At 38.5% G+C, this 121,896-nt stretch overlaps 1 protein-coding gene across 4 annotated transcripts; it reads right to left on the minus strand.

The window, feature by feature from the left end:
* Positions 1–58,156: 58,156 nt before the first annotated feature.
* On the minus strand, positions 58,157–113,672 carry LOC119711000 (tubulin polymerization promoting protein). Of its 4 annotated transcripts, XM_038160638.1 has the most exons (5): positions 112,968–113,058; positions 112,037–112,141; positions 99,484–99,735; positions 71,187–71,340; positions 58,157–59,445 (listed from the first exon to the last, which is right to left on the minus strand). In XM_038160638.1, the coding sequence occupies exons 3-5, from the start codon at positions 99,729–99,731 to the stop codon at positions 59,251–59,253; spliced, it is 597 nt and encodes a 198-aa protein (XP_038016566.1). In that variant the 5' UTR covers positions 99,732–99,735; positions 112,037–112,141; positions 112,968–113,058; the 3' UTR covers positions 58,157–59,250. The 4 variants fall into 4 exon arrangements, with proteins under 4 accessions (XP_038016566.1, XP_038016576.1, XP_038016556.1 ...); XM_038160648.1 differs by lacking the exons at positions 112,037–112,141; positions 112,968–113,058 and adding an exon at positions 113,539–113,672; XM_038160628.1 differs by lacking the exon at positions 112,037–112,141 and having other exon boundaries at positions 112,968–113,137.
* Between the last annotated feature and the right edge of the window lie 8,224 nt (positions 113,673–121,896).

The following is a 121,896-nucleotide window of genomic DNA, read 5'->3' on the forward strand; positions in this document are numbered from 1 at the left end:
TGACCTTTCTCATATTCTTATATTCTTATATTTTTATATTCTTATATTTTTATATTCTTATTCGTATCTCATTTAGCTCTAGCAGTGGTGCTTATCAGTAACATTTAACATGAAGCTTCATGACCTAGAAAATAATCTAGCAAAGGAAAAAGAAGCTAAACACTGTCAGTTTCTCATTACAGCAGAGGTTTCTAAAAGGTCAGAAAGTTTCTGAAATAGAAAGCAGTAGTGTATGAGCAATACAGTTTAAAAACATTTAAATCATCAGTAGGGGTTGAGTCTAGACAATATTTTGAATGATTAAACTTTACATAAGCAAGAGGAATTTTTAATAAAATTAGGAGACATTAAAGCCTGAAGAGTTGTAAAAAAATTTAAAAGACAGGATTTATATTTACAGACCAGAGCATTCAGTGATTTTATTATTTACTTGAAATAATGTGACTCATGCCTACAAGAACTGACTAACCTCTTTGCTGTTCCTACCTCTAATTATTAGGATTGTAGCTACAGACTGAGTATTTTCTTCCTGTTCATGAGTTTTGAGTTTATTATTCTATAATTTCACAGAATATTTCCTTGTTCCTGTTATTGATGGGAAGAACAAAAGATTCCGCTGTCTTGTTTCCTGTGTTATTCTACCTAGTGTCTTTAGCATATACACTTTTACTCACTTTTCTCTTAAACCATATAATGCTCTGAACCTCTTCTTTAGATGCAAGTATTTTTGCCATGCTTCCCAGTTTCCTCAGTGTGGTTCCATTCTGAATTACTACATCAGTATTTTGGAGTGGGATACAATTTAATTTAACCTTATGTTACATGCCTCAGTAAAGTTAGGACCATACTTACTTCAGCATTCCCTAATCAATGGAAAGACACAGGCAGTCCATAGGGAAACTCAGGATATTCCAAAATAAAAATTAACTTCTTTCTGGAGATGCCTCTTAATGTTAAAAGTAGGGTTAAGTGGTCTATTTTCATAATTCAGCTACCTCAATGATACTCTAAATAGGTGAGAAGAACGTGGACTGAAGTGAAAGATAGCAAAAAAAATATTTCAAATAAGACTGTAATTTCTCTTTTTCTTCTCCTTTTCCCATGTTTTAAAAATAATTCTAATTTCTGTTACATGCTTGCCAGGGTTGTTTCATTTGTTGGTTTGGGGGGTGGTTTTTGAGTTGCCAAGAAATGATTACAGAAAACCTGTCCAGAAGATGACAAGATTTACTTCAGAATTTTCTGAGTGGTTCCTCACAGTTATGTCTTTCCTTGACTAGCTTCTGTAACATAATGTCACTTGGATATTTTAAAGTGTATTAAATTGGAATTTACTACAATTTAAGTATATTTGAACCTAAAGCATGTTTAACCAAGGAGTGATTGATTTCAATAGGCTTAATTTCTACTGTTATAAAAGTTCTTAATCAATTGTACAAAGAAAGACATATCAGTTGAAAACTTGAAATAGAAAGCACTATTTGCAAGCTAAAATCTCTTCGCATTTTCATATTTATATAAAAATTACTTGTATTTTCTTTTGAGCTGATGAGAGTATGATCCTATTTTAGATCAAATAAGACATTGCTTTAGTTTGCAAACTAAACTGTAGTCCTCAGTAAACTCAAATTTTGGCAATGTAACAAGTGCAACAACAACAAAGCCTCTTCTACTTCTTGCTCTTCCTTGCAGCTTTGAGTAACTTCCCATATATCAAACACAAAGCCTAATATAATCTTGGTCATTCTTCTCCCTCTTGGGACTCTTTGTAAATAGTATTGCTTTAGGAAATTGGATACAGTAACTACCCCACCAAAGATATCACAGAGGAGTGGGAAATACACACTAAGCAAAAAGATCTGTTTACCTGTAGGACTTCTTTTTCCTCCTAAATGTTATCCCTTTGAAGCTATATTGTTACCCAGCATATTTGAAATGTTTTAGCAGAAACAGAAAGCTCCCAATCAAAAGAAAATTCAGACTTCACTGTTATGACATTTCCTCAGAAAAAGTCTTTTATTGCACCTAATTTTATATTTTAAATTTACACACACACATATATTCCATCATGACCGTTGAAATACTTTTAATAGAAAATACATTTGAAAACAGATAGTTCATGTCAAGAAAGCAAATTCTGCACTTGGGACTCTGTGAAGGCAGATAGCAGTACTTTTGCCTGTAGCCTTTGGCAATCTTACTTGGGATCATAAATGTGTCTAGAAATTAGGGCTTTTCTCTAGTGGTTACCTTTGAATTTCCCTTAAAAATTTATATTTAACTATAAATAACAAAGATGGAAATGGTCAGCATATATAAAGTAATCATTCTACTGAATTGCCCTAAATTTTTTTTTTAAAACAGAATTAAATGTTTTTTATTCTTTTCCTGCCACGAGTGTTAGCTTTTTAGTATCTATCTATTAATAAGATAGATTCTGATTACAAACTTATACCTGAGTAGGACCCAGATTCCATTTTCATTTTCACCTGCTGTTTGTAAACATTGCGGGATAACTTGATCAGAAGCTGATTGCTGTGTATTGACTTCATTTTTGGCAATTAAAATTGATTAAGAACCAAAGTGTTCCAGTATTATTCCACTGGATATAGTAGAAACTTAAGTTTTCCTGTTCCTGATTGTAATACACAGGAAAATAAATGAAATTTCACTGATCAATAGGAACAGTAATATTTGGAAAACAAACTTCTGTTATATTACTTCCAAATGTTGATCCCCCAACACATATCACATAATTCTTACAATTTACGATAGGCCTCTAATTAAGTACAACTTGTTATTCTGGTACAGTACTATGTGAAGAAATAAGTGAGCTAAGATTTAGCGTAATACAGAATAAGTTAATTTCAAAATGTTGCTACCCAGAATATTAAAACAGTCCATTCTGAAGCATGTATGAAGTACAAGGAGTTGTCAAGATCCTTGGAAAGCAGAGTTTGCTTACTCTTGTTTATTTGGCTGGAGAAGGTCTGAAGTTCTCTTCAGTTACATGTATTCCCAGGACCTGAAGGTGTAAGGAAAGTGACCCTCGTGCCTTGCAGCCACTCAAAGAATTTAAAGTTTGGTAGCTATCTGTTTTCTTCTAACAAATTAATAATCAGAATTGACAGGAACAACAATTTCTCTGGGCAACTTGTGTGGGTATCAAAACCTGTCCTCAGGGCAGACCCCACCTGCGGGCTGCCCAGAAGCCTCAGACCCATGAAACCTACACGAACACTTCATGATCCCCAGAGTGCAGAGGAAGATTAGACTCCCAGAACCTTCAGTGCCTAAGGAAAAAAAGCCAATTCATGTTCTTCATTAAGAAATCAATATTTTCTGACAAATTTTTGTTTCACTCTAAGGTTTATTACTAACTGTAGTAGAAAGAGGATTTACCAGTGAGTGAGAAGTGTCTATGAAACTTCCACAAGAGATCCCAGGAAAAGAGAACACTGCATGTTCCTCTCTACTAAGGAAAGTTGCAGTGTAAGCTTTTTCTTTTGCACCTCCTCACACACTGAAAAACCACAGCACATCACCTATGAATAGTGAGATATCTCTTTGAGATAGGGATGAAGAAATGATCACAGTGTTATTATTTAGCAATTCAATAACTACAGTACAGCAAGAGCTTTGCTGTTGTTTCAGGTTTTGTCAGCCTGGATACACTGGATATATGGGACTAACTGAATAGAATTATCCTCACTTTCACACATCCCAGGTTTTAGGGTAGTTCTTAGCATGAATGACCCCAGCTTTTGCTGTCAAGCTGTAGCCACACAATGCTCATTTACAAAACTTCTAAGAGTGAGAGGAGGTACAAGTGAGAGAAAGCCAGAAACCTGGTTTTCAGGTATTAAGGGAAAGTACAGTATAAGCAGTGTGAGTAGTGAAGAAAATTGGAAAAACCTGAGATGAAAAACAGGAACATGATGAACACAGAGCAAAAGAAAATCACTTGCTTGGGACAGCAGGAAAATGGCCTGAAATAGGAAGAGGTGTGTGTGGTGGCCTAAGGGACCATGCTTCTAGCACACACTTCATGTCTTTATGACTGTCCATAATTTGATTTCACTAGCAAGCAGCTTTATACCAATTCTTGTACCTGGAATGGCTCTCTAGCCTCTCAGTAGGTCGATGATGGTAAATTTTGCAATGCTAGAGACTGAAGCTGAGAACACAGGCAGACACAACAGGAGGAAATGGTTTTTGCCATTCCCTTCCTTTTGCTGTAAGGTTGTCCATTTATTACAGCTGAAGGAGCATATCACATTATCAGACTTCGATGGGGGAGAGAACAAAAAAAAAATATTTTTTTTGGTTGATTTTTACTTTCTTTACTTGTTTTCTTTTAGTTTATTTGTCATAAATGTAAATGAGGAGGTGAATATCTTGGCAGATTTGATGAATCCTGCTATCCATGCAAACTTTCTTTAAATCCAAGAAATAATACTTTTAAAGGTGCAAGCAGGATTCAGTAATCCAAAACTAGTCTTCTACTAGGAAAAGTTGTATACTACTTCTGATACTCTACAGGAAGAAAAATCTTCTTCAAAAGTCAATACATACATACTTGATTCTTTCTTTTTTATATTAATTTGAGTTTACTGTAACTTCATTATTTTCAATAGAGTGGATCAACATGCTGTTTTATGTTTCTGTTTGTACTACCCAAGTAGCTTTGCTGACTGTTTCTTCTACAGCTGTGGTTCTTATCTAAAGTAGCTCAGCAGCCCATTAAGAGCAGCCATTAACAAAAGCAAAATAGTTCAGCCATCCCATTCACACACATTGTATTTTGTGAATGGTTTACTTGCATTTGGGATTTCTCAGCTGGTTTACTCATAGCCATGAGAACACATGTTTAGCAAGCATTGTTTAAACTCCTTTTAGCTACCACTCCCAGAACAGTTCAAACTGCATATCTGAGTACCATAGATATCCAACAATCAGGTCTTGTGAGGTAGACATTTTTTGGACAGAAAAAATTACCTGAGTAAACGATTTCTAGACAAGAACAAAACAAAATAAAAACAGGACAGCATCAATTATAAAGGGATCAAGATAATGAAAGGATTAATTTTGTATTATTATTATTATTAAAAATTGTAAAACTGAAAAATGAAGTTACAAGAATAACATTAGAAAATTCAAATTATCCTTTCTTCTACTATTCACTGATCAAATAAAAAGGGGTCTTATAGCATAAACAATACCAAATACAGATATTTGCTGGTCACTGTTCACCCATCCATTTCAGTCTAATGGTTTTTCCTTTTAAAACCAGCTTAAATTTCCTTAGCCAAAACCTGCACTATGTTTTCACTTTTCCAGAGGCAAACCTTTTTGCTCCTGAGACTCCTCCTATTCATCTGACATCTCCTATTCGTCATAGTCAAGTCAGAATTTTGAAAAATAGCAATAAATAAAGAAATTACTGTAACTGAAGAAAGAGAGGTGTGTACATGGTCTGCTACAAGAGAAATGAAATAGCACTAAGAACCATTCACTTGAACCTTTTTCAGTGGTAATGTTTCCCACCTGTTGCTGTAACAGATTAAGAGCTCAAATAACCACAATCTAACTCAATCTATCTTTTAAAACAACTTTAGATGTAAATTATGGAAATATTCTAATTGGACTGAGATTTTGAGTGATTTACTTCAAATCAAGTCTTTTGGCTCCAATAAGCCTAGACAAATAAAAGCATTTTGATGTTGGTGTTCATGCACACTCAAACCTTCACTTAAAAATAATGTGTAAAAATGTCTTGACGTATTGCAGGTGTGCTTGGAGAATCTGCAACTGAGGAGGAGAAACTTTCCCAAACTACAGAACAGAGAAATACTGACAAGTGCTTTTACATTTGCGAAAAGAATAAGGAAAAACATGGTTACTGTCAGAGAGACAAGCCACACAGCTGCTTGCTTTAGAACACCAATTAACACCAGCACAGTTTCAGGCTGTAGTTTCTGCATCTGTTTGTCGAATATGAAAGCAACTGCCAGTGTTCTGCATCTCACTGGGATTGGCTTCCTGAAGTGAGCTTTCACCTTGCGCTGCTCCAGGGCTGCTGCTGTCATTTTCTGACTTCCAAGGCCGAACAAACCGGATGAGCTAATGCTGCTCAGAACTCTCACTCTATCCCTCCACTGAGCTGCTCAACACGTCTGCTTCCAGCAATGTTGGATGCAGACAGAACTGTACTCTGACACAAGCAGAGTTCATTTATTTGGGTTCTGTGCTGTATTTCATCTTTAGTGCCCGTGTATCCTACTCCTGAGAACCGCTCATTAACAAACAAGTGGGAATTACTTGTGAACATCTATGGTTGTCTTTATACTGTGCCCAGGAGGAGAACACTTCAGCGCATTATTTCTACAGGAACAGAAGTGCACATAAACCAGACAAAACACATTACTGCATTTCTTAAAGTTAGTGCCCAGACCCTTGAATAAAGATCGGCAGATGCAATGTGTTCTTTCAGTACCCATTAGTAACTGGTCAGTAACTTGCCAAAGGAGGACATTAAACCATAGTGTCTTTGTTGTTAAACCACTTTCATCTGTTATTAAGGCTCTTGTAGAGTGAATCACTTTTAAAAATTACTCCCATTTTGTAGACACATTCACATTCTTCCTTGTGACAGGGTTAACAGGCAATTTACAGTTTATTTTTGTGTGGTCTTCTGCCAGTGTTTCAGCAAATTTGCACAAACTGGGACATAAGATATACATATTTGTCATTTACTCTCACCCTTTTATATTGGCGGGCAGACTTGCTATAAAGACCATTGGCCAAATGGGGGTACTTACTTGTTTAATAATTATTCTGACATCAAAGTGAGACAAAAGAAAAAGAAATTGCTCTCCAGCTGCTGTAAAGGACCAATGCATGGATATCCTCATTAGGGAGTGTCTCTGTGTATTATCACCTACCACCGTGCAGAGTTTTTCACCACATCATTATCTTCTGTATTTCAGGACACTGGAATATTAATGTTGTCAATCAATCAGGGAGTCCTATTGGCCATAGCCTATCATTAACCAGGGGGAACAAAGGGCCATTTTATGACCTTTGGCTCCTACCTGAGAATCTCTCTCTGAACAAACTAACTGAACATGTGGAGGCTTAATAACAACTTTCAGGAAGTTGTAGGATGCTAATTTTTATATTGATTATATCTATTTATAGCATGTAAGTTCCTTAATTGCATAGGAGATTGTCATGTCAGAAGACATGACATTATGTGAAATCCTCTCCAGTCTACTTCTCAAGAAAAATGCTTACAATGTACCTCAAAGCTTAAAGACTACGCCTGGTAGAGATGTGCAAACTGAAAAATACAGAGTATTAACTCCACTACTTTCAGTGACCATCAGCTTAAGACATCCAAATTGCCAGTGACACTGCAGATATTAAGACATAGGACTTCCTAATACCTGCCCCAAGCTATGCAGTAGCTTTGAAATACAGAATAAACAGGACAAAATGAGTCCTGAAGCAAGTCAGATGCCCATACGTGCTTCCTAGGTTCAGGCAGACATATTTTTACACAGTTAAATTCCTGTAATGTAGAAATGCCCTACAGAAACCTTGTAAAAAAAATATGGCAAAGAGGTAATTATTACTGAATACTCTAAGTAACAAATAGCATGGGAAGAATGCATTCACATTATTTTTGAGCTCTATTTGGCCAGATATAGAGTCAATCAAAAACACCTAGAAGGATTTCCCCCGTATGTGATGTGTTAATTAACAGCACTATACAATGGCACTAAGATGTACTACAACATCCACATTAGCAGCCAAATTAAAGTCTGAGAAAATATTGGAAAAGTCAAGATACTAAATCATATTTAGCCTCCACAACCACATACATACAGGAAGGAGAGCAGAATCGAAAGCCTATCAGCCAAACCATGCATGCTTTATGCTTTTATTAATGAATCCTGTAGAGAATATGTCTTAGAAAGGGAAAGTTTTCTGCAGCCCAGGTTACCACCATCATTATTCAAAACTCAGCCCACCTCTGAGGAGGCCAAAGCAGACAAAAAAAAAAAAAAAAAAAAAAAAAAAAAAAAAAAAAAAAAAAAAAAAAAGCAGTGAAACAAAACTAGAGCTCCAAAAGCCACAGCATTTCACCTACAACTAAGTGCAATGATGCAAAATTGATTTGGGAATTACTGAATGCTGGTCAGGCTTTGCTTTGCACCCTTACAGCAGAATTCAGGGCCACCACTCCATTTCTTGGCTGACTGCATACAGGTAAGAGCAGGAATAAAAGCCTGAATTTGCTTCCAAAAGATACCCTTGGGCACAGCCCTAAGCAAAGGTTGGTGCTTAACCTTCCAGTGGGAGTCACAGGAGGTAATGTGTCCCAGAGCCACACCTCAGGGGCCAAACTTAAACACATTGTTTCCTCATTGCTGCAGGGGGCTAATAATTTACTACTCAATCAGTAGCATTGCCCATCATCTTGTAGCATGCCTGATGTGAGGCTTAGAACATGCTTCTCTTCCACGTTTTCTGTCTGTCCCTATGCTCTGAGAAGGTTGTGAATGTTGCCAGGAAAGTTGCCTGCACACAGAAAGGAATGCAAGGGTGTAGGAGACAGACTTTCTTCCACAATTACTTTTGCAAGTGCCTAGTCCAGATAAGTCACCAGAGAAATTAATCTCCACCTGAATTTATATATTTATATAGACATTTTCCACAAGATCTGGCATTTCTGTATGGTACTTATTCATCTTTTCTTAGATTTACTTCTTCTTTGTAATTCCTTATTTTACCTAGCTGTAGGCAAAGGAATAGAAGGCAGTATTTACACTCTGGAAAATGGTGATTAAATAAGGCTTGGAGGGAAGAAAAGCATACTTGCTCTGATCCTTTTATTTGCTTCATATAAATAACCTCAAAAGAATTTATATGTTGGACTTTATTTTATTATGTGTAAAAATAGTCAAAAAATAGTTTGCAGTCTCTTAGGAAGAAATAATTATTGAAAAATAAAAGAGAAAGCTTATAAAAGGTTGTATACTCCACTAGAACTCATGAAACAGTTGAAATCCTAGAAGTATTGATTGTATTGATTTAACTATGGCTTTTTCCAAACTTAGCTAGATACCTTAGCATCTAGAAATTTGCCTTAATTTTTGTTTTGTTGGTTCCTTGCTTGGTGTTCACTTTGAAACTCATCAACTCATAAAAATTCTCAGGCCATGAAGAAAAACTTGCTTCTATTTTACCAAAAGACAGAGAAGGTACTTCAATTCTTTCTATTAACCTGAATTACTTAATTACTTTCCCTTTTTTTTTATTTTTTTATTTGCTGTAGTCCACTTGCATTATCATCTTTAAGGTTTAAACTAATTAGAAGAAGGGAAAGCAAAACTATTCAATTAAGTTTTAGGGCAAAAAAGTCTTACAGATAGACATCAATTTCCCTTTTCCTTTAAGAAAAAGCTGACTTTAGACTCCCTTTCTAAATGTTTTACTGATTGACAGGGTCAAACTCAGCTAAAGAACTGGTTTCTCTGACTTGTTTCTACTACAATAAGTTTTGATAGAACTCAACACCTGCCACTAGTTTTAGAGTTTCTCATTCTCCTGAATTGCACTTCCTTTACAGACTTGCAGAATGTGTTCCTGGGCAAAATTTGGCCCAAATACAATGGGATTCAAACCTATCATTTCTTCTAGTCTCTTGTGATTGCCCACTCGGAGTACTGCCTTCAGCTCTGGGGCCCTCAGAAGAGAAAAGACATGGATATATTGGAGTGGGTCCAGAGGAGGGCCACAAAGATGAAGGGCCACAAATCACAGGGACAGAACACCTCTCCAAGGAGAAAAGGCTGAGAAAATTTGAGCTCTTCAGCCTGTAGAAGAGAAGGCTTTGGGGAGAGCTTGTGGCAGCCTCCCAGTGCCTAACTGGGGCCTACAAGAAATCTGGAAAGGGGCTTTTTACAAGGGGATAATGATAGGACATGAGGTGATCTCTTTGAACTGAAGAAACATAGATTTGGATTGGATATTAGGAAGAAATTCTTTGCGGTGAAGGGTGGTAAAGAACTGGAGTAGATTGTACAGAGAAATTGCAAATACCTTATCCCTGGAAGTATTCAAGGCAACCTGGTTAGTGGAAGGTGTCCCTGTTCATAGCAGGTAGATGGAACTAGATTATTCTCAAGGTCATTTCCAACCCAAATTATTCTATGATTCTTTTAAAGCCCAAGTAATTTCTGAAATTTTGGAATACTGCTCTTGTCTCACCTAGGAGTGGCTCCCTTCAAGATGCACTGTGTTCACTCACAATCATATAGAAGGTTTTAGGCCTTCTTTGTTCTTTCTATTGATCCTTTTCCTTCTCTTCCTTATCTTGTTCTTATCCTTTGAAATTTGAAAATAGCTGATGAGCGAAATAATGCAGAGGGGGCATGAAATCTCAAGTACGATATGGCAGGATGTGTTAAAGTTTTAACCAAACAATAGATGGAAAAATATATGGTCTGATATTACAATTTAATTTCCTTCTAAATCTGTAAAAGTAATAGAATTGTTATGAATAAACCTGGCTTCATTTAGTCATATATATGTTCATATTTGTACCAGAACAAAATATTCTTCAGACTGATTGAAATTGCTGTTTTACCTGTCATACAGATGCCTTCATGGCAACTGGATAACCAGTACAATTATGGTAATGCAATAGGTATGGAAAGTTATATATATGTATAATAGTTATGAAAGGGATTTGTAACCAATAGGTGAGGACAAGCTTTATAATTAGGTAATTTAGGATCTTGGTTTTTTAAAAAATATTTCTGTAGACTGCTGACCTCCATTAACAACAATTGAGGAAGGACACCTTTTATTTATTTTCAAGAGCTTACCAACTTAGGTGAAGTGGGAGAACTTACAAGCCTGTGCATTGCTGGAGTAGGACCATTCTTAAATACTCCTTTAATTGTTCCAGTTCTGAAACTTTTTAATTTCTCAAGTAAAACATTGATCTCTTTCTGAATGTAAAATGTATACAGTACATTATTATTGTAATTCATGTGCAATATAGAATCATAGAACAGTTTGGGTTGGAAGGGACCTTAAAGACCACCTCATTCCAACCCCCTGCCACAGCCAGGGACACCTTTCCTTAGAACAGGATGTTCAGAGCCCCATAGACCCCGATCTTGAACACTGCCAGAGATGAATCAACCACAGCTTCTCTGGGCAACATATTCCAGTGCCTCATCATCCTCACAGGAAGTAATTCTTTTTAATATGGGGAGAAAGTCCCTCTCCAACTTTCCTGTAGCCCCCTTCACATAATGAAAGGCTGATCGAAGCTTGCTATGGAGTTTTCTCTCCTCAGGGCTGAACAACCCCACTTCTCTCAGCCTGTCTTTTTAGAAGAGCTGCTCCAGCCCTCTGATCATTTTCACGGCCCTCATCTAGACTCACTAGCACTAGTTTTATTGTGCTCATATCAGTGACCAGAAAAAAAGTCTTTATTTTGGTGTCTAATTCACTCCAGGTATAAATCTAGATACCCAAAGTACAGTTGGATAAGTGGAATGTTTTTTCCATTTATTTGTCTTTCTACAAGCACCTAAATTCTTTCCCCATACCAGACTTGGTGCATGACAGGAAGTAGTAGATTAAACTTTGCCTGATCTGATAGCACACAATGGACTGGTAACCTTGAAACCAAGATTCTTCCATTAGAGAGAATCATATCCTTGTTCAAATTCCAGTAAGACAGAATTTTCTTTATTCATTTGCCATCTTGAGATGCGCAGATGTCAAACTCCAACAATTACTGTTCTGCTTTAAAGCTTCTCTCTTATAGAGGTGTAAAAGGGAAAACATATTGTTAGGCTAGAATCACTCTACTATTTGGTTTTTGTTTGTTTGGTTTTTTTTTCGGGGGGGGTGGGGTTGTTAAGTTTAACTACCTGAAGTACATGAGTTTGGATAAGAAGAAGTAAAATTCAACGCAGAGTGTATTGAATTTACAGAATATAGTGCTCTGGGGAAGCACCTACAGCTACACTTATACTATAAAAAATGGCTTGGAGTACAAGAGGTTAGGCCAGAGGGAGAAAAAACGGAATAAAATTATAAATATAATTTTGTATTTTATGCTGAATGTATGCATTAGGTTGTCTGCAACAATTAACATGTTGTATTGCTGGCAATTGTCACACTCCAGGGAAGCTGGATGTCTCCATGAAGGACTATGCTTGAGAAGCAGTGGCATGGCAAATTAAAGTGGTGATAAAGGAAGTAAAGTCTTGCTGGCAAGAGATCTTTTTCTGATCTAAGATACTAAGAATCTGGGCTCACACAGAAAGTGAAATCAGACTAGGATGAGGTGCATCTTCATATTTTAAAGATAAGATGACTTAAAAAAATTAATTGCTAAACTTTTATTTCTGAATACCCAGACATGCTGTCCCTAAAGGGATTTACTTACAAGTATTGGAATTTGACCTGTAAGTCCACCAATGGTAACGACAGTGTTCCATATATTCTTACCTGGCTATCTGCCCTACAGGATGCAAGATCACACCAGTATACAGTGGGACTTGGTCAGGCTCAAACAGATCTGTCCAGCACATTTCAACATAAATTTACATCCCTTTGTTAAATCTGCCTGCTTTTCCTCATTTACTGGTGATTTTTCTGAAGTAAGGTCAAATGTCCTAGAGTTCTACTTAGATCATCTGTTACTGTCTGTTCAAATGTCTCACATGTAAGGGGAAAACATAGTATGTAAAACAAACCTTATCTTATAAGCTCATTGTGAAAGAAAACTAATAAACATGACCAACAAGGGCTCAATCTCATTTGTATAGAATGAAGTTTCTTACTCAGATGTTCTATAAATCATAACTTGTAACTCATGCACCTATGAACAAAGTAGTTACCTAGCTGATGCTGAGAATGCTTATCCTTCCTCTTTCCCCATGATGCAGACACTCCCTATATTCCACCAGAAAGCACAAAAACTTTGGAAGCCCAGTTGCTGCTGGATCCACCTCAAATTTTTGTTGGGTAAGCTGATGTATTTATATCTTCCAGTTTGGAAATCTGGTCTATTTCCATGCATTTTTACTCAATTCTGAGGAAACGTCCAGAAAAGTGCTAATGCAAGGATTCTGCAGGAGATCATTAGCTGTGGGTGATAGTGGCTGCAAAATTACCTTTATCCATTTCTGCCTAATCATACCCTGCCTACGTGTTGCCCTCATTCTGAGCTAATGGCACTGCTCCCAGCATGGCCTTAGCATGAGCTGTGTGACAGCCAAAATTTAAGCAAGATTTGAGTGAACAGTCACACTCTATTTAGACACATTTTTCTGATCATTATTTTGCTGTCAGTGGTTGGGCTACCCAAAGAAAGGTCTACATATTTCTCTACTTCAGACATAAAAATGATTTGTGAAAAAAAAATTAAAAACAAAAGTTCTGGAGATCATTTTTAGAAATGGAACTCCAGCAAACAGTCTTCCTTTTTCCTAGCAAAATGTATTTACTTTTTAGAAACAGAGTCTAGCAATATGCAGCCTAATGGCATTTAATTCATGCCTATTTTCATTACCAATTGGTGTTGGTGAGTGCAATACTTGCAATGCTATATATAGTAGATGTAGATGAAAATGCAGGATTTTAACCATAATAACTGCATGTGTAACTTTCCTCCAGAATAAAAACTGCATTCAAACTGGCCTGTTCTTAATAACGATTGTGCCATTCTGCAAATTTGTTTTATAAATTCTCAAGCATGCAAGTTAAAAAAAATGAGAAATGTGCATTAGAGCATGCTCTCTTGTCTCTGCAGAATCATTATTGTACTTGCAGTCTACTTGTATAGCTAAATATGGGGTTTTATTACAGGGAGCCAAAATAATTTTTTTTCCAGCACTTGAGAGATCTCACTTCCTTTTTCCTCGTCTAATCACACACTGTTTTCATCTTCAGTTAATGCTGGCACTTGTCTGCTTACACTGTGAACTTATTCAAGCTAAACACACATATTTTTGCTCAGTTAGTGAATTGAGTCATCTTAGTATGTGATCAAACAAGTAGTGCCAAAAGCTGGGAAGAGGCAACTATACACAACTGAGAGCACAGAGACAGGGATATCAGCTGCAAGGTGACACCAGTTTAGACACACACATAAACACACACAATCTCCATGAAAACTTACTATCACTGAACTTCTTATTGTAGGCAAAGTTATTACTGGAGTAAAGCACTATGTTGTTGTTGATTTTACTATCAGACATGGTGGCTACATAGTTTTTGCATTAAAAAATCTTGTCTAGATTTGGAGAGAATTTGTTTTGTTTTCTTTACAACAACTGCCAACAGTATGCAAGTCAATCCTTGCCAGTTTATTTTGGAATACACTTCATGTAATCCAGTACTGTGTTGGTAATTTTTTCCTAAAAAATGGGAAAAAACTTGTAGTCATTTGTGCTGATTATAAAGAGCTTAGGGGGAGGGGGGGGGAAGCAGAGGGAAAGAGTTTTTATTGTTAATGGGACAAACTGTCAAAATAAATATTCAACATAGAGAAGCAGAGTTACACAGAACCACCAAAGCACCCAGCAGATCCCCTGGCTTATTAAATAAATGCACATAAAATACAACAGTTAATAAGGTAGGTATTCAGTAAGTGTGTCTCCTGAAATATTGATGACAAAATTTTCAAAAATAAGACAATGGGCTAAAACTCTTCTTTTACCTTCCCACAGGTGACTTCTTAAAGCTCAATCCTCTCTAAGGGCTTGAGGTCAAGGTCAACCTTTTTATATCTTTTAAGTGCTATATATGTCAGAGTATAGCACAACTACTGTACTATTTTCAGGGCAAAGAGCAGAGAACAGATCTGTGCTGAGCAGTGAGGAGATAGCAGGTTGCAACCTTAATAAAATTAAGATAGGCTCTGCCCTTCCAGGATTGTGATAGCTAAGTCCATGCTGTTCCTGGGGAAGAAGAATAATTACTTATTTACCAGCACTGACATGAAGAAGCATGTTCCTTAAGAGATGCATTCCAGGAAATATTTGAAGTCTGAAATTACAAGCAGATTTAGATTAGTTAGGGAAGGTTTACACTTTTATCCCATATCCTTCTGATACATATGCTCAAAAAACCAAGATGACACAAAATATAAGCATTGCAGTATAGAATACCTCTCTGCACAGGGAAGAAACTTTCCAAGATATTTATTCTAACTGAAAACTAGTTGGCCAAGGGGTCAGCATTACGGCTACCTCAGTGTAAAGCTCTGTTGTTGTGCAATTATTGTTGTGCGAAGCAGGGAGAGAGAGTGGAGTGTGAGCTGATGTCAGTCAAGGCTCATATTTTTATATGGCACTGAGCTGCCCTCTGTAGACACACCAGCTTACTCAGAACTAGCTCCAGCTTCATGTGTAAAGCTGCCCTCTGTGATGGAGACATACCCAAAGTTTCAGGTTTTGGACAGAAGAGTCTGCTTTACCATCCAAATAAGGTTCCATTGCACAGCACTGTTATCTGGGGGAGCCTATTGCCCAAGTAACAAGCCATTTATTAGGTACACCATGGAAAGCACCATGTTGCAAGTTCATCTCAGCTTGCTGTTTGAAGCAGTACAACCCAAGCACTTAAAATAGTCCTAAAGGAGTCAGGGACTCACTAGACGTGAGAGAAGTCATGTTGCACATATTTACTGGTAATAACCAATTATTCAGGCAGCATTAACTTACTCATAGTTGAGATAAAGCAGATAAGTGGATGGGCACAGCATTTCAAAGGAGTTCTCATAGTCCTCTAGCTCAGCACATTACTTGTTTTGGTAAAATACATGAACCATCAATCCAGTGGAAATATGAGTGATATTAACAGCTGAGGTCTGAAAGCCTACTGGGGAGAGAGCAGCAGCAATCTCCTGGAGAGATCACCTTAATTTCTGGGCATTCCTCACAGCTCAGGGAGAGGAAGGAACCTTCCTCCATGGCGCTCTGCAGCACTATGTTAATTTGTCCCAGTTCTGTTCTCTCCATTGGCCCATTGGCCTTCCCTATGCCTTTCATACCCTTATATGTTCATGTTCGAGTAAGTTCTCCACTCCCTGTAATCCCATTGGTGCGTAACCCTGCCCATTCACCCTGACATTCCCTATTAGTCCCTTCCCTGTGTACTGCCCCTGAGCCCTCAGACCATTGGATCCCTGATGCTCTTCTCTGCCCCTTCTTTTCCTGTAGTTATACCCCTTTCTTTTCCTGTATTTATACTCTGGATCCTCCTTTGTTCCCTGTCTTTGGTCCCTGGACCCCTTCAGCGTTGGACTGTAATAAGCCCCTGCTGGAACTCTGTGCCTGGACCCTCCCATGTCTTCACTGTTGAGTTGCTGCCTCTGTGTGTGTGTGTGTGCTGGTGCTCTCATGGCTCCTACCCCACAAGATGCTCTTGGAGAAGGTTGCACCCACCACAACAATAGACTATTATCAAGAAACTGATAAACAGAGGAGCAAAAAGAGAAAGGTGATGTTAAAACAGCCATCCTACTATTAAAGCTGACAGAACTGTTGAGTAAAATCTGAAAAAGGGGCCCACTGATCACTGAAAAAAGAACTTGGAAGCTTTGATAGAATAGCAAAGAATATTTCACTGTCTCCAACTGGAGAGAAATCTTGATAGTCCTTGTTGCACAAAAGAATAATGTACAGGATACAAAGCTCACAACAAGCTGAAAACAGAGATACTGTTGTTGTTTTTACTGCATATTAAACATGCCATTTATTAGCAGGAATTCACACTAAGAACATTCAAAGAATAGGCAGCTAACCTCAACACCTATTTTTTTTTTTTTCAGAAGGCATTATCCTGTGAAGTCCTATAGCATGGACTTTCAGGTCTATGGAATTCAGTCCATCAATCATCATATTCAGATGTGTAAAGTGACTTGTACGGTTTTAACCACCTGATAACAGAATATTTCCATGGGAAATCGCCAAGTTAATGCAGGTTTACATCTCTTCACTACTGTTTAACATTGTTGCAAACTTTATCATGAAGAATTGAAAAGACAACAGAAATGCCAGGAAAACCACACCAGACCCAGGTTTTGTATCTATCAAGCACACTTAGGAGATGCTACATAAAAGAAAAAATAACATGTTAGAAATAACAGACCAGATTCAAAACCAGCAAGACATACTCAAACCCCCATAATATCATGTCTAAAAGGAAATCCATCAACAACAATAACAAAAAAAAAGTTTGCCAGGCACTAACACACAAGCAAAGATATAGCTCAGGTGGCACATTAGGTTTAAAAAATTCAGTAGCAGCATTTACTAAGTTATTGTTTTATGCAGGAGAAATAATGTATATTATGTGCAATATATTTTAAATACCATCTCTCAAAATAATGCTTTTCTCTCATAACTAACCTGAAGTACAAGTAAAAGACATGGGTCACCTTAACACACTTGCTGGCCAGTTATTTTTTTACTTTTCTAGAAAGTACATGTATTACTACTAGTTTAGAAAGTTTTAAGATCATTTTCCATTTTCCTAGATGAATTGCACAATACTGCTCACCAACACATGAATGAACAAGATTTTGAAGTTCTGTTTCATGATCTAGGTTTTAGCACTATACATACAATTACTGACAATAATTTTTTTTTTAAGCTTGAGCAATAAATTATTTTTTAAACTTGACCAAATTATTTCTTGCAAGGTTATAGGTATGCCATGGATCATAAATGTTCTTGTATAAATGACAGCCTGGCCCTTCTGTCCAGGCTCTTCTGAACACAGGCATTTTCCCATTCATCATCTGTACACATCACATCATGTTTTAGCCAAATTCACATTACAATCCAATTAAAAATCAAAGTCTGTGATTGCCATGATGAGCATACTTAGACCCTGGGGTTTTACAAAAAGAGAAACTGAACAATACTCTTACTTAGATCTTGTATGGAATTTGTTAATACATTGTGGAAAGAGGTCTAAATCATTATCATTTGCAAATCAAGACACAATGACATAAAGAAGATTGCCTAAATTCACTGGCTACCTCAAAAACTGAGCTGAGAGCAGACCAGCCCTGCTCCCTGTCCTGGTCATTGCTTATGAAACTACAGGTCCTAAGGAGGGATGGCTGCATGCAGGATGTGTCTGTGGTCTTAAGCAATGCAGAAGCATATCCCTGTCATTTAACTTAATGCAGGACACGTGACAGGAATCCCTGTCACCAAATGCAAGTGAAACTGCATCCCTCTGCCATTGCTATGCACCTTAGGAGACCAAGCCAAGGTATCCTGGAAAAGTTATATCAGCTGAAAAACTCTGTCAAGAACAGGAAATTGTTTTATTACTTTTTCTATAAAAATGCAGTGCTTCAGCCAGCTTTCAGATGTGGATGAATCCTTTGAAGTCTGACCTTAAGTATGGAAGCAGAGGTGCTCTGTCACAGTACACACAATGGGGAAAAGCTAAACTGTCTAAGTGACCTAGTGACAGCAGAGCTGTGGGACCTCTAACAATTCCAAGAGATAAAACAATTTACAAAAAAGCCACCATTGTTCTTGGTTTGCTGATGATGTAAACACAAAAACCCCATCGGTAAACACAGAGAAAGGATTTCCCGAAAGTTAGGTGGGGTATTCAAAGCTTGCATCTGAAAGAAATTGAGCCAAAAATGGAAGAATTCTTGGGACTTTTAGACTCTTATACAAGGGCATGTGCCTGTGTCTCTATGTGCACATGTAAGTAAAATCCTAAGTGCTTCCTACCTCTTAATTGTTGCAGAGGTTATAACAGTGTTTGCACAACAGCAGTTTCCTGTTTCTAATATTTATGTATTTTCTTTTTGAAAGTATTAAGCTCTGGAGCAGATTTTACAATCTTGGTTTTACTGTCTGAATAACTGAATGTGCTGTTGATTGTCTTACTAGACATTAGTTAATTATATTTCTGGTACTAGCATGTAAGAACATATTCATGTTGATATTTTACACTGTGGTCTCAAGAGAGTACCCTGTGACAATTCATACAGCTTGCAATTGTTATAGATATGTCAAAATTCATAGGTGGATAAAATAGTATTATGCAATTAACGTACTGAATGTAATGTCATTATAAGTCTAGTATTATGAATGTACTAAAATATGGTTCTGTTATGAAAACTTAGATCTGTTATAAGAATATTAAAAGTTTACAGCTACATTGACCATATGAAAACTGCTAAAGGAAACATGTCCAGGCTAGTTACCAAAGCTAAGGGATGGGGTTTGCATAGAAGCTCTCAGGGGTTGGGAAACCAGTTGTCTTACACATACCACCCGTAGTCTTGCTACATTTACATGTAAAGAAGAGGAAAATAGCACAGGAACTGTGGAATCTTAACCAAGTCAAGAATAAGATATCAGTGGCACACCTGGCCACAGATAGCTAGAGATAGCATATTTTATGATAATTCACTTAGCCTATAGTCTGTTTCCAGAAATCCGGAAATCCGCTAACATGTAAAGGACTACCGGTAAAAGACTGTTTAACTTGTATATCTTCCCTGGGTTTGTGTATTGCAAATGCGATCCTTAAGGACTCATCTAGCAGAAAACAAGAGACCGATGAATTATTCCCAAGACGTCAGAGACTGGACTGTTTACACATCTGATAGCATTATCCATGGATGAGGACTATAGAGGAACCATCAGATCAAGAAAAGAACAAAGTCATAGCCCTGAGCAAGAATAAGAGTATAAGAACTGGACTCAAACTGGAGCAAATCATGAACTCACCACTCTGATGCAAGAAAGGGGGTCAGAGCTGTGTGTTTTCACCCAGAGCCAAATTCCTGGGCTTGACTCTATTATTTTAATTCATGACTGGCTTAAATTGTGAATTTGAATGCAAAATAAATTTTATACTGTGTTATTTTTAAATAATTTGACTCTCACAAATTATTGATCCGGCTTAATTGGCAATTATGTTTATAACACAATGAAACCCTCAGATCAGCAGGAGGTGGTCTGTGCAGACTTGGCAATGATTTAATGCAGTTAATGTGGAAGTTTAAAGTGCATTATTTTTCAAGATAGCTAAACACATATTAAATTAAACTGAATTGTGTATTTTAGGAGGCCTTTTAGTAAATGGTGTTATGGATGAATGTCAAAATTCATATTTTATTTAGGTAAAAAGCAAATGTAAGGTAGTATAAAGTATATTAAAAGTAGTTTTAGATATTAAAGGATTGGGATTAATGTGGGGATCGCGTCTGGACATGTTTCAGAAAAGCCAGGAAAAACGGCCAGCAGGATTGAGAAACTGACACACACACATACCTCACCAATAGGCTACATTTACATGTGAAGCACAGCAGTAACTCAGAGTTTCGAGGTTTTAGTTAAGCAAAGAATTACAGCACACCTGACTACTCATGACCGGAGGGAAGGAGCTCACACTATTCAGATTTGTAATCTGCTTCTGGGAAATCTCTTAGTTTGTAAAAGGGACTTCCAGTAAGGAATGAATATCTGGTATTCAGAATGTTAACAAGGATATCTCTCTCGGTATGGGACGGTGTGGATTGTTAAGCGTGATTGTTTGAGTCCTGTCTAGCACAAGACCAGAAGTCGATGAATTATTCCCGAAGACATCGAGGACTGGACCATCTTCCATCAGATAGCATTCTACTAGACCGGAGAAACCTTTGGGACTTGTTTGATTAAGAAAAGGACAATGGACTTCCTAGCCCGCAGCAAGAAAAAGAGGATAAAACCTAGGTTCGAGAAGGCAATGGTGTGCCGCTGCACTCTGAAGCTGCCAGTGCTTGGAGCTGCATAGTGCATCACCCAGGGTCTATTCCCGGGCTAGACTCTGTCCGATTCGTGGCTGACCGAAATTCTGTCATTTTTACGCGAAATAAATTTTATACTTTGTTATTATATCATAATTTCGCTCTCGCAAATTATTAAAAAATTAGATTGGCAATTTCATTCATAACAATGGGAATGAGAACTTCCTCGAATACATGATTTTATGAGATGACACCATAGTAGGGAAGAATGGCTTATCAGTTCCCCCTTTCTCAAATCTCATGCCTTCTGGCTGCAGATGACCAACAAATTTCCAGCACCATGAGTCATCAAATCTCATTGTGGGTGGAATGTTTCCATTAGGATCCCAAGTTTCTACTAGGAGAGGTGTCTGGACCGCTGGACCTCTTCTGCTCAGAATACCAAATCAAGAAGTTCTGATTCAAAACCAGACATATGACACAGAGAAATGCTCATAAGACTGCCTCTTGTTGAAGGATAAAAAAATAACAGTCAAAATCTCAAGTTCTCATGAAAGACTCCAATACCATGTTTGTTCATTATTTCTGTAATTATGATCTTGCTAAAATATATATATTGTTAAACAAAGATTTTTTGTTAAACAAAACTAAAAATGGTACATTTCACATCCATATAGAGATGGAGAGAGACTGTCTTTAAACCCTAATGTAGTTCAAATCAGTGTTGCAGCATTGTGAACATGTGAGTCTCACAAATAAAGAAAAGCCCTAATTTATGGCTCAAGCAGAAGGCCTTGGCTGCTTTTGGATTTAACGAACTAAGTGAATTACTTAACTAGTTGAGTTGAACATCAATTCAACTTTTTTTTTTCTTTTAAATAAAATAACATTTTGCTCTACTGGGAAAAAAAAAACCAAAAGCAGGAATTTTCCTTAACTCCTGAAAGGATACAAGTTAATGACATGTCTACATACCTGACAAATCTATTTTTTCAGGAGTCAGCATTTGCCTGAAACTTGTCTCAGTAGTTTCTTTGCTGACAAAATACCATGCCCTCACAGTTATATTAACTGATTAATGAAACATATTTTTTAACTGAGGGAAATACTCCTTTTCCCCAGCCGTTATTTCATTAAGTCTGCAACTGCTGTCAGCTGAGCTATTTTCACTTGTTTAACACCTGCTGAATCTGTACTCAAACAGAACAATGCTCATCTCTGAACTATCCCAACTGAATTCTCTGTGGTCAAGGAAAAAATGGGATTAGAGAAGGCTCCAGATCCATTTGCAAGGACTGTAGGAACAAAACAGCTGCTCCGTCTCAGGAATTATCAGTGTCCTGGGCCAACCTCAAGCACCTCCAGAGTTCATAACAATGAAAGAGGAACAATACAATCTTAATTACTCTTCACGCTGGTCCCAATGTGTCTGAATAGGTTTTTAAAGAACTATGTGACAGCAAATAGCACAATTAACACATACATAGTGTTCAATACCAAGTGCTTCCATCTACTGAGACATGCTCTAGCAGAGAGCAGCAGATTAGATCTAGATTCATCACAGGACCCTTGTCTGCCTTACAATCACTCACAGATCACAATTATTTTCAAGTTATGCCCCATAGAACTCTGGTATGTTAATGCCCTTTACTCACCTTAAAATACATGAGCTGTTCATTATGTTTCCACACCTTGGGGCTAAGTGGATAAACAGAATGGCAGAAAAACTAAGAATCATAGAATCACAGAATATGCCAAGTTGGAAGGGAACCATCAGGGTGATTGAGTCCAGCTCCTGGCCCCTGTTGAAGACAGAGGCAAAGAATGCATTAAACACTTCTGTTTGTCCCTGTTTGTGAGATGACCATCCTTAACTGTCTTTTGCCTTTAAAATATTTGAAAAAAACTCCTTTTATTGCCCCTCCAGAGTTCATTTCTAACATCATCACAGCTTCATCTCTAACTGAGCCTTGGCTGCATAAATTTTCTCTCTACGCTGGCAAATAACATCCTGTATTCTTCCCAAGTCACCTGACCTTGCTTCCACTGGACACAACCTTCCTTTTCCATCTTATTTTCAAGAGGAGATACTTTTTCAGCCAAGCTGTCCTTCTGCATTGTCTGCTTGACTTGTGACATTTAGGAATAAACCATCTTTTTATAGCATAAGACTACTCAGAGCTGCCATAAAATGATTTGGGTTTTTTTGAGGGCAAAGAAAAAGGACCAGAATGAATTTTTCAAATTACTATAATGAAACACTTCTGTGGCATTTTTGCACTCATACCATTCCAGCTCTAAGGCAGAATTTTTAGTTCCGATTCAAACTAAGCAATGTTTATCACACAGCCAATCTTTGGAAAATAAGAAATTCCGTCTTCCCTGGAACAGTATGTTTGTTCACATATCCCACAGTGAGTGTAAAGCTCATGGTAAAACAAGCTCAGTTAGGATCAGGATATGAATGAATGAATGAATGAATGAATGAATGAATGAATGAATGAATGAATGAATGAATGAATGAATGAATGAAAAGGATAGGGAGCCTTCATACAAACAGCTCTGTAAACAGATTTTAGAGGTTTTAAATAGCAACAGGAGCTAGCTGACCACTAGAAGCCAACTACTCCAGCTTTGGAAGTAGTAACCTACCTGCTTATCGCAGCAGCAAAGTGATTTACACATAAAGCATGGATTTATACACCTAGAGAAATTTATTTCTGGAGAAATTAATTTCTCCAGAAAAACAGTGCATTCCAATAAAGTTTACCTGTATTCTAAATATTCCTTCCAGGAAATAAAGACTTCTATGCACATGATAGAAATACTTACCTAGGGTGGGAAAGGTATGTCTGTTGTGGCAGTGGATAACTTCCTGGTGTCTGGCAAAGCTTAAGTTCTCTTTGTGTTTCAGGAACTTGACATTACCAGTGTCAGGAAGGTCAGACAGCCAACTATGTAGAATGTGTATGAAAGGACTAGTCTAGAAGCCAATGACCTGTCTTATTTTTAGTCCAACAACAACTTCAAAGACACAGTGTTCACTAGAAATATGTCATTGACGCCAAAATATTCATCCAGACTGGCAAGTTGCACAGGACCTAGAATTGATGAAGTTGTAATGGAGCAGGGTCACAGCAAATAATTTTGACATCTTGGGCAGCTTGCCAGGTCTTGCCTGGGAGAACTTTTGCTTTCTACAAAAAAAGTTTTGAGCAGGTGCAAGGAGAGTTCAAGGCAAGGCCAGCACAATTTTTCTACCTCCTCTCTATCTCTCCACTCAGAGAAGCAAATCTTCAGCACTGTGCCTGAAATAGTGGGAGCAAACAAATCCATGTTTGCTGGGGATGTGGAAGATACCTATGAGAGTGGGACAGCTGGTCACTGTTCAGGAGTCAACCGGTCCAAGGCCAGACTTTGTCTTTACAATTGCAGTGTCCATATGAGAGTGACATATAACAGGATGCTGCTCACCAGTGACCCACCTTGTCTCTGTCATGCTTACCACAGCAGATGGAGCAGGACACCGTGTGATATGTCTGTGACCATTGTGCTGGATTTTACTCATTTTTCGTTGTCTGCCTTGGTTTGTACAAAGCTTGTTGTGAACACTCCCACTGCCCAGTGGGACAAATTCATTCAACCTTGAAGCTCCTCTGTCATTAGCAAAGTTTCCCTTCTATTGGTCTTACTGCCCACTTGGTTCTATTACCCTATTTCTTTTTCATAGTGAAGAAAGGCAGTCAGGAGCAAATAATGATGAACACAGGTAGTTGTTGCCAACATATACAAAGTGGAGAGTAACTTGCGGATCAGGATGACCTGCAAAGGAAAGCAGTGGCTTCAGGCTCAGTCAAAAACAAATCATTTTACAGAGCTGGCATTCTCTAAATCAAAGAAGACTGATTGTCAAAATGATTGAGTTTTTTTTTTAATTCTATACCCCAATGTTCATAAACAGAGAAAAATATTCCTCTGTGGTATACCAGTGTTTGGTCTCCATATGGAAAATTCACCTACAGTAATGAGATCTATAGGAAAGACCAAGATGTAATACAGTGCCACATCCACAAGACTGAAAGACCAAGATTCCAGAAGTGAAAAAAACCCCATGTTCCCTTTGGTTGCTCCTGGATGTGTTTTGCAGCAGCTCAGGAGAGCAAGTAAGAAAGAACTTGCAAAAAGAGTAGAAGAAAAGCAAGCCTGGTAAGTCAGAAAGGAGAACTCAGTAAAATGAGACAAAATCAAAAAAAGAGCAATGTATTGTACTCACATACTGATACTAATCTCAGCTTTTCATCAGTATACCTTTTTTCATAGAAAACACATCTTAGGAATGCTGTATGTCTTTTTGGCTCAGTGTACTGTTTATTATAGTTTAATCAGATTTGATAAGTGTTATCATATTTAATGTTCTTTTTCTGCACATTCATGCAAGTTCGTAATACAGACCTTGTAACAAGGTTGACATTTCCATGTTATTTCAGAGTCTTTGAATATGTTATGATGATGAAATAAAAGGAGGATCAATGATCCAAAACAGTCATCAAGTCTTTTATTCATCAGATAGCAATACCAAAAAAATAACTTACAAAAATCTTGTAGTAGGCTTTCACAGCACTATGTAGATTCAAGTGACTACTTCGGTATGTATGTGAAGAAGTTGTTGGCCTTTGCATCATCATTCATTACCCCTTCCTGCTCCCCACCCTTTCTTTTCCATGGTATCAGTGTTATAAGGAAAAAAGGAGAAAAAGTTCTTCACATGCATAGCTACTCCCCAGGTGTGATATGAAGCTTCACACTGAAAACTGGTAGCCTCGCCAAGCCACAGAAATTAATGACCACTGATAAGCTGGAGGCTTCTGTGAATATTGTAAAGATATATATTGACAGTGTATTAGTGGAAAGCTGAGAGTTACGTGTGCTCTTTGATCCTCTCAAAGATATCACTCACCCTTCTCTGTAAGTCTGTCTTTAAAACTGTCACCTGAACAACACTCTTTTCAGAGATTCAGAGTGAACTTGGCAGAAAGGAAGAGATGAAGCACCATGATCTGGGACAGAGTGGGACACTGTTTCTTCTAGTGTGTACTTAGAGAAATGGGGAAGTGCCAACAGGTCATGTGCAGAACAGCTGAACAGAAGCCAGGTTGCAGGCAAGGTAGTAGGCAAGGCACTTAATCCATGAAACAAAAAAAGGCTGGAAAAATGTGTTAGTGCCATTAACTTATTTAAACCTCCCTACCCTCCTACACTAAAGCTGAGTATCACTGTATTAATTTCTATTTACTGGATTTGACCCTATGCATTTATTTTGTCCTCTGCTTGTGATTCAGGCTGATTCTTCAGTGTTTTCCAGGGTCTTCTAGTTCCCCATATCTCTTTAGGGGTTTCTGAGATGCAGTGTGTTTGACAGTCTCATGTTTGTGTTACTGAGACTGCTAATGCCCAGTTACTAAAATATCATCAAACTTTCCATAAAAACACCAGATTGCTGTAATTCTTATCCAAAATCTACTTCTGAGATATTTGGCAAAACCAGACTTAATCCCATGTATTCCTTCATCTGTATAATGGTGTCTGTTTATACAACTGCAGATCAGTTAAAATAATGCAGGTTCTCTCCAAGCTTCTCAGAATATGACTCCATCCAACATCATATATGGCTGATGAAGCACCAAGAGCTTTGGTTTGTGAACTTATGAATTCAGCACAATCACATAAAAGTCTTCAGATCAGTGCTTAAACAGCACAAAAACAATTTCCATAATGTCTCCAGGACAGAAAAGGTGACATGGATGGACAGAAAGCCTAGAAGCAGCAAAACAAAATAGAAGAACAATGGTAGGTTTTGACAGTCTTGCAACATGGCATGTTTTGCAATGCAGAATCATCCATACTGATTTTGGCACAATATTATTTGGCACATAATATTATTTTAGTAAAATTCCAATAATAAAAGCACAATTTAATGTCAGATAATTTACAGTAAAGCATTTTAATCTGAATGTAAGACATTGTAAAATTAATCAACTCAGAGTAACCCACAACACTTTTCAAATGTAGGCATAATCCAATGACCTCAGAACCAAGCACACTTTGAGATTTATTTGTCCCTAACCCTTTGTAGCCCTGTAACAGCTTTATTAATTTTATACTATCCCACATTTCTAAGCAAACCAACAGACTCAAAAGGAAAATATTAAAAAAATATTTCATGCTCAGATACATCAAAGAGGTGACACACTTGTAACAGATACAATTACAGATCAGTTGTGTGTTGAGTACCTGCATAGGAACATATTTGGGTTTTAATACTGTATGTTCATATAGTGCACTATGATGGTGTTAATTCATCAGCCAATAAGCGGCTACTGCCATCTACTGGAAATATTATTAAAATACAAAAATTATATTATACTGCCAGCAAGGGATCTGGAGTACAATATCCTTTCAGGAAATAAATTCTCAAATTATTGCATATGAAAACTGATACAAGAATATTATCAGGGACTGTTAGCTTAGATCCAGATACACTACAGGTATGAAAGTATAAATGAAAGAATTTTAGCTTAGTTCAATTTCAGAACTGTTGTTAAAGTTTGCTTCTAAAATACCAAACCTTTGTAACTGCTTTCATGCCCATGCTCTGCCCCATGAAGCTGTGCTGACTGCTACTTTGTTGCCCATCATCCCTGTGCTTCCACTTGACTTGTGACACTCAGAATCTAAATTTATACACTGAAATGCTGCAGGATCTTAAGTATTTCATGTTACAGTATTCCCAAGGAAATCAAGTTATTAATTTACTAGTTGCATGACACTCATAAATTGGTTTCTTTCTAGCTATAAGTGGAAATTTTCCAGATGTCAGTCTTATACATAAGGATCTGATTTTTAATTTTTTAAATTATTATTATTTTTCAAGATACACTTTCCATTCTTGGATCAGGTTTTTAACCAGGACTTTAGTTTTGCTTGAGAAAAACAAACGAAAAAAACAAACCAACAACCAAGTGTCCTGTCATGGCACTGTCTGATAACTAACTGGAACAAAAGAGCAGCATCTGCTGAGTAATCACCACTGTTTGCTACAGCATTTAAGGATATTTACAGATTTCCTCACAAAGGTCCAATCCTGCCCAATCTTTATTCATTATCCCAATAAACACCAGAAACACCATAAGGTTAAATGCAGTGGTATGAAATTATTTCATTTGCAAACAAAAGACACTGAACTCAGCACGCCACTCTGAGTTCAGATTCCAGATTAATGCTGCACAGCTTCAGTTAAGGCAGTGCTGACAGGCACAATACACAAAGTGCATTAACACTCCGGGTAATGATGTCAACACTGAGCTAAACATGGTGTCCTGTTGGCTTGGATGGGAGCATTCAGCTGGAGCAGACATCAGAAAAACATGGAAGATGAGACTGTCACTAGTCACAAGTTCTGCAGAGTAGAATGGTGAAACTTGCATGAAGAAACAGAAATGACAAACATTTATTTGAACCTACTGTGGATTTCTTGATTGTTGCACAACACAGGATACCTGTAAAACCTTATTACTAAGATTTAAATTAATTGAAGTGACTTTACTTTTCAAATGTCACAATTTTTCAAGATAAAAATAGTCCAAGTCATCAAGTCCATATTTCTACATTTACAACAGAAAATCCTTGCCACAAGCACCACATGATCCAAGCATTTTTAGCGTAACTGATTCTAGGGTGACATTTGTTTCTAACCACCTATTTCACAATTCTAGTAAGAAATATTTTCCCTTCCCATTCTATCTTGAAGCAATATGGCACACAATGTCTTATGACCTGCTTTAGTTTCTTATAAATAGCCTTAATTAGCCTACAGCTTCTGTCAAATTACTTCAAAAAGGGAGTAAAAACTGTGTTATGCTTCTGATTTGGATAACCACCTCCTTTGGATTTTATCTAGTAGACATTTACAAAAAATATTCCAGTTATACCACTCCTTTCTGTTTTTTTACACTTCACTCTTCAAAATTTATTCAGTCCTTTAAGCAATTTAATCAATTCTGACTTCATATTCACCAAAGTTTATAGAACTTTATTAGTGGTTAACAAAGTATTATCTCTGGCAGGCAACTAAAATTGCCAAAGAACTCAAGAGAGAAAATAACAATGAAAAGATATAAGGATTTTATTGATTTATATTTACATAGATCTACACATACATTTACATATAAAATATATATGTACATACTAGAACTGAAGTCAGAATTTAATGGAAATCAGTGAATTCTAATTTCCTGTATTATTTCAGTCAGATTTTTAAGATAATTTTAGATGAATTAGGCATACTAAACTTACAGAAATTAAAAAAAATAAAGAAAAAGAAAGGAAAAAAAACACCCCACTTTGATTTTTAACTAATTCTTTACCGCAGTGGAGAATACAGATCTGAACTGAAAATTAGTCCCCAACATTCCAGATTTCTTTCTGTCTAGACACTTAACACGACACAGTAAGCTATACACTTAGCTTTGCAACTGGAAGAAGATTTTAGAATTCTAAAATTACTTCTCAAGTCTCTAAATTGGTTTTTGCACTGTATCATTGACCTGCAAAAACACCCCTTTTTATTGAAATGAAGACTTGTATCAGTTGAGTCAGGCTCAAGGGAGACCTTGTCAAGTGTTTATGTATATCTGAATGGTGTATAGAATCACAGAATGGTTTGGGTTGGCTGGGACCTTAAAGATCACCTGGTTCCAAGCCCACTGCCTTGGGCAGTGTTATGAATAGAGTCAAAATTCATAAAATAATAAATATTATAGTGAATATAATATAGTTATAAATGTGAGGAATAATAAAAATAAGTTAGAAGTAGTTATAAGAATTAGGAGGTTATGTTTTAGCATGAGAAACTTGACCAGGCAAGTTTCCAGGGGCTAAGAAAAATGGCTTGCAGGATTGGGAAACCGGTAGACATACAGATACCACAGAACATGGCCACATTTACATGTGAAGGGGAATAAGTGACATAGAGTTTCCGAGGTTTTAGCTAAGTAAAGAATTACGCCATCAGCAGCACACCTGGCTGCTGATGGCCGGAGGGGGGAACAACACAGCCAATGCAATACCATTCAGACTTGTAATCTGTTTCTGGGAAATCCCTCAGTATAAAAAGGGATTTCCAGTAAGGACTGTTTATCATGTATCAGGACTGTTAACTGGGGTATCTCTTTAGACATGGGATTTTGTGTATTATAAACGTGAGTATTTGAGTTCTGTCTAGCACAAGACAAGAAGTTGATGAATTATTCCCAAGGCATCGAGAGCTGGACCATCTTTCATCTGATAGCATTATCCTGGAGCGGAGAAGCTTTTTGGACTTACTTGATTAAGAAAAGGACAAAGGACATCCTGGCCCACGGCAAGAAAAAGAGTATAAGAACTGAACTCAAAATCGCAGTGGTGTGCCACTACCACTCTGATGCATGCAGGGGCTCAGAGCTGTGTAAGTGCGTCGTCACCCAGGGTCTAGTCCCGGGCTAGACTCTGTCCGATTTGTGGCTGACCTAAATTTTGTCATTCAATCGCGAAATAAATTTTATACTTTGTTATTATATCATAATTTGTCTCTTGCAAATTATTGATTTGATTAGATTGGCAATTTCATTCATAACAGCAGGGATACCACCCACGAGATCAGGTTTCTCAGGGCCCCACCCAGTCCGGCCTCCAACACTTCCAGCAATGGGGCATTCACAATTTCTGTGAGCAACCTCCTCTAGTGCTTTACCACCCATTGAGTAAATAATTTCTTCTTAACATTTAGTCTAAACTTGTCTTCTTTTAGCCTAAAGCCATTGCCCTTTGTCCTGTTACTGGCTGCCTGTATAGAATCACAGAACCATAGAATGATTTGGGTTGAACGGAACCTTCAGAGATCCAATACCACTCTGCCAATGGAAGGGTGTCTTTTACCAGATCTGCTAGCTCAAAGTCTTGTCTTTCTCTATCTTTCTTATTATCCCCTTTATATATTGAAAGGTTTCCCTGGAACTTTTTCTTCTCCAGGCTGAACAACTTCTTTCAGCTCTTTTTTTTCCCACCAGAGAGGTGTTCCATCCTCCCTCTAGTAATTTTCATACGCTCTTCTGGACCTGCTCCAATAGATCCATGTCTTTTCTGTATTGAGGACTCCAGAAGTGGGCACAGTACTCAAGTGGGGTCTTATGAGACCAGATCAGAGGGGCAGAACCACCCCCTCAACCTGCTGGCCATGCTGCTTTTGATGCAGACAAAGACATGGTTTGCTTTCTGGCCTGCAAGTGCACATTGCAGGGTCTCATCATATTTTTCATCTACAACTTTCTATCCTCAAATCCTGCTTCACAGGCCTGGTCTCAATGCCTTCATTCTCCAGTCTGTGTTGATATTGGGGAATGCCCACACAAAGTTGTAGGACTAGGCCTTATTGAACTTCATGAGGTTCACAGAGGCCCACTGCTCAAGCCTGTCAGGGTACCTCTGGATGGGATCCCTTCCCTCCTGCATCAACTGCAGCACTCAGCTTGGTGTCATCTGCAAAACTGGTAAGAATCCCACTGTGTATAAAACCAGACTCTTCTCAGTGATATCCAGTGGAAGGACAACAGGCAATGGGCATAAACTGAAATTCAGGAAACACCATTTAAACATAGGAAAAAAACCCCATTGTTATGGTGAGGTCAAACACTGGATAAGGTTGCACAGAGAGGCTATGGAGTTTCCATCCTTGGAGATGTTCAGAAATGAATGACCAGACAAGGTATTAAGGAACTTGCTTTAGCCAACCATGCCTTGAACCAGGGGGGATGGGGATTGGGCACATGGCCTCAAGAGATCCCTTCCATGACATCTAAGAAACAGCCTCACACAAAGCAAGAACTGGCTCCTAGTCTGGTATAGCAAAGCTCAGAAACAGACACAAGAGTGAATTCCATTCACTTACACAATCCTCAAAGCTGCTACACTTTGTAGCATGGTTTTATGATTATGTAGTGTCAGATAGTTTCAGATGCCCTTAATCTTCCCGTCTTTCTTCTTCCAACACATATTGGTAATTGTTTCCTGGAACATGAGATGTCTGATCAAAAACATTTGAATGAGTTTGAAACTGAGGTAACACATTTGTAGCTGTTTTAACGCTAATATTTTCAATCAACAGATTTTTTTCAAAAACATTTTGTAGACTTTTTTAACCTTACCCATTATCTTCCAATTCTCTCTTTTTCATCTGGTCAATAAATCTGGGGTTAGGATCTTCTTAATTTTTGCCCTAAATTAGACTCTTAAGAGAAAAATGTAGTCTTTTATCTTGAATACAGTGTATTTTCTAGGTTTACTATAACTCCATTCTGAAATTGTTTTCCTGTAGGCCTTCCACAGGAAGAAATTTTTTGGGGCACATTTTTCAAAGGCAAAAACAGCAGGTAATAAATCAATCATCAAGGAAAAATATTATCCATTGAGCCCCACTTTCCAGCAATGCCTTTGGAAATTTCCTTGCCTACACATGCATGAGACCTGCAAACGAATGTTAGAATAACAGACAGAGATTAATTTCTAATGGCTATGCATCATTCTTGATGGCTGAACAAAAAATTAAGCACATAGGAAATCAGCACTTCATGAACAGCAGCTGTCCTGAGCAGAGGGAACATGAGCACAACCAACAGCCAGTATTTTGGGGCTAAGATAACTGACATTAGAGTGAGATGTTCAGGGGGTGAAAATTCTGGTACTAAGTACTGTGTTTGAGTCTCTTCATTGGCAGTATAATGAATCTGTTCCTTTTTTTTTTTTGCCATAATTTATTTAAAGTAGATAATATGTTGCCTGCAATAAACAAAAAATCTGACTGTTATAGACAAACTATCTATACTGCTCTGAAAAATCTAGCATTTAGCACTTGGTTCAGAACAGTGTATGCTTGCAAAAACACATTTCCACTATGAAAAAAAAATCTTCCCAATGTATGGAAATACATTACAATGTCTGTTTTAACATAATGAGTTCTCCTATGTATTTGTTGGAGAATCCTACTAAAAAAATGTAAACAATCCCAGACATTATAATATTAAAACTATATTTAAAGATAAACTTTTGAACACTTGCAGAACATCAAAATACTTTCTCCTGTGCTTCCTTCACAGAACAATAAGCATTAATTTCTTTTAAAATCTGCATTATTTGTACAATTATGATTAATGAAAAAAAATCCCACTGAACAGAACATGGATTAGACACATTAACCCTTCAGTGTATGAGCAGAATGCAATTTCTACACATATACAGGAGACTTATTTTTCTGAGTCAATCTAGGAAAAAAAAAAGAGAACTCTGCATAAAACCACTTTCTTTTCTTGTGAATCCTGTTTTTCCTTTTGGCAACTTTCAACAGCTACTCAAAATACTATTTTGACTGTTTTATTGCAGGGACTTCTAGGCAGCTTTATATGGAGTGGTTTTAATATGAATGTAAAGGATTTGGATGTCAAAAAAATTTTGGGAAAGTAACATTTCATTTCCTTCTGGTTAATGTCTAGTTGAAGGTACTCTGGAAACTAACTATACTATTTTAAACTTGTGAGAGTAGCTTTTGTTTTAACAAACTTGTATTGCAAAATTCTGTAGTGGTAGATTTAAGTTACTGTTCTCTCTATGTCTAAACAATATTAGTTTTAAAAATATTTATGATCTGCAAATTTCTTAGTTTTCATATCCATTACTATGATGAACCATGGAAACATTGAACATAAAAAAAAATATTGGATTAGCATTTCCACTGATGAAAAATCAGATGGGCTACATTACATGATCAAGTATTGCTGAAAATCAGGAGACCTGTAGAGGAAAATGCTGCTGACTACCATACCCAGTATACTTGGTATATTCACTTATAGCCATTACTTTATAGAATCTTTTCCTCTCATTCTTGGCAAAATTTGTATGGTTAGAATAAAATGGGGGGAAAAAATACACCTAAATTTAGGGTGAATGGGCAATGTGCATAGTAAATACACTCTCTCTTTTTAATCTACTTTAATACTTACAGAATTTGAATGGAGAATAGCATTAGACTAAAATCTGGACAAAACTTTGACAGATCTATGCCAAAAGCCTCCTGTCTGACTTAGTTAGGATAGACAGTGGTCTAAAACTGTCATCCAATCTCTGAAAGTTTTTCTTGACCATAAGAAAAGAGAAGAAATCCTTCCCAGACCTACTAGCAAAAAATTGTCAGATTGACACTTTTGAAGATGGTAACATAAAAAAACCTCGACTCTACCTTTAGAAGTTATTTTAAAGGCAATTATATTTTTTTGACCCTGCTGCTTTTCAAGTTCCACCTTTGAGCTTTTGTCCAGCACACTAATCTCAAAGCAACTAATAATGGCTTTAATAGATTGATGAGTATATTCTGCTAGCAATAAAATACTATCCAATTTTCAAAAACTGAACAAGAACTGAAAAAAGCCTCCATGCATAGTCAGCCATATATTATAATGGTGACAAAATTAGGCCCTAAACAGCTAACATAAAGAATGGCAGGTAGCCTAAAGTAGATAAAATAAAAAGGTAAGATGTTTGAGCTACAAAAAATCTTATATTATAGGGAACAATTATGTTTATTATGAAAAAAGAAATTAAGGAAAAAAATCTTTAAATAAACATCTCCTACTAAGCAGAAAGAATGCTAGGACACAGGATGCGAGAAAATGGCATAAAGCTGTGTCAGGGGAAGTTCAGATTGGGTACTAGTAAAGAGATTGTCACTGTGAGAGTGACCGAGCACTGGCACAGGCTCCCCTAGGAGGTGGTCATGGCCCCAAGATGTCAGTAATCAGCAAGTGTTTGGACAGCGCTCTGACATGCTGTTCAGCTTTTAGGCTGCTTTGTGTGGAGTCAGAAGCTGGACTTGACAATCCTTATGGGTTCCTTCCAAATCAAGATATCCAATGATTCTGAGGGTTTGGATTTGCTAGACATGTATTTCGAGTGACATGAGTATAATTCAAATAAACGTGCTATTTAATGTATAGGAATTAAGAGAAAAAAAGCACACAAGTCCGATGTTTAACACCATGATGGATATTAATGTTGCAACTACTTTGTTCTTTTGAGTTTGTTTTCTTTCTTCTTCCAAACATCCCTTGAAAACCATAAACAGCCAAAGATACACTATTTAACCTGCGCTTCAAGTTATGGAGGAATATACTAACAACCCATCTGCACATTAACATAACTACATATGTTCTGGCCCCCTGTCCCAATTCACAGTACCTCTACAGATTTTGCACTTAGCAGTTCTTAAGGCAGAAGATAATGTGAGAAGATCAGATCTTGTGAGGAGATTTGGTTTCTTTTCTATTTAAGAAATTCACCACTACTCAGGCTTTTTATCTGTTCTTTATCATTAATCCAACAAAAAGACTCCCTATTTATACTGAAAGAAAATATATCAGATTCATAATCAACATGATGAAAATATTTTGGGAGGATCAACAGAGCTAAAATCATTTAGAAAATCAGTGCTCAAGAGAGTTTGTCCCTATATCATTTTTTTAGAAGGCTGGCAGTATGGGCACGTAAAAAGACAAGACACTTTCAAGACTGAAGATAGTAATGCAACATGGTGACAGTTTAGGGGACATTATGGACTTCATCACAAACACTGGGTGTAAGTTTGCTGTTTTAAACTGAAACTTTGTAAAAAACTGATCGGCTGCATTCACAGACCATACACATATTACAGCTCAAAATGTCCTCACAGCAGTTAAAAAAATTCAGGAAGGCCATCAAGTTAAAACATACTTTATTTTCTGTCATAATGCAACTGTACACCAGAACGTAATTACCTTCTCATCACCAATAAACAAAAAATCTAAAGCGAACAGTTTACCAGGGGTAGCAGTGCAGCACGCACGTGTGCCGAACGGAGGACAAGCGCAGGGATGCCGCACTGGCTGGCGCCGGCCGCGGTTTGCCGCCGACGGGGCTGGGAGCGCCGCCCCAGGCCCGACGACCTCCAAGGGCGCACACCGGGCCGCTCGCGTCTCCCGCCCGGAACCAGGGCCGCGCTCCCTGCCCGTTCCCGCCCATCCCGGCCCCGGCGCCGGCGCCGAGCTCCTGCCGAGCCCACACGCTTCCCCCGGCCCGCACGGAGCCCGCCCAGCGCCGCGGTGCCGCTGCCCGCGCCGGGCCGGGCGGGCGGCGGCTCCGGCCGGGAGCGCCCGGGAGGGCCGTGAGGGGAAGGAGGCGGCGGCCGTGGCCACGCGGCGTGCCCGCACACAGCCCCTCGCAGCGCGGGGAGGCAGGGACGAGCGAGTACGTGCTACCCCGGTGCTGCCTCGGCTCCCGCTCGCTGCAAACCTGAGCGACCGCAGCTACTATAATATGGTAAAATGTAACTGGCGTCGCTTTCCCCTGGCCAACAATTCATGCATTGATAAAATGACGCCGCAGTGGTTCATGGCAGCAGACCATTAAACCCAGGTTTGGGGTTTTGGCACCACAGATAACTGTCGTCTCTTAATATTTAATCGTAAGCACTGTTCTGTGTTTTGCCTACAAATGCAGCAAGTAAAACGTGTTCCCAAACAGAAGAAAATACAGATAGTGTTTTGTTGGTCAAGAGTCAGCAGGAAAAAAACCCCAACCACACCACAAGAATACACTGATTTTTAGCTGCTGTGTACACTATATGCCAGAATAGTTACAGTTTGCTAATTCATCTAAGTCCCTTGTCACCTTGCATTTTAGGTGGTAGTTTGTTTTGTGTGCTCAAGGGATATAAATCTCTACAAAATCAGAATGTGTAAATTCTTAGTCATATGTACATTTATCACATAAAAGTACTGGAAGAGAGAATTATGCTCTTAAATTTGACTTCTTAATATGGCAGATTAAAAGGTAGCTGATATATGGGGGTGTTTTGTTTTGTTGTCTTTCCTGATTGCTCTTCTTTCTCTTTTCCTCATTTCTAGTGCTGTATCTTTCTACTTTGCGCCATCTCTGGTGCAGTATTACAATTAATTTGGTAATCCAGCAAAAGGTTCTTGCATGATTCTGATTTCATTGTCTGTTATTCCATGAAAATTTATTAAATTACTACCAGAGACAATGCTGAATAAAGAAACAGGAGAACATACCTGGAAGAAAGGTTGATATGGGAGGAGCAAGATTTAAAACAGTAGGATTTCCAACTGTAGGCTGCAGGTAAAAACCCTTCAGATTGCCTTATCTTTCTCCTTTAAATATGCCAGAAGGCTTGGAATTCCTGCATACGAATTTCCATTGGTTCCCAAACTCCTTTCATCTCTTTGCAGGTATTGGCAGCAGCTGTTATTTGTTTCGGCTGAGCTGACATTATTTTTACCTCTATTAGTAGATTATGGATCATAGAGCCACAGAATGGTGATGGTTGGGATTTTAAAGGATGACCTTTAACACTCATCTACTCCACTACCCCACAAGGACTAGAGACATCTTCAGCTTGGCCAGAGCCCTGCCCAAACGTGGCCTTGAATGGGCTAGGGGTGGGACACCTACCACCTTTCTGGACAACCTATTCCAGTGTTTCACCACCCTCATCATAAAAAATGTCATGCTTATATGTAGTCTGAATTCCTCTTTTAGTTTAAAACTGTTCCCCCTTTCCTATCACAGAACACCCTGGTAAAAAGTCTGTCCCCATATTTCTTATAAGCCCCCTTTAAGTACAGAAAGGCTGCAAAAAACTTTCCCTGGAGCCTTCTCTTCTCCAGCTGAACAACCTCAACTCTGTCTTTCTTCAGAGGAGAGAGGTTCCACCTCTCTAATAATTTTTGTAGTCTCTCTCTGGAATCACTCCAACAGGTCCATGTCTTTTGAGTGCTGAGGACCCCATAGCAGCACTCCAGCTGGGATCTTGCCAGAACAAAGCATCATCTCCCTTTACCTGCTGGCTACACCACTTTTGATGCAACCCAGGATGCAGCTGACTTTAAGAACTAACTTAATTTAGATGCGCCACTAACATGCTTCAGTAAATTTTGAATTATTTCTTGAACTTTGAGTAATGTGAAATACGAAGTGTTTTTCATAATTCAATGCTTGAAAACGGAGTTTTCGAAAATCATGTAATGCTCTAACATACCACAGTACTTGGAAACAGCAAGATATGGAAACTAAGCTCATTAAGGCTTATAAATTCTTCAGAAAAGAAAATGCTACATGTGGAGTTAAATCAGGGGAGCCATAAAGGTAATGCCTGATATACAGACTGAGAGTAGGAGTTCCCAGTTTAGAAGTACATTCTTTGTTTCTTGTATCCTGGCTAGATTTTACTCTGGATTCCTGCACTGTATTAATACCTTTTCTTTACAGTTGTTCCTACAGAAATACTGTCCTAGAGTTCAGCAGAGATAGGCCCAAGACCACTGCAAAACCCAGGGAATGCACAGTCCACTTTCTCTCTCATAAATTACCTCTACATTAAAAAAAAATTAAAAAGTTATATTTATAACTCATGTGACACATCTAAAATGTTCTTTGTGGGCAAAACCCTAATACATTTAGAAACTGAGTTCTTATTGTTCCATAGCTTCTTTCCTAAAGAAGATCAAACTCAGATCTGTGTACCTAATGTGTGTTCTCCCTGTATATGCGAGTAATTTAATTTGCATAATACGCACCTGCTATAAATACTTGTTTTCAATGAAAAGTTGGAAGCATAGCGGTTATTTTGTCCTGGAGAGTAGATATGCAGTGTATTGAGCAAGGGCTAGTTTCATATTAAGTGGCATTTGAAAGACATAATAGTTCTTTCTAGCATCCTTTTACAATGGTTACTATATAATTAATATTACTAGTTCTACCACTTAAGAAACCACCAAAAAAGCCCCTCAAACAGCAACAGGAAATTAAAGTTTCCTATTTTTGTTTAATACTGAATTCTTGATATACTGCAGAATAGCTTCATCATGCATTTTGTATTAACCCAATTAAGTATTAAAATGTGTAGAAGATATTACCTGCCTTTCTTATAAATATGCTGAGGCTATGGATGTTCCCAGTCATGCCCCCACCTGGCCTGCCCTTTTGCTCTGAAGTCGGTGATGCACCATCCTTGCTCCTTTCTCACAGGAGAAAATTACTCCTTTTTGAAATTGTCTGAAAAAAATCAGTCACCTGAAATCCCTGGATTTCTTTCATAACGCATTGGTTAGTTTGGAGGTAGGGATGTTGGTTGGTCGGTTGGTGGGTTGGTTGGTTGGTTGGAGTTTTCTTAACAGCTAGGATTAGGAAAGATGTAACCAATACACATCAAGTCTTGAAAGCCTATGGAACACAAGGTTAGAACAGTGTCAGCTGTGAAGAACAACATTGCAATAGTTACATTTTTTGAATGAGGGACTTTCAGTGCCTAATTCAGTTACAACATATCACTGTAAATAAGGTGGTGATTCCTGAGATATGTATCCTAAGAAGTGGGTAGGTTTCATGCTGAGGTGGTAACTGTACTTCTGCACTTGATCCATCAGCATCTAAAACTTATTTTCCTTTAGCTATTCAAAAGGCACTTCAGAATACATGCATGGATTTAGTCTATTTCAAAATGAGCACTCAAAACAAACCAACATTTGGCAGTAGTCTGAGTGAAGCAGACTTAGAGCTTGGATAAATATTTCAAACATTTTTTCTTTCACAAAGATGATATTGCACCAGTGGGTGAGTATGCAGAAGAACGTATTGCCTCTGTATGTTGAACTGACAACACTTGAAGGAACTTCTCTTTAATAGCAGATGTGACAGGAAGTCAAACACAGCAAATCACAGAACTCTTAGTAGCATCATGGGAATCCCAGGTGCTTCACATGGGGATCCTGAATAGTTGTTTTGATGCCATGATGATTTTTTGCCTTTTTTAAAATAAATATTTTATATACCTTTTTTTTATCTTCAGCGCTCTTAGCATGCATACTTGTAATGCTTTAAGTCTCTTAACTTAGCATAATCCTGGTATTCTGTTAGACCAAATATCCCAGAGGTCTCGCAGTTGGAGGCTGGAAGGCCCTATGCTGTCTTGAGAAACCAAGCAGTAAAATATATCCTGTTAATTAGGATTAGGCCCCTCCAGGGGGGAATTCTTCAGGATAGGGAGATATCATGCTATTTATTCAAGCCTCTTATTGAGGTATCTTTATTAAATATGCTAATTTGCAAGGTCTATAAAACTGTATGCATGTTTTATGGGGGTGTACATTTCAACGCGTTCCACCTTGGTGAGTGCACCATAAAGATCATCATTAAATACTGAAGTAAAAGCCCTTTACCCCTTAACTGTGTCTGACTCTTAAGCTTTAGGACCAAGGAAAAGGCACCAGTTTCTGTTCTAGAGTTATTTTAGCTACTTAAGTCTTTTTTATTGAAAAAAAAGGCATCACTATATTACTACTTTTGAAGTTTTTCTGACTCAGGTGGGATAGCAATTAAGTGAATGTGAATGTGAATGGAAGCTGAGCAGTAGTGTTGACAAAACAAATGTATCTGCTGCTTCCTATCACAAACACTGAGACGTTTGTATGGCTGAAGGTTGAAATAAATCTAAAAGAATTTATATATACATTTGAACACCAAACAATACCCCAGTTAGTTATCTTTCAACTGGATCAGCTTTCCAGTAAACTGTAGTGATATGACACCTGACATATTCAAAAGATAAAATGTAAAAAATGGTGTGAGAACTTGAACAATTGACTGGAAGTGGCAAAGGAGAAATAGCACTTAGATTTCACACACTGCTTTAAAACCTGGTTGTCATGCATTACACTAAGATTTTTTTTTTGTAATTAAAATGAAACTTGCTAGTTTTACTTCTACTTTTTATAGCTTTTTGCAATGGTAATACAAAAATAAAACCATTCTTTTTTCCAGGTTTGTAACAATGAGAGTATTTTCATGGAAAAAAAATGAATGAAATGAATGCCTTGCTGATACAGCAAAGAATAGCTTTTATTCCTGTATCCTCCTTGTCATGGCAGAGATCCTACCTCACTCCCTGATCCATGGCTCCTGGCCACATAATCTTGCATATTCCTTTGCTGCCCCTCTGGCACTCATCAGATGATTCTTCAAGTCAGATCAATTCATTACTCTAGCAGAGAAGAGAGTCTTCTTTTTCCTGATCCACTTGTTTTCTGGCAAGTTGACATATGACATGAGCTCACAGAGAAATCCAGAGAACACAGGAGTTTGTTCAAGGTAAAAAATATGTGCATTGGCAACCTCTGATTGGAAGCATGAAAAACAGTATGAAAAAACAGGGGGAAAGGATTGTCATCTCCCTCTCTTTCAGGGTATGTGAGCTTTTAGATCAGGTCATCTTGACACATCACAGTCTCGGGTTGATGAGTGCCAATATTAAAGGAGAACAGAATTTGTTTCTCTTCTAACTTTATGCTCATCTAAATTAAAAGGCTCTTGCTTTGGGCTACTCTGGCTTCTGTAAAATACCAAATTTCTATTACTCCAGACTCTACTCTGGAAATATAAAATTAGTTCAGACTACAGTTGTTTTGAAGTAGGCATCAAAGTAAAACTCAGGAAATACAAAACAGTACTATATTTGGCACTTAAGCTTTTATATTACTGTCCTATGAGGACATGACTTGATTAATTCACAGGTATTCACAGGAATACACAATCTCACAAATTGATGGTATACACAAATATTTTTGAGGTGACAGCTTTATTTCTTTTTTCTTGGAAATGTTGTCTTATCTTGTGCTCACAGTAGCATCAGGGAAGAAAACTAGATTCTGTTTCCCCTGGGAAGCTGGACTGTTTTTAATTGTCTGTGGAGCTGCAAAACAAATTGCCATATTATTGCTTTGTAAACTTCCATCTGTCATCCATATTGTAGTTTATTGTTTTATCACTGATATCAAAGGCCACAGTGAAGATAGCTACTTCTATTAATAGTTACTAGTATAACTAACACTATTAACTGACTAAACAATATAGCAAGAGGTATATTTGAAGTGGAAATCAACTGTGAAACCTTCTTATGTTTTCTGTGACTTTTGTAAAGTTATTTCTGTACTATTTTTTGCAAGTAAACTTTGTTGTTCAACCTTCCCTGTTACCAAACTTCAAAGCAGACAGTTTGCATGCTTACCTTTGTATGAAAGAAATCACATAACTTCATGTGTAAGACTAAGTTAAAGGACAGTCATCATATTCAAACAGTATTCAGAAGCTTTCCTAGTTGTACATGAAGTACCAATGCTACTGACATTACTCATCAATTTTGGCCACAAAGCCTATTGCCAAAAATTCTTATTGTTCAATACCAACCTAAATTTTCTACATGCCTTGCTGTTGCATGTTGCTGCTCTAAATTTGTAATGCTTTCTTTATATTCCTAGATATTCTAAAAGTATCATTAACATAAAGTCAGCAAGTTTGTTCCTAATGCTTCCTTTATAGCTCTAACATATGCTGTCAATGGGAGATGAATTTCAGCAACTTATGTAACATAATGGATTTTTTCAAAATGGCCATCACAAAGTAACCTTTTCCTGACACATGAGCTTAAAAAAAATTAAAATCTACTTTCCTCTGAAAAATGGCTAGATTTACATGATATGTCAAGGTTTTGTGTACAGTTTCTATGTCAGCATCAATTTCATGCCCTAAAATGCTATCTTGAATGCAGTTACTTTTTTCATTAACATTTATTACCCACCTCAGTATTGATTCATGACATTACTGAATTAAAAGACAGTCTATCAATCAAATCTGAAAGATTTTGTGGCGTTGCTCAAACTTCCTGACTTGAACACTTGTACAAGTCCTAATTTTATAATTTCCTTTTGTAGATGATAGTCCAGTGAGTGATAATTGAGTGAAATGCATCTTTGGTGCAATTTAGTACAGATAATCCATTAAAATTAGGTTTTCCTGAGCAACAGAATCAAACAATTGAAGGTACAAATGCATTCATTGAAACAGTGATATTGCAATGCTGCCACAGAAGTTTGAGCTTCATTGAAAAGTGAATAGTACAGTTAGGTGAGTTCAGGAAAAACCTGTAGTGAAACACTTAAAAAACCTACAAGACTTCACTCAACATTTGAATTTTGCCTAAATATTTTAGAAAGATAATTACACATATAGTACTGCAGCCTTACAGTGTGGTGAACTGCTTACATACAGCTTCATGCTTCCAGCTTCGGCTGGAATGTTTCTGGTACATCACATGTCTCATTTAAAAATAGCTGTCTTGCAGCATGCTCAGCAGAACAGATAGAGTAGAGACATCTAACAAGTCTTGTCAGTTCCTTGTGCATTAATTCACTTTTGGAGGTGCCTTTTCAGTTGGCATCCCATTGTCATCAGTTAGTCTCTTGACATTCATACATCATTGGTGGACTCGTTAAGACATTAATTTTCAATACTAGCATCCTATGTTCCTGCTAGCTTGTTTGGAAACCTGGAATGGGTTTGCAACCATTTTGGGAACTGAATATCTCTAGTTAGCATTGAGGAGAAAGGATTTCTGATGTATTCAGAAAGGGTCTGCTGTTCTGAAGTACCTGGTTTGTGTGTTCTTTGGTTGCATTTAAATTTCCATTCTGTTGGTTCTTTGTGTTTATGTAACTGCATATTGTGCCTTTGAGCACCACTTTGTCAATAAAAAACAAATTTATTTTATGCTTTGAATGTTCACTTTGGTATTATCATTTTGTTATGCCAAGATACAGTATTAGAATATAGTAATTAGAGTAATTTTAGTATTTTGTTTTTAATGTATTTCTGTGAATTTTTAAAATTACTTTATCTTTTTTTTATATGTATGCTCACATAAATACAGGCACAATATAATTTTTAGCTGGCCCAGTGTTTTCCAGTTCAGCAGTGCTCTGTTGTCTCCCTCTTACCTAGCAGATTGCAGCTTTCTGAGGTGTTCTCAGGCAAACCATGCCGCCATTAACTGGTCTAAATTAGCAGGCTTATTTTAGCCATCTGATTTTCATTGTGGAGATGGCTAACTCATCAGGCTTTCAGTCTTACATTTTAAAAGCTCTCACAATGATTTACTTGTAAATAAAATAAAGGCTTTACATAATTTTTACCAGACCTGTCACCATCTGAAATACTTTTATCAGCCTCCTTTCTGTAAAGCTGTGGGTAGCATATAGAAAGTTAAGCAATATAAACCTTCTAAAAAGAACTTGTGTTGTCTAGTTTTTATTCAGCTGGAATGTCTCTCCAGCATGTGTTGTATGTAGAACTTGCTCACATGGAGAATCCACAGACCCTAATATCTCTATTCTTACTCATCTTAGGAACTTGTTTTTCTGGACATGCAGCCAGAAAATTGTGGAACAAGGGAAAAACACTGTCATTTACTAAAATTACATTCCTCAGCATGCTTAAACTTAGGTGTTTAAAGTGGACTCATCAACTTACATTCAGGGCCATCACCTTCAGTTATAAATGGTTTTTTTATAAGATCATGTGATTCTACAGATATCTTTAAAAAGGTGAGTCAATAGAGCAAGTTATTCTGACTAAACGTATTCTGGGTAAACTTACATTATTTCTCCTATTCCAATCCTAAAGCAACAAGATAATTTCTAAATTGCAAGGAGTTTTGTGTTTACAAATGTATAGCAAAGAACAAACTGGACATGGCTCACTGTTAGTAAGGAACTTAACCAAGCTTGAGAAGTTGGCAGACATAATTGAGTTCAGCAAAGACAAATGCAAAGTGATACCTTGGGTAGAATAAACCTCTGCAGCAGGTGCAGGATCTGACAGGTTATGTACCAGCTCTGCAGAAAATTTTGGCTTTTCCTGAGTAATGAGCTGAACATGACTACAGCACAAGTTGGGCGTAATTAACGAGAGCAGATTGAGAGAAGAAATTATTTCCCTCTTCTCAACACTTATGAGGCAGTACTGTATTCCACTTTGGGGTTCCCCATGTAAAAGAGAGGTCATAAAACGTAAGAGTCTAGAGAGGATGGTATAGGCTAGAACATACATTAGGAACAGGCTGAGAGATATGGTTTTGTTTACTCTGGAGAAGAATTAGGGAAAAGTGAGCAGGAGAAGAATCTAATTATTGTCTTCCAAACAGGGGCATATGGAAAGATGAAACAGATTTTCACCAAAACACAGTAAAATGACAAGAGGCAGCTAACATTTCCATGGCAACAAAGACAATTCCAGCTGGACATAAAAGAAGGATTTTTTTCCACTGGTCAAGCACCTAGAGACGACTTTGAAATATGACTCAACAGAACACTGTGCAGCAGCTTTGTTGACATTGAAGTTAGAGAGCTCATTTAAGCATAGGTTGGACAATTGAGGACATGCAGAGGTCCCTTACAGCCTGAGTTATTTTATTATTTTAATGAAGATACAAGCAAGTTACATACAGTGTAGTATTTTAAATTTGATTTCTTCTCTGAAGACGGTGTTGGAAAATTATCTAATACATAACTGTATTTAATTTAAATCCTATTCTGAAGTTGTAATATGGATTAGTGGAGTCACATGCAGAACTGTGGTGAAAAATGACACAGACTGTAAGTCAGAAAAAATGATGATAATGTCTCCAATTTATAAAATGGAAGTTGCAACACAGAGATGGCCAACACAAGAACAGTCATAGAAATTTTTGATAGTGTCTTTACTGAAGATAAAAAGGCTGCAGTCTTTAGTCATTTAATCATTTGTGTATACCTGTGGTGGGTGGCTGGCTAAGTTTTCTGCATGCTGGCCAAAAATTGCCTCTTGCTTAGCAAGCAGTGTGTGTGAGAGTGCTTCCGGGACACAGGGAAGTAACGGCTTAGGTAAACATAAGGGAATTTAATAACTGGAGGTGCTGTTGTGGAGGAAGACATTCACATGGACTGTACAGAAGAGTATCTCGAGCTAATATGGGACATAAAGGACACATATCCTGCGGTGGAAATGACAGGGAACTGATCCACAAGCCTTTTCCTTCCTCCTGTGTGATAGGAGAAATGGATGTGACCTTTGGGTTTCAGCTCAATGTCATGCATTAGGTATTTGGTAGTTCACACTTGCCCTGCTCTACTCTGGCAATGTCATATTGTGCAGGCTTTAGGACAAAAGGTTTTGTCTTTTTAGCAGTAAGGTCTGGTTTTCTTCCAGATGTATTCATTGAATCTGCATAGAAATGCAAGAAGACATTCATTGGCAAAGTTAAATTTGCTTGTATCCTGGACTTCTCATTGAGGCTTTTAATCAAAGATTTAAAACTTTGATTTTGGGGTTACTTTCGATTCTTTGTGATGACTTCTTTTTTTAATTGAAAACACTTTCTGGGTGGCAGTTAGGTCTCCTATGCCTTGTGCACCACCTACTGGATTCTTTTTAATATCCTGCCAAAGACTTATCTTTTCACAGGTCTATGAAATACAGGATTTACTTGTTTCCAAAAAGAAAAGTCACAACCCCATTATTGGGTGAAAAAATATATCTTAACTTATCACAAATAAGGCTTAATTAATGTCTTCTGTTCAACATCCAGTTGTATTTAGCAACATCATAAAGTGTTCTTACTTTAACATTTGGCATCAATATTAATAATTAATGGCATTCTGGTTGGTGTAAAATATCAGAGGAAAACAGCTACTTATTCAGTAATTAAAACAAGAGTTGTTATATGGTCTATTTCTGCAAAGTTGTAAAAATTTTGGTTAAAATGAAATTTTTAAGACAGTCTCATATTACTTCTGGAAAGAATCAGAAGCACCACTTGGTCCAAAATTATCTCAGGTAATGCTTAAATGAGATCAAGCTAGGGCCTGGGAGTATGTAGAAGCCCAGATGATAAGGAGCTAATGCATATGTCTCAAACACCAATAACTGGACAGCCTTGGGGTTTTGTGCAAAGAACAAGATTTTCTTGGAGAACAGGACCATGTGGAAGTAGAACAGGGACAAACATCCTTGTTCTACTCCCTGGAGGCACAAAAAACAAAAGAAAGCATCAGTGAAGAAATAGGCATGAACTGCAAACCAAGAGCCAATCCAGCAGGAAGATATGAGACTACCCAAGATCCTTGTGACCCTCCAAACTATGTCCAGATAGGTCTGCAAGAATAGTCTGCAAATGGTAGCTAATGATAACTAATGATAACTAATGATAACTAATTTGCTTAACTAATTTGCCTGTCCTCAGGGCAGGCAAAACTGATAGGTAAAAAGGTATTTGTATCAAGCCCAGGCACACACCCCCAGGATTCAACACATCCCATTAGCCAAAGAGATGATCTCTTGTTCTCTTCCCCTCTTTAATTCATCTCTTCCATTCTCTCTTTCCTCTGAGCCTACCCCTTCACCCAAAACCCACAGCTGGCTTACAGAGTAGGTCAGGGACTAACATAGCAATTTCCATGCCAAGTGTGTAATTTACTAATAAAACTTTGTGGGACCTCTGACTTTTGTCATTCCTTTTGACCACAAGCATTTACCAATCTTGGGTGCTTCCTTCCCCATACAGTGGGACATCACAGAGCAAATAAACAAGAAACTGAGAAGACCAGAATGAGACACCGCTCAAAATGAAAGCCATTGTCAGGCACTGTTTACGAGGATGATGAGAATGAGAAGGCACATAGGTGAAAACGCTGTGATGTGTTTTAAGGCAGACAAGATTTACTTAAGTAAAAGATTACATCCTTCAGGATGTCTGTATAGACAAATAGCTAAAGCAGGATCCCAAAATTAATATACAACATCACCTCATACTGCTGACAGTACCTAAGAACAGAGATGGAGTTTCAAATAATGGGAAACATTTTATACCAATTCCAATATGTGTATATATATCTAGATATCTAGATATGTAGATATGTTTTGCATAAAAAGATATAAGAAATTTTAATCTTATATTTAAAAAACTGTACTTACTTTTCATATTTTATACTCCATCTGGTCCAGTGACATCAACATATGAAACCTACTCTCACTGAATAAATGTCAGTGTATGACTACAAGAACTTTTTCCATTAGGAAACTTGTAAGAAATGTTCCTTTAAAAGTTTGCTTTGTAGTAAAAGTTCAAATTAGTAGTACTAAAATAGAATAAACTTACCAAAATACTACTGAAAGGAAATATTAAAAAATAATTTAATTTAGATGGGGTAATGAACAACATTGGTTGCTTGAATTGTTGTAATGTAAAGAACTTTAATTTCTGTCAAGAATTAGCAGACATGCACATGCCTTGAGACTCAATTTGAGCAATTTAATGGGAGCTATTATCAGTTAAGAAACACAACAACATTTTTGTAACAATACAGGCAATAACAGATGTTAGTCCCATTGCAAAGAAGGCAAAGTTGTTTCATGATGGTAATGTTGATGGACAGAAATGCTGCAAACTTAAAATAAACAAAGCCAGCACCACCAAAAAGACAAAATCAGTTCCAACAATCTGTCTTATGGCTCACCAGGATGAAGGGCTGCTAGTAGGAAACATGTATGTATTTAATGAGATTCCCTCCAGACAGCCTATCCAAATAGTGATCTAGTGCCTAGATCACTATTTTTCCCTGCTGCTGGAATCTGGACATGCAAGTCTACGAAGATCACAGCTACACTTCTTCTGCTGGTACAGTCCCATGTCATCATTCCCTTCCCACCTAATGCACACACTGGATCCCCTGAGTAACCGGGATTAGATGTGCAGCCAGCTGAGTAACTACCCCACAAATTCTACCATCTCCTGCGTAGAGACACACACCATCAGGCCTTGCAGCCTCCCCAGCACTTGTTATGGACTGCCTGGTCCCTCTGGTATGTGCTTCCAGTTGTCTCAGAGACACACATGTATCTGGCCCAGCCTTATGAATGCTTTGGTAACTGAGCTAAAGCCCCTGCTTGCTGTCTAGGTGCAGCTCGGTATCTGCTATCTAGCCAATGTGCTAGACATGCCCTCACTTGGCCAGCTGCTAGCACTACAGGCATATGGGTTCCTGTCACCCACAGGACTCCACTCTAGTTGCTGGCACCATATGGTATGACTCCAGCTGGTAACAATTAGATCTCCATAAGCTCATATGTACACAGAACAGAGAATCCCCTCACCTAAGAAAATGTTAGACATTAAATTTAATAAGACAGGGCAGCTGGCTCTTCGGAAATCCAGGACATCACCAAATAACTGCATGGACCAGGAACTAGTCCCTTATCCCTCTGTTTTCCTGTGCTTGTTCCTCCCCAGACCACCTACATTCCTGCCTTTGGTTCCTTCCATACATATTCACTATTGTTGTGGAGAAGAGATGAATGAGAGGGGATTTAATGAGTACTTACCAATAAGTATGTGACCTTTCAATGTGCTTGGGCTATTTCACATTATTAATAAATCAGTGCAGTGAGTTAAATAGAAAACTAAGGAAATGAAAAAAAAAGCTAATTAGAAGACCAGGTTAAGTCCCCTGAAGACTCAGATTTGGCAGAGGCAGACTTTGCCTCCACACCTCTGTCCATGCAGTCCCGGCTGTGGTAGAACAGCTTGACAGAACAAGGAAAGATCAGCCTGTACATGACATATGGACACAAGAGCAGGAGTGCGTAGTTACTGCAAGAGTAGCTACACAGACTGAAAAATAATCCAAATAATTGTATTCCTGGTGTAAAGAGAACACATCCTAGCAGAGGGGGGTTATTTTTATTTTAAAATCATGATATAAAAGTGGTCTATAGGGGTGAGTGGGCATTTCTAGAGGCCCTAGAGGAAAATAATAAAAATTCCTTTTTTTGAAGGAAGAAGGAATCCTCTTTTGAAAACACAGATCTTAGTTTCCTTCTTAGAGGAATCCAAAGAAGGAATCCTCATTTGAAAATAGAGATCTTAGTGTCTTATATTCTCATAGGGGAGAAGAGTACTATCTTCTCCTATCTTAAGCGATTTTTAAATGGTAAAGAGTTTGATTTTTCCTTTAGGTTCTGCTTCACTGTGTTTTTTACAGCTTCAGTACCCATACATGCTATGAGTTAAAAGGAGAATAGGAGGCACAGTCCACGGTCTCTATGCAGGAAAAAAAGCTATCTCAGGACACAGCTGTATTAGATTTCACTTAAAAGGCAGTTCTAAAGATGGTTGTCTAGTGTGTGAGAACAAGGAATAGCATTTCCAGTTTGAGAACAACTGGTGAAGAGGCAGGCTAGCTGTAAGCTGTTTAGTTATGTCTCCTTGCAGTTGCTAACCACTGGATTAGCAACTGACTGCTCATTTTGTCAATTAACAATTGACACTGCTACATTTCTAGAGCAGCACTCTGACCTTCTGTTTTGTCACATTATTAATTATGCTATTACAATGTTGTGAGTTAAATACTTCAGTCTTCTGCTTCTTGAATAAAATCATGGTATTTTTGCAACGGGAAAGCTGACTGATGTTTTTTACAAACACAAGGTCCTTATTTGCTTTTGGATGTAACATCATTGAAACAATGTTCTATGTAGCAAATTACTTGTTTTCCTTACAAGTAAAGTATTTTGAACACTACTTAAAGAAGCAGAGAGAAGTAACTCAGGCTTTTGCACTGAGGATCAATCTAAGGTAGCTAGTTAAGAACAAAAGGCTTCATCAATGACAGATCTCATTTGGTGGATTACTGTTATGATGGCTATTCAAGCATCATACAAGAATCCTCAAAATATTAATGGTCAGCTTTAGTCCTTATTCAAACTGGGAAAATAAATGGTAAAGAATAAATCAATTCTGCTCAGAACCAGACAGCTGAATGTTCAGAGAATATTTTCATTAACATCTAAACTTTAAAATAACTGTTGCTTACAAAATTTATCAGCAAATACCATTTACTCAATACATCCCAGAACTGATGTAGTAACACATTTATTGATCACTTTACCAACTAAAAATACAATTTTATACAGTCAGTCAACAGCAGTAACATACTTTATGAGAAGCTATGCTTTAACAAAATGGTGTTTAAAATATGGATTTCACTATAACTTGTCAAGCCAAGCTTTTATAGTGCTAATCAAAACAACTGCTGCACTTGAACTTTTCCCCTAAAACATCAACAATAATGTTGCAAAGTAGCTTTTCCATTGTTAATGTGGGTTTAGAATTTAACAAGACAACTTCAAAAGGTTTAAAACATCCATAACATTGTCATTACTTTAACATTCACACAGATAAAGTGATACATTTAATACTTTCTAGCATTAATAAACAGTGTAAAAATATATTGCATATATATATATATATATAAATTTTTTTCCTTTTCCTGAAAAACCTAGTACAAACTAGTAGTATATGATCCCCCCTTCAAGTTTCTTTTACTTATTTTAAAGATTGAAGAGTAGTAGTTTTAAATTAACAGAAACAAAGACATGGAAATAAGAGAATCACTGTTGTGCTCCCCCATAACCTCTTGTCATGGTTACTAAGCATATTAACCCCTTGGTAATGGTGGTTCTATTTTTGCTAACACCAGGTAGAATTTTGGAACTGGCTGCAGTGGGGATAAGATTTTGCCCAGTGTGCTTTGCACTGGATGGTGCCTGGCCCCCTTCATCAAGCGGTTAAAAATATTTGCTTAGGACATGTTTTTCTACTATAGTTAAGATTTAGAAATGCTATGCTCAAGTTATTCATTTGCAATAATGAAGATTCAGTGTTAAATTAGTGAGAAAAAGTAAACTTGTAAGGTTAAATGATCATGTAAAATTTTTTACCATGTTGAAAATTTCACAGTGAACACAGTAGGCTAGTACAGCTGCATGTTAATGTTTGCAATGCCTGCAATCATAAATATTGCAGATAATTATTAGCACACAGCAGCTTCCTGGTTGATGAAAGACAAATGAAAATAAGAACAAAAACTAGTAAGCTTCAGTAAAGGTTTTTATCATAGTGTACAGTGCTCCAAGGAAGACTATGCCAAGACCTATCTCCATATCCCAACTACTTTAACGATTAAATTTTAATTAGTGCTCTAGGAAATCAAAGACAAAACAGTTTTGCCTTCACCCTTTATATCAGGTCCTGACAGTATGCACATCCAGATCTGCGCAAATGACAAATCAAAACATCTAAATCGAATTAGAAATGGATGTTGGAACAGCATGGACTGATAAACATGCTAGCAAAGGAATAAAGCATAATGTGGATAAATAAACGGTTTATGACTGAACAAAATCAATCTCATTCAAAAATTATACTTCTGTATAAATATATATTTCTCCTCTAATATTTAAATCTGTGAAACATCACACCTTGTTAAGAATAAACTTCAATATACTTATCCAACATTGACCATTTCTTTACAGAATGTAAAGACAAGTTACTTTGTATTATAAGCATTGTACAAAAAAATTTCCCTGCTGCAAGAATTTGCCAAAGCTGCTATATTCTGAACCCAGCACAAAGATTAAAAATAAACACACTTTTTTGCACCCTATAACTTGTTTTTGCCTATGATTTTACCTTTTCATACACTACAGTGCTAACAAAAGTAGCTTGCCAACATGATTTTATACAAGACATCAGTTTGTAGGTTAACTGACTTTACACAAAGCCTTTGTAAAGATCTAGTACATATTTAGCTTGAATATTACAGACATACACAGCATTTCAGTTGCATTAATATAACCGTATTTAACAGAGCCCAGGCTGCATTATTTCACATTATTTAATTACTTTGTTTAAAAATAGCATTTGAGCAAATGCAAGCATACAGGAACTCATCTGATGTAAACTGGAACTTAAAATAATTTACCACTGCGGGGATTCAGACTGCCATCATTTTTTCTTAATTTTCTTGTTCATCTATGTAATGTAGCTCCTGATCAAAATGGATGAACTGAGTGTATTTTTAGGGCCACATTTTTAATTTAGTTGAGTGTAGCTTTACTCATGTTTCTGATGTTTTCTGAAAAACATGCAAAGTTGTAGAAAAACCTTGCATAAAGATAACTGGAGGTAAGGGCAAATTAGCATGAGCATTATCTTTGAGGTCTTTGCAAATGTTTACATCACAACTCACTTTGTACAGTGCCATAAGCTTTACAGTAACTCACAAAAAAGAGATGCTGTATATCTGTATTTGAAAATTAATTCATTGGCTATTTAGCTGCAATGGAATATGATAGTAGCTTATCATTTTTCCAAATCAGGTTAGTCAGTTGGGCATTTCAATGTCAATTTCTAAATGCAAGGTTTAAAGAGAAAAAAGAAGTCTCTTCTGTAGTTTTCCCCTCATGTATATCCATGTCCCCAGATAGTGTCGGTGTGCACGCACATGCACATGTGCATGAATACAAAAGATAACTTCTTTTTTAAAAAATTGTTTCAGACTACCAGAACTGCAAATGTGTGTCAAGAATGCTCAGCCAAGAGGCTGGATTTTTCCCCCTTTTGTTTATGATCAGGCTTATTCTTGCCAAAGTCTACCTTGAGAGTGATGAGTTTGAATGAAATAAGCCAATTCAAGTGTTTTCTGACAACAAAGTCAAGAGTTATATCTTAAACTTGTTTTGAAGTCCACCTTTACATAGGGTTTTTAAAGCAATATATCAAGGTTAATATACTGAGAAACATGAAAAAAACCCAAATATATTAACAGCTATTTTTCCCTGCAAGAATAAATTACTTGAACAATTAAGACGTGGAGGTTCTATCTGCAATATTCTTTTACTTCTAGAAGCATTATTCTTAGCTGGGACAATCATTCAAAGCATTGGTTTTGAGTTTACTGAGCCAGCATGAAAGCAACTACAGGTTTCTTAGTAGTTCTAGGATTCTGAAGACTTAAAAATAACAACCCTGACCATAATATTAAGTAAGCCACTTTGGGGTGGCACAAAATGAGCAACTAAATGTTAAATGATGTCTTATTGGGCAAACACTCCAAATACAGGAGGTACACATGTATTAATTTGAGGTACTCCAGACTTTAAGAATGTCACACAAGTTTAAGAGCTATCATTATGCTTCTGGTATTTAATTGTATAAAGGTTCAAGCAAGACTTGAGTCCCTAGGCAATGTATGACACCCTGTTTCCTGTTTGCATCTCACTGTATCACAGTTTTATATAACCGATGATGAACAACTCTGTGTTTACACAGTGAGTGTCACCGTGCTTCACAAAGCTGGGGCAAAGGGCCCATGCACAGCATAGTTTTAAATGGTTTCTTAAGAGCACTCAGAGGAAAGCTTGCTTTCACTCTTTCTCCCTCACTTCCTCACCATGGAGAAATTCCTCTTGTCACACTAAGTCTATGTTAGAATTGCTGAAGAGTGATTTCTCTCAGAACAGGGTGGACAGGTAAAACCATAAAAGCCTCTTTAGATCTTCACCTTTATGGTATGAAGGGAGAATGACAACACCCCCAACCAGCCAAGCTGAACAGCACTGGCTGTAGGACTAGAGCTTGGCCCTGATAAGATTTAAGTTTTTCATCAACATTTATACAGTTTAATTACTTAAGCTGGATCCAAAGAGCATGTGTACACACACACAAACCTACACAAGTCTTGTGCATTACATTACTTAATACCAACTAAGTGACAAGCCAAGAACATAATATTCACACTACAAACAACATACACAAAGGTGTAGTTATTTTGGCACACACGCAAGGCTGACAGTCAGTTAAGAGGACACATACCAGTGCAACGTTACATTTGCTCTATCATGAAGGTAAAAGGTTTGCTTTTGGCCAGTGCAAACAGAGAATTCTTAGTCACAGATGACAGGCACGTGCCCCCAGAATACATGCATCCCTGAAGGCAGGGTTATGTTTTGACTATCATACATGCAGGCACAAATAATTAAAATTCATTTCACAGCTATGAAAAGTCTTAAGGAAAAAACCTATCAATTACAACTTTAAAGTTTTGGTTCTGGAGGAATATACATGAGGATTTTCTCTACAGATGGTTACAGATGGCTGGGATACTTATCACTTGCAAGTGAAACCCATAGTAGTCATTTGCCTTTTTGATCTGCCTAATTCCAGCTACTATAAAAATATTAATTGAGCCAATAGAGGGGAAAAAAAGGATGACTGAAATGGTACTTTGTGAACAAAGCTAAAAAATTGTCAGACTTTTAAATTTAATTGTCAGAATTTTTAGTTTAGATAAGGTCAGTAAAATACATACTTAAATTCAAAATATCTTTGAAAGACAATATCTATGCTGATGGAAAACACAAACTGTGACACGTAAGTAGTTTTCAAATCTCCCTTTCCCTTCCCTAAATGAAAAGGAGGCAAGAAGTATTATAGTTTTAAAAAATAGGGGCTAAATTTTGGCTATAGTCTAATATTCAACATTTACCTTGGGATTCCAAATATTTGACCACAATTAATTACAACTGTTCATATAAGACTCATGAAACTATGTGTGTTTTTAATGTCTGCTTCTCTGTAATGCTATTCTGATAGCTTTGATAACCACAAAGAGCAGGACTCTAATTTTTGGTTTTGATATTTCCATACTAATGATTGCAAAACTCCCAGCGAAACTCTCAACTAAAGCTCATGGAGTGACTAGACAGAATTAGTAAGCAAGCCCTAATAAGAAAATCCCTTTTGACTGCATATTTTACTTAAAAAAACAATGTTATTTTTAGAAAATTATTTGTAATGACTATTCATTTTCCTCAGTAATGATTTTAGTTACTTGCCCTCAGTCTTGTCAGCTTAAGCTTCAGTAGACACACTGGTAAGGATTGTGTACTGCCACAGTATTTAAATGAAATTTGAGTCTGTTCTTTAAGGCAGTTATTTCTAAAAGCTATCTGACTTTCTGATCACATCTCTTTTGGTAGCATCTACTGTAGTAATGAAAGCAAAGATAACTAGGAACAATAGGGTTTTATGGAAGATGTCACATAAGACAATGCTACATAGTGGAAGATGCTGAAAATCAAGCTGGAAATTTCGATGGAATCAATTGAGATGCCCCCCAAAAAAGAGAGGACAGTAAACCTTATTAGGTTCCCATGTCCTTACTTCTGACATGACATTTAGTTACAGTCTGCATCATGGTGCATTGGAAGAGAATATGCTCAACAACACTCTAAGGGCTGAAAATGGGGCACCTCCTCAGCCATGCCTTCTTGTCATCTTTGAGGTATAAGCTGTACTTACTGTCCTGAGAGTCGAGGGAATAGCAGATGAGTAAGAAAATGTACTTTGCCTCATTCCCAAACAAGCCTGGAACTTAAAAGGTAGTAATCAAGTATTTGGGCTTTTAATTTCCTGCCTATATTAGTGGAATAGTAAGAGCTTAACTAGGTAGTGAACCCCTAATACACAGCTGCATAAGATGCTTTTATTCATAGCCATTATCTTTCACACCAAGCATAGTAAAAGAGAAAAATCTTTACTAAGTACTATCTTCCCAGCAAGAACTTTCCTTTGTAACTGTCACATTAGAATGACTTCTTTTCATGTATCACTTTGAGGTTTAAAACTATCAGACTGTAGAAACAAAGAAGAAAAAAGAAGTGTGTTGCTCAAAATAAAATACTGCTATCTGAACCATCTTCTTAGGTTCTGATCCCAAGCTTACTATGGCATTGAAAGAATTTCAAATTTTGCATCAGGTACAAATAAAGTGCTTTGGTTCATGGCAGGGATTTTATACTGCACAAGCAATGCAAAGTAAACTCTGGCAGAACCTCTGCTTGTTCCATCAGCCTCTTACAACTCAATTTCTAGACAGTGTCAGCTTGGATCTGTTCACACTCTCAATTCCCTTGCATGCCTTCTTATGAGTGTGTTGATCTCTCTCTCACTTTGAACCAACACCTTAAAACCTAATTATATATATTAAAATCTTCCTAACCAGTCACTCCTCCTGTATGGAAACATTCTGGCATTACAGACTCTGTATTTGGACACCTGAGAAAGCCTGTCTTTTGTGTACCTAAAAGCAAAGTGTCACCCAATGTGCCAGACCACAGCTAGCAACAAACACCCAGGACAACAGTGTGCTCTTGGACTCTGCCGTAGGCTGGACTTCACCCTTTAGTGAGGCTGGGTCCAGAACTTTTCAGATACCAGTGAGATATTAGTCAAGTCTTAAAGTCAAAAGGAAAAACAGGGACACTGATTTTGCATGTAACTCAGCAGAAGGATTCATCAAGGGTTGTAGGCTCAGCCTTTTTATTGATTAAAAAACACAGGACTACCCTGGAGCCATCTTCAGGTGAACAGGCACCAGTGACAAAGAAGGCTCTTTACATTTAGACAGTTTACTACCATGACAGAATAATTTAGCCACTGTTGGTATGAAGTATCCTATTTTCTACTTTAGAGTATGACAGGTCCCCAGTGCAACACAGTAGTGGATAACCTTTCACTCCTTCAAGAACACTGGGTAATTCTTGGAAAGGGTTCACAAAGCTGAACACTTTGCATCCTGAGCATCTTTACATACATCTAAACTCTTGACAGGTAACCAAAGCCGTCCGTGGGAAAAGCAATTTAAATCTTTACAGGAGTATGTGCTGTGTTTTGGCAAACTTCCCTCCTGCTTAAAAACAAACATCAAAATGAATTATAAACAAACAAAAGGATGCGCAAGTCCACAAGGAAGCCCTTGCCTTTTGATTGCTATTTTTGTTTTGGTGTTAGGCTGATGTATGGGCTCAAAGGGTCACTGGGGACAAAGTTACAGGACAGGCCACCACACAATATCAGCAGAACAAAACATGAACAGTTTAAGGGCTGAAAACCAAAGCTCCCTTTCCATACATTGGCCAAATACAGACTGTTCACCTGCATGGCACATGACAGCACACACTGCTCACCCACATTAATGTACTCTCAGTGGGATGCTGGTATGGGTGGAGGGAGAGCAATACATCTATTAACCTTTATTAAGAGTTGAACATGCAAATCAGGGCACAAGCTCTTTTTGAAAGAAAGCAAGGCAGAGCTGGTTTTGAATACTGAACATGCTATCTTTCATAACTTAGAGAAACAGAGTAATACATCAAGGTACTTCAGCTCTTGCAGAAAATTGGAATGGCCTTTTCTCTCCTTTTCAACCAATATTAAAAAAAAAGTTATTTTTATTTCAATTAATTTCTTTTGGCATTCTGGATGCCAGCTAGGTCACACTCAGCTGCCTGTACCTTAAACCTGTGGGACTGGTTCTCCTGATAACATTGGAAAGCCATTCCCAGCAATATTATTACTCCCAAGTCTGGTAGCAAAAGTGAACAGAGAATCAAATCCCTTGGATTCAAAAAAATCTACCATAAAATGTAGCCCAGTTATAATGATTTGTTTTTTGTTTTTTTTTTTTTTTTGTGGGAAAATTGCACCTGATTACATAGATATTAATTGTAAATGTCCATACTTCAAGGGGCCTTAAGCTTTCCTTATATATGTTAGAGCTTAAAGGGACTATGTGCCAACAAATGTGCAAAACAACGTTCATTTAATAGAATCTGATTGGCAGTGTTAAGTCATAAACAATATTTTAAAGTATTATTAGCTTAAGCCCCCTTCACTTCCAGTGTGAGGCAGTGCAAACTTGAAAAGAGACTGTGAAAATCCTTAACTATACTTTCTTAGTAATGTCTTGCTCCTTATCTCTCAGATTAGTACAATATCTCCATCCAAATCCAGCCAGTCAGAATCATGCTACAGTACACACAAGAACAAGCAAAAAGTATAGACAGGAGGAAAGGAAGGGCTGGTATTTTCCAACTCTTTCTGCTGACATAAAATACTTTAGAGCCTACACTGTCCTAGAAATAGCTTTTTTTTCAGTTTTCCAATGAGTGGTATTTGACAATCACAGGCTAGAACTTAATATACTACTACCATTTACTTCCCAATAGTTTATTGTTGAATGTTTTAAGAAAAGTGCTAAATCCCATATAAGACATTTAAAAAAAAAACCCTAAAACAATAGTCAAATGAAACTGCATAAGTAATGGGATATTCTTCAGAACGACTGCTACAAAAGATCCTCTTTTCAAGAGGTTCTCTTTGACATCGGGGCAACTGAACACCGAGGAATGTTTGAGTTATTTTGCTTGAATTGACAAAGTGTGGTACAACTGCTCTTGACTTTGGCTTTGTTGTTCGTTGATTTGGGTTTTTTTTTTTTCCTAAAGGTCAACAAAATAATGTATTTTTCATACCTACATATTTATTTATTTATTTTTGCCAATATATGCATGAGGAATGTAATGAAGTGGCATTGTGCTGCTAGTAGCTCAGCAGATGTTTAAATCAGTTCCAGTTCCTGAAGACAACTTCTTGACAACATAGTCTCAACATTCACAATAACTGAAACATGTGGGATTCATAACATCATCCTTACAAATATATACTCCATCCCCCTCTGTGTTGTAAACCCTCAGCCTTACTTGTTTCCTTGTACTTTATGATCATATGTGCCTGCATGCTTATAACCAGATACATATCCTGAGTTATCCACCAGATCTTCTCGGCCAGCTCTGCCTTTTCCTTTCCCACTGGCATCAAACCTCTCTTTGTGAGAACCCGTGAATTTTGAAGTATCTGTAAGGCGTGAAACAGTTGGAGATGCAACAGTTTTCTGTTGGAGGAAAAAAAAGAAACAAAACAAAAAAGACACATCAGAAATCAGCTACTTTTAATACAGATACTTTTACATGCTGCCAAGATTTAAATCTTTGCTAATGACAAAGACTATGCAAATACCTACTCCTTCCCAGTAATAGGATACAAAAGATGTTTGTTTCTTGCCATTACATACAATTACAATAATAATATAGCAGAAGAGGAAATAGCACAAATTATATCAAAACCTTTTGGAAGAGACTTTCAGTATGAGATACTTTTGATTAATAATCAAGTTCTAAGCACCAACGATACAAAGAAGTTTCATCTTGATTTCACATTTTGGACCATGTTCAAAATCCATTATGTCAGCATGAAAGTATAAAAGCCTGGCTCCACCAATACAGAAAAAGTATTCCAATACAACTACAATTCATTGCTTCAAAAGATAATTTCATTCTAAACTCTAGGATACATGAAAGAAGTAACAAACTGGAAGGACTGAAAGTAATTTCCAGTATTAGGAAATTAGCAGTATATGAAAAGGCACTGAGCAAAGACTTTTCTACTGAGTCATATCAGGCTCTTCAAAAATCAGTTTTGTTGTCATTGAGACAAAATAATTGACTACAGAAACAGAAAAAATTATTTCACATAACAATATAGAAGCATGATAACCTCTGTGCTTGGACTAGGAGCAGCCTCTTTGATATTTAAATTTATATTTTAATTTTATTTATTTATATTAATTAATTAAACTGTATTTTAATTTTATTTATTTATTTAAAATCAGGTGAAGAAAAAACACACAAGACTTTTGAGCTAAAATGAACAAAGAGTGCTAAAATATGGGCATTTTTTATGTGCATCACCTGTCACTATCTGAAAGAAAATGACCACTGGAGTATTCTTTGCTCAAAACAGCATTGCTAAATGACCTTTAGGGACTTCTGTCTTGCAGTCTTAAGAGTATTATTTTCAGAGGTGGTTATTTTTCCATACTGAAAAAATAGGGATCAAGACAATGCTTAGGAAGAAGTATTGGTCTAATATATACAGTTTACTTGTTCACATTGACCTGGTAGTATCTTTTAACAAGGAAAACTCCAAATGCAAGACAAGGGCAATATATTCAATATGGAGTTAATTAAATTTAAATCATACTTGCTTTCCTTGTATTTAAAAAACATTACAGAAAATCAGTTTTGTCTACACGTGCATACACTCTCTACTATCACATCCACAGAGAAGTCTCAGAAACTCTAGTTGACCGCCCTTTCCTTTACCTAATTCATTCTCAGGACAGACTGCTATTCTGAGAATTTGTAATGGTAAACTTAATCACTAAAAAAGAAAGACTCCAGCTTCTGCTCCTCTGTTCCAAAGGTGTGGCATGAAATGAATGAAGTTTTCCTCAATACACAAACTACAATAAAAACATATGAGAATTTTTGTACAGCAACTTATTTAGTAACATACACACTAAAACTTGTGTGAGTGGATAGAAATGCACACATATTAACATGCAGTAAGAAACAGTAAAACGAGGATTAATAGAATGGCTCATGTCAATAATGAAGGATGTTCCCAGAAAACTATTCCCAGTGGTAAACTTGAGAAATGTGGTGTTTATATCAAGACACCTGCATTCTGAAAAGACCTCAACACACATGACTTATAAGGTGCAGCTTTACAACAAGACAGCAGTGTGCCACACAAGCCCTTCCTTTTCCTATTAATATGTAGACACATTTCAAACCAACAAAGAAAACTGAGGATGGGCAACAGTTTAGCACATTTAAAAATATTTTTGTCCCAAAAAACAATTAAGCAAAACCTAAATCTGCAGCACAAGGAACAGAAGAACAGCACAAATCCAGAGCAAGAGCAACAGTGATCCCACATCAGGTGGTCTTTCAGCCCAAGATAGAACACTTCCTGCATCACAGCAGTCATAATATGTGAAATGAATATTAAAGGCAGTAGCTGCAAGGCAAACATTTTTTCTCCAAATGGTTTTTTACTGAGTAAGAACTGCAGCCTTTTCCTAAGTTGTATGCCAAGTCACTGATGTGCCCCTTCCCACATGTGACAGATTATTACAATTGAAATACTGTTGATCTGCTGCTGGCAAAATTCCTATAAAATGGGAGGCTCACCTTGTTTCCAACAATACAAAATCCAAGCAGTGCTAATTCCTTGCACATTATGAACTGAACTGATGTATCTATATAAAAGATCAGAGATGAGATGCCACTACAAGGCTATGCAGAACACCTCATTTCTCCTTTTTCTTCTTTTCTACCATTGTTATGATGAACATGTATACATTAAAAAGAAAATACTCCTTTATTTTTTAAGGTGGGGTGAACATTTTTAAGGTTGTGCTAAGATGCTTTCATTCAAAAAAGTCTTTGTAAATACAGAGTAGAATATACAACAACTTCATACCCATCCTGGGCTCCTCAACCAGAAGCAGCTAGTGGTACTATATATCACAGAATCATAGAAAAGTCCTGTGACTGAGCACTACTGAAAAAAAGACTTGCACCATCATCTTTGCACCCTCCCTTCAGGTATTTATATACATGGATATGGGATTGACCCTTGAGCCTTCTCTTCTCCAGGTTGCACAGTCTTTCCTCAGCCTTTCCTCACAGGATATATGCTCCAGTCCCTTCATCATCTTTATGGTCCTTTTCTGGACTCTCTCCAGTAGCTTATCAGTCTTCTCCAGGGAGCCTAGAACTGAATGCAGGACTTCAGATAAGATTTCACCAGTGCTGAGCAGAGGGGAAAGAACACCCTTGTTTGCTTGGCAATACTTCTAATGCAGCTGAGATACCAGTAACATTCCATACAGCAAGAACATATCTCCAGTTCATGTTCAGCTTGGTGTCTGTAAGCACTCCCAGGTCCACTTCAACCAATCTCCTTTCCATCTGCATGGCCCCCTGCACATACTGGTGAGTGGGGCTCTTCCTCACCAGTTGCAGGACTCTGCACTGCTTGTTGAGCTTGCTGAAGTTCCTGTCAGCCCAGATCTCCAGCCTGTGAGGTCCCTCTGGATGGTGACCATCCCATCTGGATGACCTGTCAGCCACTCCTCCCAGCTCTGTGCCATCAGCAAACTCACTGAAAGTATACCACACCCTATCATGAAGATGATGAATGAAGATGTTAAACAGGACTCAACTCAGTATGGACCCCTGGGGTACACCACTGTTTTCCGGCCTCCAACTAGACTTTGCACTGTTCATCAATACCCTCAGGGCCCAACCATTCCACCACCTGTTTTCAATCCACTTCAGTGTCTGACCATCCAGCCACTATAGCACCAACTTGATGGGCTGTGAGGCTCTTGTAAGAGACCACATCAAAGGCCTTACTGAAGCTTGGGTAGACACTGTACTACTCCTTTCTTCCCTGGTCAAATTGGGCAGTCATTTAATTGCAGAAGTTTACAGGTCAGTCAAGTACAACTCTCCCTTGGTGATAAACCATGCTGATTACTCCTGATGACTTTCTTCTCCTTCATGTGCCTGGATAGGATTTCTAGGACTAGTTGTACCATTACTTTCAGTGTCTTAACATGAAAAGTTTATCCATAAAGACTCCTCTACGAGCTGATGACTTATTTTTAGTGAACAGCCTTTATAAACTGAATGTGCAAAAAACTGTTCTTATCAAAATGGGGTTTTTTTTCTGTTTCTGAACAAAACCAACTATGCAGATTAAACTGGGTATTGAGCAAAAGGCAAAATCAATTAGAAGGGTGGCCGTGACTGTATTCCGTACAACCCATCTGCTCATTATTGTACAAGGCTATGGGAAGGCAAAAAAAAAAAAAAAGGGGTGGGGGGGGGGGGGGGGGGGAGAAAGCTGACCATCCTTCTTAAGTGAAGAAAAATATAGGAAGAAATACAGTGAAGAGCACAAAGGGCTGGATGAGAACAGTTTCCACAACAGCAAGTTACTACTCTCCCTTCTTTTTCACAATAATCACATACAAATGATTCTGCCTTGTCATACAGCAATCCTGCTTGAACTGTTTACTATCTAGAGTAAGTTATATAAACTCTCTAGTTACATTATTCTAAAGGCAATAAATTCCAACCTCCTCCTGAGGCCAACCTCTTCCTTTTTTTTTTCTCTGAGACCACAGAAGCCTTCATTTTCCATCTCTTATTTGCATGTACAGTTAACCACAAAGTTTGCGTATCACAGAAGGTGACCAAGAACTTAAATTTCTTATTTGAAAAAATGTTTGGCTTAGGAAGAAAGCTTTACTTTGCACAACAGAATCAAACATAATCATTTAGTGTTCTAAATTGAGTTTATTCTTCTTTTTTGGCATTTTTTCTTAGAAATTACGTATTTTTCCTCACTTTGTGTTAGTGTCTACAAAGAAGTGCTCCTAAGATAGCAAGGGGCTTGGAGCATGTGACATACATGGAAAAGATGATGGGAATGTGTTTATAAAGACTCAGAATTAAAAAGGGAGACAAATCTTATTCCTGTCCTCAATAGAGTGGTTATATTAGAAACAGAGACAGTTTAGAAGTAAACAACGATGGGCATGATTTGGAGATATGAAATTCCAACTAGACACATGAGAATTTTTCACCACTGTGGTTGGTCAAGCCTGGAAAGAGTGGCGGATTCTCTGTCCCTGAGGATTATCAAAACTTCAAATGACTAAGTCACAGAACAATTTAGGTTGGAAAGAACCTTTGAATAGAACTTTTGAAAGAACCTTTATCTCACATAAGGCCCTGCTCACAGCAAGGCTCAAAGAGGCTTACATAGAAACTTCTCCAGTCAAGCCCTGAACACCTCTGAAGTTCCACAGCCTCCATGGGCAACTTATTCCAGGGTTTGACCACACTGCAGGTAAGTAAAAAAACCTAAACAATCCAACATCTCATCTAAATTCCCTATTACCAATAGTCCAATTTCTGTCTGAAGCAGCCCTCATACCAGGAAGTGAAAGCTGTTGTCTTTAAACTCTGGAAACCTTAACAAATGTCACATTTTTTCCCTTGCCCTCCCTTGAAAAAAGACAACTCTGCAAACTAACACAGATTTTGCCTGCTACCTCAAGATAACTGATGAATCAAGGACCAGTTTACAGAACAAGCAACACAATCCATTTCATTATTTTCAAGAATTTTAATTAGTTCCAGAAATGCATTATCAGCCCTTAGGAAACTGAAATGAACTAGAGTAAAAAGGAAATGAGAGCAGAGAAGACAAGAACATGTATTTTGTCTACTGTAATACAGAAGTATAGAGAAGTCTGCTAAGGAAAAATATATGAACTGAAAGCTCTGCAGCTGCACTGGCTTGGCTTGCTTGCAGCAGGAAAACTGTATGAATTTTATGGACTCAAAAGACCCCATAAAATCAACTTTTGTGTCAAAAGGCAAGAAGCATCACATGAAGCTAGTAAAGCCACAATCATGAAAATAAGGTAACAGTGTGAGACTGGAAGATTTCCCACACTTTCAACACTTTTTCCTCCAGAACCAAGCTGAGGCAAAGAAGAGGAAAGACAATTCAGTGCTGCCAAGCTAGCGTTCCTCATTTTCTGTCAGCACACATTACCATCCCTTCCTCAAAGCTCACAGCTCAAAACCCAGTTGAGCAAATGTCACAAAAGCTTTGCACCCAGCACAGTGCAAAGGGCTCCACGAGCAGGGCAGTGCAGCACCACACTCCTGCAGCTGCACAGGGCTCACTCCTGCAGCACCACAGCCTCCGGCAAGCTTGCGGCAACTCTGTGCTGGGCAGCTCTGCACACAGCACGGCACCATTCCCAAAAGGCTCTCCACAACCAGTTCCTGGGAAGGAAAAGCACCGAGAAAACTTACTGGACTTCAGGAATATCACACATTCCAAACAGACACCGAGCACCCTTGCTTTCACAATGAACTCTTGGCTCCACTGAAACAACTTTGCCTCAAGGTATTTTCCACCACTTGCCATCGCTGACAAAGACTGGGGCTTGATTTAAAGCTGCTCCACAGCTTAGGCAGAAACTTAATGATGCAAAACCCTGCAGCTGAGTTTTCTGGTTGGTTTTCCTTCCTGAATTACAAATGTCCAGATAGTACAGAAACTGTCCCTGCCTGCCTGAGGGACTGACTGAGTCTCTTCAGCAATCAGTGCTGGGAGTGCCTGCACTGCCAAAAACATTGGTGACGGGCAGTACGTGAGCTGCTCCTCTTACTCTTCACCAGAAGGGTGCAACACCTTAGCCACAGTACTCCTGGCTACACTGTCAGCTGCAGTCAGCTTTCCCCGCTGAAATGGAATGCTTTCCAACATTTGCTCCTTCAACCATCAAGAGCACATCCTCCTAGAAAAAGTTGCCATGGAGATTTCTTTATGCAATTAAAATGTTCTGGGAGCCTGCAGAATCTGCACCAACATTCACAGTCTCAGCAAGGTTTTGAAAATTATCGATCTGCTGGTAATATCCACAACCTTGGTAAAAATAAGAAACAAAAAATGACTGCAACACGGAAAAATAATTTCCAAGGGGAAGTCTGCCCTTTTTTGGGGTGTGGGGGGCATTGCACCAGAACTCCATACTAAAACTGTATTTACTTTGTTTTTAAAGTCATGGGAATACATGCACATGCATTAGAGGTCTGCAGAAAGTCAGAAACAGAGATCAAGCTCCAGATAAAATTCGGATTTCATTCATGTTCCTTTGCTTTAGTACATGCACAGACACACCCACACAAAAGTAAACGATAAGCAACTCTGCTTCAATAATGCCAGAAAGTAACATCATTTTTACTAATCCTGGTGAGAACTTTCAATGGAGTTGTTCCCAGTAACGCCACTTAGATGATATAGGCAGTGCAAGTCCTACTTTTATATACAGTACCTAAACCTTCTCACTTACTAGGAGTCCTGCCAGATCTAGAGAAAAGACATCAAAAAGGTGCCTTATATGTGACACCATTTAGAGCAGCAAATTCACATTAATCTGTCAAATCTGCCTGACCCAGGTCTAGCTCAATCAAGAGACCATGTAAAGTTCAGCCACAAGGGCAGATCAGGTGCTATTAGGCAGCTACAAGAGACCTTTCCTCCTCTCTAAGATTAGACCCTTAACTCCAGTTCTCCAGTATTTCAGCAGTCCAAGTCACTGCATGATCCCAACTCATGAGATCTAGCAGCCTGATTAATATGACCTCCCACAAAAACAGTGTGCCAACACTTCTCCACTTCTCTGAGGAATTTTTCATTCTTGTTGGTGGTGAAGACAAAACAGAAAGGGAAATACATTACAAAGCTTTTTTTTTTTTTTTAGGTGAGGGTGTTGCTGAATCCTTCTTCAATTTAATGATACAACCAGTCGTTAATGAGACTTGGTCCAAAGCTAGAAACTGTCAACATAAGCCTTTACATAGACAACTATCCCTCTTCCTCATTTATTTCATGTATTTCCTGAAGAGCCTCTATTCATCCAGTGCAGAACTCCAGTCAGAAGAGCTGTGTTAACACACCTGCACAATCCCAGTGAGTCACATCTCTGTGACTAATTTGCCCTGCTTTCCCCATACTATATGCTTTTGTGTGCAGGCCTTAGAGACGGACCCCATGTCCTGCTGCATTTATAGAAGGGCAAAAACCTCCCTTGTCAGGCTTGTCATCTAAACATATCTGCTCTGCCTCTTGTGATTTTTCATCTCCAGGTTATGGCAACCTTCCATATCCAGTCTAATAGTCTCCTCAGCAGATCAGTAAGCTTAGTTTGTAAAGATACTCCTGTTCTACTTTGTTAGATTTATTCCATCCCATTTCCAGAGAAATGAGTAGCCCTCATTTCTCTGGTCCTAGAAGCCAAAGCCCCATCTTCAAGAGAAGCTACACAGTCCACTTCTACCCAATCTTTTCTCCTCCTGGGATTGGAAAGACAAGATCTCAGCTCCTTACCCATCACCCTCATCCCTAAACCTTTGTAGTTCCTCTTTATATGTGTCAGGTTACCTCCAGAGCAGTACTCTGGGTACCCACAAGGAAGAGAAAGAGGAAGAAGAGGTCCATGTGAGGAAGTTGGACAAATCTTGGCTGTGCATCTGCAACAATCCCAGATCCTGGCACCTACCAAGCAGTAAAACTCCTGACACATCAGGTGAGATCAGAAAATACATGCCTTGATCATCCACAAGAAGAATCTCCAGTAATTTTCTGTGACTGGTACCCATTACTTCTGTCTCATGGTACAGCACTGTTTCCAGAGTATAGTGTCACCCATTACAGAACAGGGAAGTATAATAGCATATGAGGTATTTGGGATGGCAAAATTTTCTGTGACTGTTCACTTAACTTCTTTACAGATTTTCACTAACACACAGCTCATGCTAAGGCCTGATATAACTACAAATCTGTGGACAACCAAAGATTCATTCAACCAAGTATTCTTAAAAGACCCTGTCTGTCCTCATAGTGTGAGACAGTGCTGGTCAAAATTATCACTCATTTTCCTCTTTTTTGTGTGAACACTAAATTCAGGTTCAGCTGACTCTGATGGGTCTTGTTGATCCTCACGAGTGCTTAGGATACTATATGTATTCTCAAATTGAACAACTGCAGGTGGAGCAGATCTCTGACTTTTTGTTGCCAGAAGCCACAAGCTTTCAGCCTTTTCTCTCTCAATAGTCTCTGTCCACTTGGTCTTCAGCTGTCACTCCTTCTCACCTTGTGTAGCTTGGCTCACCTGATGTGCTAATGGCAGTTCTGCAGACTTCTACATCTTAATGGAAGTCCATGTGCTGGACAGTATCTCCTGCAGCTTTTTCAGACTACTAGTGTATAGTCTTCAAGCAGATCCACATAGTCTTAAGTGGAATTCCTAGGCCTCTTTGCACTTCTGCTGCAACAACTATTTTGTCTCTTTTACCACACTCTGTGGGCTGCACTCTGGCTTCCTTGCTCTTGCCCTAACAGGTATGTTTTGGTGAGAATATGATCTTGCCCACATCAACATCTCCCTGAGTACCCATCATCCAGCTTTTAAAGTGCTGTTGGTGCTGTACTGCCCTGCCACTCATAGTCCTCTCACCATGAATCTCACTGGACTGAGCCCTGAACAACCTGATCTGGCTTTAAGTTAGAGCTCTTGTGAGCAGAAGGTTTGAATGAGATCATCTCATGAGATCATTCCTTGCACTTGAAATTGTTCTGCATTTCTATGTCAAGGACCCTGATGAATATACACTGAAGTTCAACTGATTTTATTTTAACAGGAAACAATAACCAAAGTAAGGATCTGTTTCCCAGGAGGTGCAAAAATGCATTCAGCATTGTTATGGCACACAGCTCTTGGTACAGAAAAAGAGAGAACCTCAGTTTTGCTCTTTGTAACCTTTGTGTAGGAACGAGGACAATTAAAAGGCTCTAGACTTCATTTACATGTCTGTTTACAAGCTGCCAAAGTTACACAACCTGCACTGTATATTCTATTGAGAGATCACCACCAAGTGAGCTAATAAAGCCACTGGCTTCATTAACTCGTGTCACTTTTCTGTGTTTTTCTTCCTCTGTGACAAAGTCAATCGTATATGTTTTGGTCCCAGATTAGAAAGCAGCCTAAAATTCACTTGGTTTCAAATGTCTGGCTGCTGAGCCTTCTCAACCACATCAACAACAAGCAGGGATTTTTGTAATTCTATGACATCCTGAAGTAGAAGAAAAAATAAACAGAAGAAGATAAAAAATCCTCTGTCACTTCTATCCCAACATGCACTAAAATCCTCATTGTCTGATGTGAAGGTAAACTTTCCAACTGTCCTGCTGAAGGAGAGATTTCCCCAGGCTGCCATTTATCCACACATACTGCCCCTCCCCGCTACCTCCCCAGAATACCCAGTACAGAACATGAGAAGAGGCTAAGACACAAAATTCCTCACGTGCTGCTGAAGTATTCTTATCCGCAAGCTTCACTTAATCATACTTTCAACTCCTTCCCTAATATGTTTAGAGCAATGCATCCGTAGTCACATAAAATTTTCTGTCTGAGACCTGAACCAAATCTACATGACCTATAGCAGAGTTTTACAGAGCAAGGCACACAATACATGGCATGACTGACTTACCTTCGAACTTTTAAGAAAAGCTTAATGTAACTTTATCTAACCATACAGAAAGCAGCACAACTTAAAATTTCCAAAATATTGACTTCCCAAAGTAGACAAAGCTTGTATAGAGAATTCATATCTGCACTCCTGGGTTGAAGGAGGAGAGTGGCCATGTATTCATTTCTTTGTTTTAATGTCTTTAATTGCCAAGTTTGTGGGTCTTTTTTAACATCCAGGAACTAAATTAGCATGAGAAAACAAACATGACATTTGGTTTTATATACACACACGTGGGGACACACACACACTCCCAGCCTGCAATCTCCCTCCTTTTTAAGCTCTGCCTCCTGCCCCTTACTTTTCCAGGTAGCAGAAGAAGATATTCTGATCCCCCTTTCTTAATTTCTCAACTCTCCCCAGAACGGCACATATTGAACAATCAAGCCTCATATCTCTGGCTCATATTCCCCTCCGCTCTTTCTCCCCCTGCTGCTGGCACACTCGTATACCTCTGCTGTACCTATATGATACTACTTTGCATCTGCAAAGCTCTCTCATCCATGCACCCCACACACAAAGAGACTATTCTTTTAGTAGCAGACATTGCTCATTTCAATGTCTGCCTGCTGAAATACCAAAAATGGAATCAGGAGTGAGGCATAGAAGAATGTATACAATTTGAAGGAAGAATCCCTGAACAGATGAAGAAGTTATTCAAATTTATTAAGGTAAGTGGAGAACAAAAAGGAAAGTTCAAGTTTTAAGTCTGTATCAAAATTACCACTTGTTTTAAATGAGAGTAGAGCAATAAAATAAAATCTTGCAAAAAGCTGACTTATTTTACAACTCAAAAGAGATCTTTCCACTTGATGCTTACATTGATCATTTGTAGAGAACCAGTTTCTGAAAATATTACATTTTCATTCACAGCTTTACAGGCAAAATTCAGGAGGATCACAAATTTTAAGCAGATGAACTAAACTGACAGAACTACTCAAGCTGATGGTAAACATCCAGTATCTCCAAAAATACTGGATAAAAGCTTGCCTAGCCTGGGCATCTAAAAGGACAACCAAGCTAATGTACAGTATGCTTCATAGCTCCCTTTTCACATACAAAGCTTAATACCAGCATTTTAAAATTAAAAAGAAAGAACATTATAGCTCTGACAGACTTGGAACAAACAAGAAACAAAGACTGGACCACGTCATAATTATTCCCATATTTCCAGTGTTCTGGGATTCACATGGTGTAATTAAATGTATTTTAAGATGCCTTTGCTTTTTGGTATTTCACAAAACATCTTAAAACATTTTATTGACGTTCTAATGTCTTTATACACTTTTTGATTTGGATACACCATTCTTCATGAACATTTCATTGTTCTAAGCACACAAAAAAAGCTCAGGATATTCCTGACATGCTACTACGTGGTAGTACAATTCCTAGAAGGAGCAATGACAGTGCCACACAAGAACACACAGTAGTGCAATACTCAGTTGTTGCACGGTCTTTGCTCCAATTCTGCTTTGCAATTGCTGCCTTCGGGCTCACAGAGAAATTGGATTTGTGGATTGTGGAGGGAAGGGGTGAACATAACAACACTGCAATAGAACAATGGACAGGCAGAAACAATCTGTCCATTAGACCAGTAACATACCGTTACTCCAGTTAAACCTGGGCCTTTTCCTTCAATTAGTTTATACATTTCTTGAAGCGCTTCCTCATCACTTTTGCCTTTAAATCGCTTCTTGGAGAGTTCTTGAAGAGCTTCCTTAAACTGCTCAAAAGTAATAGTTCTTACAGACTTTCCCCTGTTGAAACACACAGCAATTGAAAGAAATTACAAGAGAGCACAAAAAGCATTTCAAGAATAGCAGAATGGTTTCAGTTTACCACAGTGAACAACACAAAACTGCAACAGAACAGGAAAGCCCATGCAGCCCATTTATGGTGTCAAATAAAACATATCCCAAGAATATCACTTTATATGTACATCAGGAGGATAGCCCTTCATAGACTTCCCTTGATGAATGTTCAGAAATAAAGATGACATAAAGTGATTTGGTCTACTGTCAAAATGCCTGCAGCTCATCAAATTAAATACAGTCTCATTTGGTTGATCACATATAATGCCTCCATGTATAAGACAAGATCTGAAGCACCTTAGGTGAGTCTTTTTATTTACTACTTTTTATTCCTCTTTGAATAACTTGCTATCATATTATTTATAAGTCATTATTCATGTATTCACAAATAAATTAAGAAGTATTCTGCCACTGCATAAAGCTAAACTCTGAAAAGCATCTAAAAACTTGAAATTCCTCTTCAATTGAAGACTGACAAGTTTTTAAATGACACATTTCATTCAATACCTGTTTTCCTTTGTAGACCATCATCTTCAAAAAACATTTAAAGGCATGCAGAAAACACAATATAGCAGCCTGGTAAACTCATAAATTTTGCTGTACAAGTGTGCGGCGCAAATTCTGATAATGGGAAATTCACACTTTATAAACACCAGCTTATACTGTCATTCCTGCAGATCTTTTTTGGTCCATCACAGCAAAGGTTTCAGTTGATAGAACTCCTACAAAGCATTCACTACAGCGATATGTTTAACCAAAAGAAGGTTAATGCATGTCTGTTTTCTAGCATTTTAAAATATTCAGTTTAGGCAGGAGATAACGTTGCAGAGTATGCACTGTTCCACTCAATTCCCTAATATTAACCTAGTTTTAGTGTTCCTCATTTTAAAATTCAGGTATGAAGCAACAGCATCAGTGAGTTTACTCACCATTAAACATAAACCAACTATTTTTAGTTGCTACAAATTACAGAAGAGACAAAACACATCTTTTCCTCTATTAGTAAACTATAGATTCTCTGATCTATAGAATAAGAATTTACACCCCAAAATTTAGCCATCTATTTTGAACTAAAGTTTAGCAGATCAAATAGAACCCTTTTCAAAAATATGTTTTGATACTTATGCTGATATAATCTTAAATAGTACCATCTTCAAAAACAGAAAATGTTTACATTACAAAACTGTCAAAGTTAAAGTAATATTTGAGAGTCCATGTTGCTGGGAAACATGCTACTACACAAGTTTTGTTTGCTGCTTGAGCATTTATTTTTATGCCAATTTAGAGAACACTTCAAGCAAATCAGGGGAAAAAAATAACCAAGCAGCACCACACAATCCAGACCAGTCCTTTCAATAGACAGCTGTTTACATAGGAATAAACAATCGATGCTAGGATAGAGAAAGTGTGCACCAGCAACAGAAATCTTGGGCTGGAAAAAGAGTACACAGAGATCTAATTTCAATTCAAGTGTCAAAAAGACCATTGTGAAGAGCAATTCAGCTATACGTCATGGATTTATCTTTGATCTTCTTTTAGATACCTTCAGTGGTCAAACCCCTCTCAGATGGGGGTGCCTCCCCTAAGGAAAAGGGGAAATGAGACTTCTAGTTTAGCAACAAACAGTTAGAAAGTGACTCCTACTTCAATTAACTAACAAAAATGAAATTTTATGCCAGGCTTTCAAAACAAAGAGAAATCGGTTACTCACAAAAGGGAACCCTTTACATAATAGTTCATTACTAGCATTCTTTATTTTCAATGCAGCCCAACATACGTATCAAATGTCAGCAACCCCCACAAAATAAACTTTATTTGTTTTTTGACCAAACATTGCTGTTTGCAACTACTTGTCTGCTTTAGGTAAAGCATGTGCTGGAGTATCTCAGAATTACCTAGTAAAAGAACATCATGACAGTAGAAATAAAGAATATAATCCAGCATTTCATTAATCAGAAAGACAGGTGGAACAAACTGCAATTAACTACCTGGAATTTCTCCAGGATTCTCATTAATAGGATTAACATCCCTCTTCTGATGAAACACATCCAAGAACTTTTGAGCAGCAAAAAGAGGTCAAGACTTCATTTTGTTTTGCCTCTCATTTAGAAAAAGAAAGCACTGTCAATCCCTGCATTGTTGTTATGCTTCAGCATAACAACGCCCAAGGCCCTAAATTCTCTACAGACTCACAGCAAAGCCTTCCGGCCTTGCCAAAGGCAGTTTTCTGTAGCACATAGGTTTAGCTGGGATCATCAGTCAGGATCATCGCAGTGGGAAAGAGAATGATAACATTCAGCAAAACCAGCAAAAAAATTCATGTTGACTTCTTTATTTTTCACAGAATATTCTGAGCAGGAAGGGACCTACAAGGATCATCAAATTCAACCCTTAAGTGGTCAAACCCATGACCTGGTCACTATTAGCGCCATGCTCTAAACAAATGAACTGATCTCAGGGTTTTATTAACACATGAAGAATTTCTGCTTGCACACTTATTAAATAGAAGAGCATAACTTTTCTTTGTATGAATTGAAAGAAAAAATAAATAAATATGGCTGCCAAGAGGAACAAAGAACATTTTGTCTAAGACACCTTTCGCATTTCATCTCTTCCCTGTCACTTACATGGGGCAAGGAAATGAGTGGATTTTTCCCCTTCAGCTTAAGGTAAAATCACAAATTGGGCACATATATGACCAATGTATATTGCAGCTGAATCCTGAAAGAGAAACAAATGTGTATCGTAGCTGATATTCTTTACCAGACAACAACATTATTTGGAGTGATGTTAAAAATAGGATTGAGGGTGAAGGAATTTTTGTGACTATATCCCAAGTTTCCTAAATAAAACAGCTTTCATTTTGAAATTTGTTATCTTTTTCTACACTCTAAAAATATCCCCTCTCGCTCCCCATGTATTACAAGATTATCAAATCCACTTGTAAAGCATCATAATTAACTCCAAAACTCTACAGCTGCAACATATGCTAAGTCTTGTGGAAAGCCCTAGGAACACAACACACTCTTGCACTTTTGGTATGTGAGGTATGGTACATATATGTGAGGGTGGTACATATATGCCATGTACCAGCATCTAAATCATCAAGCAGCAATCCTATACCCCTCCTCTCTCTAGAGACAGGTCTTGAAGAGTGCTGAGCAGTTGCTGTCATCATGATTATTAACTAGAACAGAAAGCTCCCCTCTCCTCTGTCTGTACAGTCATGGGTTGAATATAGAGGAGACCACTGACTGAATAGGCAGAAATGACAGGGGAAAAGTCTTTCAACGAACCTTGATTTACACACACTCTCCAAGCCAGGTCCACAAAAATACTCTAGGGATAATGACTTGTGAGTACTATTGGTTGGAAAATTGGACATGAGCCAGCAACATGCACTCCCAGCCCAGAAAGCCAACAGCTGTATCCTGGGTTGCACCAAAAGCAGCACGGGAGCAGGGTGTGGGAGGGGATTCTACTTTGCTGTGCTGAGAGCCCACTTGGAGCACTGCATCCAGCTCTGGAGTGCCCAGCACAGGAAAGACACTGACCTGTTGGATCGAGTCCAGAGGAGGACCACAGAGTTGATCAGAGAGAAGGAACAGCTCTGCCATGAAAACAAGTTGGGAGAGTTGGGGTTCTTCAATCTGCTGGAGACATGGCACCAGGAGACCTTACTGCAGCTTTTAGGGGGCTTACAAGTAAGGATGGGGGCAGGCTTTTTAGGAGAGCTGTTGTGATAGGACAAGGTAATGGCTGCAAACTAAAATAGGGTAGATTCAGACTAGACATAAGGAAGACATTTTTAGGAGGGTGGTGAAACACTGCAAGAGGCTGTCCAGAGAAATGATAGATGGCCCATCCCTGGTCAGGCTGGATGGGGCTATGAGCAACCTGGTCTCATGCAATATGTCCCTGCTCACTGGGAGAAGGGCAAGGCGGTGGTGTTTACCTAGATGACATGAAAAAGGCTCCCTCCAACTCAAACTATATGAAAAATTATAATACTATGAACACAGCATAACACACAAGGCTGTCATGCCCCCAGTTTATTTTCACCGTTTTTAATGTCCTGTTCACATTCAGGAAATCCCTTCCTTGTACCAGCTTTTCAGAACTCATGAACTTAAGAAAAAAACCCCAACCCATAACCCCCTAAATAAACTAATTCCATTTTATTAAGCAACTGCTATGAAGAATCAGCTTCCTTGTGTATATTCGCAACTTGTTTTTAGAAGCTCATTATAAATATCTCGTTTCCATGGGAATAACAAAACAAATATATTCACTTTCATTTTCCAAGCGTTACAAGTTCAAACAACTTGTCTACAATTAAGTATGCCAAGGGTGATCACTCAGCTCTTAACACTCATCTCTTAGTTTTAGCATTCCAGAGAGTTAGCACAGAAAGATTAAAAACTGTATGTTGAAAAAAAAAATTTAAAAATCAAGGCATCAGAATGAAAATTAAAACTGACCAGAAAATAAGACAAAATGGAAATAGCAACAAACAAGGGAAGGTAGGAGAGGAAAAAAGGTTTTTACAAAACAAGGTGTCATAAGGTTGGCCACTTCAATGAAAAGAACAAAATATATGAGGGACTTTAATAATAAAAATTTTTAAAGCCCTATACTTCATTATGACACAAAGAAACCTTTATGTTTAGAAAGGATACATTCTTACATACCATTCTATTTTAAGCTCTGCTTCTTACAACAAACAGAATTACTGTAATGCATCATCCTTCAGTGGCGGAAACCGTGTTCATGGGACAATAATGACAGCCTCCTGTATCTATGCCTACATTTGGGAACAGAATGAACATACTCAGAAGAATTTTAGGAACCTTCCCATCACTTCCCCTTCCTTGATAAGTCTCTCCACATATGACATAACGGGAGGTTCTGAACTGAGGTTTGAAATCCTCAGTTTGCTCTTGGGAGCCCAAGTTCACCTACATAAAAGCATCAGTTCTGTGTTTGGGCATCAGCACAGTAAATAAAGTGCAAAGTATCAATCATTGGCCCAAAGTAGATTGGAACAGCAAGAGATGCAGCTTTCATTTGCAAACATTACTACTGAATGCCCTGAATGCCCTGAATGTAATTCAGTAATGCCCTGAATTCTTAAATGTGAAAGTGTACTGCTGCAAATCGATACCATGGAGTTGAATACTATTTGGATTAACAGTTGTCCACAATTTCAGCTGAAAAGCTACACAATTACACTCCATATACCCGATACACAGAATCTTTGAGTGGTATTAGAGATCTTTATCTCCAGAGCACTAAAACAGCTCAGTGTTAATAGAACAAAGTCTACAACTTAATAGGTCCTGCTGTAATCACCAATCTACTAAAAGTCATCCCAAATTCCCATCACAATAGGATACTTTTCTATTTTCTTACACTGAAGATAGGCAACAAAATGTAGAATTACTGAGAGAAGCTTCTATTTTTGTTAGTATGTCAGACAGGATTATGGCAGGATACAATAACCAGGACTGTTCTGCTGTGGAAATGGTCATCTACGGTCTAAGGAGTATAGCAGGTCTGGCAAGGGTCTAAAAACACTAACTAGAAGTGGGAGCCCAACAAATGTTTTTGCATAAGCTCTAACAGAAGGAGTTTTGTTTGTAATTCTAAATTCACCAGGGACTTGGGTGTCCGATCAACTGAGCAGTGAAGTAAAACTCAACAGTATCTTTTTTTGTAAATTAGAACAGGACTTCGGGTACTTCCTATATTTATTCCCTTCCAAGGCAGTCCCATTCATTCATAAAACAGAATGAAGGACCAAGCTGGCAAGAGGATGCATGAGCAGGTTATTTGTCACAGTTTCTGAATTACTGGCACAATAAGCCTAATCAGGCTATTTTTGATTTGCCACTATTGCTCCCACATCTACATAGGCAACTGCTAACTAATACTGCAACATTTCTTAATTATCAGAAGTAAACACTGAAAATTATTCAAATTAATCACATAAAGGCATCATCACTGAGAACAAGACTATTAGTCAGGCGTTTTATCCTAAGGACTAACTAAAGGCATATTTCCTAATGACATTCAGCCCTGACTTCACACTTTAGCTGTTTCTCTTTTATCTTAACACGCTGCACCAAAAAGTCACTACAGCTGAAACTTACTGATTTTCATACAAAGATTTCTTCTTACTTTCCACTTTACAGCAGCAACTTTAGTATTATTGCTGTTATGGCCCAGAGCATTCACCCCTCTTAGTTTAGTAGAGCAGACACTTTATCTTCCTTGCTACTTGTAAAAACACCAAGTCTTCACGATGTGGTCTTTAAACAAAATCTATATTGATAACAATTGCTAGTGGTGTTTGTACTGCACACCTTGATAATCATAAGGTACCACACACAAATTCAAATTCCTTGAAGCAAAATAGGTTTGCACCCATCTCTGCAAAACACAACACTCATCTAACAGACGTATTTTTTCCAAGAATATCTGCTGTAATGCTGTCACCACAATGTCCAAGGCTGTGTAACCAAGAAGCAGATTACGCTGCAGGGCTAGTGGTTAATTTTTTTTTTTTTCCATAGTTTACAATTTTCACTTTCTCCTCTCTTACACAGCTCAGAATTTCTGCAGGCTATCAGCACAACAATTCATAGCCAAGAAGTCCCAAACTAAAGGTAGGCCCCTAAGCAGCTAACCAGGCCTGGAAGAACCTTGCAATCCAATGGAGTATTAAAGATATCCTGTGAAGGTAGGGTTTTCACTGTGTATCAGTCAAGAACAGAATAAAAAAACTTCTTAGATGTATAGTGTAAAAAAACCCCTTAAAAATTAAAAAGGGACTATTTTATTGGATAAAACCGAACAATGTATAATTAACTCAAAGCACAGACTTGTGTATAAATTTTAAAAATAGAGCTGAGGATAGATGAGCAAGCAAAGAAAGCTACTTTAATACTATCAGGGTATTTGCACTGCACTAACTAAGAGCTCTAAAGAGATATGGTTAAAAAAAAACAAAATTAAGGTAACAAAACTTCAGATATCACCTCGCATCAGACTTCTGCCCAATGAATGGGTAAAACTGGGATACTGAAATTAGACATCTGTATGTTGATGCAAGCAGGAGTGATTTGGCAAATTGTGAGCAAATTGACAATATTTTCAAAAAAGTGACCCTAGGAAGAAGCTACACCAGGGATCTTCAGCTGAAGTAGTGGTCACTTCTGGAACACAGGCACCTTTGAATGCATGGCTATTTACCACAAGTGGATTCTTTTGACGGGAAGAGTACGACTGACAACGAGGACATCCAGATGACCTTCACAATTACTCTCTCTAAGATAGATAGCATGTTGGCCAAGTCACAGTACAGCAGCTGGACTAGATGGCTTGATATGCCCCATGACCACAAGTGAATGCCATTATCAGTTTTCTAGGAGAAAAAAAAACAAAAACAAGACAAGCACGATGGAAAATGCAGTACAAAATTCTCTCACTATATCACTGCAAATAGTCTTCACTTACAGAAACCTCTCTGGGAGTGGGCCACAAGGGCAGAACACCTCAGATCATTTACTCAGGAACCGAACCTGGAATGGTCAGTTTTCCCTCCTGGTGCTTTTTGTCTCATTAATGAGCAAGGGTAAAACAGAGTATGTCCAGTTTATTCTAAGTGTCTGAAACTGGGACAGCTGCTAAGCAAGAAAAGTAGAAAGCAATGAAAATCTGAAGCAAGAGGACATCAACAGCTCACTAAACCAGCAGTTGATTGGACTTCATTGCAACTTAAATATTTTAGGCCTCTCTTATGAAAACTCTGTTTTCTGATCCTTGAATTAACACATCTCTCCTCTTGACATTTTTTCCTATCCTGCATGCTTCCTATGTGCTTCACTCATGGTGAAAATTCGTTTCCTTTAAAATAAAATCTGAAATTCAAAAAAAGGCAAAGCCAACAGCTATGAGCCTATCAGATAAAATAGTACTGGGAAGGGAACAAAGGGGAATTGGAGAACTAATATGACTTGGCAAAAACATTACTAAGTAAAAGCTCCCAAAAGAAAGCAAATCCCAGAATGAGTTAAAGGGATTTAATGGGATTTACAGAGGATGAGGAAAAGAGAAAGTCCAAGCAGACAGTAGGTCTGATAGTTATATACAGCTTAGAGGAATAGATTAAATTAGCTAAACAGAGTAGCGGAATCCAATTATTTCACATTTGTTTGAGGTTTTCTTCAGTTTAAGAGAACAAAAATAATGTTACATTTGAACATTTAATAATGAAGATTCGTGTAATGGCTACCTACTGATAAGAAATATTAGGAAAACTCTGTGAAGCCTGAAGAAAGCATGTGCCCCAACTTACATTAAAGGAGTTCGCAAGTGTACTTGGCATGAGAGGCATGGACCAGAGTTTGGAAAAAGATAGAAATGTGCTACCAAGTAGTCTGGGAATACTTCAGCTTTATCCTTGTTACAGAAAAGAGATATCCATCTTCTGGTTGTAAATCCTGTGGACTCTAACCAAATTACACACACAACAGATAGAAGATAAGTTTATCACTCCTTAGAATACTGTCTACTCCTCTGAAAGAATCCAATAAATGACATCCAACTTGCAGACAATGCTCAGTAACACAGAAATCCATCTCTTGGGTGTATGAAGGATTGATATCGTTTGACAGCACAATTTCAGTGGAAGTTAAGACATTAAAGGACATGGCAGAGGTGAGTGAAACTAGCAGGAGTATTGGCCAAAGTACAGAAATATATAGGAAATTAGGAGCATTCAAAAAAGAGGCTGCAGACAGGTCTTAGATACAAATAGGGGTAGGGGACAAACTAGTGCTGAAGCAGAAAGACAATGCCTCAAAATCAGGCTTCTGGCACATATGCTTGTTTCTTCTCTAGCAGGCTCAATTTATTTGCTGTTTTCTTTGGTTCTTGTCATCTTAAGGATATGCACTAGGATATGGCATACATATAGACCCATATAGACATATAGGGAAGGGAGCAGAAACTAACCACAGTGTAACAACCCAATACTGTGCCCAGCTGCCAGAGACACTGCTGCCACATCCAAAATACAAAAATCCAAGAGGATGATGTCACAGCGCTCATTAAGTCAGCTTCAAATAAATAAATTAAAGCAGTTAAGAATAGTTGAAGATTCACTGAGCATTCTTAATAGCTAAACACTTCATCTGTCTGTCTTCCCCAGGCTGAGCTTACCACACAAACCAGTGGTAAGAAGCTTTTTTCATATAATAATACTTATCATTTTATCTTGAGAGAGCTGAAAAAGCTGATACAACCACAGCAGTTTCAAAAGTTTCTTTCTGCTGTTGAAGTGCAGGGGCTTAGGGCAAAGGCTTTACAGCTGAGAGGACAGGGCAAAGAACCAACATCACCCATACTTTCTTCACCAGTTAAAGCAGTGCATATGAACACACTGCCTGATAACCCAGGGAAAGAAAAGTAGGATACACAGATAAGGCATCCTTCTACAGCTCACCAGCAATCCCATGTGAGCTGACATGTCTCATTCATGTCCCAGAACGAAAAAAGCCCACCCAAACAAACTAGCATCTGGGTTTATTTTTATTCTCTTTCTTGATTTCACACCTAGTATGAAAACATTTGATTAAAAATGAGACAAATCAAAGTATAATGAAATGACATCCAACACAAACACTGTCCTAGAACATTGCGACAAGCCGACAAGCCGGGACCACGAGCAAGGTCAACACTGCATGGTCAAACATCATCTAAGCAGAAGTGAATGCATTTTATCCCAAGTAGTTAATCCATAGAAACTATACAAAATTGTTCATAAGTATGACTAGAAAAATATTCTCAAGGACAGCTTTCAGATTACTGGCTATTTTTCAGGACTTACTTCATTTATATTACTAACCTGAATTTATATAAATACATGGCACTCAGAGATAGGAAAAGACATACAACCCAATGAACTTTGATATCAGCACCCTCAGGCTTTTGGTAACCAGTAGCCTTCCTTACTGCTTTCTCTCTACATACAGTATCAGTGTTTTGACTGAGCTGATATACAGGGAAGACATTACCTTTTTTGATGAAACCAGTTAACCAAGAACAGGACATGACATTTGACAGGGGAATAAAAAGTGGAATTTTTACAATAGAAAACAGAGTTACATAAGACAGTGCTGTTTTTATTAATGAGACCCAGAACAGAAAAGCTTCATATCTAAGAACTAGATATTGAATGGTTATATGGTATGACATTTTACTTGATTTAGAGAAAATTCAAACTCAGGGGGTCAAAAAACAATGGCATTATTAAATACCACTGGACATAGTAAGATCTTAACTCCTTAAGTCTCAAGATATTACAGCTTAAATTATGCTTTCATTGAGAACTGAACTGGACTTTGAAAGTAAACCATTGCACAAGGGACAGAATAATAATTGAATCCAACTCTTTATTATGGGACAACAGTGAGCACCAAAGCTATCTCACAACATATTATTCAAATTTTTTTCTCCTGTCAGTTTTTCCTTAAAATTACACTAAAACAAAAACCCTAATTTTATGTGCTACTGACTTTCCTGGAATTTCTTTTTTATTTTCCTCCTCAGACACTGTGATGTTTCAGCAAAAACTCTAGCTGTGTATCCTTACAATGTCTAATATTATGAGAGATTTTTAATTCCCAGACAGGAATTTAATAACTACCAAATTTGTAGCCCTTTTTCCCACATTGAACCAATCCAGATCAGAGCAGCACACAAAGTACAATGCAAAATGGTGGTAAGGCAAAGGGTGAGTTTTGTGGGGACATGAAGCTCAAGTAAATCACAAGTACAACTTGAACATTTTATTGCTTGTTCTTATGGAGAAAGGTGTCTGGATCACTGTTTCAGTGAGGCCTCAGACAAAACTCCCATCCTAATTCAGAAATTATGCTGGTCAATATAAAGAAAAGAAGTCCCTGGCTGATTACAAGAAAAATGAAGGAAAAGGGATGAGCAACACAACCTTGAATTCATACACAGCATATTCACTCCACTATTCAGGCATGGCAGCTGTTTGTTAATCACCATACTGCACCAGGATACAGCAAGTTTACTTGTATTTCTTGGCCAAGAAATTCAGAAAGCGCTGTCTGATAGCTGAGGTAACCAGCTCCAGGACATTTCTCCCTACCCTCCAAGTAAATATTTCCAGTTGCAGACTGGTTTATGGTGAGTTTTTTGTGAGAAAGGTACAATACCATTTAATGTTATACATAAAAAATATTATACATGTTTTTCAAAAAGAGTTTTGCATTGTTATTTCTGAAACATAATTTAAACAAAGCAACACAGCTTCATGTATTTGGGAGCTGCAGCCAGCTCAACAGACAAGCTCAGCAGTAAGCAAGTCATTGCTTACTAAAATGCAACTATGGAAGCCAGCGCAGCAGTCCTCTAATCCAAGGTGGAATTTTCCTTTAATTACACAGAATTTAAAACCAAGAGTTTTATCAGATTGTCTCACTAAGAAAATATAATTGTCAGATGGTTTTACAACAGCACCATTCCAGTTTTTCAAAGGATTTCATGGAGTTGGGTTGTTTTCCAAGTCAAAACACATCTAATCACAAAAGCAATTTCTGAATCCAGTGACAGGTCAATGATAGGGAACTCTCTAAGTAAAAAAGTATGTGCTTGTGGGAGAGGTTGTTGTTTCAGTGATCCTGATGACAGAGAGAAAACACGGATGTATGTATATCTGCTAACATTTTTTGCTGGCCATATGAGAAGGTGGCAGCATTAAAAATAGACAGCTGGTGTTAACTGACGCCAGCACAATCTCAGTGTGTAAGAGTCATTGACCATGGTTGGAGACAGAAAGGTGCGAAATCAAGAATGACACACCAAGTGAAAAAAGAGAAACAAGCTACAGTGTTAGTTCATATCCATAGGTCACATGCAAAGACAGCCACAAAGCTGTTTGCCATAACCAACAGCCAAGGACCAAATCACGACCTTCAAGAAAGGAGAATCCAGACTGCAGTTACGCACAGAGCAGAAACCAAACATTTTCTCTTTCAAAGAAAACAAGAAATATAATAGAAATAATGAAGAAACTGCCAAGAAATAATGAAGAAATCTCCCCTACTGGAAGATTGCCTTCCCATATGAAAGGGAAAATTGGATGGTGACAACAAAGCTCTAAATAAACAATCCCCAGCCTTGGAGAATTTCCCATTCTATGTCTGTTTCTTGCAAAGGAGATTTCACTCTATGTTAAAACAAGATCCACAATGATGTTCTGCCACCCATGTCCTTCTTATCTTCACATCTTATGAAACAGCAATTAGAGATGCAATTGTCTGCATTGGCAGCATTCTCACTTTACAAAACAAAAAACAAGACAGAAGAATAGGTAGACTGTGGCCAAAACAGTCTCTCAAACAGTTTACAAATGACAGTAGGAGAGCATTTGAAGAGGCATCCACTTGAAGAGAGCAATACTGTTTTTAAAAAGTGCAGATGGGAAATGTTAAGGCTAAATTATAGAGCAGCAAAACCCCTGTAACACTTATACATGAGAGCGCCTTGTTTCCACTACAGACCCACAAGCCAAATCCATATGTCTGCTACTGCCAGTGCAGAGAATATTCTTTAATAAATTCTTCTGCCATGCCTTTATCACTTCTTCTGCTATGCTTTTATCCTTACCATAACTTGTGGAGATACCTTTGCACAGCTTAGGGAAAAAATAGCTAATGCATCTGACCACTTACTTCATATACCTCAAGAGCAGTCTCGTGGCACTTTTCATCTCAGCACAAGGTTGTTGCAATTGACAATGCAACCCTCAATCTGAATGAAGATCCCCCTACTAATCATAACCAAGAACAACTGTACAAAGCCCCAGTATACCTCACAAGTAATTAGGGCATGCCTGTGAGCTTAGAGATCAAAATAATTGAACATAGGCAAAGCACAGCGTTTTATCCATCTCCTCACCAAAAAAACCCAACTCCAGATAAACAGAAAGCCTGCCAAACAGGTAGTTACAATAAAGTTACCTCCAGCTTCAAAAAGAAGCCACTTTGACTCCCTGGGTGAGAGAGATTGATCCTTTCTCTCTGTGTGCAGAGCAGGGAACACATTTTCCAAATGGAATTCTCAATTGTGCCACAGAATCTGCAGAACAGTCCATGCCAATAATGTCTTGGCACTTTGTGAAAGTTATAAACATAGGGTGACCAAATTCTCTATGGGGATCTATCACCTCCCCTGGATTAAAGATCTGTATATCAGTCTTTACAGGGCTGACTCATGTGTATCTGAAACCAATCCATAAGAAAGGCAGAAAATTATGACAGTTGACGCCAATACAGATATTCTCTCATTTACGTCACGCTTCTCTATTCAAAACATGCAAAAGTTTACAATAAATGGAGGTTTACCCACCTAATTGCAGACATGATCATCACAAACCAAAATGATAAGGAACAATTGGGAAGACTCCAAGATGCTGGAATGAATTGTGAAAGCAGAAAGACTATAAAACAGCAAGTATACAGTCTTTTGGAAATCTGTGATTTATTTAGACCAACACCTACTGAACGAAGGTATTGAGCCAATGGTGGGTAAAATTTGCTGCCCTCTTGATTTTTGCTTTGTACAAAAGGGTACTTTCATCTACAAACACAAATTAGTACATTCTTACACAAGCAATCTCCAGCAGCTCTCAGTTAATTACATTCAGAAAATGAAGCTTCACATTCATTTTTCTTGGATTACTATCTCAATTCTGAAAACTGTTTTCTTCAAAGCCTATGATTTCACCAGCAGAAGAAACAAAGTATTGCTCCAAACTGTCATCCACTGACATGCTGGTGCAAGAATATTCAATGTATCTATTCCTACAATTTTTTGTATAAAAAGGCAAGTTTTCTAAAGAGTGGATAGTTAATGATGCAATTAGTATTAGACTTCTGTGCTCTTATACCAATGCATGTCAGAAAACTGTCTTACTTTCCAGGTATATACTAACCTATTTGTGGTACAAAATCTTCTGAATGAAGACCACCGATGAATTTCCATGGGATCTAACTCAACATATAGGGGTCTCGCCCTCCATCAGCACTGCCAATAGGGTAGATGCTGTTCGTAAGCAAGTTGAGTATACCCTCACAACCTATAAAGCACAAAGCAAACTGGCTCTTGCAAGAAAATAGGATGGTACAAAACCAATAGATGAACACAATGTATATATACACAGTTCAGCTCTATGTTTTGTGTTGCATGTACCAGCCTGTGCAGGTCTACTCTGAAACCTCCCAAAACACACAAATGACAAACATCTTTGCAGGTTTACACATAGGTCTTTTTTATTACAGAACTTCTACATTAGGAACATTTATTCAAGTAGTCAGTTTAAACTAGCTTAAGTACTTGATAGATGTATTTATGGTTGTTTAATGTCTCACAGTAAGGACAGCAAAACGAGCAGGAATTCAACAGCAAATGTTTCAGGCAAATGCTCTCCTTCAATTACTTAAGTTTGATAGGGTAGAACACAATCAAAGAAAGTTTTATGCACTCCTGAACATCTTATCCTACTCCTACAGAGTACCTTATACCTACACAAACAGAGCTCTGAGATCACATCTACAAAAACTACTAAGTTTTTATGTCTTTCTAACCTGCAGCACTTCTATAGTGTCCACCCCCTCAGAGGCATTAGAAGCCAAATCCTCTCACACTTCAAAGCTCAAAGAAAACCTCCAGATTTTCAAATGGAGCTCAATAAAGACGACAAGCAGAAATTCTGGCCGGAACTCTTCTGAGTACATGCAAAACAGGTATACTCTATATGCTTAATTTTCTAAAAATAACAGCATATGACAATTAACAATGCTGTTGAGAGGTTAGTCAATACTGTAACCCCTTTAAAAATTACTACATATGTTGCAGAAGCTGTGCTCTTCAGCAAATTACTTCTTCCAAGATTAAGAGATCACACCTGGGGCAATCACATATAGAAATCTAATCAACATTTGGCCTAAGTTATTTGGATAACTGTCTCCAGAAAATATATCTTGTCATCTTCTTTATCTCAAAGATTTGACAAATGGAGTAAAAAAACTTCCAAAAAGAGCAAAAGCCATGCCAAATAATATCAAGTCAATGCCCCTAACATTAAAGAAGTCCAGCTCTCCATGGGTAGTCCTTAAGTCTGATTGCTCTTATATACCCCTCCTGTTCATCTCAGGTTACCACCACTTCACTGGACTATGGCTGTCACAGATTAGTACTCAAAGACAAGGAAGCCTTGTGTCACTGGGTGACACAGTGTAGCATCTAAAAGGGAAATAAAAGGAACAATCTTCCAAGCATGCATGAAATAGTGTATTATTGGGCAAAGACCACAAAACTACATCAGGAAAGGAATTATCAAAATTGTTCAGAATGACCAATGTTGACTGAAGCTGGTCAGCTGGATATGCAAGTCAGACTCAAAACTAGAATGTTAAATCAGCACACCGAGTTCATCCAATTCGGTACAGAAGCAGGAAAACTAAGCAGCTTATTTAACTGCCTAGTACCCTCTCTATAGCTTTCTCCATCTGGTTAGAGGAGTCCCAATAGGCAACAGTCTGTTGTCTCAAAAAAAACCTGAAAGGATCAAGCTAGTTCTGTGTATTTTAGTTCAAGAGATTTCCCAGCTACAACATCCACTTCGGCATAAAGTAAAGCTCTCCCATTACTCTCAGCTGGTGTGAAATGATGAAAGAAAACAAACCTGTCTGAAAGAGGACAGCACAGCTCCAGCTTTTCTGTAAAGGTAAGGAAATAATTTCTATTTGATTTTACTAGGAAGCCTTGGGAAAAAGTCATGCTATTTATGTTTTTTTAAAAATTCCTGAAACACCTGGGAAATGCACTGGCTCTCCAAAGGATCTACTAAATTGAATATTCTTCAGTGCTCTTTTTAAACTAGTACCAGGACTTACTGGGAACAAAAATTATTTAATCATACTATAGTCATTAATTTTAGATTTGCATTCACGCCACTCCATTATCTCTAATAATTAGCATTAAAATTGTCCTGAACTCAAACCTCAGACAGTTAGTTCACCACCATTTTTATCTGACATCACATTCTTTTTGGATATACACAGGCCAATCACCTAATAGAGTGGCTACCGTATGAGGTACATATTTTCTTCTACTATAACTACCTTTCTGTATCTTCTCATATTGTTCTGTTAGACTTGAAACCTATCTCTAAATCTACAAAGCTCTTTAGACTAAAAAAAGACAGAACCTATAAATGCCAAATTACTCCCTTTTTCTTATTTTTCCTACTTGTAGGCTCTTTTAAGAATACCAGCTCACCTGTTAAATCTTTTGCTGAATATTAAAAAGGTGCCAAAAAAAAATCAAATAAAACATCTTTCTCAGAAACCCTCTTGTAGAACTGAAAACATTAATCAATGCATACTGCTTAGAAACCTACAAAACCTTCTGTTGGCACCATGCCAAATGCAAACAGTTTGACGCACGCTGATCTCCACTTGCATTACAAATGCCTCAGGCATCTATTTCCATACAGCATCCAGGACAGGAAGAAAATGTAAACAGCCTAAATTTGGAAGAAAGGTTACTTACTACCTGTTTCAAATTGCAACACAGGAAGACAACCCATAAAGGAGTATCAAAATAGGACTCCTCGTGTTCCCCTAGTAACACAAACGATCTTAAGTGTGCAGGAGCAGTAGCTGCTGTACACAGAAAGTGATGGGAGAGCTGATGGTAAACACTGCAGTCCTCACTTTTTAAGCAGCCCATACCACAGAGGCTTGTTCTAGCAGAAGCAAACACCTAACACCTTTTTGTGAAATAACAGACTGCATATGATGATAAGTAAGAATTGCCCACCCTCTAGTCTATAATTCTCTGCTCAGTAGCTTTTTGCATTACTCTCACACTGGTCTGGGTCAGACAAACCCTCCATTCTCAGCAGTGTCGTTTCCATTCAGAAGTGTAACAAACACCACCCCACAGAGAGTAACAAATACCTCAAAAATCACAAAGCAGCTAAATCCAGGGTTAATTGGTACTGCACTGGGAATTGTAATGAGTATATCTGGAGATTCTGTATAACTGAGATAGATACCAGACAATAAGCACAGACCTATTTTGTTTTCTCACACAAATTTTTCAGTTGTGCTGTAATGAACTACTATTGTGTTACAGTATCACTGTATTATCTGTTGTTAACTGCAAGAAAAACAACTTCTCTTGTACACAATTATAATGATATAAAAGCGATCACTTCAGTCTTCTACATACCATTAAAAACATCATACTGACAGTACTTGTTAGCTTATTATCATTTTTAAACAGTATTTGTAACTGAAGGGCATATAATAAAGATCCAGGACATCTGGGCAATGAAGCAAGTGCTGTCATGTGTCATGAGAGTCACAGCCTGGTGCCAAAGATCACCAGTGTTCTGCAGCTGTTTATGCCCATGATCACAAATGGCACTAAGTCGTACAATGCTCTCCTGTATCAGCAGAGACAAACAGATGTGCTGGCTCCTGCTCACCAGATAATGGTGTCGGCTTATCCTTTTCTTCAGAGTCTTCTCTGTTTCTGTCTAGAAGAAGAGTGCTGTAGAAAACTTATAGCTGTTCTGAGCATTGTAGTGACACAATCATGAGAATAAGGTAACATAAGTATAAAGCAATTTGCTAAGGAAAAATATATGAACTGAAAGCTCTGCAGCTGCACTGGCTTGGCTTGCCTGCAGCAGGAAAACTGTATGAATTTTATGGACTCAAAAGACCCCATAAAATCAACTTTTGTGTCAAAAGGCAAGAAGCATCACATGAAGCTAGTAAAGCCACAGTCATGAAAATAAGGTAACAGTGTGAGACTGGAAGATTTCCCACACTTTCAACACTTTTTCCTCCAGAACCAAGCTGAGGCAAAGAAGAGGAAAGACAATTCAGTGCTGCCAAGCTAGCGTTCCTCATTTTCTGTCAGCACACATTACCATCCCTTCCTCAAAGCTCACAGCTCAAAACCCAGTTGAGCAAATGTCACAAAAGCTTTGCACCCAGCACAGTGCAAAGGGCTCCACGAGCAGGGCAGTGCAGCACCACACTCCTGCAGCTGCACAGGGCTCACTCCTGCAGCACCACAGCCTCCGGCAAGCTTGCGGCAACTCTGTGCTGGGCAGCTCTGCACACAGCACGGCACCATTCCCAAAAGGCTCTCCACAACCAGTTCCTGGGAAGGAAAAGCACCGAGAAAACTTACTGGACTTCAGGAATATCACACATTCCAAACAGACACCGAGCACCCTTGCTTTCACAATGAACTCTTGGCTCCACTGAAACAACTTTGCCTCAAGGTATTTTCCACCACTTGCCATCGCTGACAAAGACTGGGGCTTGATTTAAAGCTGCTCCACAGCTTAGGCAGAAACTTAATGATGCAAAACCCTGCAGCTGAGTTTTCTGGTTGGTTTTCCTTCCTGAATTACAAATGTCCAGATAGTACAGAAACTGTCCCTGCCTGCCTGAGGGACTGACTGAGTCTCTTCAGCAATCAGTGCTGGGAGTGCCTGCACTGCCAAAAACATTGGTGACAGGCAGTACGTGAGCTGCTCCTCTTACTCTTCACCAGAAGGGTGCTACACCTTAGCCACAGTACTCCTGGCTACACTGTCAGCTGCAGTCAGCTTTCCCCGCTGAAATGGAATGCTTTCCAACATTTGCTCCTTCAACCATCAAGAGCACATCCTCCTAGAAAACGTTGCCATGGAGATTTCTTTATGCAATTAAAATGTTCTGGGAGCCTGCAGAATCTGCACCAACATTCACAGTCTCAGCAAGGTTTTGAAAATTATCGATCTGCTGGTAATATCCACAACCTTGGTAAAAATAAGAAACAAAAAATGACTGCAACATGGAAAAATAATTTCCAAGGGGAAGTCTGCCCTTTTTTGGGGTGTGGGGGGCATTGCACCAGAACTCCATACTAAAACTGTATTTACTTTGTTTTTAAAGTCATGGGAATACATGCACATGCATTAGAGGTCTGCAGAAAGTCAGAAACAGAGATCGAGCTCCAGATAAAATTCGGATTTCATTCATGTTCCTTTGCTTTAGTACATGCACAGACACACCTACACAAAAGTAAACGATAAGCAACTCTGCTTCAATAATGCCAGAAAGTAACATCATTTTAACTAATCCTGATGAGGATTTCATTTCCAGTCTTTAATGAGACGTGCTCCAATTCAGTTTCAAAAAAGTCCCCCTAAACATCTTGATAATGGAAAGAATACATCAATTAGGCTGTTCATGTCAAGCCACTGTTGTTTTTTTAAGGAAAGACAAACAAAAAGGTTGAAGAATGATAAAAACCACATCAGGTGGAGCATACTTCTGTTCACAAACATCAGATCCCAAACAGACTACATCTAAATTATTTAAGTAGTTTTACACACATAGGCAGATTAAAGATGTCTAATTGCAACATATATAGTACATTAATCTTCTTTCTGAGATGAAGGATTTCTAGCTCACGTCTACTTTTATGAGTAAATAGCATCCATACACCCACACTTTTTTCCTATAAAATTTCCACTCTAACTTCATACAAGAAGTTAATTTCTACAACCTATACAGGAGCACAAAGAAACTTATATTTATTCCACATGTCACCATGTACCACAGCCAGCCCCCTGACCATCTTGGTGGCCCTGCACCAGGCCTGCTCCAGTGTATCAATCTGTTTCTTGCACAGAGGAGCCCAGCACTCCCAATACAGTCTTACAAGTGTAAGCTGCATGGAAGGATCACCTTCCCTGACCTGCTTACCACACATTGACTCATGCAGCCCAGCATGCAGCTACCCTTCCTTGCTGCCACAACTCACAGTCATTGCAAGGACTGCTGTCACCTCACCTTCAGAAGCTTCCCATCTGTGCTGGTTTTGGCTGGAGTAGAGTTAATTTTCTTCATAGTGACTAGTATGAAGTGGTATGTTGGATTTGTGCTGAAAACAGTGTTGATAATACAGAGATGTTCTTGTTATTGCTGAGCCACACTGAAACAGCTTCAGGGCTTTTTCTGCTTCTCCTGCTGCTCCTTCAGTGAGAAGGCTGGGGGTATGCAAGGACTTGGGAAGGGATACAGTCAGGACAGCTGACCCATGGTATATTCCATATCACATGACATCATGCTCAGCATACAAACGTTGGGAAGGAGAAAGTGGGGGATATTCAGAGTGATCATCTTTTGAAGTCACTATCCTGCACGATGGAGCCCTACTTTTTTTGGGATGGCTGAACACCTGCCTGCCCATGGGATGGGGTGAATTACTTCCTTAGTTTGCTTTGCTTGTATGAGCAATTTCTGCTTTTCCTATTGAACTGCTTTTACTCAACCCATGAGTTTTCTCACTCTTATCGTCTGATTCTCTTCCCCATCCCACTGGTAGTAGAAACAGAGTGGCTACATGGGGCTTATATTCCAGCTGGGGTTATTAAACTACAACACTGACACCATCACCACCTCTAGAGCTGCCCCCTAGACTGCTGGCCCACTCGCCAGCCCACGCCTCACCAATTTGGTGACAATGTGACTGGAGTCAAGTCCTTGCCTTAATCAATGCATACTAACTACATCCCTTTACCCACAGTGTCAGTCATTTCATCAGAGAAAGCAATGAGGTCAATCAGGCATAACTGGTCCTTGGCAAATCCATGCTGGTTGCTCCAAATCACCTTCTTGTCCTTTGTATTTTAAGAAAGGACTTCCAAAAGATTTACTTCATAACCTCCCCAGGGACTGAGGTTATGATGATTGGCCTGAACTTCAACTTTGCTCACTCTCTGTTTCTTCATGCATGGGCTTTATTCCTCCCACAAAGCCTGTCCCTGCTTCTGTCTCTTGCGTACCTCCTTCTCATGGTCCAGCCGAGCCAGAAGCTCCATGTTTACTCTTGCTAGCCCGTTGCCATGCTTCCTGACTTCCTGCACATGGGAATGAAACATTCTTGTGTCCTGATGAAGCTGCCTTGAAGACCAACCAGCTCTCCTGGACACTTCTACTCTCCAGGGAAGCTTCCAGAGAGAAAATCTGCAGAGGCCAAGATCTGCCCTTCTGAAGTTCAGGTTTGTAATTCTGTTGTTAATCTTAATCACACCCCTCAGGATCTTAAACTTTACCATCACCTGGTTGCTGCAGACAAGGCTGCCTTGTCCTCTGCATCTTAATCATCTTCTACTTCAATGCATGAAATCAAAACTGATATTAAACAATCTAGAAAATACTTGCCTGTTACTTAGTTTATTTAGTCAGTAAAATTAAGGCAGATTTCACATAGCTGCTTTTATAAATGAAAAGCAGGCAGTTTTAAATTATGGTGTAATAGGATGACCTGCAAAAAAACCCAAAAACCAAAACATCAACTGACTTCTACTCTAAGCCAGTAAAAGTTTGTGTAGCACACATGTGGAATAGGCCACAAAGTGTGGCAAATACCAAGCAAGCTGCTATATATAGTACTGTGTATGACATCATGCAGCATTCCACATCAGCTGGGAAATGAATCACTCACCACCTTATCTACAGGTTTTCATGTGATGTCCTGTAAAATTGTGTTTTTAAAATCCTAATCAGCAAACATCATTACAGGTATAAAATGTACCCATAATACATGCATAAAACAAGCCTGTGTTACAGCAAGTGAATTTTAAACCATCTTCCTTCTCATATGCTATCCCTGTTTTACTTTTAGAATTTATGCCTCTTGGCAGAAGAGGGAGAAGAGCTGCTTTGTTTTTTTTTTTTTTTAATAAAAAGCCTTTGAAGGATAAAGTTCCAATGGCAACATTACATTTGGCTCTTTAGGCAAAAAAAGGCAATTGGCTCTTAATTTCAATTAAAATATAGATGTGGCAAAAAAGAACTCTTTCTGTTGAAACTTACCCACATTTCTGCCTAAAAATGCACAGCTTCACAATTTGGCTGAGGCTTACCAGAAAAGACTTTGCTCTACATATTGTTCTATATCCACTTAAAACTTATTTCCTGATGCAGGCATACTAAAGTACAAAAGTTAACTGTTATGCCTACTTCATGCAGGATTACAAAAATCCTTTTCTATCACTATCAAAAGAATGTCTCCAATAGGGATGTAAAACACAGCTTGCAACTACTAGGTACTTCATTTATATATAAAGACCACTTCATACCTATTTAAATACTTGAAAAATTTAAGAGTGGCTTCGGTAAAAATCTTCATTAAAGACTATTTACTTCAGAGAAACCTCATGGACAGATACTTTTTTTGAATGAGCACAGGTGTCAAAGTACTAGTCCTTTCAAATACAAAAAGAAAGCAAGAAGCATCATACTTATTCAACACAAAGAAAAGACAACAATTATATTACAGCTGACAAATGGGGAAAGCACATACTCATTCTTGCCAAGAGTTTTCTTGCCAGCTTCTCAGAGCAAACATTACCCGTTACCTAAGTCTTGCAGCCACAGTGAACTGCTGCTGCATTAAGGGCCAGCTGTTCTCAGGTGGAAGCACTCCTGCAGAGACCTGACTGATCCAGGCCGTGGGAATTAGGCTAAACAGCCAAGTGTGCAAGACAGCGAGGACAGTGCACGGGTGGGTCTGCTCAAAAGTCAGGGCACAATAAAGTGTGTTGCGAAGAATCTCCATGGGAACAAAACCTTCTTTTCTCAAAAAGATGGAGGAGATTTTCTGGGCTTTAGAATACATGGCTTCCTCAGCAACAAGAAAACATGTCAAAGCAACATCAGGAACTACTAATGGAATTTCAGAAGACAATTATGCTTCCACTTGATCTTTTACCAAGAATATTTTAGAGGGCAGGGAGTAAGGTATATTTACAAGCTTCTGTAGCTTAATTAATCTTCAATAACAATCCAGTATAGAACCACAAAAATTTGTTTAAAATTTAACACATAGTAACATCAAAACAAACAAATGTTTCCATGGAGATGGCTACCTAAATAAATGCTCACAATGGATCCAAGGGTTGACGTCACCCAGGCCTGCCTGCAACCGTAGTAACATGCCAGTGTAAACAGAAATATTTTTATTTTTCTATCTAATAATGTCATAGAATTAGCAGTTTTATGGCAGTGCTTAAAACATATTCTTGCAGTGCTGAGTGGTAACACTTCTAAAATAAGAGTAGAGATATTTATATAGGGGCTATTACTATGACCATGTTAACTGCATCCAACAAGTGGAGTATGTGTATGGCATAGCTAACATATCAAATGTCCCAGAGCAGTTGTTGACCCTCAATAAACAAAGAAATTTAAGTTCCTAAGGCAACATGCTGGAATGCTGGTAAGAGCTCAGTAGCATCTATTATTCTTGGGTGTTCTGCTTTCCTTAATACAAAAATCCTGAAGTTCTTAGACTGTTGTGTCTCACCGTCTTGCTGGAATAAGAAGAATGCAGCCACATGTTGCTTTTCATACCAAATGCAGAACTCTTCAGTGCCCTTCTCCTCTGTCACCAATGACCTTGCTTTCTCCAAGGCAACAAGATTCACTAAATCCATACTTGCACTCTGCAAGCAAAATACAAGACACGCAGCCGACAAACTTTTGGAACTCCAGAAGAGTACCAGAAAAGAAACATTTAATGAAGAAATTTTCCAAGAAAGCAGGCAAGTGTTTCAGTGACTGAAAAGATGCCCATGGGATTCCCACCATCACAAAAAACATCCATCTTCAAATACTATTGCATGCCTGCATATTGTATGTCTCTAAATTCAGTGGGCCCAGGCTGCATTATAGCTTTTCATTAAAAAAAAAAATAAAAGAAAGATGTCTATATAAAGTTCAGATAGTATGTGAAAAATTAATGCTTTGAATGATCTAATATTACTAAGATATTTATACTAAACTCCTACATTTTAGCAGAAACCTGAGCTACAGGGAAATCGAAGATATTATCATAACAAAAGAAGTCTGAATACTAGTTTTGGTCCTGTCACAAATACTTCAGCTACAGTAATTTACAAAAACTACCTTTCCCACAGAATATGACTGTGACCTATTCTTTGTCTTCAAGTATGGCAGTGAATTTATGGAACACTTTAGAAAAAATCACTTCCTAGGAAGTATTTTCAGGCTTTTTTTTTCTTTTTAACAATCCCATAAGCCATTTTTTCTGAGAAGAGCTTGCTTCCTTCGCCATTTACAGAGAAAAGGTTTTTCTGGTACCAGTTAGCAGAAGGGACTTTTACATAACTTTAAGCAAGTAACTTTAGGCTAGCTTTGAATTTAAAATTTACCCAGCAACTGGTGTTACTGTTTTATGCAGTCCAAGGAACATATGAAGAAAGGAGTACAACATCTTAAGTGTTGACCATGAAACTACAAAAAAGAAAGCTTATTGCATAATTACATTTACAGTTATGTACACTTCTGTTGGCTTTGGTGCATTTTTTAACAGATTTCATCCCATAAGATATGGTAGAACTTTTGCCATTCACTCTTCACAATTCCTTTTGCTCTTCCAAGTACAGGATTCATGGAAAGTTAATGACATTACAAGAGATAGCTTTATTGTATGCTTTATAACCTAAAAAATAAGAAAAGTTTACTCTTCTATTCATTACAGAAGCTGCAGACTATTCCAACTGCATTAATGCAATCCAAATATTTGGCATAAATGTAGGTGTCTTAACTTTGCTCTCTAGGGAAGCAAATCATAAATATTCATACATATGGCTATTCTCATAGGCAGTCTTCAGCTTTTCATTTCAAGTAATTCCATTGCAAAATTCTTTTTCATTTCTTGTCTTTTCTGAGCTAACAATTTTAACAAACATAAACTTGTATTACAATCCACCAAGTTGGAAGGACTTGTGGGACCCTACAAATTATTGTTACACAAAAATATTTGGGGGGAACAGGGGAGCGATCACCCAATTTACATATTTTCTTACCAAAGAATGCAATTCCAACAATAATTCTTTCATGTCTACTACTGTGGACTCTTTGCATTAGACTATTCCTTCCTCTTATCCTCAAATATATATAAATGTTGTGCTCACATGAAGGCCTTCAGTAGACCTTTTATGCAAGATAAACAAACTACATTTCAGTCTGACCTGCCATTCTCATGCATTCTATACTTATTCTATACTTTACTTATTTGTAACAAAGGTTCAATGGTATTTCTTCAACCTTTATAACAACACTGAACTTAACTTCAAATGAACTAATCTCTGAAAGACAGACACATAGGTCACAGCTTTCAGGAAGTAGTACAGACTATTTAAAACTCTCAGAAGTTTTGTTCACTTGGTTTGGCAGAGGTGGAGAAGAGGCTTTAAGTCTACAAAAATGTTCATTACTTCAGAGGTAAAATCTCTCCTGGAGCAGAGCAAGTTGCCAGTTGACAAATAAAACATTATCTTTTGGTAGCTCTTAGGTAAACATATCTCTTATTAATTTTCCTTGTTACTTTACCCTATCAGCAATGTTTAGCTCCTACCTATTTTGCCAGTATCTACTAGAATAATAAATAAAGCCTGGGAAAGTTAGCAAGACCACAAATGTGGGCTTTATGCATAGTAACTCATAAATCCAAAGACTATTTCTATTAGATTAATTATTTTCTAGTGTCTGAACAACATGTGCCATTGTCATAAACTCTAAGTATAGCTTGCTAGAAAACAATCCTGCTAGGCACAGTGGCTTCCCAGTAACAGATCCAGCAGAAAATATGTTTGGAAGTTCTAACACAATGCTAGATGGCAATTGTAGTTGGGTATGGCAAACATTTTTTTAAATATTTGTTGTGTTCCCTGGCTAGCCTGCAACTGCTAAAATCCACCAGCCCCATCCCACTGAACCATCACTTTGGCTGATTATAAGAATCCCAGGCTGAGGCTAATCTTGTGAGATACACTTTAGCTCAAGAGCCCAAAACCAAGAGTGATGCACAAAGCCTTCTGGTAACCATAAGGAGAATTCTTACTGAAGCACGAAAGCTGCACTTCACACTTTTGGAGGGAGCTGGAGATTCTTCTATAGTGGTTAAGGTTTTACATTTAACATAGATGGGGAAAAACTTGGTTTGTCAAAAAACCTCAGAGCTCTGCTGGGAAAAAGCTGCTTGTAAAATAAAAATGAGTGTGAGATTATTATGTGAGTATGTCTGCTTTGATGCATCCCCAAATCTATCATTATCCCTGAGCTTAGGGTTAAATGAGAAGTAAAAGAGAAAGCAAGGAAAAACAGTTGTCTGAACATGCTCAAGAAATCCTGTATACCCAGCTTATGCTTAACACTCCTAAGTTAATGCATATTACTGACACTTGAGTTCCTACAGCCATTAGACCTTCCCTCTTTAAAACTTAAAACACTATATGTGAAATGAATGTAATCTAGACTAAAAAAAAATTGCTGACACGTGCACTCAAGAATAAAATTGTAAAACACCCACAAAACCCCAACAGTTAAGAAAATGTGGAAGTATACCTACTGAAAGCATACAGTCAAAAAATACAGACCTTCCTAATAAGGACAGCAAATCTCACCTCCCATATACCACTTAAGCAATATAATTTAAAAATAAAATCATTTTAAAAGAGAGGAATATATAAAATGTATGTTATAACTATATGTATAGGTTGAGGAATGAACAAGAAGCTAAACAATTAAAACTGAGATACTTTTGCATTTGATGCAGTTATCTACTAAGCTATGAAATACTGGAGTGCTGGTTTTGGCTAGGGTAGCATTCATTTTCTTCACAGTGGCTGGTATGCGGCTGTATTTCAAATAAGCCAGCTCTCCGATGGTATACCTAACTCCATTCAAGTAGGAACTGATACAAGGACAAGAGGGTGGGAGTGTGCATATGTAGTGTTTTCAGTTAACCAGACAAGATCCCCAAGGAGAAAAGAAACAAAGAAATCAATCAAATAAATAAATAAGGTCATCCTGACTATATGTTACATGGACAACTTTCAAGATTAAAGGTCTTTTCTTCTCTGCCTCTCTCCAGTTTGACACAGTCTAAATGGTCAGCACTTGTAGCAAGATTTTCCAACTACTTTGTAAGCAATGCAGTTTGCATGTTCTCCCAGCATTACACCACAACAGTTGAGTGCACAAGCCAAATAAGTGTTCCTACAAGCTGCAAGTACAATTAAGGGACACCTTTAAAAAGTATGTCCCTCAACACAATGATGTGCAAGACAATTTAAACAATTAGTGTGGTAATAAAAAGCAGAAAAGACAAGATTATCATATCAGATACCAGAGGAATATGGAAGGTGAAAATAATCCAATTCTATACATAAAGCAAAATCAAAAAAAAAAAATTTGGGACTTCATACAGAATGTGCCATAATAGAGTAATTCCTTGTTCACATATTTCCTTTAATATCTTCTCTTAGGTTTGACAAGTTTCTGACTAAGCCTGCCTAGGTTTTCAACTGAGGAGAAAGTTTCACTAAAGCTCCAGTCAAAAAAATAATATCAGACGACCAAGACAATCCTAACTCATCATAGCCAACAGTCACCATCAGTCTGGCATGGCCCTACACTTCAAATATGAGCTGGTGTTGTGCTGGACATCATGACTGCTGTTAGAATACTGACTTTTAGTACCTATCCCACCTTAGCCTCCGTCCTCTGAGGCCAAGCTTTGGCATGATTATCCTGACATCCTGACTTAATTCAGATATCTTTCAGGAAATATTGACAGCACTTACTGCAAACCAGTTTATTGGAATAGCCTGCATTTATTCTGATCACATCACAGTCTTTGTATAGTATAACACCTGCGAAACTGAAGTCAATTTAAGATAGTAGGTCAGAAGCTGAAAGCTGTATATTCAGACCAAGCAAGAAAATTTTGTAAAGGAACAAGAAAGAGATTGATTTTGTCAAACAGTGTCTCACAACATCAGAAGCAACAGAAGGTAAACTTAGATGGTATCTACAAAACAGAGTGGGGGGGGGGAGGGCGGGGAGAGGGAAGACAATGATAATATGGCTAAAATGAACTTACTTGATTTTACTGAAGACGATGTCAACATCTGTGGTTGTCACATTCTTCCCATCTATGATATTGCAGTCCTTACATAGCTTTGACCAGTTCTTCCCATGCATTTCTTTTCCTGTGGCTCTTGTATCACCATGGACGGCAAATTTTCTAAAGGCCTCTTCCAGAGCACTTATTTCTCCTGCTGTAGCTCCCTCATGGGAGTTTGAGTCTGAGGATAATCGTTTTGCTGGTTTCGCCGATTTTTCAGCCATTGTGCTACAAGGAGGATAAAAAAATTATTGCATTAATTTGCACTAGATTACCTTCTGTCAATCTGCATGCTAGAGTTCACGTCACAACATATGAAGTCCCTATAAAGAATAAATGGTCTATAAAGTTAGAAAGAACTCACTACCCTCCACCATCAAACATCAGTCTAAACAGAGAGCCATATAATTCTCTGCCTGTCTGGGAAAAAAAATTCTAGTATATTTAGAAAAAAAAAAAGGTACAGTAAGAAACTAGGGACACAAAACAACTTTCACCATCATTACATCAGCCATCAAAAGAACACTTAATATTTGCTCCTTTTGTTTTTTCTTATATGGCAATCATCACAGTCACTCTGTTGATTTGAATAGAAGTATGCCCTTTACACTGTAGGCATTACTATGTACTTGTACTTCTGAAGGAAAAATAAACAGCCCTTTATTTTCTGGACTTCAACTTTTAATTTTTCTGGACTTCAACTTTTAATTTTTTTTTACTGAAAAATTAAGTATTTTTGAAATGCAACAAAAAAATTAATGTTAGAACCCTTATGCTACATTATGTAAGGGCTAACAAGAACAAGACAAGTCTCTCTTGTTATCCAGACCATTGATTTCTCAAGTTTATGCCCAAAGAACTGTAGCTGTGGAATTCATTTGGAATGAATACATCCATGATGGAGGCATACTGAGAAGGGATGTCATTATTGCAGACAAGAACTTTTAGACTACTCCAAGTACATATAGTATAGGTTTGCCTTTTAAATGAAACTTTACCCTGTGCAATAGAATACTATTTTCAGGTGTCTTCACAAAAAAACTACACGCTGAAGTGCTAGAAGCACGTCATAGAAACCTTTGTCTTCTGCCCATGCTCTCTTGGCAGGGCAGAAGTAAGAGGCACAAAAAAGCCTAGGGACTAAAAAGCGTAGGCACAGGGCACACTGCCTACCTGCCCCAACAAGCTGCACACAAACTGTCACCACCATCGGTGGCGCTGTTACAAATTTTTAACCCATAAAGAGATGGTTAAAGTATCAGAAATCTGGCAAATGCTAGATAAGGGCTGGAAAGCCCATTATACTTACCCAGCCTTTCTTCTAAAGCCCTAGCTGTATGTGGGATGTGATTAACATATGCAGAGGTATTTCTAGTTAAGGTTTTATTTCCTCATCAGATAGGAAGTTCTTTTGGTTTATATACTGTACATCAGTACAAACGCCTCAGCAAGAGACAGGGTTCTAAAATTCTATCTCTTCCTATATTATTTAAACTCTGACACTCAAACAACCATGACATACCCTTCCCTGCACACTGTAACAGAACTAACCATAGCTATTTGCTACGCAGCAATTATTGTCAAGGTTTTTGATTAAAAAGGATCTTTTAATTAAAAACATACTAAAAGGACCTCTGTCCTTCACACTTGAGCAAACACAGCATGGCCAAAGCATTACTGCCTTTTTTGAAAAGACGTAAATCCTTAAATCCCTTATTATATCCTAAGCTAGGGGATCCTTCTGCTCTGTTTACACAGTCAGCACAAATTTTGGCCAACAAACCAAAATGCAAAATTAAAATTATTACGACAGAAGTTTACTAACTGTCACCTGAGAATTGTATGTGCACCCATGAAATAAAAAGTGAAGCACAGAGGGGGGAAAAAGAGTTGGAAAATGTCAAGTTCAGAAAAAGTTTAAAAAGTAACCAATTCCCATTTCTATTTCATTTGCATTCTGCCTACTGTCCAAAGAGGAATTTTACCTCAAACACCTTATCTGAAAGCATCTCAACACAAACTCTAAAACAAAAAGCATGCACAGTGAATTGAAAGCTACTACAGACATTAAGATGCACATCTTTTTAGCAAAACGTGTCTAGATCAAATTTTCTGTTTCATCAGGCTGCATTCTTTTGCCACCAAAACAGTAGTAAAAACATAAGAAAAAAAACCAAAATAATACTATTGACATAATGTATCCAACAGAGTATTTCATTAAAAATCAGATCACGAAGATCTATGATGTACCTCTATATTCAAGGAAGCTTGACTTCCAAAAGCAGAAGTCTCTTCCAAGCTTGTAGCATTTCAAATCAACTGGAGCTGAAACACAGAGCCAGAAATTTTCCAAGCTAATACTAACTGGCTAGAGAAAGATAGTACAGATCAGCAAAACCCAAAGTCTGTGTAGGATATTAAAAACCAAAATTCCCTTCATATGCAAGAAACGGGACAGGAAAAGGTGGAAATTTGCAATGGTAAGGTATGTACAGTTTGCATCAGTTTGTAATTTTATCTTGTGGCAAATAAACTTCCCAAGAAATTTTCAGGGATAGCTCCTGCTTGCTCTTAGCAATTCTCTTAAGAAGCTATACTCAGACTGAGTATCTTTAAAAGATACAACAATAGCACAGTTTACAAGCTATAAACAAGAAAACATCTGCGTCACTCTGTCTCATCTGAAATTGGAAAATATAACCACATGCCTACATTTTTAAGTATCTCCTGAACAAAATCCTTCCTTAGCCAGTGTCAGTGTCTTGCTGGTCAATTTTGCTTAATGCTTTGTTGCGTATAACCATAAATCAACTTTGCACAGCACAGCAGAATCATGTTTTACTATCTTATACAGTCTTTAATATGATAGCTGTATCAACTGAAATAATTTTTTACTTACTTTCAGTAGCTAGTAAATTTAAACTTTATATACTTGCTGTAGGAAAAATGCTCAGGAATATATTTGGCCTTCAAAAAATTAGTTCCATACTAACGTCTCTCACTCATTAATAAATGAACTTTGTATTGGGTTTTTTCAGTAGTTCTGGATCAGGCAGAACAGACGCACTACAGAAAAGGCTTTCGTTTTGAATGGTGAAATCTGGTATGCAAAACAGACTCATTTCAAATAAATCCCCGCCATCTAAAGCAGAAAGTCAATGAGAGATTAAAACCAGGGCTCTGCGGTGGTTGCCAAATATTATTATGGACATTCCTTATTGAATCATAATTGCAATTCACTTGTTAAAACCCTATGTAATAGCATGAAATATATTAAAAAGAAGCTACCTGGATTTATGAAAAAATTATCTAGTCTCAATTCAAACTTTTCTTTCTTAACACTACAAACAACACAGTGTGAAGAGAACTATATTTGTTAACATACTATAATTATTAGAAGGTAAAGAACTGCACAACACAGGATATGAAATTAGACTTTGAATGGGGCCTGTTCCTTTAACTTTTTTTAGTGATTAGAGATAAGGGGGGAGATCATGTCATGTTGAAGAAACGACCTCTCAAACACAAATAAAGAATAACCTATTTGACAAAAATTCAAGCTCAAATGCTGATCTGACTCTTCCTTACCCTTTTTCCCTGGACAAAGGAATCAAAAGGCTCTTGGTGATTCTGCTAGAAGTAAAGAATACAAGTAATTTGGGGCAGGGTCACAGTAAGAATATAAGTGAAAGATGAAAGAAAGTGATTACTCCAGAATACCAAATATAAAATATAGTAAAACAAAATTAAGCCACCGATCAAAAGCATGAGCTGTGTAGATGCCAACTACAACAACTACAGCTAACCAAAGAAATGCCTTTCATCAGCATCCAAAAAGTCTAACATGTATAAAATTAGACAATACCAATTTCCAGAGTCAGCAGAAAGAAGGTGAGACTAGCCACCAATACAATCCTCTCCAAATACTGCATGCTCCAACCAAGCAGGTCCACATCACCAAAAGCAGGCAGATAAGAAAGAGGTACAAGCAGATGCTAGAGTTTAGGAGGTTTGCAAAATAACAACTATCCTCCAAAAAAATGGAGTTTCAGAAACCCACAGAATACTTAGACAGTTAGGTGCTGTGTTATGAACTGCTATAGTTTGTGTCCTTTAGTAACACGAAAAAACAGTTCTTGTCCCTTCCCTCACTCTGCAATAGGTACATAATAGAGCACATTATACAGAGATTAAGCCAGGAATCAAACTAACTCATGTTAACGGATGCCAGCCACTGACTTCATTACTATCTTATGCTAAATAGACTGAAAGTGCAGATCTGTGCTGTCAGTAGTGTTCTCAGCACATGCCTAAGCAATTAGAAAAAGTTTTCTAATATCATCAAACCTCCTTTTAGCCAGAGACTAAAATATATACTCATCTGCAGCCAGACAGCTGGGAGGCCTCCACTAGATAAAGTCCTTTATTAGCCTGAATTCTTCCATAAAAGATGGGACAAGAAGTAAATGTTTCTGTGAATTTCAGTTGTCAGTTTCTAGAGCTGTGTGACTATCCAAAGCCTCAGTACTAACCAACTGCCAACTCTACTAAAGGATTTATATTAATTTACACTCTTTCACTTATCCACACCCTCTCCAGGTGTCAACAAACTGCAGGAATTCTGGTGTGGCGTTGATTTAAATTTGTGGGAATTGCTCTTACAAGTAATCCATCTCTCAGCAGCAAGGAAGACTAAGTCCCAGAGTATTTTTTTTCAACAATTCCAGAAGCTTATGCAACTCTGAATACACATGTGTCCTAAGAGGTCAGAATTCACCACAGCACCTTCACTGCCCCATCCTGACAACTAATTCATGGCTTATTTGCTTAGCAGAAAGCTTAGTATTTGTAACACAAATTATCATCACTGCCATGCCATAGATAGGGAAGCCAAAGGAGAGGGACGAATAAACATGTCTGTTCTGTTCTGCAGTATTCAGAACATCATGAGGACCCTGGGACCCATACTCTACCCTTCTTTAATTATTAAGGTCACATAAAGCATATACATTAGTGTAATGACTACTCTAAAAGCCAACATTCTCTGACTTGATAAAGGAAATAAAAATATATTCTCACTAGCTGCAAATCTATTAAACCCCTTTAGGATCTCCAAAAAACTGTTCTCGAAAAAAAGTAAAATATATACACACACGTCACAGAATTCACAGAATGACTAGGTTGGAAGAGACCTTCAAGATCATCGAGTGCAATCCACACCCTCACACCTCAACTAAACCATGGCACCGAGTGCCACATCCAGTCTTTTCTTAAACACATCCAAGGATGGTGACTCCATCACCTCCCCAGGCAGACCATTCCAGTTCTCTATCACTCTGTCTGTGAAAAACTTTTTCCTAATATCCAAACTATATTTCCCTTGGCACAGCTTAAGACTGATACACATATCAGCAGGATACAAAAATCTGAATGCCTATTTTTTTGTGCTATACCATGTACTTTTTCATCTGCTTTGTCTAGCTCACCTCTAATAGCTCTCATTTGCAGGAAGTTTTAAACAGTGTTAAAAACTAGTTTTAATGGAAGTCATCTCACAACATCAACTGCCATGGAAACAAATGAGTGTAACTAACAACAGACTAGAACATCACAGCATTATTACAGCCTCAGATACTTTCATGTTAATGGAAAAGGCAGTGTATTTTAAAACTGTTCATGCTTTAGAATGCTTATCAACCAAGAATTTGCTAAAATGAGGTCAAAAGTCTAGCGTGAATTAAGGGAAACTTCCACTTCACACTTTTAAACAGCAGAATCATTCAAGAATCAAGCAGACCTCTGACTGCTAAGATTGATGACTTTTCAGAATCCAACAGCACAATAGCACAGCTGCAATGCTATAATGGTACTGCTAGCATCTCCTCTTTCCTGTAACACTCACCTTCACCCAGGCCAGCCTTATTTCTCAGGTGTAATATCCACTTCCAGCATGACCCGCAACACGACAATACAAAGTTATGCTTACACTGAGCATCAAGTCCATCATCTAGCTAGTAACCAAAGTCTGCAGTGTAAATTCCTCAGGCTCCTACAACCTAAAATGCACTATCTGTTCAGGGTCTCAATCTTAGCCCTGATACCTCCCTAATTTCTTAATCCTTTCTACCATATGCCCCAGATAACTAGTTTTATATGTTCAGTGTTACCTGTTTTTTCCTTCCATTCTCCTGCTCATTTGTCCTGCCCACCAAGTTTGGTAAGCATGCAGGTGCTTAGGGCATAATTTTTATCAGAATCTGTTACTGCACTGTTGGTAAAATTCATCCAATGCACCACAAGTAGTTGCCATTCAAAATTTCTTAAGACCTTCTAGCCAAACCAAGTAAAAAAGAAAGCAACTTTTCAATGAGCCCAGGAGGTATTATTTTTATGAGTTAATTGAGTGCATAATGAATTATGAAACTGTGCAAGGCATTTGAATTTGTCTGACTGCATCTGGTTTATTTTAGTACTTGATCCATCTTCCCCTTGTTATAAAAACTTCACAAAATTGCAATGAAAGGGAATTCTCATTTATTTTCTCTCTGTAATTATTTATGCCAAATAAAAACAGCGGAGACAAAGTACAGCAGATGGAATCTTTTCCCCACATTTTTGCATAAACAGTCAAGCTTGGGGAAGCAGAAACAGATGGGAGAAATGCAACATCCTCCTAATAAAAAGCAATGCTTTAGACCACTCTTAAAGCTCCCCTTAAGCTTCCTTCACAGCCACCTGCAGGAACCAGAGTTAAAGCATTTGTCTTCAGAGATCTGCTCTGGTTATATTTCTTCACATGTGATGCTGAAGTGAATGATAGCCATCTATTTTCCCTAGCATACAACACAGAAGGCAAATGAGCAGAGAACTTTGCAAAACAAGCAAAGCTAACAACTCTGTGTACAGTTAAACCCATCTTTACCTAAAGAAAATTAAATCCTTTTGCAGGCTTTATGAGGAACTGCATGGCTGAACCTAGAGTTCTATTAACAATATATGTGAATTTAGCACTATGGACAAGGGCAAGGCTGACCAGATCATGCAGATACATTTAGACCTTCAGCAGGACACACACACAGAGTAACAGAAAAGGTACCTACTTAACCTGTCCAATGTTTCTCCTCAGCAAAACAGTATTTCAGGCTGTGAACATATGCCATCACATATGCCGTTAAAGGATCTAACTTAGAAAACATATTAACCAGCACAGAGATTATTTTGACTGCTGACAAATTATTGTTACTGTTGTATTTCTAGAAACTATTGCTCTTCAGCTACTTACTTCTACAATGTTGCTTGAGATACAAAACTAACTTTAGGTCTTAGTAAATTACACTCCTCCATTTCAAAGAACCACTTTATAAATATCACCTCTATATACACAAAGCATTTGCACACAGACACACAAACCTTTATCAGTAACAGATCCATTGCAACTTATTTCTTTCAAAAAAACATGTTCACCTGACAACACTTAAAAGTACACAAAAGTTCTCTATCTAGCTAACTGTTAACTAGCTCCACAACATCCTGTAATACCACCGTGTCACTTACACAAGGTTTTAACTACGAAGGTAAAAGCATAAATAAGGCATCCACAACATAGACATATACTGGTAAACCCTTATTACGTTTTTTTTTTTTTTTCATTATGCCACTTCTCCATATGAGAGTACCACTTTCTAAGTACTCATCCTAAGCTCTGTCAGGCTGCTGTCATTGGTAGATGAATAATCTGGACACAAACATTCTGCAATTTCATACACAGCCAAGGATACAAGCCAGTGTCTAGAACCACCTTCACAGGAGAAAGTGAATATGACACCAATTAAAGAACAACCGAAGAGGAGACTCAAGTGTTTAGATGAGGTATTTTTTCATGGTGTATCAAAAAAAGACTTCAAATCACAGATTCAAAAAGAGTGGAAGACAACAGCTGCTCTCCATAGTAGTCATATAATTAATTTACAGCTTCAAATAACATGCTGGACCTGTCATCACTCTAGGATTAGTTGAATACAGGTTCCACAACAATTGTAGAGCTTGCTTAGCCTCACTTCTTCATACACTGTACACAGTATCCTCCCACCACCCCCACCCAGACCAGACTTTACTTGGAACTTCCACAGAGCCCTTTCAAAATATTTCTGGAAAAGCCGTGATTAACAAAGATCCAATCCATGAAAGCAGATCAAAGACTGTACAGAAAGCTCACTTCCAACTCCATTAAGATGGGGGACTTTGAGTACCACCCATAAGTAAAAGTATCTAGAGAATTAGCTATTGACAGGGACAGAATTAAATCTACGAAAAACTGAGATAACAGAGACTCAAAAGCACTGTAAGATTTAGTAGTCATAAAGCATCACCTCTGATCAAAGCAAGGAAGATGATACAAGAGATGCAAAATCATGAGACGAGATGTTTCACCATAAGACACTACAAATTACATTGGAGGAATGCTTGAGAGATCCAAATACCTCTGCAGAGAAACTAAATCACCTACTAAATGGCTCTTTACTATCAAAGATGTAAAAAAACTCAACAGTTGAAAATTCAGGTTATGCCAGTGCAAATTAGAAATATGACTTCCTTATGAAGAGACAATCTATCATTTCAGGTACTAAAGGTAACTCCCAAGAATAGCTACAAATACTTCACATCCTCATGTCCGCACATTAGACTGTTCCTCATAAAGATATGGAAGATCTTTTTAGTCAAGTATCTCTGAAAGACAGACTTTTAGCAAATCTAGATTATTGCTCTTAGATAACTAACTCAATATAACCAATACATGAATCAGGTTAGACTGTCTAAAGATCCCTTATGTTCTTAAAATCTGCTACTTCACTTTTGTCTGAATCCACAAAAATAAACTAACCGTTAAGTACAGATTTTTTGCAACCACCCACAGCCTGGTCCAAAATAAGAAGAGAAATACTTACTTTGCTAAATCAGTAAGTTCTTTCACACCTATAAGTGCTTCTAAGATGAAATATTTGGGTACTACTCCTTCCAATACTCAAATCAGAAGAGACAGGCCGAAACAGGTTTTTAAATTAAACAGCGTCATCAACAATAGAAAAAGAATTTTGTGAGCAAGACATCTTAGCAGTTTCACTACTACTGCAAGAATTTTCTTAGCATTGATCTATATAAGAATTTGAACTAGGACTGCAGTCCTCAGAGACTCAAGCAACTGTTATCTCATTGATTTTTTTTAATTTCAAGTATTTTTGTGCTCATTTTGTCAAATGCTCTCAATATATGAACACTGACACAGAATCGTATTCCTGAGATTAGCCAAACTGAGCAAAAATTAACTTCATATGATTATTTAAAACAATAACACTGCAGATTCATTCTTATCATTTCATCAGCCACACAATGCATTGGACCTTTGATCTGTAAACTCTTGGTTGCCACCTCTTGGGTTTCCATCCAGGACAAGGTAAACTCATACCGGAAATGCAGGACACTACGAGGAGGAGAAGGTTGAGGAGGAAAAGAAAGAGGGAACCTTAAGACAACTAGCAAGAGTAAGAGTCTAAACTTCTCCACAGCTGCCTCAGAGTCCTGTCCTGACAGAGCTAAGAATCCCTCTTAGCAGCAGCAAAGTGAATTGCCCACCCACCACATATAACAACTAACAATAAAGAAAAACTTCCCAACTGTTTTGATGAACATACCACTGTGAGCCAAGAAAACTGAGTAGCACAGAATCAGTCTGTTCTGCTCTGTCAGCACTTGAGATAAACACCCACTCAGGAAGAGTGTCCTGAAACCTGAGCAGGATACACATACTTGTCCTGTAACACATGTACAGTCCCTGGGTACTTAAAGACCATATTTTTATAGGGGTATTTTACCAGTAACATCCTTTCACTGTACAGTGTTTTTCATCACTATTCCAAAGTATTGCAAAAAACAGCCTAAAATGAAATGGGAAATTCTTGCAATACTTCTATGTATGGGCAATTTGGGATGGGCAGAGTGGTGCATTCACTCAGAAATGTCTTTTAGCTGAAGGTGTAGTTATTATTATGTATTTCGGGGGGGGGGGGGGGGGGTAGGCACATGAGGGGGATGAGATGAAGAAAGAGCTAGAACAGCTTACAGAAGACACTGAGGAAAAGGAAAAACAACATGAAATACAGGAAAAACAATTTTTCCCATACAACTTGAATTTGAAATGAAAACTCCATTTCAAAATTTTAAAATATTACCTTAGGTTTAAAAATCTGTAAAAATTAGATAGTCTGAAGAGAAAACTTTTCATATTGGGTTGATGCAGATTTTTTACCTTAGTTTTCAGCATTTAGTCAAGTTAGATGCATTTCAAAATCTCTCAAACCCAAGCCATTCTCACGTCCCAAGGATAACCCTCAGAGAACAGTGGCAGTCTTACATTAAATTCTACAATTCCCTTTGCTCTTACATGAGAAAAAGAAAGTACACAGCTGGATAATGCACACACATACCAACGTATCCTTCTTAACATCAGCTTTATTTCTCTTTTGCAGCACTCACAGTTCCTTGTTCTTCATTTGGATCATAATGTTTAGGGGGCCATGCCCAAGTTTTTGTTCCATTATACTGGACATAACACATCAGTAAAGGTCCCTGACCACAGCTTCCAGACACTATGGCAATACAAACAGTGAACAAAATATTTCCTTTCAACTAACTGTCAAGGACTTCTAGAAGTACTTATGCCCATAGTAGTCATGCCAGTACAGCAGAGAAACAGGAAGGTGTGGAAATTATATATATACACCTGCATTTATTTTCAGTTAGGCACAGCATAAAAATGGATTTCAGGGGGGAGAGAAAAACAAACTTTGCTGCTTGCTGAAGAGAATCTATTCCATTTATCCAAGCCTACAAACAGTATGCATGTACAAATAAAATAGGACATAAGGACATTACATCATTAAATGACTGACTATGCCACAGAATTACTGTTCTTTTGTAATATATGAAATATATACAATAATATATAGAGAGATAGATGCTTGTGAGTATGGTCACATTCTTACACTGGTGACTTACATAATTAAAGTGTGTAAGCAAGAAAAATATTTGATATTATTTTATTTTGTATTTTAGCTTATCACCTGAAAGCAAGTTATCAAGGTTAAACATTGCATGGCTTATTCTCTGAAGTGCTATGAGATATATTGAGTACAATTAATTGCTTTCACCTGTAATAAGAATACTTACCACAACATAAATTGACATAACTGACTGCCTCACTCCTTGAAAGACCCTTACTTTATTTTTTCAAATTAAGCTCAAGATACAAGAAGCAAAAATAGCCTCTACCAAAAATACCAATACCACTACCAAACACCAAATTAATATAAAAACAGCAAATACCAAAACCACTACAATCACACAGCTGCCTCTAGAAAGTAACTGGAATGAATACATCTACTATAAAAATTAAATAAAAAGACATGTTTTTGACCACAGTCAAGCCACAGATTAAATATGACACAGAAAGAACTACTTGCTGGATGTATATTTCCATTTATAAATATCTTTTCTTAGATTTACAAGGGTCAAGTGCAAGCATTGCAGGAGATTCCTATGTGAACTTTACGTGCAATTTGATCCTTGCATAGCATGCTGTCTAAGCATTACACTGTACTATAATTTAATACTGGATATACACTTCAGCAGTTACAAATGATGAACTATTTAAAAACATATAACTGTGACAAAATGTACAAAGAAATTCAAAATAGCATTTTATTTTAGACTGGGGAGATGAAAGGTCAAGTTGGGATAAGGTCTCTAAAAACATAAGGACGTGGCTCATCACTAAAGGATTAAAAAAATGGCCATTGCCATTTAAAAAATAAGTTGTATAGGTTCGATAAACAGTGATGCTATTTTAAGCCTAAGACCATGAAAGTGTATAGGTATCTCTTTGGTTTTCCCCAGAGTTCTCACAGCACTAGAGGGGAAAAAAACTCGTACTTTAATATTTTACTGTCATGCTAACCCTTTCCAACCCACCTAAAGCATGGTATTTAATGATGCTAGCAGAAAAAACAGCAGAACAGCTTAGTAAAAGACAGTCTCACATCATGTGTTTCATTTCAGGCTGGGGCTTTGGTTTGCTCCTCCTCTTTCTTTTCTTCAATAAACATGAGGAGTTATGCAACCCTCTGTAAAATCCAAAAAAAACTGTCCCCTCCCAAACCTGCCCTGTGTAGAGCCTGCAAAACATGAACAGGGAAACTGGTTGTCAGCAGCATCTCCTACATGATTCGAAGCTATCAGTGTATAAGATGCTATTCACATGTGCATTCGGCACCTCGTAGAATATACCAAATTTCCCCTTGGAATAATTTCATCAATGTACAAGAGCTTTTACCCAGGACTGGAGAAATATTTGCAACCGATGGGGGGGAAGGGGATGTATTTATTTTCAAGCCAGGCTAGCCGGGGTTACAGATTAAAACACAGGATTTTGTCTCGTCCTTGTTTTCCACCCCTAAGTACATGGCTGTATACCTACGAGTATTACTCCGCAGGCGCTAAATGGTCTCCCACACCTGCTGCTGGTTTTGTGGAGGACACTATACAGCAGTGGCTCTTGAAGACGAAGCCCCTCCGGCGACCGCTTGGGGATGTCAAGGAAAAAAAAAAAAAAAAAAAAAAAAAAGGAAAAAAGAAAAGAAATGGCAAATAGCCTCTCAGCATCGGTCTCCATAAAAGGGGACCGCTGCCTCTACATGAGCGCATGAAGCAGCAGCACCTGCTGCTGCTAGGTCGGCCGAGGCTTTGTTGCTGACTGCGGAGCATTTGTGCGTGCGTGCAAAGCGACTCCTTCTCGGCTCCGCCGGGAGCCTCCCGCGGGCACAGCGCGGGGCTCGCCAGCCGCCCGCAGCCAGCCTCCAGCATCGCGCAGCCACCGACCTGCTGCCGCCGTACCGCCGCGAAAGCGCCGAGCTCCCACGCTGGCTGCGGCCGCGCGTACCTCCTTCATGACGATCGGGGGATGCGGCTGCGGGGCCCATCCCTACGGCAGGGAAAGGCGCGCAGCTCCTCGCCAAGTTCCGCTCCCCGTCAGCCCCTGGTCCGCGGTTCCCGGAGGGGAGCGCAGAACACCGCGGGGACAGCACGGAGGCGAATCCCAAGGAGGGACGCGGCGCCACCGCCCGCAGCCCCCCGCGGGCGTTACATAACGACGGCGGCGGCCGCGCCGGGCTGGGCTCGGGCGCCCCTCCGGTGGGGGCTGGCACCGGGAGGGGGCACCGGAGCCGCCAGACCCCCGGCAGCGCTTCCACTGCCCCCTCCCCTTGCGCCATCGGCAGCCGAGCTGCGATCGATTAGCAGCGCGATGGGAAGGAGGGAGCGGGCACGACACACGACACGCACCCCACCCACCCACCCACCCCCGGTGGAGCGGTGCTCGGCCGGCCCGGGAGCGGCGCCCGCACACTTACCGCCGGTTGCGGAGAGCGGCAGGTCTGGCGGGGCTGGCCGGGCTCCGTGCGGCGCGCTCGGCAGCAGCCGCGGGTGTCCGCAGCCGGCGCGGCCGTTGCAGCGGCGCCGCCCCCCCCGCGCGGGCATTGGCGGGCGCGCGGCACCGCCCGCCCATCGCGAGCGCCCATAGGCGGTGCGCGCCGTCCGGCCCGGGCCGCGCCCGGCCCCGCGGGCAGCCTGAGGGGCCGCGCGGCCGGCGCTGCCTTACATGGCCCGCTGGCGCGGCCGCGCTGCCGCCCGCCCCGTTTCCTCCGTTATTCCTGTTATCCTCGTTATTCCCGTTATCCCCGTTTGCCCCGTCGCCCGAAACGCGCTGGCAGGTGCGCTGCGGCAGGCGGAGCCTTGCCCTGTTTGCGCATCCCGTGCCTCCTGCGGCCGATGCCCCGAGAGGTACCAGTCTCCTCTGTGTTCTGCCGCGCCCTGGCAGGTTTGGGTCTGGATGGCCGCTCGGCTGTGCTTGAAGCTGGGATCGTCGATATAAATGAACGCCGTGGGCTGTGTGGTGCAGCGGGCATTCAGTAAAAGCCTCACCTTCCCTCCTTAGCTTGCCTCTCGCCTGGGAGCAGCCTGAGGCCGGCACAGCGGAGAGGCGCAGCCACAAGCCTAGTCTAGAGCAACCCCATCCAAAACCTTGGAGCACAGACACAGTCCGGGAGTCAGCAGGAATCTAGTCAGCCGTTATGCACCCTCATCTGTGAATTTATAACCAGAGTCCAACGACCTTGCAGAGCTCGGTGGATTTTAACTTGATTTCTGCTGTGCTGGAATGAAGTTAAAACAACCTATCCACAGTCGTGGGGAAGGACAGCAAAATGCTAATGTGCAATGGATTCTCAGTTTTTCAAATGTAGGAGATATATATGGCTAATTTTTTAATTGGTTATATACTCATACTTGCCTCAGGATACAGAATGGTTAACAAACTGTTATAAAATTAGCTTATAAACTCTGATTTCAGTAAGTCAAAGCAATTACTGAAATGACCTGGAATGTCATAAAGGCACTTGAAAGGACCCTTCATGTTTGGGTTCAGTTTGACTGTAGTATGAGTGAAGGTTTTGTGGTAATGTAGGGCAAATGAAATTGTGATCTCTCATAAGAGCCAAATCAATGTCTGCAAATCAATCTGCAAACACCTCCAAGTCCTTCTTCCCAGAGCTGCTCAAAATCCCTTCATCCCCCAGCCTGTTTCACTCAGTAGTGAAACTAAACGTGTTTTCATAGGCACAAAAATACAAACTCATTTCTGCAAAACATATGCGCATACACATGTGGACAGCTACACAGATCAATACAGCCAGGAACTCTCAGCACTCACACAAGCACAAACAGCACCAACAGCCTCATCTTGTTGACTTTTGGCTAATCAGGATGAAGGTGTATTATTAGGAAATATATGCTATGTATAATGTGGATTCCTCCAGTAGCTGACCTTAGATACTCAGTCTACCCCTGGATCCACAGTGTGCCCCACTGCTGTACCCTGGACATCCGAGCTCCTAAGACTTGCAGTCCCACTGTGGTTGCTCTTCACACGTCACCCACAGACACACACCATGATCTGCTGGTACCTGGATCTCCGATTTTCTCAGCTGCTGTATCTTCACAAATGAACACCTCTCCAGGACTGGTGCAGACCTCCTCACACATGTGCACCACAGTTCTCTCAGTGTGGTTCTGCTGGGCATGCAGGACGAGGGAAGAGACAAGAAATTTTGACTCCATGTTCTAGAAGGTTGGTTTATTGTATTATGATATATATAATATTTAAAATGCCAAACCAAAACTATGCTAAAAGAACAGAGAGAAGGATTTATCAGAAGGTGAGAGACGAATACAATGGAATGAATAATAAAGGCTCGTGACTGACCAGAGAGTCTGAGCCAGCTGCATCTTTGATTGGTTATTAAGTAGAAACATTTAACATGGACCATCAACAATGCACCTGTTGCATTCCACAGCAGCAGATAGTTATTGTTTACATTTGTTATTGAGGCTTCTCAGCTTCTCAGAAGAAGAAAATCTTGACAAAAGGATTAACGTAAAATATCACGTCTATACTCAGTAGCTGGGCTTAGAATGCAGTCCACCCAGTAACTGGCTGTGGATCCCAGGTCACCCAGTTACTGGCATCTGGACACACTATTCTCCACACCCCACAGTCCCACTCCAGCTGCTGGTCCAGCACACAGCAGCACATAAACATGCACACTGCGGATCTCCAGTATCTTAAAGACACCACCCAGTATCTTAGACAGGCCCTCCTTCCAGCCTGGATCACTGTTGTCCCCAGCTTCTCCCCACACTTGTACACACAAACACAGAGACACATGCAGTCTCTCAGCTGACCTTCAGATGTTACATCCTCTCCATCAGTTGGCATAGGCTTCTTGGTCCCTTTGGAAGTCACCTTCTCCAATTGCCTCACTTCCAGAGACATACTTCCTTCCCAAGCCTGTTAATCTCTTATCTTCTTCTAGTTTGGCTCGATATTTGCACTCACACTTGGTCCAATTGCTCACAAAATAGACACATGTAATCCCTAATCTGCAGTGCAGTTGTTGGTGCTTGTTTTTACTTGCTCCAGTCTCTTCAGTTGATGACTCTGCTGATTTGCAATCCCTTGTCTGATTTCTGTTGCTGACTCTTAGACATCCTACAATCACATCCACACAGAACAGAGTCCACTCATTTAGGATAATAGTTAGAAATAATTAGTAGAATTTAGGAAGAATGTGGGACAGCAGGTGATCATCGGGTGTGGGTCATGGCCAGACAAGCATACTGCCCAGCAACCTGTTTACACATGGACAACTGCTTTTGTCCTCCTAGCCCTCTATGACCCATTTTCTCCAAGCCAAGATAAGCCCTCCCTTTCTCTGCCTTTAGTTTTGTCCCCTACACCAGCCAAAAGATGTCTTATATAATCCTAAGATTCCCTGAATGTCAGAGGAGGTTCAGATTTGATACTTGGAAACATTTCTTTAGCAAGAGGATGGTCATTCCTTGGGACAGATCTGTGGAGGTTACTGATGCCCTGTGCCTGTCAGTGTGTGAAGCATTTGGAAAATGTCCTTAAAAAGAGCTTTACCTTTGAATCAGCCCTATCACAATTAGGCAGTTGGACTTGATGAACATTCTATTCTATTCTATTCTATTCTATTCTATTCTATTCTATTCTATTCTATTCCCTTGCATCCCACATTGTGTGCTATATCCTCCAGATAATGTTGCCTTTTGCCCAACCTGGAAATGAAACTTGAGATAATTTTAGTAAGGAGATAATATAAAAGGGGAATCTTTATTTGAAGGCCTTCAGAGGCAGTTATGGAAAGATGTCCACAAAAGCCCATCCACCCTCTCCCAGGGGTGAATACATTTTTATAGGTTAGGATAATGGATAAAAAACACCAACTGGGGGGACAAGTGGTGATGCAGTTCTCACCCCCCCTCCTCCTCCCCCCGCTTCAGGCCAAGCCCATTCTCTGGAGCCCCCCTTCAGCACTAGTTGTACTTAGTCCATGAGATTTATCTCAGAGAGTTGTTCTGAGCCTTGGTTCCCAGGAAGAACCAAGATAGCATGGAGCCTTGTAACCCCCAGGGCTTGGAGCTCTGGAACTGGTTTTGTCTTTCTGCTTAGGGAACGGCCAAGGAAAAATTTCTGGGAAAACTATCTACCAATACAACTGGTAACAGAGTTACAAATATATGTGTGAAGAATACAGAGAACATATAAAAAAAAAAAAGCCAAAATTCAAATGGTATCAATTATAGCCCTGACTTCAACCCCTAAGTTTGTCTGGAGGGCCTATCTGGACTCATCTGGTGTCTTTCAGACCTTGGTGATGACGATCAGTTCTCTTTTGTGACACTCCTGAGACTGGGACAGGTAATCTTTTTTTCTGAGCTCCCCACAAAGATGAAGGTTCCCCTCCTTGATATTGTTGTTCTGTGCCAAATTTAGAGTGTGGAGATGAGCTTTTTATCAAAGAACCTAGCAACACTGAATTTCTGGTCACATTTTGAAGACCCTATATGCTCGCATGGAAAGGATTTTAGAGATTTAACTTAGCAATTTAATTTAATGGAATTTAGTAATTTAGTTCCTGGTCCTGGAGTCATACTGTTGAAAATGTGGCATTGTGAAGTTTTGGCAAAGACAAATGAGTCACAGAAATAGATCAGTGATACCTCAGGGCATATATGTGCTGCCGACCTAATCCACACCATCCTCCTTTCCATCCTTCAGTTCACAGTCGACCAGGTAGCTCCCTCTTAAGTGGCCAGGATAGGGATGAGACAAAATGTTGGATTCTTTCAACTGGTGTTTGTTGTTCAAGATGCTTGTCTTTTACACCTTCCAAACTAATTTTTAGAAAATTCTAGTATAAAATCACAAAAGCCCAGTTTTGGATTATCCATATTTGGGTTACATGACAAGGTTTCGGTAGCAAGCAGGCTACAGGGGTGGGTTCTGTGAGAAGATACCAGAAGCTGCCCCTGTGCCAGAAGGAGTCAGCTCCAGCTGGCACTGATGGACCCGCTGCTGACCAAAGCTGACCCTGGTGGCAGCCCACAGTGACAGTGTATTTAACAAGGGGGAAAAGTGCTGCACAACAGCAGCCAATGGGTGAGAGAATGGTACAGACAACTCTTCAGACCCCAAGGTCTGGAGGGGAAGAAGGAGTAGGAGGAGGTGCTTCAGGCACTGGAGGAGAGATTCCCCTGCAGCCTGTGGTGCAGCCTCTGGTAAGGCAGCTGTGCCCCTGCAGCCTGTGGAGCAGACATCCACCGTGCAGCCTGTGGAGGATCCTATGTCCAAGCAGGTGGATGCTCCCTGAAGGAATCTGTGAACCAAAGAAGAAAAAGCCCATCCTTGAGCTGGCTTCTGACAACACCTGTGACTCCACGGAGAGGAGCCCATGATGAAGCAGGTTTTCTGGCAGGACTTGTGACTCCATCTGGGAACCCACACTGGAGCAGTCTGTTCCTGAAGGACTGCGCCCTGTGGAAAAGACCCACACTGGAGCAGTTAATAAAGAGCTGCAGTCCATGGGAAGGACCTGTGTTGTATAATTTTGTGAAAGACAGTCTCCCATGGGAGACACCCCATGCTGGGGGAGGAGCATGAGGAGGAAGAGACAAAGCATTAAGAACTGATCTGAACCCATATTCCCCATCCACTGTTCAGAAGGAGGAAGTAAAGAAGTCAAGAGTGAAGTTGAACCCTGGAAGGAAGGACCAGTGGGAGGAATGTTTTAGGATTTTGTTTTTATTTCATATCATCCTACTTTTGATTTGAAATAAATTAAATTCATTTACCCACACTGAGTCTGTTTGGCCCAAGATGGTTATTACTGAGTCATATCCTTACCCTTACCTTGAACCATGAGCCTTCTTTCACACCTCCTGTTGAGGCAGGGAAGTGATAGTGGGATTGGTGAGCACCTTGCAGGCTAGCCAAGGTCAACCCAACATATTTTCACACTATCTTAATAAAGTAATGTAACTTTGGGTTCATCTTAATCCTGTATGGAAATTAACTTCTTCCATATTTTAAAGAAAATGTAGTAGTTCTTCTTTGCCGCATTTATTTTAATTTTTATCTTGAGAATGCTGTCATTGGGTCCTTTGTGTGTCATGGACGTTTTTCAGAAAATGAAATAATGTGAATGCCATCATGTATGTTGTGGATTTCTACAGCACTCAGTGCACTTACATTACATAATACAATTACACTGTCATGAATAATTCCTGAGAGTTCCCAGAAGCTCTCTCTGATCCTTGCACAAAGAGTGATTTTTCTCAGTCCAGAGAAGAATCTATTCAGTTGTACACTGATGAGACAGTAGTGCTCTGCCACAGAACAGGGCCTTGCAGAAAATCTGGAGAGTAGTCCAACCCTTGATTATCCCAGTCTCCTCAGGCAGTCTATACTCTCACAAGAGAAAAGACCTTTGACCACAACCTGGAGATCTCACTGTCTCATCCTAAGATTAGCTGCATTTCCCCAGGAGGCTAGTACACAGTACAGCTGTGTTTGTAGGCTGTTGCTGCAGATGAAGGATACCATCTTTTCTTCTCATCACAGGCCAGTTTTGTGCGTTCCCATGAGACCTGACCTGATGATTTTTCAGTGTGACCTAGCATTTAAAATTCTCTTTTGCTCTTCTAAACAGACTAAATGACGATCAAATGTCATTGTCTCTGACACACTCTTGTTAAATACTCCCAAGCTACTGCAGCAGGAGTAGATATCCTCAGAACCCAGGAATGGAGCAGAGGGCAGGAACTGCCTATAATCTGGGTCCTGCTGGGACTTTCAGAGTACAAAATTCCTACAAGCTGCAGCTTAAGGATGAACTTTCTTGCCTCTGGTCTGATGGCAACAGACATCTTTCTACAGAGAGTAGAAAACTTGCTCTACCTTTTCCCTTTCCAGAGCTGCACAGTAAGTAAAGCACAACCAGATTTCATGTTGAATTCAAGAATATTACTGATTTTAATTAACACTGCAAGAAGAACACAAATCTATTCAAATTAAAACTGTACATATTACCCTATTTCATTCTCTCCATCAACTAACATGCCACTTCTTCTGTTTCAAGATAAAGTCTTATGGGAGGGATGCAGATCTCTTTCCTGCATTTGACACAGCTTCTTTTCAAGCTTCTACACTTACTGCCCCTTTCTGTTATTTCTATGTCTAGCCTCATATGAATTCTGTTCAAGGTTTTGTTATTTAATTTTTTTTTTTTTTTTGCTATTTCTTCCTTCCTTGCCTGGTTCTCCACAAGACACAGAATTCTTTCCTGCTTAGACAGCTTCTTTGCTAATACATTAAGCCCGTTCCACCAGAGCTGGAAAACTTTGTGGGCAACATTAGTTCCCAGATTGAGAGACATGTGATGTAACAGTGACAAAATGTTAGATAACATAAATCCTATGTTACTCAGTGAATCAGAAGACATATCTTGTCTTGAGCCAGAACTGGTAAAGAGTAAAAAGGATTTCTTGAGCCATCAGGCCTGGGTAGGGAAATGTATCACCAAGATCACATAATTATTATTAAAAGTCACTTTAGTTCACTTGTAAATTTCAAGTATGACAAGTTTTAATCAGAAATCCATGTGAATCAAAGAGCGTTAATTTAGTCGAAACGTCCATCAAAATTATGGAATAATTCTGGAATTCCTAGTAGTCACTTCATTTAGAAAAATAGAGGTTGTTCAGATTTTTCCTTGTTTTAACCACTTCTTGGAATAGTTACAGAAACTGAAAATCCATCAAGCCTACTCCATCTTGTGAGTATTATGTACAGCTTTCCAAGTTATACCAATAGTCATAAATAATGTCATTTGTATGTCTAAGTGCAACATACATGATATATCTATATTAACATACATGTTGTCAGTATGTCATACTATATTACACACAGTCAACTGATGTACGACTACATGTATAGTTGTAGTCACTTTACAGGAGGGCAAAACTAGCTACCTGCCAGATACCCACTAGCAGTGCAAATGTTTTTCTAAATATAGGAAATGTCAAGGAATATTTAATTGCATATAGAGTGTGGCAGAAGTTCAAATTGGTAGCCAAGCATAAAGAGCCATTCTCATACACAGAACATTTGATTTAGGACATTCTGTATTTTGCTGTATGCAGTCCTGTAACTTTGTATAGAAGCTAATCTGATTTTATTTATACTGCTCATCACTTTTACTGAAATATAAATTATTGATAAAATCATGCAGATATGGAAGCCAGACTGCAGGAGATGTGCACATGTATTAATGAAATAAATTGATCACTCTAACAGTACAGAGCATAGTCCTGCAAATGACTGACCATGATAAAATTTTCATTGCCAAGCCTTCCATCAAAAATTGTAATGAAAAGTTAAGTTTTAATCAGAGCTTCAGAAGCTGTAAGGTTTAAAACACCCTTTCTCACTTAGTCTTCTCTGTTGCACATAAACCCTTCTTGGGAGAACTCATCACATGATCTTTGTCTCAGACGGAATGCTGTTCCAACTTCTCTTACATTCATTTCCCCAATGCCCTTCCAAAAAGTTAAAAATTAACAAAAAGTAGGACAATGTAGAACAACTGTAGGAAAGGATAAACTGCAGCACATCCAATACTTTGGATCACAATTTAAGAAACATGGATTCCAGTAGTGTATTTTGTGCAGGCTTTCCATGAAGAAGCTATCATCATTCTCAGTTTCCCTCTGCACCAGTTTTGCTCACATAAATTGGGGATAGTTCATTTTACAGTAAGGAATCTGAGCAACATAGAATATTGTAGCACAAAGTCATTACTTAAAGGAAAATAAGTCTTATTAGGGAAGCATGCAGGGATGTAAGGGTTAGAGGTTGTAAGGACAAGACAGGTCCTTCATCCACGTAATATCTTAACTCTATATGAAGTGACACTGTAGTTAAAGCCACTGATTTTGTAGTTAAAGACAACACATTCAAAAGCCAATACCGCTGAACCATTTCCAAATACCTGTATTCCACATAATTTCATACAATGGACAAACACTGAAGTACTTGCTGAAGCCTTAGAAATTCTCTGATTTCTTTCTTCCTCAGTTAAGAGTTGAAAAAAATTTATTGTCTCTTTTTGGTGGTTTATTCAATTTATCATGTATACTCCCCTTTTCACTCTGTCTTTGTTAACATTGTGTACTCTTTTCAAAGCCCTAAAATACTCTTAGCGGGGCATATAAATCGCACTTCTCTTTTCGACAGGAGGGAAAATGCCCAGAAAATGGACCTCAGAACTGCAGAGAGGGTAAGCTTCAGTGAAGCCTAATACCTAAGATTCAGCATTGCAGTTAAGATGGTAAAAAAGCTTGATGGAATTTATATGGAAA

The sequence above is a fragment of the Motacilla alba genome, chromosome 2 (genome assembly GCF_015832195.1).
Source record: "Motacilla alba alba isolate MOTALB_02 chromosome 2, Motacilla_alba_V1.0_pri, whole genome shotgun sequence".
In the NCBI taxonomy this organism is placed as follows: domain Eukaryota; kingdom Metazoa; phylum Chordata; class Aves; order Passeriformes; family Motacillidae; genus Motacilla; species Motacilla alba.

What these genes read in the sequence shown, in the direction of transcription:
- LOC119711000 (XM_038160618.1), bottom strand. Translation starts at nt 112,829, where the DNA reads ATGGCGCAAGGGGAGGGGGCAGTGGAAGCGCTGCCGGGGGTCTGGCGG. An exon ending in ATCGTCTTCAGTAAAATCAA is followed by an intron (nt 71,341 to 99,483) that starts GTAAGTTCATTT and finishes GTGTTTCAACAG; the next exon opens with GGGAAAGTCTGTAAGAACTA. An exon ending in CAGGTTTAACTGGAGTAACG is followed by an intron (nt 59,446 to 71,186) that starts GTATGTTACTGG and finishes TTCCTCCAACAG; the next exon opens with AAAACTGTTGCATCTCCAAC.